Consider the following 142,059-nt stretch of genomic DNA (forward strand, 5'->3'; position numbering starts at 1 on the left):
AAGATTTCACCTTTACTTTTGCTGTTCACCATATTTGTAATCGTCTGAGACGTGGGGTTACAAGATGAAAAGCTTTATAGCTGATACAAATTTATTGCAGTAGGACAAAGTGAAAAGCGCTGATATCGCACTTTTTCCCAGAAAGGAACTTCTCGGAAAAGGAGCTAAGTTTCCTGGTGGACCCCAACTTGAACACGAAACAGCAATGTGCCTTTGCTGCAAAAGCAGCTGAGGGTATCCTGGGTGGCATTAGGCAAAGTATTGCCAGCAGGTCAAGAAAGGCGATCCTCCGCCTCTGCTCAGGAACGGTGAGGCCGCACCTGGAGTGCTGGGCCTGGGCCTCCCAGTACAGGAGGGACCTGGACACACTGCAAAGAGTCCAACGGAGGGCCACGAGGACGGTAAGGGACTGAAGCACCTTTCCTATGAGGACAGGCTGGGAGAGCTGGGACCGTTCGGCCTGGAGAAGAGGAGGCTTGGAGGGGATCTCATCGATGTCTGTAAATACACGAAGGGAGGGTGGAAGGAAGACAAAGCCAGACTTTTCTAACTGGTACCCAAGGAACAAAAAAGGAGGCAACAGACACAGGCCGAAACATAGGATGTTCCCCTCCTGTGGTTTCCTGAACATCAGTAAATACTTTTTCGCTGTGAGGGTGACTGAGCACTAGCGTAGGCTGCCCAGGGAGGTCGTGGAGTCACGGTCTTTGTGAGGTTTCAAAACCTGTCTGGACGTGGTCCTGGAAAACCAGATCTGGGTGGCTCTGCTTGAGCAGGGGTGTTGGACCGGGTGACCTCTGGAGGTCCTTCCGACCTCAACCAGCCTGTGATTCCTTTGCAGCCGCTATGCAACCAAATAGCAAGCACAATTCAAAGCAGATAAACGTGAAGAAATGCAGAGGCAAAAGGGGAAATCAGGCCTCGGTACTGCACATAATCCTATGAAAACATCACCCCAATGCTCATCAGCGTCGAAGAGCAACTTACACGTTTAAGCTTTTGGAAAAGGCCTAGGAAAGGCAACAAGAAACATCACCAGTCTGATCAAAACTCAAAGTTAGCCTTGCTATCTCATAAACTGAAGGTTCATTTGCATCTTGGATGCTACACAGAATTTTATTTTTGCCTATCTTAAAAAGGTCACAGTAGAATAAAAACAGTTTCAGCCAAGAGAAACAGGGATCGCCAAACTTTTGGAACAGTTTCTGTAGAAAAGGACTAAGAAAAAACCTTTTTCATGTGACAAAGAGACGATGAGGGAAAAGACGATGTCTCATATCATAGAAGTTGAACAGAGATCGATCACCCGTGTTCTCTTTCCATACAGAAGGCGGGGGCATCAAAAGCTAGCAGGAAGCAAACTTCAACGCTCCTCCTGCCCACAAACACACACAAAATAAAGGAAGCAGTTCTCCACATAGTGCTAGCTCCAGAGTTTACGCACAATACCTAGTTAAGGCTCGTGACTGCTGTGACCCACGGATGCTAAGTGTTTACATGGGTTCAAAGGATATGGCCGATTTTTACAAGAAACACATTAAGCGTTTTTATACTCAAAGGCATTGGCTTGTCTTAAAGTGCAAGTCACAAGTATCGCTCTATACTCGTTCCATTCTGCTAAGACCACCGATCTTTGGTCTGACTTTCTGCGGCCCTTGTTACATTGTCACAGCAACACAGAGGCAGGAAAACATTCCTGCATACGGTAACAAAAGACCGAGTCATTAAAAGAACTTACGACAAAAACCCAAACTACACACTATCTTAGTTCAGCCGTACATTCTATATGCACGCTTTCACCCTGGAATCTTCAATAATAGATGATAACCTCTAAGACTAAAAGCAATACAAATTCTACCCAGTTCTTTGAATGCAAGTCTGATGCAGCAAGTCATCAGCTGGAAGGAACCCGAGCAGAGGATTCAAGATGTTCTATTCCAACATTAAAAGTTACCTTTCAAAAGCCGTTTGTCAAGCAGAGCGTAGTTTCCCATTTGTTGAACAGGCAGGCCTAGCCAAATTTTGACCCTAAACTTCCAGGAAATCTCTACAGCTCCCAATGTACATGTTACTTCCGTACTCACCTGCAGGTTTTACCTCTGAAAAAAAAGTTCCAACTTTCTTCCCTTCCACAACACCTGTGATGACATGACCCGAGATCTTTGGGTGGGTTCCACTTGCAATCACTGCAGAGGTGCCTCCTTGGAGGGCCCACAGAGCTGCTTTCACCTGCGATGAAGGATAGAGCCAGTTCCCGAAAATGCACTTGTTATTTGAATCCCCATGCTCAACACGAATTCTTGCTCCACTTTGATCACTTATGTTTCCCACCTGGGATTTGGTTCCAAACGTCACCGATTGTTGGTCTCCTGGGTAGGATATGTCAGTGAGCTTTGCATCATCGGATCCAGGAGGGCTGTCAAAGAGTCCTGAAATGAATAATAAAAAATTGTTAATGTTACATATCTTCTGTTCCAAAGCTCACCAGGGAAAAATAACTAAAGCCTTTGAGGCTAAAAACCTGTATTCCACTCTACAGGATTCAAAACTTCCACTGAACCCTCCTTTTGTGGAACTGAAAGGATGAAACACTAACATGCAGGCTCAAGATGCGTAACTTCACCGGAATTGTAGCTAGTGTGAGGAAACAGAATATCCACATGCTGAATAGCATCACGTACGCTGGGAAGTACCCACACTTCAGTGAGGTTAGAGAGAAAACCGGAAAGAAGTTTCCAGCTTTTATACGGTTCAGAATCAGGGCTGACACACAAGAGTGCACAACTGAACAAAGGACAGTCCTCTTCACCTAAAATCTCAGATGATATTCCCGAATGCTGTGTTGTACACTGATAAACCGGGCAACTTAGAAATATGTATAAAGGCTAACTATTGAGTTCTGCAAAGAAAGGACACAAGACTATAGACACACACTTATTCATTTTAAATAAATATTGTACTTTTATTTAACTATGTTCTGAGTTGAGCGATACTTCTGTTTACCTAACATGTAAACCCTAAACTCTACCGCCAAACTTCCCAGAAGTTCTATGCGAACAAACACGTCACAGATTAAAGCGCACAAGTGAAGAGTACCTGAACTCTTCCTTTACAGCTTGGGAAGGAAAGGACACTTCTTTCCATAAAGAAGATACCACAGCAAATGAATAAGCTGTGAGGAAATGGGAGCGGTGTTTTCGTTTGTTTTTTATTTTTATTTTTTTATAAGTTGTTTGGACTACCATTTTTGTTATTTTTTTTTCCTGAGGCAGTCATTTCAACTAGAATCAACCATGAAATCCATCTGAAACAGCTGGAAGAAATTGTGGTTATGAAAAGCCAACCTCCTTCCTTCTCGGGGCCTACAATATGGACCAAAGTCCAGAAGCCACCGAAGGAAACACGTCTGGAGATGATAAAAAGAGTACGTGATTTTGTTGATGGCCTGGTGTGAAACTGTACCTACCACCTTCCTCTTTCCAGAAAAGTACCTTCAACATCAACAGGTGACAGACTTCACGGCAGCACAGCTCACAAGACTAGACCACTATCAGCCACACGTCTGGGAGACAGAAAAGCTAGCAAGCTCCAGGTATCTGGAAAGCAATATCCAGGACATGTAAAGTACCCATAAATCACTGAAAGACAGGATCCACTGCCGGAAGAAGCAAACGATTGTAGAATAGCGTTCGGCTTATATGCAGGGAAAGACTATGTATTTAGAATCAGGAGCGTTACTCATGACTATATACAATTCCGAGGAGCTAGCCGAAGTACCGTAGCGTCCACACAGGGCGTGCCTTCCAATCCTTTTACCGGCTTTGTTGCCCTCCTCTGTACGCTTTCAGGGATCTTAACGTTCTTTTTATATTGTAGAGCCCAGAATCGCACACAATATTGAAGGAGAGGCTTCGCCAACGCTAAATACAGTGGGAGAATCACCTCTTTTGACCAGCTGGCTACGCTGTGTTTAATATATCCCAAAATACTAGACGATAACCCGTGCTTCTGAATCCTCTAGCTATCTTCCCAGGGCCCTGAAATTTATTTTGATTGAACACAGACTTCTTGCTGCAAACTTGTTGGTACCCACGTGAAAGAGCAGGAGTAGGGAATAATCTGAAGTTTGAACTAAGCTCGTAAGCTCGCTAGCAATGTCCCTGATCCAAGCCCCAGGCAGGTAGAAAAGCTCTCGGTAAAGATGGTCTGATCTGCAGATGGGAGCCTCTGTTCCCTTCAGAAGGCAGTCACCTGTGACTATAACCTGGCACTATTTCTTCACAACGCTGGCCTTGATCTCTCGATCACTCTACAATTCCACGAAAGGAATTGCCTCCCAAGTCGTTCTTGACTGACCACAACTAGCGTTCCATAAAGCCCTGCAAGCACTTGTTCATTGTTTCTAGGATAATTCTTAAAGCTGAAGCGGGAGGAAAAAAAAAGAAAAAGAGGGGGGGGTGGGGAAGAAGCACAGCCATTCCTTTCTTCAGTAATGTGAGCAAAAAGCTCAGGCGCTCGGCAACAACAGAATCGTAGAATATCCTGAGTTGGAAGGGACCACCGAGGATCATCGTTAAGGACCACCGAGTCAAACAACGCGCTTTGAAAGACAAAACACAGAAGAACCTGCACGTTATTTAATCTCAGCTGTAGAGTCACGTGTATTTGTACCCGCTCATTCCTTCACCTGCCAGTTTATTGTGCTACAGACGCTACAGAACACACAAACTGCAAGGTTACTACTACCTTTTGTAACCGATGCGACCTTTGGTAGGGCTAGCCGTCTAAGAGAGCCACCAAAATCCCCTTCACGCCTGGATTTCACCCGGAGGTCGCTGCGACTTACCCGGACAGCTGGGACAGACGGGCTGCTCTTTCTCCTGGGAAACCTGCGACTGCAGCACGCCAGCTGCAGCTTTCCTCCCTTCAGCTGCCGCGCCACCTTCGCTCGGCGACAAACCCCGCGGGGGTCCCAGCGGCGGGGAGCTGCTTCTGCCCTGGTGAGCCGCAGGGAAAGGAGAGAGCCGGCCGTCAGCGCGCGGGGGGAGGAAAACCTCCGAGGCGCAGCCCGACGATCGAGCGCAGCGAGGACCCGCGCCCGGCCGCCGCAGCCCCCACCCCTCCCGGCCCGACGCTCCGGGGAAGCGCCCCCGAAGGCTCTCGCTCGCCTCACCGCCGGCAGCCGCGCTCGCAGCCAGCGGCAACCTGCGCCTCCCGGCGCGCACGGCCCGGCCCCGGCCGCGGCCCCGGCTCGGGGAAAGACCGGCCGCGCGCCACAGAACTACAGCTCCCAGCATGCCGCGGGACGGAGCAGTCCATCCGCCCCAGAGGGGAGTCGGCCAAGCGCACGCAACCGCCCCCCCCCGCGCCGCTTCGCCCCCCTCTCCCCCAGCCCTCCGAAGCCCCGCGCAGTGCGGACCCCGCCGCACGCCCGGTCCGCTCCGCTCCGCTCCGGCGCCGCCCCCGCCCCGCACAAGGGCCGTTTCCGCAGAAGCCGCCGACCGCGTGGCGCCCCAACCGCCCGCCGCCTCGCCCCCTCCCGGCCCGGCCCGGGGCGGCGCCGACCACCAACCTCGTTGCGGCACCGCGCCGCGGCGGCCCGGCCCGACAGCTTCCGCCCATAGTGCCGGCAAGCCCTGCACGGCACCTCCGCCCTGCGTTCCTCCGAGCCGATCACGGAGCGTTTCCGCCCTGAGTTAAGGCTAGCCGTGACGCCACTTCCGCCCTCACTGTCCAGCCAATCACGGCGCCGCTTCCCTGTGGGAAGGCGACCCTGAGGCTGCCCCCGTGCTGCCTTTTTATCTATTTATTTATTTATTTATTTTTAAAGAAGGCGCGGGTGTTCTTGGTCCTCTCTCGTCAAGTCTGTCTGCGAGAAACATCTCAAATAATTTTCTTGACACGCGATCTTCTGTGAGGCTATTTTATTCGCGGTTGCAGTGGCGGGCGTCCTGCCGATCAGGAGCGCATTGCAGTAAGCACAGCATCAACTTTTATTCCCTGTTCCCCGACGCCCGATCCCCTCCCCTGTATGTACCATGTATGTACAATTTTACTTCTTTTTCAACCCTTTAATTTCTCCCTTCGTATTTCCTTTTTTTTTTTTTTTTTCCCCTTTCTTATGTTTCAGGAACCTGTGATCTTTGTTTTACCGTGCCCACGCTGCTCAACCTGTTTTTCCTCAAGCTTCTGCCTTATTTCGGAACAGTGAGGCCGCCTACTGTCCGCTTACCCACGTGGCGTTTCTCCTCATTATGACTGCACAACTACCTCGGAATACAGAAAATTAGTTCTCTACTGCAAAAACACAACTTAGTTTCTCACAGCTCCCTCCTCTCCTTTCCTTACTCCTACTGTTGTTTTTGCACCTCTTCACGTACCGCGCTCTTGAGTTTCTCCAACGTTAAGGCGCAATAGTCTTCTTTGGATGTCACGGGGGATGGGAGGCGTACAACGCCATTATTTTTACAATACCAACAAATAGTTGTTTGAGCCAATTCTGTTCAGGTAACCACGAAGTTAGTTTCTCCCACATGTTTCTAAATGCCCAGGAACTGTCATCTTGAGCTACTCTATGTAGGATCTTTCCCCCCCCACGCCCCCCAGTATACCTTTTTTTCCCCCCAAATATCAGTCAAATCCGTCCCGTTTGATCTACATCTATACAGCAACTAGCATTAATTACAGTGCACGCTCCTCCTTATGAGGTTATTAATGAATCTAATACTATTCGATTCTACGGTGCTATTTTTGCAAACTTATCAAACTTATTTTCTAGTTCTTCAGTTATAGCGGAGATATTTGCAATAGCTTTTTCTAATTCACCCACCCCTCACCGAGGTAAAAACCACCTTGCAAAGCTGTGAAATACTAGAGAATTTTACTAGAGAATTGTCTGGAGTCCGCTTAATCCTGCGTGTGGTCTCAAGGGGGCTTTGGCTTTGTGGGTCTTCAATAATAGTCACGTTTGGAATTACTGCCTCCAGGGTGCAAGCTCCCTTCCATCCCAGGGGCAACACCTTCCTGGCTTTATTGCCACGTAGCCAGTACCACCTCTCGCCATTTGGGACAGGCCATCCAGGTGCAGGATTCTCACGTCGCATCTGGCACGCGCTATGTATATTAGCGCTCCTGTGGCTACCATATTTGGTGCAGCGTGGATTATTCCCTGCGTGGATAATTCCACACCCAGGGTCAGTACTATCGCCCCCTGAGTTTCTATCAATGTTGTTTAAAAGGCACCTTCGATAACACGGTATATTGTAGCCAGGATTACGCGCAGGGAGCGTGAGAAACACTCCGTAGCCAGTAGCTTAGGCTCAGGCGAGGATCTCAGTGAAGTAGTAATTTATTCGCGATCGCAATGGCACGCGTCCCACAAGCAGGAGCGCGCCTACTAGTCACACAGTACAGTTTATGTACTTTCTTTCTCGACGACCGGGACCCTCCCGTGTTTCCCCACTGACTGGGTATTCCGGGTTCACAACCTATCCGACGCTTCACAGACACTACGTGGCCTTCAGTTGCCGGCCTGTTCAATTTCAAATTTCTTTTGACTTTTTTACTGTTTGAAGCGGTAATGTTTCTTCACTGATCTGACTTGACACCGTGATTTTCACCTAGCTGCTCTGAGGAGTCCGGTTGTCTGCATTTTACAAGGTTGTCCGTTAAGCTTTCTTATCACTGCGAGCCTATCTCAACACCGCATTCCTTCCCTCTAAACAACGTAACTCTGCAAAAACAACATTTTTATTCCCACAATTCCCCCCTTTTCTTCTTTATAAATTGTTGATTTTTGCAAAACTTTTCTCTGCGGTGTAATTTGGTAGATCTCTTCCTCTTCTTCACCTTCTTTGCTTTCCATCCCCTCTAATATCATCGCCTTACGTGAGTAAGGTGGTGGCTCCACGGTCATTTGTTTCAACAGCGCAGTTTCAGTGAGCCGCTGTACCAGTCCTTTTACACAGGGGATAATGCAACAACCAAGGGCCGTCAAAACTCCTGCTACTACGATCAAGGATACAGATACGGACGCTACGGTCCCTTTCCATCTAGCCAACCGAAACTGCGAACATCCCGTGACGGAACGGCCGGTTCCTAATTACTCTGCCAATTCACTGGCAGGCGCCGGAACCCCCTTCAACGCCCCGCTTGCTGCGCCACCCTCCGCGCCACTACTGCCGGCCATTGAAGCGCAGCGGCGCTCACTCAACCTCGCACACACGCACCCCCTCCCGCGCCCACCACCCCCACCTCACGGCCGCTGCTCCACCGCCCGCCCCCGCCCTCCCGGGGCTCAACCCGCCGCTCTGGCCCACTCTCGGGCGCTCCGCTCGCAGCCGCGACCCCCGAGCGCCCCGCCGCCGCGTCGCCGGGGCCTCCCAGCGGCCCCTTCGGGCCCCCGCGCGCCCGATTCGCTCGGCCCCGCGCCGAATTTGCATGCCCCGCCCCCGGCACCGCCTCTCCCTCCCCGCGGCTCGCCGCCCGCGTGCCCCGCCCACCGAGCCCCTGCGCCCGACCTCCGCTCCGCGCTGATTGGCGCAGCTCGGCCTCCTCTGGGCGTTCGCCCCGCCCCTTCGCCCGCCCCCTCCCCTCCCCTCCGGCGTGATTTGCATGCCCCGCCCCTCTCCCCGGAGCCGCGCCGCCGCCCGCCGCCTCATTGGCCGGGGCCCCGGGCCGCCCGCCCCGGCGGCACCGAGCAGCGCCGCGGGACCTGCGCGCGGCCGGCCGGGCCGGGCCGCTCTCGTCGGCAAGGAAGGCCCGGGCGGCCGGCCGGGCGCGGCAGAAGGGGGAGCGGAGCCGCCGCACGAGGAGGGGCTGCGAGCGCTGAGCGCGCTCGGGCCGGAGGGGAGACGCTTTGTCTGCTCCGGGAGCCGGGAGGAGACGCGACCGGGACGGCGACCCGAGCTGGCCGCGAAGGGGCGTCCGGAACTGGGAAGGACGGCCGGGGGGCGGCTGCTGCTCAGGAACCGGCCGGGCAACCGGACACGCGCGCGGCGGTAGCTTTGCGTGTGCGTACACGCTGTTGTCGTTACTTTCTCTTAATTTGCTGTCCTATTAAACTGTCTTTATCTCAACGCGCACGCTTTACCCACCCCACCCCCGCTTCTCCCGCCTTTCCCGGAGCGGGGGGACTGGAGGAACGGGGCGAGGAAACGGCTGCGCGGCGCTGAGCTGAGCTGTGCGGCAGGTTGAAGCTCGGCAGCCGGAGAGGCTCCCGCTGCCCCGGCATCGCGGCCAGACCCCGTCGCCTTCCCCTCCCCCGACAGCTGAAGCTGTTCTGTGTTATGTAGCCCCGCTACATAACCTGCTCCCGTAAAGCTGGCAAGCGCCGTGTGCTCGGGGTGCGCGCTACTCCGTGCCCGGGGCGGCACCGGCACCGCGCCTCGGCGGCCCGACCCGGCCGCTGCCGCCCATAGTGCCGGCAAGCCCTGCACGGCACCTCCGCCCTGGGTTCCTCCGAGCCAATCACGGAGCGTTTCCGCCCTGAGTGAAGGCTAGCCGTGACGCCGCTTCCGCCCTGGGTTCCCAGCCAATCCCGGAATGCTCCCGCCCTCACTGACGGCTCGCTCGGACACCGCATCCGCCCTCACGGTCCAGCCAATCACGGAGCCGTTTTGGCCCTCGGTGAGGGCACGCCCTGACGTCACTTCCGCCCCCGGTTCCCTCCCACGTAACGGGTCTCAAGGCAGTTCGTTCCCTTTCAACAATAACGGAGCGCGGCTGTGCTTCAGAACGATTGCATTTCTTGAAATCTCTAGGAAGCAGTCCGTGAAATGTGATCTCGGACCCTCGCCTTTTAAGCATCAGAGGCAAACGTGCTATCTGTAGATGCTCCTTAGAAGCTAAACTGTCAGTCTGCAATTGTTTTACCTTTACTGCAACTCAGGACCGCACTCGGAGCGCTGACTCAATGCCGTGTGTGCTGTCTCCAGCTAGCTGTCAGGCACACGCTGCTCCACGGAGAAGTCAAATTTCCTCTGAAATTGCTTACCCAAACCAGTATGGGACGCAATAGGAAACCAGGGAGGAAGCAACCTCTCCTCTGCACTCAGAGTCCGTCCTGCCGTCAGCTACAGCATGGGACAGAAACCGTATTATTCAGATGCGGAGGTATCAAAGATGATCCTCTGAAGTCGCATCGGAGAACTTGAGGCTGGGGGCTGGCAGGAAGAAAAGTAACTAACAAGACAAGCCATCCTAAGTCTGTAAAAAAAAAAATAGAAAAAAGGAAAAAATAGAAATAGAAAAAAAATAGAAAAAAAAGAAAAAGGTCGGGGGGTGGGAAGCCAGTAAGAATCAGCCTGATAAAAGGTTTACAAATGAGATGAAGAAGAAGAGGAGAAGGGGAGAGATTGTCTATGCAAGGCAAGAGACCCAGGAGGCAAAGGCTGAAGTCTAGGCAGGCAGACTAGAATGTGACGAGGAAACATGCTGGCTTTCTATGAAGAACAGAGCTAGCAGCAAGGAAGTAATAATGCCAGACGAGGGAGACTAGTGCCTTTTCCTTTCACGTGAACATACTCCCTTCACTAGAGCATACTCCCCTTCAGTATGAAACGAGGACCAACGCTCACAAAATTCAGTTATAAAATAGGAAGCTGCCCTTTGGCAGTCTCTTTCTAAGTGCCCATACCCATCACTTGCTCCTCAAACACTTGCTCATATGTTAGAGAAATGCTCAATCAGTCTTGCTAAAAATACTAGCAGTGAGAGCCTAGACTCATCGCTCCACAAGCGAGTGAAAGCAATCATTCTGCCTCGGTGCAAACATGCAGTATCAGTATGGGACAGACCACTCACAGCCTAGAGCTTCTACTTTCTGTGCTAATTTTTTTTTAGCATATATTCTTAACAGTTGCGATTTGCTATTAGCAATCTATATCAAACATTTGATGTTTAATGGTAGCCTGCAACTCAGCTGCGTTCGGCATGGACAGGAAAGTGCTCATTGGTAGGAACCTCATAAATTGCAAGTTAAGCAGGGAACCTACGTTATAAGACACGTGCAGAAACCGCAGCACCTGAACGTAAGCTAACTCCTTCTCTACGCTGGGTATCAAAAACCAACCCTGAATAACTCTCGACATTGCAGAAGCAAGTCCCAAGAATGTGCCCGTAGAAAAAAAAAAATTGGGATGGCAACAGAATTCATTTCAGAAGAGTCTTTTGAGGCAAGACTTCTTGCAGCCTTCCAGTAACTCACCAACAGAAATACACTTTTGTTATCAAAGATCTCTCTGCATTACAGTTTGCGACGTGCCAGTTTCACACATTTTCTAACCCAAGACCAGCTTCTCGATGCACCCCTCGAACGCAAGAGAACGGATTTAGTCTATGCTGCCTGAACTGTACTTTCCTCAGTCAGAAGGTAATATGGTTCGTTCCGGAAAGCATCATTTTTCAGTAACAACCTTCCCCACAGGGGCCAAACATTACGTTAACCAGCCCAGGAGATACTCATGCTATTTCATACATGACGATAACAGGGCAGATACTTGCTATATTCAATTCCTAAAGCGAGCCTCCTTTGGCAAAAGAAAACGCTATTTATTTATTTATTTAGATTTTTTTTTTTTTTTAAACAATGCCGTGGGTTGCTGCTTTCAAAGGCCTCTCTGTCTTCTCTGATGAAGACATCTCTCATGTAATTATGGAAGCTGCAGCTGTTTCCACTGACAAGCTCTCAAAGTCCTGGGCTCACTAACCTGTGACAGCCGTAATATCCAATTGCAGGTGACGGAATATTCTAGTTCTGCTCATTTCCTTTGAGGCCCAGAAAAGCTCATGACAACAGGAGTACCATGAAAGGACCCATAATATTACCTTTATTTTCAGCTTCTTCTAAGTCCTTCTCGTTTGCCAAGAGAATTTCTTCTCTCTGATCAGGTAACAAGTCAGCAAGACGATAATCAATCTCCGCTCTCTGAAAGAGAAAAGTTTCTGAACTGCATCCTTATATGAAGTCCGTGGTGTTTGACATCTGGCTCACTTCAGCTCATTTCTACTGACACATCTTCTCGCCGTCTTGACTCCCTGGATGCTTGGAGCCAGCTGATTTTTTCCAGGACCCATTTGTGTTATAAACCTGTATTTTAAGGCTTGCCACGTGTTCCCAACCTTAAAGAGTGAGCACATACTGTTCTCTCACCTGCTCAGGCTGCAGAGCTGCCAGGGTCCTGCCACCAGCTCGAGCCCTTTCACCCTGCTGCTCTGCTGGAGGGCCTGCCAAAACAAACAAACAAACAAAACACAACCACAAGACACGCAGACAAAGGTTACAGCCCATGTGGGAGGAAACGAACGCTAACCTTTCATCTTCCAACTCTTTACTCAAAGCAGGAAAACAGGTACGGTCCTAATAGACATATCAAAGAAATTCACTGTATGCCAGAACAGGAAAATCTGTATCAGATACCAAAATGCTGCCACGGTCCCCGAGCACAGCCCTTTTCAAGGCATCACGGAGATTCAGCAAGATCATCCAGGTCATAGGGGACAAACAAGCTCGTATCAAAGCTGCACACAGCTTGTATCAAAGAGACTTGACAAAGAGCAAAAGAATACAAGGACGGCTAAATCTCAGGAGAGATTTAGGAGAAAACTGAAAACAGGGAGGCATCCTTTGAAAAAGTTTAATTAGACAACTAACGAAAAGAGAAAAGATTGCAAAACAACACGGGAATGTACAAACAGCGCTGGAAGCCAAAAGCGGCCTGAGTAACAGCTTGCAGAATAGCTGCTCTCTCCACGCCTCTCCCTGTGCACACTGAAGGGTTCCTACGGAAGAAAGGTTTTCTTCTTGGCGTGGATATCAAAGAACCTGTCTCAAACTGAAACGATACAGAACAAGTTTTGAAACAGAAGCAGAAGTAACAAGTCAAAAGGCTCACGCAGCATTTCACTAAGGAGTTCTCAAGTAGCTCACGGATAGGCTACGTTTTCATTTTTAACTCTCTTGAAATTGTCTGTAGGACAGATGACTTGAAATGTGACTAATAGGCCCGGACTTCTATTTCAGAAGCGTCCTACAGAAATTGCCAGAGCAGGAATTCCCACATTAAGGAAAATAACAGGAGGTAAGAAAAGAACTAGCGGACACTTGATTAAGAAGACTTAATTAAGGAGCGTTAAAACAGCTTTTTAAAGCGAGGTCATACTTTATAAAGTAGAGCGTATTTTCGTGTTCTTTGAAAAAAAGTGACACACGCGAGGAGATAAGAGTTCATTTTAAAAAGGTACCTGAGTATTTCAAGTGTGTTTTGGAAGACAGAAGACAAAAGAAAGAATGGGAGTAACCACGTTCCATGGTAGAGGAAGGGTCGCAGTAAGATTTCACCTTTACTTTTGCTGTTCACCATATTTGTAATCGTCTGAGACGTGGGGTTACAAGATGAAAAGCTTTATAGCTGATACAAATTTATTGCAGTAGGACAAAGTGAAAAGCGCTGATATCGCACTTTTTCCCAGAAAGGAACTTCTCGGAAAAGGAGCTAAGTTTCCTGGTGGACGCCAACTTGAACACGAAACAGCAATGTGCCTTTGCTGCAAAAGCAGCTGAGGGTATCCTGGGTGGCATTAGGCAAAGTATTGCCAGCAGGTCAAGAAAGGCGATCCTCCGCCTCTGCTCAGGAACGGTGAGGCCGCACCTGGAGTGCTGGGCCTGGGCCTCCCAGTACAGGAGGGACCTGGACACACTGCGAAGAGTCCAACGGAGGGCCACGAGGACGGTAAGGGACTGAAGCACCTTTCCTATGAGGACAGGCTGGGAGAGCTGGGACCGTTCGGCCTGGAGAAGAGGAGGCTTGGAGGGGATCTCATCGATGTCTGTAAATACACGAAGGGAGGGTGGAAGGAAGACAAAGCCAGACTTTTCTAACTGGTACCCAAGGAACAAAAAAGGAGGCAACAGACACAGGCCGAAACATAGGATGTTCCCCTCCTGTGGTTTCCTGAACATCAGTAAATACTTTTTCGCTGTGAGGGTGACTGAGCACTAGCGTAGGCTGCCCAGGGAGGTCGTGGAGTCACGGTCTTTGTGAGGTTTCAAAACCTGTCTGGACGTGGTCCTGGAAAACCAGATCTGGGTGGCTCTGCTTGAGCAGGGGTGTTGGACCGGGTGACCTCTGGAGGTCCTTCCGACCTCAACCAGCCTGTGATTCCTTTGCAGCCGCTATGCAACCAAATAGCAAGCACAATTCAAAGCAGATAAACGTGAAGAAATGCAGAGGCAAAAGGGGAAATCAGGCCTCGGTACTGCACATAATCCTATGAAAACATCACCCCAATGCTCATCAGCGTCGAAGAGCAACTTACACGTTTAAGCTTTTGGAAAAGGCCTAGGAAAGGCAACAAGAAACATCACCAGTCTGATCAAAACTCAAAGTTAGCCTTGCTATCTCATAAACTGAAGGTTCATTTGCATCTTGGATGCTACACAGAATTTTATTTTTGCCTATCTTAAAAAGGTCACAGTAGAATAAAAACAGTTTCAGCCAAGAGAAACAGGGATCGCCAAACTTTTGGAACAGTTTCTGTAGAAAAGGACTAAGAAAAAACCTTTTTCATGTGACAAAGAGACGATGAGGGAAAAGACGATGTCTCATATCATAGAAGTTGAACAGAGATCGATCACCCGTGTTCTCTTTCCATACAGAAGGCGGGGGCATCAAAAGCTAGCAGGAAGCAAACTTCAACGCTCCTCCTGCCCACAAACACACACAAAATAAAGGAAGCAGTTCTCCACATAGTGCTAGCTCCAGAGTTTACGCACAATACCTAGTTAAGGCTCGTGACTGCTGTGACCCACGGATGCTAAGTGTTTACATGGGTTCAAAGGATATGGCCGATTTTTACAAGAAACACATTAAGCGTTTTTATACTCAAAGGCATTGGCTTGTCTTAAAGTGCAAGTCACAAGTATCGCTCTATACTCGTTCCATTCTGCTAAGACCACCGATCTTTGGTCTGACTTTCTGCGGCCCTTGTTACATTGTCACAGCAACACAGAGGCAGGAAAACATTCCTGCATACGGTAACAAAAGACCGAGTCATTAAAAGAACTTACGACAAAAACCCAAACTACACACTATCTTAGTTCAGCCGTACATTCTATATGCACGCTTTCACCCTGGAATCTTCAATAATAGATGATAACCTCTAAGACTAAAAGCAATACAAATTCTACCCAGTTCTTTGAATGCAAGTCTGATGCAGCAAGTCATCAGCTGGAAGGAACCCGAGCAGAGGATTCAAGATGTTCTATTCCAACATTAAAAGTTACCTTTCAAAAGCCGTTTGTCAAGCAGAGCGTAGTTTCCCATTTGTTGAACAGGCAGGCCTAGCCAAATTTTGACCCTAAACTTCCAGGAAATCTCTACAGCTCCCAATGTACATGTTACTTCCGTACTCACCTGCAGGTTTTACCTCTGAAAAAAAAGTTCCAACTTTCTTCCCTTCCACAACACCTGTGATGACATGACCCGAGATCTTTGGGTGGGTTCCACTTGCAATCACTGCAGAGGTGCCTCCTTGGAGGGCCCACAGAGCTGCTTTCACCTGCGATGAAGGATAGAGCCAGTTCCCGAAAATGCACTTGTTATTTGAATCCCCATGCTCAACACGAATTCTTGCTCCACTTTGATCACTTATGTTTCCCACCTGGGATTTGGTTCCAAACGTCACCGATTGTTGGTCTCCTGGGTAGGATATGTCAGTGAGCTTTGCATCATCGGATCCAGGAGGGCTGTCAAAGAGTCCTGAAATGAATAATAAAAAATTGTTAATGTTACATATCTTCTGTTCCAAAGCTCACCAGGGAAAAATAACTAAAGCCTTTGAGGCTAAAAACCTGTATTCCACTCTACAGGATTCAAAACTTCCACTGAACCCTCCTTTTGTGGAACTGAAAGGATGAAACACTAACATGCAGGCTCAAGATGCGTAACTTCACCGGAATTGTAGCTAGTGTGAGGAAACAGAATATCCACATGCTGAATAGCATCACGTACGCTGGGAAGTACCCACACTTCAGTGAGGTTAGAGAGAAAACCGGAAAGAAGTTTCCAGCTTTTATACGGTTCAGAATCAGGGCTGACACACAAGAGTGCACAACTGAACAAAGGACAGTCCTCTTCACCTAAAATCTCAGATGATATTCCCGAATGCTGTGTTGTACACTGATAAACCGGGCAACTTAGAAATATGTATAAAGGCTAACTATTGAGTTCTGCAAAGAAAGGACACAAGACTATAGACACACACTTATTCATTTTAAATAAATATTGTACTTTTATTTAACTATGTTCTGAGTTGAGCGATACTTCTGTTTACCTAACATGTAAACCCTAAACTCTACCGCCAAACTTCCCAGAAGTTCTATGCGAACAAACACGTCACAGATTAAAGCGCACAAGTGAAGAGTACCTGAACTCTTCCTTTACAGCTTGGGAAGGAAAGGACACTTCTTTCCATAAAGAAGATACCACAGCAAATGAATAAGCTGTGAGGAAATGGGAGCGGTGTTTTCGTTTGTTTTTTATTTTTATTTTTTTATAAGTTGTTTGGACTACCATTTTTGTTATTTTTTTTTCCTGAGGCAGTCATTTCAACTAGAATCAACCATGAAATCCATCTGAAACAGCTGGAAGAAATTGTGGTTATGAAAAGCCAACCTCCTTCCTTCTCGGGGCCTACAATATGGACCAAAGTCCAGAAGCCACCGAAGGAAACACGTCTGGAGATGATAAAAAGAGTACGTGATTTTGTTGATGGCCTGGTGTGAAACTGTACCTACCACCTTCCTCTTTCCAGAAAAGTACCTTCAACATCAACAGGTGACAGACTTCACGGCAGCACAGCTCACAAGACTAGACCACTATCAGCCACACGTCTGGGAGACAGAAAAGCTAGCAAGCTCCAGGTATCTGGAAAGCAATATCCAGGACATGTAAAGTACCCATAAATCACTGAAAGACAGGATCCACTGCCGGAAGAAGCAAACGATTGTAGAATAGCGTTCGGCTTATATGCAGGGAAAGACTATGTATTTAGAATCAGGAGCGTTACTCATGACTATATACAATTCCGAGGAGCTAGCCGAAGTACCGTAGCGTCCACACAGGGCGTGCCTTCCAATCCTTTTACCGGCTTTGTTGCCCTCCTCTGTACGCTTTCAGGGATCTTAACGTTCTTTTTATATTGTAGAGCCCAGAATCGCACACAATATTGAAGGAGAGGCTTCGCCAACGCTAAATACAGTGGGAGAATCACCTCTTTTGACCAGCTGGCTACACTGTGTTTAATATATCCCAAAATACTAGACGATAACCCGTGCTTCTGAATCCTCTAGCTATCTTCCCAGGGCCCTGAAATTTATTTTGATTGAACACAGACTTCTTGCTGCAAACTTGTTGGTACCCACGTGAAAGAGCAGGAGTAGGGAATAATCTGAAGTTTGAACTAAGCTCGTAAGCTCGCTAGCAATGTCCCTGATCCAAGCCCCAGGCAGGTAGAAAAGCTCTCGGTAAAGATGGTCTGATCTGCAGATGGGAGCCTCTGTTCCCTTCAGAAGGCAGTCACCTGTGACTATAACCTGGCACTATTTCTTCACAACGCTGGCCTTGATCTCTCGATCACTCTACAATTCCACGAAAGGAATTGCCTCCCAAGTCGTTCTTGACTGACCACAACTAGCGTTCCATAAAGCCCTGCAAGCACTTGTTCATTGTTTCTAGGATAATTCTTAAAGCTGAAGCGGGAGGAAAAAAAAAGAAAAAGAGGGGGGGGTGGGGAAGAAGCACAGCCATTCCTTTCTTCAGTAATGTGAGCAAAAAGCTCAGGCGCTCGGCAACAACAGAATCGTAGAATATCCTGAGTTGGAAGGGACCACCGAGGATCATCGTTAAGGACCACCGAGTCAAACAACGCGCTTTGAAAGACAAAACGCAGAAGAACCTGCACGTTATTTAATCTCAGCTGTAGAGTCACGTGTATTTGTACCCGCTCATTCCTTCACCTGCCAGTTTATTGTGCTACAGACGCTACAGAACACACAAACTGCAAGGTTACTACTACCTTTTGTAACCGATGCGACCTTTGGTAGGGCTAGCCGTCTAAGAGAGCCACCAAAATCCCCTTCACGCCCGGATTTCACCCGGAGGTCGCTGCGACTTACCCGGACAGCTGGGACAGACGGGCTGCTCTTTCTCCTGGGAAACCTGCGACTGCAGCACGCCAGCTGCAGCTTTCCTCCCTTCAGCTGCCGCGCCACCTTCGCTCGGCGACAAACCCCGCGGGGGTCCCAGCGGCGGGGAGCTGCTTCTGCCCTGGTGAGCCGCAGGGAAAGGAGAGAGCCGGCCGTCAGCGCGCGGGGGGAGGAAAACCTCCGAGGCGCAGCCCGACGATCGAGCGCAGCGAGGACCCGCGCCCGGCCGCCGCAGCCCCCACCCCTCCCGGCCCGACGCTCCGGGGAAGCGCCCCCGAAGGCTCTCGCTCGCCTCACCGCCGGCAGCCGCGCTCGCAGCCAGCGGCAACCTGCGCCTCCCGGCGCGCACGGCCCGGCCCCGGCCGCGGCCCCGGCTCGGGGAAAGACCGGCCGCGCGCCACAGAACTACAGCTCCCAGCATGCCGCGGGACGGAGCAGTCCATCCGCCCCAGAGGGGAGTCGGCCAAGCGCACGCAACCGCCCCCCCCCGCGCCGCTTCGCCCCCCTCTCCCCCAGCCCTCCGAAGCTCCGCGCAGTGCAGACCCCGCCGCACGCCCGGTCCGCTCCGCTCCGCTCCGGCGCCGCCCCCGCCCCGCACAAGGGCCGTTTCCGCAGAAGCCGCCGACCGCGTGGCGCCCCAACCGCCCGCCGCCTCGCCGCCTCCCGGCCCGGCCCGGCCCGGCCCGGCGCCGACCACCAACCTCGTTGCGGCACCGCGCCGCGGCGGCCCGGCCCGACAGCTTCCGCCCATAGCGCCGGCAAGCCCTGCACGGCACCTCCGCCCTGCGTTCCTCCGAGCCGATCACGGAGCGTTTCCGCCCTGAGTTAAGGCTAGCCGTGACGCCACTTCCGCCCTCACTGTCCAGCCAATCACGGCGCCGCTTCCCTGTGGGAAGGCGACCCTGAGGCTGCCCCCGTGCTGCCTTTTTATCTATTTATTTATTTATTTATTTTTAAAGAAGGCGCGGGTGTTCTTGGTCCTCTCTCGTCAAGTCTGTCTGCGAGAAACATCTCAAATAATTTTCTTGACACGCGATCTTCTGTGAGGCTATTTTATTCGCGGTTGCAGTGGCGGGCGTCCTGCCGATCAGGAGCGCATTGCAGTAAGCACAGCATCAACTTTTATTCCCTGTTCCCCGACGCCTGATCCCCTCCCCTGTATGTACCATGTATGTACAATTTTACTTCTTTTTCAACCCTTTAATTTCTCCCTTCGTATTTCCTTTTTTTTTTTTTTTTCCCCTTTCTTATGTTTCAGGAACCTGTGATCTTTGTTTTACCGTGCCCACGCTGCTCAACCTGTTTTTCCTCAAGCTTCTGCCTTATTTCGGAACAGTGAGGCCGCCTACTGTCCGCTTACCCACGTGGCGTTTCTCCTCATTATGACTGCACAACTACCTCGGAATACAGAAAATTAGTTCTCTACTGCAAAAACACAACTTAGTTTCTCACAGCTCCCTCCTCTCCTTTCCTTACTCCTACTGTTGTTTTTGCACCTCTTCACGTACCGCGCTCTTGAGTTTCTCCAACGTTAAGGCGCAATAGTCTTCTTCGGATGTCACGGGGGATGGGAGGCGTACAACGCCATTATTTTTACAATACCAACAAATAGTTGTTTGAGCCAATTCTGTTCAGGTAACCACGAAGTTAGTTTCTCCCACATGTTTCTAAATGCCCAGGAACTGTCATCTTGAGCTACTCTATGTAGGATCTTTCCCCCCCCACGCCCCCCAGTATACCTTTTTTTCCCCCCAAATATCAGTCAAATCCGTCCCGTTTGATCTACATCTATACAGCAACTAGCATTAATTACAGTGCACGCTCCTCCTTATGAGGTTATTAATGAATCTAATACTATTCGATTCTACGGTGCTATTTTTGCAAACTTATCAAACTTATTTTCTAGTTCTTCAGTTATAGCGGAGATATTTGCAATAGCTTTTTCTAATTCACCCACCCCTCACCGAGGTAAAAACCACCTTGCAAAGCTGTGAAATACTAGAGAATTTTACTAGAGAATTGTCTGGAGTCCGCTTAATCCTGCGTGTGGTCTCAAGGGGGCTTTGGCTTTGTGGGTCTTCAATAATAGTCACGTTTGGAATTACTGCCTCCAGGGTGCAAGCTCCCTTCCATCCCAGGGGCAACACCTTCCTGGCTTTATTGCCACGTAGCCAGTACCACCTCTCGCCATTTGGGACAGGCCATCCAGTTGCAGGATTCTCACGTCGCATCTGGCACGCGCTATGTATATTAGCGCTCCTGTGGCTACCATATTTGGTGCAGCGTGGATTATTCCCTGCGTGGATAATTCCACACCCAGGGTCAGTACTATCGCCCCCTGAGTTTCTATCAATGTTGTTTAAAAGGCACCTTCGATAACACGGTATATTGTAGCCAGGATTACGCGCAGGGAGCGTGAGAAACACTCCGTAGCCAGTAGCTTAGGCTCAGGCGAGGATCTCAGTGAAGTAGTAATTTATTCGCGATCGCAATGGCACGCGTCCCACAAGCAGGAGCGCGCCTACTAGTCACACAGTACAGTTTATGTACTTTCTTTCTCGACGACCGGGACCCTCCCGTGTTTCCCCACTGACTGGGTATTCCGGGTTCACAACCTATCCGACGCTTCACAGACACTACGTGGCCTTCAGTTGCCGGCCTGTTCAATTTCAAATTTCTTTTGACTTTTTTACTGTTTGAAGCGGTAATGTTTCTTCACTGATCTGACTTGACACCGTGATTTTCACCTAGCTGCTCTGAGGAGTCCGGTTGTCTGCATTTTACAAGGTTGTCCGTTAAGCTTTCTTATCACTGCGAGCCTATCTCAACACCGCATTCCTTCCCTCTAAACAACGTAACTCTGCAAAAACAACATTTTTATTCCCACAATTCCCCCCTTTTCTTCTTTATAAATTGTTGATTTTTGCAAAACTTTTCTCTGCGGTGTAATTTGGTAGATCTCTTCCTCTTCTTCACCTTCTTTGCTTTCCATCCCCTCTAATATCATCGCCTTACGTGAGTAAGGTGGTGGCTCCACGGTCATTTGTTTCAACAGCGCAGTTTCAGTGAGCCGCTGTACCAGTCCTTTTACACAGGGGATAATGCAACAACCAAGGGCCGTCAAAACTCCTGCTACTACGATCAAGGATACAGATACGGACGCTACGGTCCCTTTCCATCTAGCCAACCGAAACTGCGAACATCCCGTGACGGAACGGCCGGTTCCTAATTACTCTGCCAATTCACTGGCAGGCGCCGGAACCCCCTTCAACGCCCCGCTTACTGCGCCACCCTCCGCGCCACTACTGCCGGCCATTGAAGCGCAGCGGCGCTCACTCAACCTCGCACACACGCACCCCCTCCCGCGCCCACCACCCCCACCTCACGGCCGCTGCTCCACCGCCCGCCCCCGCCCTCCCGGGGCTCAACCCGCCGCTCTGGCCCACTCTCGGGCGCTCCGCTCGCAGCCGCGACCCCCGAGCGCCCCGCCGCCGCGTCGCCGGGGCCTCCCAGCGGCCCCTTCGGGCCCCCGCGCGCCCGATTCGCTCGGCCCCGCGCCGAATTTGCATGCCCCGCCCCCGGCACCGCCTCTCCCTCCCCGCGGCTCACCGCCCGCGTGCCCCGCCCACCGAGCCCCTGCGCCCGACCTCCGCTCCGCGCTGATTGGCGCAGCTCGGCCTCCTCTGGGCGTTCGCCCCGCCCCTTCGCCCGCCCCCCTCCCCTCCCCTCCGGCGTGATTTGCATGCCCCGCCCCTCTCCCCGGAGCCGCGCCGCCGCCCGCCGCCTCATTGGCCGGGGCCCCGGGCCGCCCGCCCCGGCGGCACCGAGCAGCGCCGCGGGACCTGCGCGCGGCCGGCCGGGCCGGGCCGCTCTCGTCGGCAAGGAAGGCCCGGGCGGCCGGCCGGGCGCGGCAGAAGGGGGAGCGGAGCCGCCGCACGAGGAGGGGCTGCGAGCGCTGAGCGCGCTCGGGCCGGAGGGGAGACGCTTTGTCTGCTCCGGGAGCCGGGAGGAGACGCGACCGGGACGGCGACCCGAGCTGGCCGCGAAGGGGCGTCCGGAACTGGGAAGGACGGCCGGGGGGCGGCTGCTGCTCAGGAACCGGCCGGGCAACCGGACACGCGCGCGGCGGTAGCTTTGCGTGTGCGTACACGCTGTTGTCGTTACTTTCTCTTAATTTGCTGTCCTATTAAACTGTCTTTATCTCAACGCGCACGCTTTACCCACCCCACCCCCGCTTCTCCCGCCTTTCCCGGAGCGGGGGGACTGGAGGAACGGGGCGAGGAAACGGCTGCGCGGCGCTGAGCTGAGCTGTGCGGCAGGTTGAAGCTCGGCAGCCGGAGAGGCTCCCGCTGCCCCGGCATCGCGGCCAGACCCCGTCGCCTTCCCCTCCCCCGACAGCTGAAGCTGTTCTGTGTTATGTAGCCCCGCTACATAACCTGCTCCCGTAAAGCTGGCAAGCGCCGTGTGCTCGGGGTGCGCGCTACTCCGTGCCCGGGGCGGCACCGGCACCGCGCCTCGGCGGCCCGACCCGGCCGCTGCCGCCCATAGTGCCGGCAAGCCCTGCACGGCACCTCCGCCCTGGGTTCCTCCGAGCCAATCACGGAGCGTTTCCGCCCTGAGTGAAGGCTAGCCGTGACGCCGCTTCCGCCCTGGGTTCCCAGCCAATCCCGGAATGCTCCCGCCCTCACTGACGGCTCGCTCGGACACCGCATCCGCCCTCACGGTCCAGCCAATCACGGAGCCGTTTTGGCCCTCGGTGAGGGCACGCCCTGACGTCACTTCCGCCCCCGGTTCCCTCCCACGTAACGGGTCTCAAGGCAGTTCGTTCCCTTTCAACAATAACGGAGCGCGGCTGTGCTTCAGAACGATTGCATTTCTTGAAATCTCTAGGAAGCAGTCCGTGAAATGTGATCTCGGACCCTCGCCTTTTAAGCATCAGAGGCAAACGTGCTATCTGTAGATGCTCCTTAGAAGCTAAACTGTCAGTCTGCAATTGTTTTACCTTTACTGCAACTCAGGACCGCACTCGGAGCGCTGACTCAATGCCGTGTGTGCTGTCTCCAGCTAGCTGTCAGGCACACGCTGCTCCACGGAGAAGTCAAATTTCCTCTGAAATTGCTTACCCAAACCAGTATGGGACGCAATAGGAAACCAGGGAGGAAGCAACCTCTCCTCTGCACTCAGAGTCCGTCCTGCCGTCAGCTACAGCATGGGACAGAAACCGTATTATTCAGATGCGGAGGTATCAAAGATGATCCTCTGAAGTCGCATCGGAGAACTTGAGGCTGGGGGCTGGCAGGAAGAAAAGTAACTAACAAGACAAGCCATCCTAAGTCTGTAAAAAAAAAAAATAGAAAAAAGGAAAAAATAGAAATAGAAAAAAAATAGAAAAAAAAGAAAAAGGTCGGGGGGTGGGAAGCCAGTAAGAATCAGCCTGATAAAAGGTTTACAAATGAGATGAAGAAGAAGAGGAGAAGGGGAGAGATTGTCTATGCAAGGCAAGAGACCCAGGAGGCAAAGGCTGAAGTCTAGGCAGGCAGACTAGAATGTGACGAGGAAACATGCTGGCTTTCTATGAAGAAGAGAGCTAGCAGCAAGGAAGTAATAATGCCAGACGAGGGAGACTAGTGCCTTTTCCTTTCACGTGAACATACTCCCTTCACTAGAGCATACTCCCCTTCAGTATGAAACGAGGACCAACGCTCACAAAATTCAGTTATAAAATAGGAAGCTGCCCTTTGGCAGTCTCTTTCTAAGTGCCCATACCCATCACTTGCTCCTCAAACACTTGCTCATATGTTAGAGAAATGCTCAATCAGTCTTGCTAAAAATACTAGCAGTGAGAGCCTAGACTCATCGCTCCACAAGCGAGTGAAAGCAATCATTCTGCCTCGGTGCAAACATGCAGTATCAGTATGGGACAGACCACTCACAGCCTAGAGCTTCTACTTTCTGTGCTAATTTTTTTTTAGCATATATTCTTAACAGTTGCGATTTGCTATTAGCAATCTATATCAAACATTTGATGTTTAATGGTAGCCTGCAACTCAGCTGCGTTCGGCATGGACAGGAAAGTGCTCATTGGTAGGAACCTCATAAATTGCAAGTTAAGCAGGGAACCTACGTTATAAGACACGTGCAGAAACCGCAGCACCTGAACGTAAGCTAACTCCTTCTCTACGCTGGGTATCAAAAACCAACCCTGAATAACTCTCGACATTGCAGAAGCAAGTCCCAAGAATGTGCCCGTAGAAAAAAAAAAATTGGGATGGCAACAGAATTCATTTCAGAAGAGTCTTTTGAGGCAAGACTTCTTGCAGCCTTCCAGTAACTCACCAACAGAAATACACTTTTGTTATCAAAGATCTCTCTGCATTACAGTTTGCGACGTGCCAGTTTCACACATTTTCTAACCCAAGACCAGCTTCTCGATGCACCCCTCGAACGCAAGAGAACGGATTTAGTCTATGCTGCCTGAACTGTACTTTCCTCAGTCAGAAGGTAATATGGTTCGTTCCGGAAAGCATCATTTTTCAGTAACAACCTTCCCCACAGGGGCCAAACATTACGTTAACCAGCCCAGGAGATACTCATGCTATTTCATACATGACGATAACAGGGCAGATACTTGCTATATTCAATTCCTAAAGCGAGCCTCCTTTGGCAAAAGAAAACGCTATTTATTTATTTATTTAGATTTTTTTTTTTTTTTAAACAATGCCGTGGGTTGCTGCTTTCAAAGGCCTCTCTGTCTTCTCTGATGAAGACATCTCTCATGTAATTATGGAAGCTGCAGCTGTTTCCACTGACAAGCTCTCAAAGTCCTGGGCTCACTAACCTGTGACAGCCGTAATATCCAATTGCAGGTGACGGAATATTCTAGTTCTGCTCATTTCCTTTGAGGCCCAGAAAAGCTCATGACAACAGGAGTACCATGAAAGGACCCATAATATTACCTTTATTTTCAGCTTCTTCTAAGTCCTTCTCGTTTGCCAAGAGAATTTCTTCTCTCTGATCAGGTAACAAGTCAGCAAGACGATAATCAATCTCCGCTCTCTGAAAGAGAAAAGTTTCTGAACTGCATCCTTATATGAAGTCCGTGGTGTTTGACATCTGGCTCACTTCAGCTCATTTCTACTGACACATCTTCTCGCCGTCTTGACTCCCTGGATGCTTGGAGCCAGCTGATTTTTTCCAGGACCCATTTGTGTTATAAACCTGTATTTTAAGGCTTGCCACGTGTTCCCAACCTTAAAGAGTGAGCACATACTGTTCTCTCACCTGCTCAGGCTGCAGAGCTGCCAGGGTCCTGCCACCAGCTCGAGCCCTTTCACCCTGCTGCTCTGCTGGAGGGCCTGCCAAAACAAACAAACAAACAAAACACAACCACAAGACACGCAGACAAAGGTTACAGCCCATGTGGGAGGAAACGAACGCTAACCTTTCATCTTCCAACTCTTTACTCAAAGCAGGAAAACAGGTACGGTCCTAATAGACATATCAAAGAAATTCACTGTATGCCAGAACAGGAAAATCTGTATCAGATACCAAAATGCTGCCACGGTCCCCGAGCACAGCCCTTTTCAAGGCATCACGGAGATTCAGCAAGATCATCCAGGTCATAGGGGACAAACAAGCTCGTATCAAAGCTGCACACAGCTTGTATCAAAGAGACTTGACAAAGAGCAAAAGAATACAAGGACGGCTAAATCTCAGGAGAGATTTAGGAGAAAACTGAAAACAGGGAGGCATCCTTTGAAAAAGTTTAATTAGACAACTAACGAAAAGAGAAAAGATTGCAAAACAACACGGGAATGTACAAACAGCGCTGGAAGCCAAAAGCGGCCTGAGTAACAGCTTGCAGAATAGCTGCTCTCTCCACGCCTCTCCCTGTGCACACTGAAGGGTTCCTACGGAAGAAAGGTTTTCTTCTTGGCGTGGATATCAAAGAACCTGTCTCAAACTGAAACGATACAGAACAAGTTTTGAAACAGAAGCAGAAGTAACAAGTCAAAAGGCTCACGCAGCATTTCACTAAGGAGTTCTCAAGTAGCTCACGGATAGGCTACGTTTTCATTTTTAACTCTCTTGAAATTGTCTGTAGGACAGATGACTTGAAATGTGACTAATAGGCCCGGACTTCTATTTCAGAAGCGTCCTACAGAAATTGCCAGAGCAGGAATTCCCACATTAAGGAAAATAACAGGAGGTAAGAAAAGAACTAGCGGACACTTGATTAAGAAGACTTAATTAAGGAGCGTTAAAACAGCTTTTTAAAGCGAGGTCATACTTTATAAAGTAGAGCGTATTTTCGTGTTCTTTGAAAAAAAGTGACACACGCGAGGAGATAAGAGTTCATTTTAAAAAGGTACCTGAGTATTTCAAGTGTGTTTTGGAAGACAGAAGACAAAAGAAAGAATGGGAGTAACCACGTTCCATGGTAGAGGAAGGGTCGCAGTAAGATTTCACCTTTACTTTTGCTGTTCACCATATTTGTAATCGTCTGAGACGTGGGGTTACAAGATGAAAAGCTTTATAGCTGATACAAATTTATTGCAGTAGGACAAAGTGAAAAGCGCTGATATCGCACTTTTTCCCAGAAAGGAACTTCTCGGAAAAGGAGCTAAGTTTCCTGGTGGACGCCAACTTGAACACGAAACAGCAATGTGCCTTTGCTGCAAAAGCAGCTGAGGGTATCCTGGGTGGCATTAGGCAAAGTATTGCCAGCAGGTCAAGAAAGGCGATCCTCCGCCTCTGCTCAGGAACGGTGAGGCCGCACCTGGAGTGCTGGGCCTGGGCCTCCCAGTACAGGAGGGACCTGGACACACTGCAAAGAGTCCAACGGAGGGCCACGAGGACGGTAAGGGACTGAAGCACCTTTCCTATGAGGACAGGCTGGGAGAGCTGGGACCGTTCGGCCTGGAGAAGAGGAGGCTTGGAGGGGATCTCATCGATGTCTGTAAATACACGAAGGGAGGGTGGAAGGAAGACAAAGCCAGACTTTTCTAACTGGTACCCAAGGAACAAAAAAGGAGGCAACAGACACAGGCCGAAACATAGGATGTTCCCCTCCTGTGGTTTCCTGAACATCAGTAAATACTTTTTCGCTGTGAGGGTGACTGAGCACTAGCGTAGGCTGCCCAGGGAGGTCGTGGAGTCACGGTCTTTGTGAGGTTTCAAAACCTGTCTGGACGTGGTCCTGGAAAACCAGATCTGGGTGGCTCTGCTTGAGCAGGGGTGTTGGACCGGGTGACCTCTGGAGGTCCTTCCGACCTCAACCAGCCTGTGATTCCTTTGCAGCCGCTATGCAACCAAATAGCAAGCACAATTCAAAGCAGATAAACGTGAAGAAATGCAGAGGCAAAAGGGGAAATCAGGCCTCGGTACTGCACATAATCCTATGAAAACATCACCCCAATGCTCATCAGCGTCGAAGAGCAACTTACACGTTTAAGCTTTTGGAAAAGGCCTAGGAAAGGCAACAAGAAACATCACCAGTCTGATCAAAACTCAAAGTTAGCCTTGCTATCTCATAAACTGAAGGTTCATTTGCATCTTGGATGCTACACAGAATTTTATTTTTGCCTATCTTAAAAAGGTCACAGTAGAATAAAAACAGTTTCAGCCAAGAGAAACAGGGATCGCCAAACTTTTGGAACAGTTTCTGTAGAAAAGGACTAAGAAAAAACCTTTTTCATGTGACAAAGAGACGATGAGGGAAAAGACGATGTCTCATATCATAGAAGTTGAACAGAGATCGATCACCCGTGTTCTCTTTCCATACAGAAGGCGGGGGCATCAAAAGCTAGCAGGAAGCAAACTTCAACGCTCCTCCTGCCCACAAACACACACAAAATAAAGGAAGCAGTTCTCCACATAGTGCTAGCTCCAGAGTTTACGCACAATACCTAGTTAAGGCTCGTGACTGCTGTGACCCACGGATGCTAAGTGTTTACATGGGTTCAAAGGATATGGCCGATTTTTACAAGAAACACATTAAGCGTTTTTATACTCAAAGGCATTGGCTTGTCTTAAAGTGCAAGTCACAAGTATCGCTCTATACTCGTTCCATTCTGCTAAGACCACCGATCTTTGGTCTGACTTTCTGCGGCCCTTGTTACATTGTCACAGCAACACAGAGGCAGGAAAACATTCCTGCATACGGTAACAAAAGACCGAGTCATTAAAAGAACTTACGACAAAAACCCAAACTACACACTATCTTAGTTCAGCCGTACATTCTATATGCACGCTTTCACCCTGGAATCTTCAATAATAGATGATAACCTCTAAGACTAAAAGCAATACAAATTCTACCCAGTTCTTTGAATGCAAGTCTGATGCAGCAAGTCATCAGCTGGAAGGAACCCGAGCAGAGGATTCAAGATGTTCTATTCCAACATTAAAAGTTACCTTTCAAAAGCCGTTTGTCAAGCAGAGCGTAGTTTCCCATTTGTTGAACAGGCAGGCCTAGCCAAATTTTGACCCTAAACTTCCAGGAAATCTCTACAGCTCCCAATGTACATGTTACTTCCGTACTCACCTGCAGGTTTTACCTCTGAAAAAAAAGTTCCAACTTTCTTCCCTTCCACAACACCTGTGATGACATGACCCGAGATCTTTGGGTGGGTTCCACTTGCAATCACTGCAGAGGTGCCTCCTTGGAGGGCCCACAGAGCTGCTTTCACCTGCGATGAAGGATAGAGCCAGTTCCCGAAAATGCACTTGTTATTTGAATCCCCATGCTCAACACGAATTCTTGCTCCACTTTGATCACTTATGTTTCCCACCTGGGATTTGGTTCCAAACGTCACCGATTGTTGGTCTCCTGGGTAGGATATGTCAGTGAGCTTTGCATCATCGGATCCAGGAGGGCTGTCAAAGAGTCCTGAAATGAATAATAAAAAATTGTTAATGTTACATATCTTCTGTTCCAAAGCTCACCAGGGAAAAATAACTAAAGCCTTTGAGGCTAAAAACCTGTATTCCACTCTACAGGATTCAAAACTTCCACTGAACCCTCCTTTTGTGGAACTGAAAGGATGAAACACTAACATGCAGGCTCAAGATGCGTAACTTCACCGGAATTGTAGCTAGTGTGAGGAAACAGAATATCCACATGCTGAATAGCATCACGTACGCTGGGAAGTACCCACACTTCAGTGAGGTTAGAGAGAAAACCGGAAAGAAGTTTCCAGCTTTTATACGGTTCAGAATCAGGGCTGACACACAAGAGTGCACAACTGAACAAAGGACAGTCCTCTTCACCTAAAATCTCAGATGATATTCCCGAATGCTGTGTTGTACACTGATAAACCGGGCAACTTAGAAATATGTATAAAGGCTAACTATTGAGTTCTGCAAAGAAAGGACACAAGACTATAGACACACACTTATTCATTTTAAATAAATATTGTACTTTTATTTAACTATGTTCTGAGTTGAGCGATACTTCTGTTTACCTAACATGTAAACCCTAAACTCTACCGCCAAACTTCCCAGAAGTTCTATGCGAACAAACACGTCACAGATTAAAGCGCACAAGTGAAGAGTACCTGAACTCTTCCTTTACAGCTTGGGAAGGAAAGGACACTTCTTTCCATAAAGAAGATACCACAGCAAATGAATAAGCTGTGAGGAAATGGGAGCGGTGTTTTCGTTTGTTTTTTATTTTTATTTTTTTATAAGTTGTTTGGACTACCATTTTTGTTATTTTTTTTTCCTGAGGCAGTCATTTCAACTAGAATCAACCATGAAATCCATCTGAAACAGCTGGAAGAAATTGTGGTTATGAAAAGCCAACCTCCTTCCTTCTCGGGGCCTACAATATGGACCAAAGTCCAGAAGCCACCGAAGGAAACACGTCTGGAGATGATAAAAAGAGTACGTGATTTTGTTGATGGCCTGGTGTGAAACTGTACCTACCACCTTCCTCTTTCCAGAAAAGTACCTTCAACATCAACAGGTGACAGACTTCACGGCAGCACAGCTCACAAGACTAGACCACTATCAGCCACACGTCTGGGAGACAGAAAAGCTAGCAAGCTCCAGGTATCTGGAAAGCAATATCCAGGACATGTAAAGTACCCATAAATCACTGAAAGACAGGATCCACTGCCGGAAGAAGCAAACGATTGTAGAATAGCGTTCGGCTTATATGCAGGGAAAGACTATGTATTTAGAATCAGGAGCGTTACTCATGACTATATACAATTCCGAGGAGCTAGCCGAAGTACCGTAGCGTCCACACAGGGCGTGCCTTCCAATCCTTTTACCGGCTTTGTTGCCCTCCTCTGTACGCTTTCAGGGATCTTAACGTTCTTTTTATATTGTAGAGCCCAGAATCGCACACAATATTGAAGGAGAGGCTTCGCCAACGCTAAATACAGTGGGAGAATCACCTCTTTTGACCAGCTGGCTACGCTGTGTTTAATATATCCCAAAATACTAGACGATAACCCGTGCTTCTGAATCCTCTAGCTATCTTCCCAGGGCCCTGAAATTTATTTTGATTGAACACAGACTTCTTGCTGCAAACTTGTTGGTACCCACGTGAAAGAGCAGGAGTAGGGAATAATCTGAAGTTTGAACTAAGCTCGTAAGCTCGCTAGCAATGTCCCTGATCCAAGCCCCAGGCAGGTAGAAAAGCTCTCGGTAAAGATGGTCTGATCTGCAGATGGGAGCCTCTGTTCCCTTCAGAAGGCAGTCACCTGTGACTATAACCTGGCACTATTTCTTCACAACGCTGGCCTTGATCTCTCGATCACTCTACAATTCCACGAAAGGAATTGCCTCCCAAGTCGTTCTTGACTGACCGCAACTAGCGTTCCATAAAGCCCTGCAAGCACTTGTTCATTGTTTCTAGGATAATTCTTAAAGCTGAAGCGGGAGGAAAAAAAAAGAAAAAGAGGGGGGGGTGGGGAAGAAGCACAGCCATTCCTTTCTTCAGTAATGTGAGCAAAAAGCTCAGGCGCTCGGCAACAACAGAATCGTAGAATATCCTGAGTTGGAAGGGACCACCGAGGATCATCGTTAAGGACCACCGAGTCAAACAACGCGCTTTGAAAGACAAAACACAGAAGAACCTGCACGTTATTTAATCTCAGCTGTAGAGTCACGTGTATTTGTACCCGCTCATTCCTTCACCTGCCAGTTTATTGTGCTACAGACGCTACAGAACACACAAACTGCAAGGTTACTACTACCTTTTGTAACCGATGCGACCTTTGGTAGGGCTAGCCGTCTAAGAGAGCCACCAAAATCCCCTTCACGCCCGGATTTCACCCGGAGGTCGCTGCGACTTACCCGGACAGCTGGGACAGACGGGCTGCTCTTTCTCCTGGGAAACCTGCGACTGCAGCACGCCAGCTGCAGCTTTCCTCCCTTCAGCTGCCGCGCCACCTTCGCTCGGCGACAAACCCCGCGGGGGTCCCAGCGGCGGGGAGCTGCTTCTGCCCTGGTGAGCCGCAGGGAAAGGAGAGAGCCGGCCGTCAGCGCGCGGGGGGAGGAAAACCTCCGAGGCGCAGCCCGACGATCGAGCGCAGCGAGGACCCGCGCCCGGCCGCCGCAGCCCCCACCCCTCCCGGCCCGACGCTCCGGGGAAGCGCCCCCGAAGGCTCTCGCTCGCCTCACCGCCGGCAGCCGCGCTCGCAGCCAGCGGCAACCTGCGCCTCCCGGCGCGCACGGCCCGGCCCCGGCCGCGGCCCCGGCTCGGGGAAAGACCGGCCGCGCGCCACAGAACTACAGCTCCCAGCATGCCGCGGGACGGAGCAGTCCATCCGCCCCAGAGGGGAGTCGGCCAAGCGCACGCAACCGCCCCCCCCCGCGCCGCTTCGCCCCCCTCTCCCCCAGCCCTCCGAAGCCCCGCGCAGTGCGGACCCCGCCGCACGCCCGGTCCGCTCCGCTCCGCTCCGGCGCCGCCCCCGCCCCGCACAAGGGCCGTTTCCGCAGAAGCCGCCGACCGCGTGGCGCCCCAACCGCCCGCCGCCTCGCCCCCTCCCGGCCCGGCCCGGGGCGGCGCCGACCACCAACCTCGTTGCGGCACCGCGCCGCGGCGGCCCGGCCCGACAGCTTCCGCCCATAGTGCCGGCAAGCCCTGCACGGCACCTCCGCCCTGCGTTCCTCCGAGCCGATCACGGAGCGTTTCCGCCCTGAGTTAAGGCTAGCCGTGACGCCACTTCCGCCCTCACTGTCCAGCCAATCACGGCGCCGCTTCCCTGTGGGAAGGCGACCCTGAGGCTGCCCCCGTGCTGCCTTTTTATCTATTTATTTATTTATTTATTTTTAAAGAAGGCGCGGGTGTTCTTGGTCCTCTCTCGTCAAGTCTGTCTGCGAGAAACATCTCAAATAATTTTCTTGACACGCGATCTTCTGTGAGGCTATTTTATTCGCGGTTGCAGTGGCGGGCGTCCTGCCGATCAGGAGCGCATTGCAGTAAGCACAGCATCAACTTTTATTCCCTGTTCCCCGACGCCCGATCCCCTCCCCTGTATGTACCATGTATGTACAATTTTACTTCTTTTTCAACCCTTTAATTTCTCCCTTCGTATTTCCTTTTTTTTTTTTTTTTTCCCCTTTCTTATGTTTCAGGAACCTGTGATCTTTGTTTTACCGTGCCCACGCTGCTCAACCTGTTTTTCCTCAAGCTTCTGCCTTATTTCGGAACAGTGAGGCCGCCTACTGTCCGCTTACCCACGTGGCGTTTCTCCTCATTATGACTGCACAACTACCTCGGAATACAGAAAATTAGTTCTCTACTGCAAAAACACAACTTAGTTTCTCACAGCTCCCTCCTCTCCTTTCCTTACTCCTACTGTTGTTTTTGCACCTCTTCACGTACCGCGCTCTTGAGTTTCTCCAACGTTAAGGCGCAATAGTCTTCTTTGGATGTCACGGGGGATGGGAGGCGTACAACGCCATTATTTTTACAATACCAACAAATAGTTGTTTGAGCCAATTCTGTTCAGGTAACCACGAAGTTAGTTTCTCCCACATGTTTCTAAATGCCCAGGAACTGTCATCTTGAGCTACTCTATGTAGGATCTTTCCCCCCCCACGCCCCCCAGTATACCTTTTTTTCCCCCCAAATATCAGTCAAATCCGTCCCGTTTGATCTACATCTATACAGCAACTAGCATTAATTACAGTGCACGCTCCTCCTTATGAGGTTATTAATGAATCTAATACTATTCGATTCTACGGTGCTATTTTTGCAAACTTATCAAACTTATTTTCTAGTTCTTCAGTTATAGCGGAGATATTTGCAATAGCTTTTTCTAATTCACCCACCCCTCACCGAGGTAAAAACCACCTTGCAAAGCTGTGAAATACTAGAGAATTTTACTAGAGAATTGTCTGGAGTCCGCTTAATCCTGCGTGTGGTCTCAAGGGGGCTTTGGCTTTGTGGGTCTTCAATAATAGTCACGTTTGGAATTACTGCCTCCAGGGTGCAAGCTCCCTTCCATCCCAGGGGCAACACCTTCCTGGCTTTATTGCCACGTAGCCAGTACCACCTCTCGCCATTTGGGACAGGCCATCCAGGTGCAGGATTCTCACGTCGCATCTGGCACGCGCTATGTATATTAGCGCTCCTGTGGCTACCATATTTGGTGCAGCGTGGATTATTCCCTGCGTGGATAATTCCACACCCAGGGTCAGTACTATCGCCCCCTGAGTTTCTATCAATGTTGTTTAAAAGGCACCTTCGATAACACGGTATATTGTAGCCAGGATTACGCGCAGGGAGTGTGAGAAACACTCCGTAGCCAGTAGCTTAGGCTCAGGCGAGGATCTCAGTGAAGTAGTAATTTATTCGCGATCGCAATGGCACGCGTCCCACAAGCAGGAGCGCGCCTACTAGTCACACAGTACAGTTTATGTACTTTCTTTCTCGACGACCGGGACCCTCCCGTGTTTCCCCACTGACTGGGTATTCCGGGTTCACAACCTATCCGACGCTTCACAGACACTACGTGGCCTTCAGTTGCCGGCCTGTTCAATTTCAAATTTCTTTTGACTTTTTTACTGTTTGAAGCGGTAATGTTTCTTCACTGATCTGACTTGACACCGTGATTTTCACCTAGCTGCTCTGAGGAGTCCGGTTGTCTGCATTTTACAAGGTTGTCCGTTAAGCTTTCTTATCACTGCGAGCCTATCTCAACACCGCATTCCTTCCCTCTAAACAACGTAACTCTGCAAAAACAACATTTTTATTCCCACAATTCCCCCCTTTTCTTCTTTATAAATTGTTGATTTTTGCAAAACTTTTCTCTGCGGTGTAATTTGGTAGATCTCTTCCTCTTCTTCACCTTCTTTGCTTTCCATCCCCTCTAATATCATCGCCTTACGTGAGTAAGGTGGTGGCTCCACGGTCATTTGTTTCAACAGCGCAGTTTCAGTGAGCCGCTGTACCAGTCCTTTTACACAGGGGATAATGCAACAACCAAGGGCCGTCAAAACTCCTGCTACTACGATCAAGGATACAGATACGGACGCTACGGTCCCTTTCCATCTAGCCAACCGAAACTGCGAACATCCCGTGACGGAACGGCCGGTTCCTAATTACTCTGCCAATTCACTGGCAGGCGCCGGAACCCCCTTCAACGCCCCGCTTACTGCGCCACCCTCCGCGCCACTACTGCCGGCCATTGAAGCGCAGCGGCGCTCACTCAACCTCGCACACACGCACCCCCTCCCGCGCCCACCACCCCCACCTCACGGCCGCTGCTCCACCGCCCGCCCCCGCCCTCCCGGGGCTCAACCCGCCGCTCTGGCCCACTCTCGGGCGCTCCGCTCGCAGCCGCGACCCCCGAGCGCCCCGCCGCCGCGTCGCCGGGGCCTCCCAGCGGCCCCTTCGGGCCCCCGCGCGCCCGATTCGCTCGGCCCCGCGCCGAATTTGCATGCCCCGCCCCCGGCACCGCCTCTCCCTCCCCGCGGCTCGCCGCCCGCGTGCCCCGCCCACCGAGCCCCTGCGCCCGACCTCCGCTCCGCGCTGATTGGCGCAGCTCGGCCTCCTCTGGGCGTTCGCCCCGCCCCTTCGCCCGCCCCCCTCCCCTCCCCTCCGGCGTGATTTGCATGCCCCGCCCCTCTCCCCGGAGCCGCGCCGCCGCCCGCCGCCTCATTGGCCGGGGCCCCGGGCCGCCCGCCCCGGCGGCACCGAGCAGCGCCGCGGGACCTGCGCGCGGCCGGCCGGGCCGGGCCGCTCTCGTCGGCAAGGAAGGCCCGGGCGGCCGGCCGGGCGCGGCAGAAGGGGGAGCGGAGCCGCCGCACGAGGAGGGGCTGCGAGCGCTGAGCGCGCTCGGGCCGGAGGGGAGACGCTTTGTCTGCTCCGGGAGCCGGGAGGAGACGCGACCGGGACGGCGACCCGAGCTGGCCGCGAAGGGGCGTCCGGAACTGGGAAGGACGGCCGGGGGGCGGCTGCTGCTCAGGAACCGGCCGGGCAACCGGACACGCGCGCGGCGGTAGCTTTGCGTGTGCGTACACGCTGTTGTCGTTACTTTCTCTTAATTTGCTGTCCTATTAAACTGTCTTTATCTCAACGCGCACGCTTTACCCACCCCACCCCCGCTTCTCCCGCCTTTCCCGGAGCGGGGGGACTGGAGGAACGGGGCGAGGAAACGGCTGCGCGGCGCTGAGCTGAGCTGTGCGGCAGGTTGAAGCTCGGCAGCCGGAGAGGCTCCCGCTGCCCCGGCATCGCGGCCAGACCCCGTCGCCTTCCCCTCCCCCGACAGCTGAAGCTGTTCTGTGTTATGTAGCCCCGCTACATAACCTGCTCCCGTAAAGCTGGCAAGCGCCGTGTGCTCGGGGTGCGCGCTACTCCGTGCCCGGGGCGGCACCGGCACCGCGCCTCGGCGGCCCGACCCGGCCGCTGCCGCCCATAGTGCCGGCAAGCCCTGCACGGCACCTCCGCCCTGGGTTCCTCCGAGCCAATCACGGAGCGTTTCCGCCCTGAGTGAAGGCTAGCCGTGACGCCGCTTCCGCCCTGGGTTCCCAGCCAATCCCGGAATGCTCCCGCCCTCACTGACGGCTCGCTCGGACACCGCATCCGCCCTCACGGTCCAGCCAATCACGGAGCCGTTTTGGCCCTCGGTGAGGGCACGCCCTGACGTCACTTCCGCCCCCGGTTCCCTCCCACGTAACGGGTCTCAAGGCAGTTCGTTCCCTTTCAACAATAACGGAGCGCGGCTGTGCTTCAGAACGATTGCATTTCTTGAAATCTCTAGGAAGCAGTCCGTGAAATGTGATCTCGGACCCTCGCCTTTTAAGCATCAGAGGCAAACGTGCTATCTGTAGATGCTCCTTAGAAGCTAAACTGTCAGTCTGCAATTGTTTTACCTTTACTGCAACTCAGGACCGCACTCGGAGCGCGGACTCAATGCCGTGTGTGCTGTCTCCAGCTAGCTGTCAGGCGCACGCTGCTCCACGGAGAAGTCAAATTTCCTCTGAAATTGCTTACCCAAACCAGTATGGGACGCAATAGGAAACCAGGGAGGAAGCAACCTCTCCTCTGCACTCAGAGTCCGTCCTGCCGTCAGCTACAGCATGGGACAGAAACCGTATTATTCAGATGCGGAGGTATCAAAGATGATCCTCTGAAGTCGCATCGGAGAACTTGAGGCTGGGGGCTGGCAGGAAGAAAAGTAACTAACAAGACAAGCCATCCTAAGTCTGTAAAAAAAAAAAATAGAAAAAAGGAAAAAATAGAAATAGAAAAAAAATAGAAAAAAAAGAAAAAGGTCGGGGGGTGGGAAGCCAGTAAGAATCAGCCTGATAAAAGGTTTACAAATGAGATGAAGAAGAAGAGGAGAAGGGGAGAGATTGTCTATGCAAGGCAAGAGACCCAGGAGGCAAAGGCTGAAGTCTAGGCAGGCAGACTAGAATGTGACGAGGAAACATGCTGGCTTTCTATGAAGAAGAGAGCTAGCAGCAAGGAAGTAATAATGCCAGACGAGGGAGACTAGTGCCTTTTCCTTTCACGTGAACATACTCCCTTCACTAGAGCATACTCCCCTTCAGTATGAAACGAGGACCAACGCTCACAAAATTCAGTTATAAAATAGGAAGCTGCCCTTTGGCAGTCTCTTTCTAAGTGCCCATACCCATCACTTGCTCCTCAAACACTTGCTCATATGTTAGAGAAATGCTCAATCAGTCTTGCTAAAAATACTAGCAGTGAGAGCCTAGACTCATCGCTCCACAAGCGAGTGAAAGCAATCATTCTGCCTCGGTGCAAACATGCAGTATCAGTATGGGACAGACCACTCACAGCCTAGAGCTTCTACTTTCTGTGCTAATTTTTTTTTAGCATATATTCTTAACAGTTGCGATTTGCTATTAGCAATCTATATCAAACATTTGATGTTTAATGGTAGCCTGCAACTCAGCTGCGTTCGGCATGGACAGGAAAGTGCTCATTGGTAGGAACCTCATAAATTGCAAGTTAAGCAGGGAACCTACGTTATAAGACACGTGCAGAAACCGCAGCACCTGAACGTAAGCTAACTCCTTCTCTACGCTGGGTATCAAAAACCAACCCTGAATAACTCTCGACATTGCAGAAGCAAGTCCCAAGAATGTGCCCGTAGAAAAAAAAAAATTGGGATGGCAACAGAATTCATTTCAGAAGAGTCTTTTGAGGCAAGACTTCTTGCAGCCTTCCAGTAACTCACCAACAGAAATACACTTTTGTTATCAAAGATCTCTCTGCATTACAGTTTGCGACGTGCCAGTTTCACACATTTTCTAACCCAAGACCAGCTTCTCGATGCACCCCTCGAACGCAAGAGAACGGATTTAGTCTATGCTGCCTGAACTGTACTTTCCTCAGTCAGAAGGTAATATGGTTCGTTCCGGAAAGCATCATTTTTCAGTAACAACCTTCCCCACAGGGGCCAAACATTACGTTAACCAGCCCAGGAGATACTCATGCTATTTCATACATGACGATAACAGGGCAGATACTTGCTATATTCAATTCCTAAAGCGAGCCTCCTTTGGCAAAAGAAAACGCTATTTATTTATTTATTTAGATTTTTTTTTTTTTTTTAAACAATGCCGTGGGTTGCTGCTTTCAAAGGCCTCTCTGTCTTCTCTGATGAAGACATCTCTCATGTAATTATGGAAGCTGCAGCTGTTTCCACTGACAAGCTCTCAAAGTCCTGGGCTCACTAACCTGTGACAGCCGTAATATCCAATTGCAGGTGACGGAATATTCTAGTTCTGCTCATTTCCTTTGAGGCCCAGAAAAGCTCATGACAACAGGAGTACCATGAAAGGACCCATAATATTACCTTTATTTTCAGCTTCTTCTAAGTCCTTCTCGTTTGCCAAGAGAATTTCTTCTCTCTGATCAGGTAACAAGTCAGCAAGACGATAATCAATCTCCGCTCTCTGAAAGAGAAAAGTTTCTGAACTGCATCCTTATATGAAGTCCGTGGTGTTTGACATCTGGCTCACTTCAGCTCATTTCTACTGACACATCTTCTCGCTGTCTTGACTCCCTGGATGCTTGGAGCCAGCTGATTTTTTCCAGGACCCATTTGTGTTATAAACCTGTATTTTAAGGCTTGCCACGTGTTCCCAACCTTAAAGAGTGAGCACATACTGTTCTCTCACCTGCTCAGGCTGCAGAGCTGCCAGGGTCCTGCCACCAGCTCGAGACCTTTCACCCTGCTGCTCTGCTGGAGGGCCTGCCAAAACAAACAAACAAACAAAACACAACCACAAGACACGCAGACAAAGGTTACAGCCCATGTGGGAGGAAACGAACGCTAACCTTTCATCTTCCAACTCTTTACTCAAAGCAGGAAAACAGGTACGGTCCTAATAGACATATCAAAGAAATTCACTGTATGCCAGAACAGGAAAATCTGTATCAGATACCAAAATGCTGCCACGGTCCCCGAGCACAGCCCTTTTCAAGGCATCACGGAGATTCAGCAAGATCATCCAGGTCATAGGGGACAAACAAGCTCGTATCAAAGCTGCACACAGCTTGTATCAAAGAGACTTGACAAAGAGCAAAAGAATACAAGGACGGCTAAATCTCAGGAGAGATTTAGGAGAAAACTGAAAACAAGGAGGCATCCTCTGAAAAAGTTTAATTAGACAACTAACGAAAAGAGAAAAGATTGCAAAACAACACGGGAATGTACAAACAGCGCTGGAAGCCAAAAGCGGCCTGAGTAACAGCTTGCAGAATAGCTGCTCTCTCCACGCCTCTCCCTGTGCACACTGAAGGGTTCCTACGGAAGAAAGGTTTTCTTCTTGGCGTGGATATCAAAGAACCTGTCTCAAACTGAAACGATACAGAACAAGTTTTGAAACAGAAGCAGAAGTAACAAGTCAAAAGGCTCACGCAGCATTTCACTAAGGAGTTCTCAAGTAGCTCACGGATAAGCTACGTTTTCATTTTTAACTCTCTTGAAATTGTCTGTAGGGCAGATGACTTGAAATGTGACTAATAGGCCCGGACTTCTATTTCAGAAGCGTCCTACAGAAATTGCCAGAGCAGGAATTCCCACGTTAAGGAAAATAACAGGAGGTAAGAAAAGAACTAGCGGACACTTGATTAAGAAGACTTAATTAAGGAGCGTTAAAACAGCTTTTTAAAGCGAGGTCATACTTTATAAAGTAGAGCGTATTTTCGTGTTCTTCGAAAAAAAGTGACACACGCGAGGAGATAAGAGTTCATTTTAAAAAGGTACCTGAGTATTTCAAGCGTGTTTTGGAAGACAGAAGACAAAAGAAAGAATGGGAGTAACCACGTTCCATGGTAGAGGAAGGGTCGCAGTAAGATTTCACCTTTACTTTTGCTGTTCACCATATTTGTAATCGTCTGAGACGTGGGGTTACAAGATGAAAAGCTTTATAGCTGATACAAATTTATTGCAGTAGGACAAAGTGAAAAGCGCTGATATCGCACTTTTTCCCAGAAAGGAACTTCTCGGAAAAGGAGCTAAGTTTCCTGGTGGACGCCAACTTGAACACGAAACAGCAATGTGCCTTTGCTGCAAAAGCAGCTGAGGGTATCCTGGGTGGCATTAGGCAAAGTATTGCCAGCAGGTCAAGAAAGGCGATCCTCCGCCTCTGCTCAGGAACGGTGAGGCCGCACCTGGAGTGCTGGGCCTGGGCCTCCCAGTACAGGAGGGACCTGGACACACTGCGAAGAGTCCAACGGAGGGCCACGAGGACGGTAAGGGACTGAAGCACCTTTCCTATGAGGACAGGCTGGGAGAGCTGGGACCGTTCGGCCTGGAGAAGAGGAGGCTTGGAGGGGATCTCATCGATGTCTGTAAATACACGAAGGGAGGGTGGAAGGAAGACAAAGCCAGACTTTTCTAACTGGTACCCAAGGAACAAAAAAGGAGGCAACAGACACAGGCCGAAACATAGGATGTTCCCCTCCTGTGGTTTCCTGAACATCAGTAAATACTTTTTCGCTGTGAGGGTGACTGAGCACTAGCGTAGGCTGCCCAGGGAGGTCGTGGAGTCACGGTCTTTGTGAGGTTTCAAAACCTGTCTGGACGTGGTCCTGGAAAACCAGATCTGGGTGGCTCTGCTTGAGCAGGGGTGTTGGACCGGGTGACCTCTGGAGGTCCTTCCGACCTCAACCAGCCTGTGATTCCTTTGCAGCCGCTATGCAACCAAATAGCAAGCACAATTCAAAGCAGATAAACGTGAAGAAATGCAGAGGCAAAAGGGGAAATCAGGCCTCGGTACTGCACATAATCCTATGAAAACATCACCCCAATGCTCATCAGCGTCGAAGAGCAACTTACACGTTTAAGCTTTTGGAAAAGGCCTAGGAAAGGCAACAAGAAACATCACCAGTCTAATCAAAACTCAAAGTTAGCCTTGCTATCTCATAAACTGAAGGTTCATTTGCATCTTGGATGCTACACAGAATTTTATTTTTGCCTATCTTAAAAAGGTCACAGTAGAATAAAAACAGTTTCAGCCAAGAGAAACAGGGATCGCCAAACTTTTGGAACAGTTTCTATCATTTTTATTGTTTTTTTTCCTGAGGCAGTCATTTCAACTAGAATCAACCATGAAATCCATCTGAAACAGCTGGAAGAAACTGTGGTTATGAAAAGCCAACCTCCTCCTTCCTTCTCGGGGCCTACAATATGGACCAAAGTCCAGAAGCCACCGAAGGAAACACGTCTGGAGATGATAAAAAGAGTACGTGATTTTGTTGATGTCCTGGTGTGAAACTGTACCTACCACCTTCCTCTTTCTAGAAAAGTACCTTCAGCATCAACAGGTGACAGACTTCACGGCAGCACAGCTCACAAGACTAGACCACTATCAGCCACACGTCTGGGAGACAGAAAAGCTAGCAAGCTCCAGGTATCTGGAAAGCAATATCCAGGACATGTAAAGTACCCATAAATCACTGAAAGACAGAATCCACTGCCGGAAGAAGCAAACGATTGTAGAATAGCGTTCGGCTTATATGCAGGGAAAGACTATGTATTTAGAATCAGGAGTGTTACTCATGACTATATACAATTCCGAGGAGCTAGCAGAAGTACCGTAGCGTCCACACAGGGCGTGCCTTCCAGTCCTTTTACCGGCTTTGTTGCCCTCCTCTGTACGCTTTCAGGGATCTTAACGTTCTTTTTATATTGTAGAGCCCAGAATCGCACACAATATTGAAGGAGAGGCTTCGCCAACGCTAAATACAGTGGGAGAATCACCTCTTTTGACCAGCTGGCTACGCTGTGTTTAATATATCCCAAAATGCTAGACGATAACCCGTGCTTCTGAATCCTTTAGCTATCTTCCCAGGGCCCTGAAATTTATTTTGATTGAACGCAGACTTCTTGCTGCAACTTTGTTGGTACCCACGTGAAAGAGCAGGAGTAGGGAATAATCTGAAGTTTGAACTAAGCTCGTAAGCTCGCTAGCAACGTCCCTGATCCAAGCCCCAGGCAGGTAGAAAAGCTCTCAGTAAAGATGGTCTGGTCTGCAGATGGGAGCCTCTGTTCCCTTCAGAAGGCAGTCACCTGTGACTATAACCTGGCACTATTTCTTCACAACGCTGGCCTTGATCTCTCGATCACTCTACAATTCCACGAAAGGAATTGCCTCCCAAGTCGTTCTTGACTGACCGCAACTAGCGTTCCATAAAGCCCTGCAAGCACTTGTTCATTGTTTCTAGGATAATTCTTAAAGCTGAAGCGGGACAAAGTTTTGTCCACAAAGGCCTTCGGGGAGACTTCTGAAAGGAAAACCAGGCCAAACCAAAAAACTAGGAACAGCAAGCGGCGTGTACGTCGGTTTTGCTAACAGAGTAACACTAACGTACTAGAAATTTCCACGTTCTTTGCCCTCTACCTTGAAAGTGTCACCCAATTCTGTCAGTGTTCACCATCAGCTTCTTTTTTTTTTTTTTAAAAATTTCCACATGGACATCTGAGAAAAACATTTCGAGTCCCCGTCATCGAGGGAGGAGAGGAGAGGAAAAAAAAAGAAAAAGAGAGGGGGGTGGGGAAGAAGCACAGCCATTCCTTTCTTCAGTAATGTGAGCAAAAAGCTCAGGCGCTCGGCAACAACAGAATCATAGAATATCCTGAGTTGGAAGGGACCACCGAGGATCATCGTTAAGGACCACCGAGTCAAACAACGTGCTTTGAAAGACAAAACGCAGAAGAACCTGCACGTTATTTAATCTCAGCTGTAGAGTCACGTGTATTTGTACCCGCTCATTCCTTCACCTGCCAGTTTATTGTGCTACAGACGTTACAGAACACACAAACTGCAAGGTTACTACTACCTTTTGTAACCGATGCGACCTTTGGTAGGGCTAGCCGTCTAAGAGAGCCACCAAAATCCCCTTCACGCCTGGATTTCACCCGGAGGTCGCTGCGACTTACCCGGACAGCTGGGACAGACGGGCTGCTCTTTCTCCTGGGAAACCTGCGACTGCAGCACGCCAGCTGCAGCTTTCCTCCCTTCAGCTGCCGCGCCACCTTCGCTCGGCGACAAACCCCGCGGGGGTCCCAGCGGCGGGGAGCTGCTTCTGCCCTGGTGAGCCGCAGGGAAAGGAGAGAGCCGGCCGTCAGCGCGCGGGGGGAGGAAAACCTCCGAGGCGCAGCCCGACGATCGAGCGCAGCGAGGACCCGCGCCCGGCCGCCGCAGCCCCCACCCCTCCCGGCCCGACGCTCCGGGGAAGCGCCCCCGAAGGCTCTCGCTCGCCTCACCGCCGGCAGCCGCGCTCGCAGCCAGCGGCAACCTGCGCCTCCCGGCGCGCACGGCCCGGCCCCGGCCCCGGCTCGGGGAAAGACCGGCCGCGCGCCACAGAACTACAGCTCCCAGCATGCCGCGGGACGGAGCAGTCCATCCGCCCCAGAGGGGAGTCGGCCAAGCGCACGCAGCCGCCCCCCCCCCCCCCCCGCCGCCCTCTCTGCGCCCGCCCGCCCCCCCCCCCCGCGCCGCTTCGCCCCCCTCTCCCCCAGCCCTCCGAAGCCCCGCGCAGTGCAGACCCCGCCGCACGCCCGCTCCGCTCCGCTCCGGCGCCGCCCCCGCCCCGCACAAGGGCCGTTTCCGCAGAAGCCGCCGACCGCGTGGCGCCCCAACCGCCCGCCGCTTCGCCCCCTCCCGGCCCGGCCCGGCCCGGGGCGGCGCCGACCACCAACCTCGTTGCGGCACCGCGCCGCGGCGGCCCGGCCCGACAGCTTCCGCCCATAGTGCCGGCAAGCCCTGCACGGCACCTCCGCCCTGGGTTCCTCCGAGCCAATCACGGAGCGTTTCCGCCCTGAGTTAAGGCTAGCCGTGACGCCACATCCGCCCTCGCGGTCCAGCCAATCACGGCGCCGCTTCCCTGTGGGAAGGCGACCCTGAGGCTGCCTCTGTGCTGCCTTTTTTTTTGTTTGTTTGTTTATTTTTTTTTAAAGAAGGCGCGGGTGTTCTTGGTCCTCTCTCGTCAAGTCTGTCTGCGAGAAACATCTCAAATAATTTTCTTGACACGCGATCTTCTGTGAGGCTATTTTATTCGCGGTTGCAGTGGCGGGCGTCCTGCCGATCAGGAGCGCATTGCAGTAAGCACAGCATCAACTTTTAGTCCCTGTTCCCCGACACCTGATCCCCTCCCCTGTATGTACCATGTATGTACAATCTTACTTCTTTTTCAACCCTTTAATTTCTCCCTTCTTATTTCCTTTTTTTTTTTTTCCCTTTCTTATGTTTCAGGAACCTGTGATCTTTGTTTTACCGTGCCCACGCTGCTCAACCTGTTTTTCCTCAAGCTTCTGCCTTATTTCGGAACAGTGAGGCCGCCTACTGTCCGCTTACCCACGTGGTGTTTCTCCTCATTATGACTGCACAACTACCTCGGAATACAGAAAATTAGTTCTCTACTGCAAAAACACAACTTAGTTTCTCACAGTTCCCTCCTCTCCTTTCCTTACTCCTACTGTTGTTTTTGCACCTCTTCACGTACCGCGCTCTTGAGTTTCTCCAACGTTAAGGCGTAATAGTCTTCTTCGGATGTCACGGGGGATGGGAGGCGTACAACGCCATTATTTTTACAATACCAACAAATAGTTGTTTGAGCCAATTCTGTTCAGGTAACCACGAAGTTAGTTTCTCCCACATGTTTCTAAATGCCCAGGAACTGTCATCTTGAGCTACTCTATGTAGGATCTTTCCCCCCCCACGCCCCCCAGTATACCTTTTTTTCCCCCCAAATATCAGTCAAATTCGTCCCGTTTGATCTACATCTATACAGCAACTAGCATTAATTACAGTGCACGCTCCTCCTTATGAGGTTATTAATGAATCGAATACTATTCGATTCTACGGTACTATTTTTGCAAACTTATCAAACTTATTTTCTAGTTCTTCAGTTATAGCGGAGATATTTACAATAGCTTTTTCTAATTCACCCACCCCTCACCGAGGTAAAAACCACCTTGCAAAGCTGTGAAATACTAGAGAATTTTACTAGAGAATTGTCTGGAGTCCGCTTAATCCTGCGTGTGGTCTCAAGGGGGCTTTGGCTTTGTGGGTCTTCAATAATAGTCACGTTTGGAATTATTGCCTCCAGGGTGCAAGCTCCCTTCCATCCCAGGGGCAACACCTTCCTGGCTTTATTGCCACGTAGCCAGTACCACCTCTCGCCATTTGGGACAGGCCATCCAGGTGCAGGATTCTCACGTCGCATCTGGCACGCGCTATGTATATTAGCGTTCCTGTGGCTACCATATTTGGTGCAGCGTGGATTATTCCCTGCGTGGATAATTCCACACCCAGGGTCAGTACTATCGCCCCCTGAGTTTCTATCAATGTTGTTTAAAAGGCACCTTCGATAACACGGTATATTGTAGCCAGGATTACGCGCAGGGAGTGTGAGAAACACTCCGTAGCCAGTAGCTTAGGCTCAGGCGAGGATCTCAGTGAAGTAGTAATTTATTCGCGATCGCAATGGCACGCGTCCCACAAGCAGGAGCGCGCCTACTAGTCACACAGTACGGTTTATGTACTTTCTTTCTCGACGACCGGGACCCTCCCGTGTTTCCCCACTGACTGGGTATTCCAGGTTCACAACCTATCCGACGCTTCACAGACACTACGTGGCCTTCAGTTGCCGGCCTGTTCAATTTCAAATTTCTTTTGACTTTTTTACTGTTTGAAGCGGTAATGTTTCTTCACTTATCTGACTTGACGCCGTGATTTTCACCTAGCTGCTCTGAGGGGTCCGGTTGTCTGCATTTTACAAGGTTGTCCGTTAAGCTTTCTTATCACTGCGAGCCTATCTCAACACCGCATTCCTTCCCTCTAAACAACGTAACTCTGCAAAAACAACATTTTTATTCCCACAATTCCCCCCTTTTCTTCTTTATAAATTGTTGATTTTTGCAAAACTTTTCTCTGCGGTGTAATTTGGTAGATCTCTTCCTCTTCTTCACCTTCTTTGCTTTCCATCCCCTCTAATATCATCGCCTTACGTGAGTAAGGTGGTGGCTCCACGGTCATTTCTTTCGATAGTGCAGTTTCAGTGAGCCGCTGTACTAGTCCTTTTACACAGGGGATAATGCAACAACCAAGGGCCGTCAAAACTCCTGATACTACGATCAAGGACACAGATACAGACGCTAGGATCCCTTTCCATTTACCAAACCAAGATTCCGAACATCCCGCGAAGGAAGGGCCGGTTCCTAATTACTCTGCCAATTCACTGGCAAGGGCGGGAAGCCCTTGCAACGCTCTAGTTACTGTGCCATCTGGGGCAGTATTGTTGGGTATAAAAGTGCAACAATGGTTGCTCAGTATCACACACACACACACACACCTCCTTTCTCCGCGATCAACATATCTAATGCTATTCTGTTTTCCCAAGCCATTTTGCTGGTGGCATCTAGTTGTTCAGCGATTTCTCTTATCACATCCCTTGTATGATTTATGAATATCTGCTGACTATAATAAATACTCTTATTGATTGTTACCCACCAGAACAGCGACTCAAACCCTGCAGCAATGTGATTCCTGGCTTTCTGTTCATCGGGAACTCCTCTAGGCACCCCAACAGAATCTATGTACACTCTATCATCAAATGACATTCCTGAGCCTCTTTTACTTCTTCTGTGTATTTGTGATGTTTCTCTTTCAAATGCCAGGGTGAAGGGTATAGCTAATTGAACAAGTGCAAAAGTGCCTCCCCAATTAGATGGTAGGGTGGACCATAAGATCTTCCCTCTGCAGTACCACCACAGATCTGCCCTGGGGATCTCAAGTCTTGAGCAGTTTCCCATCAGGTCCTTGGTAGCATTCAAGGTCCTTGTGCACAAGGCAAATTCTCCCAGATGCCGGGTAGCGCTCACACCCTGCCGTGAGAGGCAAGCTGCATGGTCACCTGTAGCTGTAGAGAATGCAGGGGGAACCCTGATATTGCTATCACGCAAGGAAGGGAACAGCAAAGAGAGAGACTTACAGGCCTCATTTCCCCAGGCAGTCTTTTCTTGGTACAATGCAATCATACATCGCATCCCCTGGGAATCCCTGGTCCACCCCAATGGGAAGGGCACTATCCGGGCAATCCGTCGTCCCGAGGCACAAGCATAGCAAGTGCTACGGTTGAGACTCTGGACAGCATATTTGACCCATTCTATCCAGGCATTCACATCCCCATACCCTGTTTCAATCTCAAATGTTTGAACTGCCACATTTCAAAGAGAGCCTCCTGTTTTCTCTCCTGTTTTCTCCTTGAGTTTCTCCCTTTCTCTGATGGCAATAGAGGATCGTTTCCATACAGCTGCTCTCAATCTGGCTGTTGGGTGTCTCCCAGTTACTTGTTCTCTCTGCTCAGTTGTCATTGGGCATTTAAATCTCCACAAGCTAACACCTCACAAGCATCAAACATGACAGATTGTGGTACATAACCCTCTGTCACATTCACCCCTATTTTGACGGGGTATCCCATCTTACTATTATCTGGTCATGCCTTTTCCAAGTTGCCAATTGACCAAGGCCTTCTCTGAGGCCTACAGTCACTAGAAACAAAATTAATAGTTGATTTTTCCCGGTCATTATTTTTAACCCTTAGGTTTCCAAATAATTACCAATACAAAGAGTAAGATATATGTACCCTACTACTAGAACAAAAACCCCTTGGGAGCACTTTGATTCGCTATAGGCCAGTCCTTTCTCTCAATCACAAGTCACACTCATTAGTTACCTGTGAAAATAAAAGGTTAGTTTACAACTGTAAGCTTTTATCCTGCTCACAGTCCACTACAAGATTTTTCTCTTCGATTTCAACTTCCAACAAGTCTTCTGTAGGAACAGCTTCCCAGGTACTAGGGTCGACGGATGCCTTCACTCGAGTATAGTGAGTCCAGCCTTTTTGTGCAGTTCTTACGGCTGTTTCAGTGGTTAGTAGTACTTGGAATAGTCCTTCCCATTCAGGCTGGAGTTTTGATTCTTTCCAGGTCCGAATCAGGACCCAATTTCCTGGTTGATGGTGGAGAATGGGGAATTCCAAAGGTGGGGTTTGAGCCAACAACCCACGGGTCCTGAGAGATGACAAAGAAGAGGACAACCCCAGAATACAGTTCTTAGGAAACTTCTCTTGTTTTGAATTGTGGTATCTCATCCCTTCTGCCCAGATAGGGGAATCCGAACAGCATCTCATACGGTGAAATTCCTATATCGTTTCTTGGTGCTGTTTGAACCTGGAGGAGTGCTAAAGGTAATCATTCTACCCAAGGAAGTTGGGTTTCTAACACTAACTTAGTTAATTGCTTCTTTAATGTCTGGTTCATTCACTCTACCTTCCCAGAAGAGGAGGGGTGCCAGGGGGTGTGAAAATTCCATTGAATCTCTAAGGCCTGCATTAGCCCTTGCAGTACTCGTGAAGCGAGATGACTTCCGTGACCTGAATCAATGTTTTCAACTATCCCATATCTAGGGACTATTTGCTCCAGTGATACCTTAGCCACCGTGTTCGCAGTGGCAGATACCGAGGGGAAAGCTTACACCCATCCGGTCAACTAGGACAAACAAGTACTTTAGTCTCCCTACTTTAGGTAACTCGGTAAAGTCTACCTGTATGCTTTGGAAAGGTCAAATCCCTGGCTCCCGTCCCCCTCTAGATGGGTTACGGATGACCTTTTTATTTACCTTTTGACATACGGTACATCCTCTGCATATTTGCTTCGCTACAGTGTATACTCCTACACAGACATACTTTCTTAGCACAACATCACACATTGCTTGCACCTCCCAGTGACTCTCTTGATGTAAAACAGTTAATATTTGCCTCATTGGTGCTTTATTCAGCATTTCTCTCCCATCAGGGAGTATCCATTTTCCCTCAGACTTCGTGGTGCCTGATTCCTTAAAAAAAAAAAAAAAATCTCTCAAAACTTTTTAATTCTTTCTTAGTTTTCAACAATTCCCTGAATCCTCTCTGGATTTATTCTTTGTTTTCCCTCAGACATTAGATGCCTTAAATACCTGACTTCTCCTTCTACATATTGTAATTTCTTTTTCAATACTCCCGAGCCGAATAGCTTGTCAGTAGCTTCCTTCACAACTCTTTTCTCCTGTCCTGACAATAAATGATCATCTACATATTTGTAACAGTAATACCTCCTCGGGAGGTTGTAATTGCTCCAAAATCTGTTCTAGAACTTGCCCAAATAAATTGGTGGCCCTGTAAACCCCTGAGGTAAAACTGTCCATCTGTATTGTTGCTTCCGCCCCCATTTCAGGGTCTTTCCAGTCAGAGGTGAATAGATCTTTGCTCTCAGGGCCTGAGAGCACTCCATTAATAACACTGTTATTCCAGTCTAACAATTTGCTATTTGAATGCCCAATTTCATCATCAAATCCCTTCCCTACAAGTTAGTCCCTGCCTTTGGTACATACAGTAATTGCCCAGTAATCATTTTATCCCCTACTCTCAGCCTGGTATCCCCCAAAAGTGGGGCTGTTATCCCAGCCCCTTCTACCCCCATCACTTTTAGGGTTTCATTAGTTAATTTAATCCCTGATACTTTACAAGCCAGTAATGATCTAGCTGCCCCAGTGTATTGGGTTCACATACCAAGGTTTGGGGGGGGAGAGGGGGGGTGGAGCAGGCTGCCCCCCCCCCCCCCCCCCCCCATACTTGGGAAACTGACCAAACATCACAGCAAATATACCAAAACTTCTAGACTGTTACTTAGATAATGCCTTCATCCTCTTTCCCTGCTCATTCAACTTCAAACAGCTCTGTCAAACACTACATACCCCACCTTTAACACCTTCAATAACCCTTTTTAACACTTCTATCTTTCTCCAGCCTGTACTTTCCCATTTTCCTTCTCTCCTCCTTCTTCCACTCTGGATATTCCTATTTGAAACGGCCAGCCTGGCCACACTTCAAAGCCTGTCTTTCCTTGCCTGCTATTCCTTCATCTCTCTTCCTCTCCTTTCCATCCTGGCCCTGACTCCCCCAGATGATTTTCTTCCTCTCTCTCCAACCCTCTGCCTCACTACCTGCTACACTGTCAATACCATTAGTTTCGCTCTCTGCTTTTCCTTCTCATCTCCCCTCCCGATATACACCTCCAGGGCCTCCCGCAGGAGGGCCCCCCACAGTGACTGTTCACTACAACCCCCACCTTCTGGAGCTTTTTCTGTGTATCTTGCCAGGCTTTAATCACAAAATGAACTTTCAAGAGACCTTGGGATACCAGGTCCTTGGGATTCATCCACGAGTACTTTCCCATTCTGACCCCAAATCTCTCATATGATTTCTGTGTTGTGCATTATTATTATTCCAGCCAGGATCAGCAAGGATCCTACTAGTTGTTACCTCACAAAGAAGGACGTACCTATCTCTACTTGGAAACGCATCAGTCCGTAGACTCTGACCCACCTAAAGACCCCTGCAACTGACTGAAGCAAAAACAAAGCACTTACCCCAAACTGCAGCCCAGGCAGAATGAGCTCTCTGATGGGATGCCTGTGACTCAATTACCATTAGGCCCTGCCTGGAACCCAAAGCCAATCACCTGGGAAAGGGGAGGGGCAAAGCACAAGAAAGTAGAAAGCAGAAAGAGAGCAGGAGAAGCAGCAGCTGTTTTTCTTTTCCTTTATTTTTTTCTAGCTTATCTGAACAGCATGCAGAGTGCAGACCGGAGAACTGGCGTCTCTCTAGAAGCAACAATACCAATGCTTTTGCTTCAGCTTTGAATATTGAAATGACAATATGAGAAAGCAAGTTACTGAAGCTAACTGGAATTAGCTCAACTTTTCTTCTGCACAGGAAGAAAAATCTAGCAGCATAACAGATTACACCCCAAAACCAAAATCAATGTAGTAACATCACTCGCAGGAAAAAATGTAGTAAATGATGTAGTAACATCACTCGTGGCCCCGAGGCGCCTGCAGTACCCACTTTTCGCCACCAGGCGGCGGCAGAGGGCGCCCGGGGGCGCCACCGCGCATGCGCGGCCCCGTGGCGCCTGCAGTACCCACTTTTCGCCACCAGGCGGCGGCAGAGGGCGCCAGGGGGCGCCACCGCGCATGCGCGGCCCCGGGGCGCCTGCAGTACCCACTTTTCGCCACCAGGCGGCGGCAGAGGGCGCCAGGGGGCGCCACCGCGCATGCGCGGCCCCGGGGCGCCTGCAGTACCCACTTTTCGCCACCAGGCGGCGGCAGAGGGCGCCCGGGGGCGCCACCGCGCATGCGCGGCCCCGGGGCGCCTGCAGTACCCACTTTTCGCCACTAGAGGCGGCAGAGGGCGCCAGGGGGCGCCACCGCGCATGCGCGGCCCCGGGGCGCCTGCAGTACCCACTTTTCGCCACCAGGAGGCGGCAGAGGGCGCCCGGGGGCGCCACCGCGCATGCGCGGCCCCGGGGCGCCTGCAGTACCCACTTTTGGCCACCAGGCGGCGGCAGAGGGCGCCCGGGGACGCCACCGCGCATGCGCGGCCCCGGGGCGCCTGCAGTACCCACTTTTGGCCACCAGGCGGCGGCAGAGGGCGCCAGGGGGCGCCACCGCGCATGCGCGGCGCCGCGGCGCCTGCAGTACCCACTTTTGGCCACCAGGCGGCGGCAGAGGGCGCCAGGGGGCGCCACCGCGCATGCGCGGCCCCGGGGCGCCTGCAGTACCCACTTTTCGCCACCAGGAGGCGGCAGAGGGCGCCAGGGGGCGCCACCGCGCATGCGCGGCCCCGGGGCGCCTGCAGTACCCACTTTTGGCCACCAGGCGGCGGCAGAGGGCGCCCGGGGGCGCCACCGCGCATGCGCGGCCCCGGGGCGCCTGCAGTACCCACTTTTCGCCACCAGGCGGCGGCAGAGGGCGCCCGGGGGCGCCACCGCGCATGCGCGGCCCCGGGGCGCCTGCAGTACCCACTTTTGGCCACCAGGCGGCGGCAGAGGGCGCCAGGGGGCGCCACCGCGCATGCGCGGCCCCGGGGCGCCTGCAGTACCCACTTTTCGCCACCAGGCGGCGGCAGAGGGCGCCACAGCGTATGCGCTGCCCCGAGGCGCCTGCAGTACCCACTTTTGGCCACCAAGTGGCGCAGAGAGCGCCAGGGGGCACCACAGCGTATGCGCTGACCCAAGGCGCCTGCAGTACCGGATTTTCACCAGCAGGTGGCGGAAGGGGGCATCCAAAGGCACCACCGCGCATGCGTGGCCCCGCCGCCTGCAATACCCGCTTCTCGCCGGCAGGATGCGTCCTGAGGGCAGCAGGGACGGCTTCCCAGACCATTTTCCCAGAGAAAGCACAAACGAAAACAGCAGAAATTTGCACCCCGCGCCGCCTCAGGGAGGAAGGGTCTGCCTTGAGCAACGTGCCGCTCACGGCTGGGAAGCTGAGCGGCGGCAAGCTGTAACAGTACATTTTTTATCGGGACAAAAAAGGCAGGGAGATAATAACAACGAACCCAACGCGGGCAACGGGATGCTCTGAGCCCAACGACCACAACTCCCGGCTTGCTGGGGGAATGGTGCTCCTGGCGGCTTGACACAGCAGACACCAGGGAGCCAGCCCCAGGCTTCCCCACCGGCAGCCCAGCACCCGCAGACCTGTGCCTGCCACCCCATGCCACCCCCGCCTGGGCTTTCCTTGCCCCAGCCGGCAATCCCCCGGGACCCGGCCTCCACAACGCCATCGCCTGCCCTGGGGGTCCTGCCGGGAACCCCCAGCCCCCTCCCCACTTGCGCCTCTGCAAGCAGCCCCCACCCCACAGAGCAGTCTCCCCACCCCAGGGAGCAAAGACAGCAGCGAGCTGCCCTCCCCGTCCCACAATAGGCAGCTGCCCCCCCACCTGGCAGGGCTGGCCCCGCACTCCGGCCGACAGACACGGGGCCACCCCCCCTCCATACCCACCCCGCTACGGAACCTGCACCCACACACAGACGGCGAAAGCCACTTCCTGGGATGGCAACCACCAAAGGCGGCACGGGCCGGAAAGCAAACTTTATTAAACTGCTGTGCAGGACTCCGGGGAGGGGGGCTGCGGTGGGGCTCCCTGCCCGGTCGTTCTCCCCTTCCCCTGGCGGGCAAGGCAAAGAGCAGCGTCCGTCTGTCCGTCCCTGCGTGGGGAGCGGATGCTGGAAGCGGGCTTCTCACTGTCGCTGCTTTGGGTAGTTGCAGAGTAATTGCCTGAAGTAACTAGGCAAATTAAACTCATATTCACCTTTTAAAGAAAGCGTACAGCATCGAAGCTTTCAGGGTGGAGGGCAGCTGCGCTACCTAAGCGTTCCCTAGGCCTCCAACTTTACGTGCTATCGCACTAGGGGAACTCGGTGTGCTGACTCCAAGGAAGGGGAGGGAGCGTAAAGCGGAGTGGAAACACCACGGATAGGCTCTGCAACCAGATGGGGATCCGATGCTCTCGTGCACACTGAGACCCACTGATAAGCTGAGACACACTGATAAGCTGCACCTTTGCTACCCTGAGCCAACGACCTGTCATGTTTTTCACAAAACACTGTACTCTAGGGAACTTTTGCTCATTCTAGTATCATCATAATACCAAAACACACCTCCATCCCAAAAGGTCCGTGCCTCCAAGGGACGACCACCCCTCACTGAGGGCGTGCTATGAATTTCTCAGACCCCTTACCTTTAAACAAAAGCAAGAAAACTTTTCACCAATCATAACCAAGGTATGCCTGACGAGAGTCACTCAAGCCCCACCTAAAGGAGAGAAAATAATGTAAACTGTCTGAAGTGAAAGGGGATGTTAGGGAAGATACCATCACGAAGGATACCTTCCTGACTTCTGGGATCAGTCGACGGGCTGAGCCTCTCTTCCCCCTGCCACCCTCCGCACTGGGACTCTGTGGGGTAACATTTGAACACTGCCCTTCATTGCATTGTTCCCAGCCGTGACAGTTCTCATTAAACGTGACTAGACCAAGGGCGTGCTACATTATTTAGGTGAATCCGTGACCATGATAGGTCAGTACCCTGAATCCGACCACAACTGTAACAGTTACTCAGCTATGCCCCTTAACGTGACAGTATTTCATAGGGAAAAACATTAAGCCTAAGATTTCCCATGCCTAAGGCCCTAGGGGTCAGGCAGAGAAGGAACCCGAGACTCTTAGCTATGCAACTCCTGAGAATCGCAGCTTACAGTTAGTCACTCACTGTCTTCCGGTCTCACAGAATGAGGCAGAGGTATAATTAATTCCTTCTCCATCTCTCTGGAAAGAGCTTTTCTCCTATCTGTGACAAAGGAAAAAAAAAAAGTTGCGATCATGGGAGTCATTACACAAAGCCACAATCTGTGAATTCACTACTACAGTTAAGATCATTTTTAGTCAAAAAACACCTCGGCAGCAATGTTACCACTGCAAACAGCGCGGCAAGAAAAATTCCACTCAAGGTAAAGGAAAGGGCGAGCTAAAAGGACGAATGACGTGACCAAAGGCAACTGCAACAACCATCTGGTAGATGGTTGTCCACAGCCCTTGGATTTCATGGTTGTCTTTCCTGACAAATGAATCCTGGAAGAACAGAAAAGATACACAAGGTGTCCTTTGTGGAGCCTTTGGGGAGACTACTGAAAGGAAAACCAAACCAAAAAACCAGGGACAGCAAGCGGCGTGTACGTTGGTTCTGTTAACAGAGTGACACTAACATACTAGAAATTTCCACGTTCTTTGCCCTCTGCCTTAAAAAAGTCACCCAATTCTGTCAGTGTTCACCGTCGCCTTTTTTTTTTTTTTTTTTTAAATTTTCACGTGGACATCCGAGGAAAACATTTTGAGTCCCTGTCATCAAGGGAGAGGAGGAGAAAAAAAAAGAGAGGGATGAGGGGGGAAGAAGCACAGCCATTCCTTGCCTCGGTAACACGAGCAAAAAGCTCAGGCGCTCGGCAACAATGCGCTTTGAAAGACAAAACACAGAAGAAACAGCACGTTATTTAATCTCAGCTGTAGAGTCACGTGTATTTGTACCTGCTCATTTATTCATCTGCCAGTTTATTTTGCTACAGACGCTACAGAACGTAGAGACTGCGAGGTTACTACAACCTTTTGTAACCGATGCAATCTTTGGTAGGAATAGCTATCTAAAAGAGCCAACAAAATCCCCTTCGTCGACAGCCATCTGAACAGCCTGGTTCGATACGCTCACAGAGAGACCCATGAAAAATCCACCCTTTCTTTCAGAAAAGTAAATAAATACATACATACATACGAGACGGTAAGGAAGAAAAGCTGAACACACGGGATGCAGTCCTTTGCCAAGGGGCAGATCCAACATCAGCACAAGGAGCTTTGGGGCATGTGAGTGATCATCTACACCAGCCATCGGGACAAGCCAAACGCACGCACACGAGCCTCGATTAAAAAACAAACAAACAAACAAAAAAACCCAACACGTTAAGTTCCTTTATAGCTTATGGAAGTACCAACCTACAGCTTAGATGCAGTTGGATTGCATCAGCTTAGGGACTGCCTCCTTCAAAACGCACAGGGCGGTGGGAAAACCAGTCTCGAAAACCTGTTGCCTAACAGGAGACTGTTGCCTGCTCCTCCACAGGTTACATTCTTCCAAGCATCGTCCTGTTCCTGGATTTTACCAGCCACAACAGGATGGTCCCACTGGCATGAGTCAGGGACGCTTCGCACGGGGTTTATTTGACGCTGAAGTAAGTCTTCTGTGGGTATAAGTAACGCAGCACGAGATGGAAAGTAAGCTAAGGTACCGTCTGCGGCACAACGCTTGTGCGATATTGGACCTGAGGGGACCAGTCAAAGCCTGCAATAATCGCTGAGCGGGTGGGTAAGTAGGGAGCCCTACGGGAAACAGAGCTTGTGTTCTGCAAAGCTCTTTTCCCGTCAAGAAGAGGACCTTTTCTATTCAGCGTCTTTACCGAACTTTAGGCTACTTCCTATTCGCTTTGGCAAGTTAGCCTCCATAGAAGCCAAGAGATTTTAAACTGCCAAGCACCATTTATAGTTCCTGTCCTCCGATGACAGGGAATTTCAATCGGGGCGCTAGTTAATAGGAAAGTCTGGCTCTGTTTCACGCAAATCAAGTACCTAACCACAGACAGGAGTCTGCAGAAAGAACGCTTTAAAAGATGAATTTAAAGAGAGGGATGATACTCACTTTTCCAACATTTCTGCAATGACTGTGGCAAAAAAGGCTGAACCAGGGACGTCTCTATCATCCCCTCTAGGATTTAGCAGCTCCATACAGTTATGGGTCAAATACCACAGCTTCAACGCAAGGCAGACCTCGAAGGTCACGTTTCTGTCTGCGTACCGAGTTCTGCTGGAAAGCCCCCAGCCGCTCAATTCCCAAGCAACTTTGCCACGGCCAGCGCTTACCTGGAGTTTTGCTTTCTCTCGCTGCTCAGTACGGGCTCAAGGCCTCTTTTGTTGCACACAGTTCAAGCAAAACTCTCGGGACATAACCAACAGACAGACAGACAGGCAGAAATCACCTCTCACGTCTGTCTTGACCGACCACAACCAGCGTTCTGGAAAGCCCCGCAAGCACTAGTTTATTTCTAGGACAACTCTGAAAGCTGAGGCAGGACAAAGGTTAGCCTCTTGTACCACAGACTGAGCAACAAAGAGACACAGCTCAACAGGCCAATTCGTTCTAGGTCTAAGAAGCTACTACAGCTTGGCAGGCACTACGTGGCTTTCCTTTGCGCTTCCCACGCCGAGCAGTTCGCGCTTCTGCAAATTTGATTAAGCCTTTGAGCCTGGGCTGCAGGAAGTTTATGAGCACGCCTCGGTTTCACCCAAAGGTTGCTGCGACTTACCCGGACAGCTGGGACAGACGGGCTGCTCTTTCTCCTGGGAAACCTGCGACTGCAGCACGCCAGCTGCAGCTTTCCTCCCTTCAGCTGCCGCGCCACCTTCGCTCGGCGACAAACCCCGCGGGGGTCCCAGCGGCGGGGAGCTGCTTCTGCCCTGGTGAGCCGCAGGGAAAGGAGAGAGCCGGCCGTCAGCGCGCGGGGGGAGGAAAACCTCCGAGGCGCAGCCCGACGATCGAGCGCAGCGAGGACCCGCGCCCGGCCGCCGCAGCCCCCACCCCTCCCGGCCCGACGCTCCGGGGAAGCGCCCCCGAAGGCTCTCGCTCGCCTCACCGCCGGCAGCCGCGCTCGCAGCCAGCGGCAACCTGCGCCTCCCGGCGCGCACGGCCCGGCCCCGGCCGCGGCCCCGGCTCGGGGAAAGACCGGCCGCGCGCCACAGAACTACAGCTCCCAGCATGCCGCGGGACGGAGCAGTCCATCCGCCCCAGAGGGGAGTCGGCCAAGCGCACGCAACCGCCCCCCCCCCGCGCCGCTTCGCCCCCCTCTCCCCCAGCCCTCCGAAGCCCCGCGCAGTGCAGACCCCGCCGCACGCCCGGTCCGCTCCGCTCCGACGCCGCCCCCGCCCCGCACAAGGGCCGTTTCCGCAGAAGCCGCCGACCGCGTGGCGCCCCAACCGCCCGCCGCCTGGCCCCCTCCCGGCCCGGCCCGGCCCGGGGCGGCGCCGACCACCAACCTCGTTGCGGCACCGCGCCGCGGCGGCCCGACCCGAGCTGAGCCCGGCGCGGCCCGGCCCGACAGCTTCCGCCCATAGTGCCGGCAAGCCCTGCACGGCACCTCCGCCCTGGGTTCCTCCGAGCCAATCACGGAGCGTTTCCGCCCTGAGTTAAGGCTAGCCGTGACGCCGCTTCCGCCCTGGGTTCCCAGCCAATCATGAAGCGTATCCGCCCTCAATGACGGCTCGCCAGGACACCACATCCGCCCTCACGGTCCAGCCAATCACGGAGCCGTTTTGGCCCTCAGGGAAGGCACGCCCTGACGTCACTTCCGCCCTCGGTTCCCTCGCAGGTAACGGGTCTCAAGGCAGTTTGTTCCCTTTAAACAATAACAGAGGGCGGCTGTGCTTCAGAACGATTGCATTTCTTGAAATCTATAGGAAGCAGTCCGTGAAATACGATCTCGGAACCTCGCCTTTTAAGCATTAGAGGCAAACCTGCTATTTGTATGTGCTCCTTAGAAGCTAAACTGTCAGTCTGCAATTGTTTTACCTTTACTGCAACTCAGGACCGCACTCGGAGCGCTGACTCAATGCCGTGTGTGCTGTCTCCAGCTAGCTGTCAGGCGCACGCTGCTCCACGGAGAAGTCAAATTTCCTCTGAAATTGCTTACCCAAACCAGTATGGGACGCAATAGGAAACTAGGGAGGAAGCAACCTCTCCTCTGCACTCAGAGTCCGTCCTGCCGTCAGCTACAGCATGGGACAGAAACCGTATTATTCAGATGCGGAGGTATCAAAGATGATCCTCTGAAGTCGCATCGGAGAACTTGAGGCTGGGGGCTGGCAGGAAGAAAAGTAACTAACAAGACAAGCCATCCTAAGTCTGTAAAAAAAAAAAATAGAAAAAAGGAAAAAATAGAAATAGAAAAAAAATAGAAAAAAAAGAAAAAGGTCGGGGGGTGGGAAGCCAGTAAGAATCAGCCTGATAAAAGGTTTACAAATGAGATGAAGAAGAAGAGGAGAAGGGGAGAGATTGTCTATGCAAGGCAAGAGACCCAGGAGGCAAAGGCTGAAGTCTAGGCAGGCAGACTAGAATGTGACGAGGAAACATGCTGGCTTTCTATGAAGAACAGAGCTAGCAGCAAGGAAGTAATAATGCCAGACGAGGGAGACTAGTGCCTTTTCCTTTCACGTGAACATACTCCCTTCACTAGAGCCTACTCCCCTTCAGTATGAAACGAGGACCAACGCTCACAAAATTCAGTTATAAAATAGGAAGCTGCCCTTTGGCAGTCTCTTTCTAAGTGCCCATACCCATCACTTGCTCCTCAAACACTTGCTCATATGTTAGAGAAATGCTCAATCAGTCTTGCTAAAAATACTAGCAGTGAGAGCCTAGACTCATCGCTCCACAAGCGAGTGAAAGCAATCATTCTGCCTCGGTGCAAACATGCAGTATCAGTATGGGACAGACCACTCACAGCCTAGAGCTTCTACTTTCTGTGCTAATTTTTTTTTAGCATATATTCTTAACAGTTGCGATTTGCTATTAGCAATCTATATCAAACATTTGATGTTTAATGGTAGCCTGCAACTCAGCTGCGTTCGGCATGGACAGGAAAGTGCTCATTGGTAGGAACCTCATAAATTGCAAGTTAAGCAGGGAACCTACGTTATAAGACACGTGCAGAAACCGCAGCACCTGAATGTAAGCTAACTCCTTCTCTACGCTGGGTATCAAAAACCAACCCTGAATAACTCTCGACATTGCAGAAGCAAGTCCCAAGAATGTGCCCGTAGAGGAAAAAAAATCGGGATGGCAACAGAATTCATTTCAGAAGAGTCTTTTGAGGCAAGACTTCTTGCAGCCTTCCAGTAACTCACCAACAGAAATACGCTTTTGTTATCAAAGACCTCTCTGCATTACAGTTTGTGACGTGCCAGTTTCACACATTTTCTAACCCAAGACCAGCTTCTCGATGCACCCCTCGAACGCAAGAGAACGGATTTAGTCTATGCTGCCTGAACTGTACTTTCCTCGGTCAGAAGGTAACATGGTTCGTTCCGGAAAGCATCATTTTTCAGTAACAACCTTCCCCACAGGGGCCAAACATTACGTTAACCAGCCCAGGAGATACTCATGCTATTTCATACATGACGATAACAGGGCAGATACTTGCTATATTCAATTCCTAAAGCGAGCCTCCTTTGGCAAAAGAAAACGCTATTTATTTATTTATTTAGATTTTTAATTTTTTTTTTTAAACAATGCCGTGGGTTGCTGTTTTCAAAGGCCTCTCTGTCTTCTCTGATGAAGACATCTCTCATGTAATTATGGAAGCTGCAGCTGTTTCCACTGACAAGCTCTCAAAGTCCTGGGCTCACTAACCTGTGACAGCCGTAATATCCAATTGCAGGTGACGGAATATTCTAGTTCTGCTCATTTCCTTTGAGGCCCAGAAAAGCTCATGACAACAGGAGTACCATGAAAGGACCCATAATATTACCTTTATTTTCAGCTTCTTCTAAGTCCTTCTCGTTTGCCAAGAGAATTTCTTCTCTCTGATCAGGTAACAAGTCAGCAAGACGATAATCAATCTCCGCTCTCTGAAAGAGAAAAGTTTCTGAACTGCATCCTTATATGAAGTCCGTGGTGTTTGACATCTGGCTCACTTCAGCTCACTTCTACTGACACATCTTCTCGCCGTCTTGACTCCCTGGATGCTTGGAGCCAGCTGATTTTTTCCAGGACCCATTTGTGTTATAAACCTGTATTTTAAGGCTTGCCACGTGTTCCCAACCTTAAAGAGTGAGCACATACTGTTCTCTCACCTGCTCAGGCTGCAGAGCTGCCAGGGTCCTGCCACCAGCTCGAGCCCTTTCACCCTGCTGCTCTGCTGGAGGGCCTGCCAAAACAAACAAACAAACAAACAAAACACAACCACAAGACACGCAGACAAAGGTTACAGCCCATGTGGGAGGAAACGAACGCTAACCTTTCATCTTCCAACTCTTTACTCAAAGCAGGAAAACAGGTACGGTCCTAATAGACATATCAAAGAAATTCACTGTATGCCAGAACAGGAAAATCTGTATCAGATACCAAAATGCTGCCACGGTCCCCGAGCACAGCCCTTTTCAAGGCATCACGGAGATTCAGCAAGATCATCCAGGTCATAGGGGACAAACAAGCTCGTATCAAAGCTGCACACAGCTTGTATCAAAAAGACTTGACAAAGAGCAAAAGAATACAAGGACGGCTAAATCTCAGGGCGTAGGAGAAAACTGAAAACAGGGAGGCATCCTTTGAAAAAGTTTAATTAGACAACTAACGAAAAGAGAAAAGATTGCAAAACAACACGGGAATGTACAAACAGCGCTGGAAGCCAAAAGCGGCCTGAGTAACAGCTTGCAGAATAGCTGCTCTCTCCACGCCTCTCCCTGTGCACACTGAAGGGTTCCTACGGAAGAAAGGTTTTCTTCTTGGCGTGGATATCAAAGAACCTGTCTCAAACTGAAACGATACAGAACAAGTTTTGAAACAGAAGCAGAAGTAACAAGTCAAAAGGCTCACGCAGCATTTCACTAAGGAGTTCTCAAGTAGCTCACGGATAAGCTACGTTTTCATTTTTAACTCTCTTGAAATTGTCTGTAGGACAGATGACTTGAAATGTGACTAATAGGCCCGGACTTCTATTTCAGAAGCGTCCTACAGAAATTGCCAGAGCAGGAATTCCCACGTTAAGGAAAATAACAGGAGGTAAGAAAAGAACTAGCGGACACTTGATTAAGAAGACTTAATTAAGGAGCGTTAAAACAGCTTTTTAAAGCGAGGTCATACTTTATAAAGTAGAGCGTATTTTCGTGTTCTTCGAAAAAAAGTGACACACGCGAGGAGATAAGAGTTCATTTTAAAAAGGTACCTGAGTATTTCAAGCGTGTTTTGGAAGACAGAAGACAAAAGAAAGAATGGGAGTAACCACGTTCCATGGTAGAGGAAGGGTCGCAGTAAGATTTCACCTTTACTTTTGCTGTTCACCATATTTGTAATTGTCTGAGACGTGGGGTTACAAGATGAAAAGCTTTATAGCTGATACAAATTTATTGCAGTAGGACAAAGTGAAAAGCGCTGATATCGCACTTTTTCCCAGAAAGGAACTTCTCGGAAAAGGAGCTAAGTTTCCTGGTGGACGCCAACTTGAACACGAAACAGCAATGTGCCTTTGCTGCAAAAGCAGCTGAGGGTATCCTGGGTGGCATTAGGCAAAGTATTGCCAGCAGGTCAAGAAAGGCGATCCTCCGCCTCTGCTCAGGAACGGTGAGGCCGCACCTGGAGTGCTGGGCCTGGGCCTCCCAGTACAGGAGGGACCTGGACACACTGCAAAGAGTCCAACGGAGGGCCACGAGGACGGTAAGGGACTGAAGCACCTTTCCTATGAGGACAGGCTGGGAGAGCTGGGACCGTTCGGCCTGGAGAAGAGGAGGCTTGGAGGGGATCTCATCGATGTCTGTAAATACACGAAGGGAGGGTGGAAGGAAGACAAAGCCAGACTTTTCTAACTGGTACCCAAGGAACAAAAAAGGAGGCAACAGACACAGGCCGAAACATAGGATGTTCCCCTCCTGTGGTTTCCTGAACATCAGTAAATACTTTTTCGCTGTGAGGGTGACTGAGCACTAGCGTAGGCTGCCCAGGGAGGTCGTGGAGTCACGGTCTTTGTGAGGTTTCAAAACCTGTCTGGACGTGGTCCTGGAAAACCAGATCTGGGTGGCTCTGCTTGAGCAGGGGTGTTGGACCGGGTGACCTCTGGAGGTCCTTCCGACCTCAACCAGCCTGTGATTCCTTTGCAGCCGCTATGCAACCAAATAGCAAGCACAATTCAAAGCAGATAAACGTGAAGAAATGCAGAGGCAAAAGGGGAAATCAGGCCTCGGTACTGCACATAATCCTATGAAAACATCACCCCAATGCTCATCAGCGTCGAAGAGCAACTTACACGTTTAAGCTTTTGGAAAAGGCCTAGGAAAGGCAACAAGAAACATCACCAGTCTGATCAAAACTCAAAGTTAGCCTTGCTATCTCATAAACTGAAGGTTCATTTGCATCTTGGATGCTACACAGAATTTTATTTTTGCCTATCTTAAAAAGGTCACAGTAGAATAAAAACAGTTTCAGCCAAGAGAAACAGGGATCGCCAAACTTTTGGAACAGTTTCTATCATTTTTGTTGTTTTTTTTCCTGAGGCAGTCATTTCAACTAGAATTAACCATGAAATCCATCTGAAACAGCTGGAAGAAACTGTGGTTATGAAAAGCCAACCTCCTCCTTCCTTCTCGGGGCCTACAATATGGACCAAAGTCCAGAAGCCACCGAAGGAAACACGTCTGGAGATGATAAAAAGAGTACGTGATTTTGTTGATGGCCTGGTGTGAAACTGTACCTACCACCTTCCTCTTTCTAGAAAAGTACCTTCAGCATCAACAGGTGACAGACTTCACGGCAGCACAGCTCACAAGACTAGACCGGTATCAACCACACGTCTGGGAGACAGAAAAGCTAGCAAGCTCCAGGTATCTGGAAAGCAATATCCAGGACATGTAAAGTACCCATAAATCACTGAAAGACAGGATCCACTGCCGGAAGAAGCAAACGATTGTAGAATAGCGTTCGGCTTATATGCAGGGAAAGACTATGTATTTAGAATCAGGAGCGTTACTCATGACTATATACAATTCCGAGGAGCTAGCCGAAGTACCGTAGCGTCCACACGGAAGGGCGTGCCTTCCAGTCCTTTTACCGGCTTTGTTGCCCTCCTCTGTACGCTTTCAGGGATCTTAACGTTCTTTTTATATCGTAGAGCCCAGAATCGCACACAATATTGAAGGAGAGACTTCGCCAACGCTAAATACAGTGGGAGAATCACCTCTTTTGACCAGCTGGCTACGCTGTGTTTAATATATCCCAAAATGCTAGACGATAACCCGTGCTTCTGAATCCTTTAGCTATCTTCCCAGGGCCCTGAAATTTATTTTGATTGAACGCAGACTTCTTGCTGCAACTTTGTTGGTACCCACGTGAAAGAGCAGGAGTAGGGAATAATCTGAAGTTTGAACTAAGCTCGTAAGCTCGCTAGCAACGTCCCTGATCCAAGCCCCAGGCAGGTAGAAAAGCTCTCGGTAAAGATGGTCTGGTCTGCAGATGGGAGCCTCTGTTCCCTTCAGAAGGCAGTCACCTGTGACTATAACCTGGCACTATTTCTTCACAACGCTGGCCTTGATCTCTCGATCACTCTACAATTCCACGAAAGGAATTGCCTCCCAAGTCGTTCTTGACTGACCACAACTAGCGTTCCGGAAAGCCCTGCAAGCACTTGTTCATTACTTCTAGGATAATTCTTAAAGCTGAAGCGGGACAAAGTTTTGTCCACAAAGGCCTTCGGGGAGACTTCTGAAAGGAAAACCAGGCCAAACCAAAAAACTAGGAACAGCAAGCGGCGTGTACGTCGGTTTTGCTAACAGAGTAACACTAACGTACTAGGAATTTCCACGTTCTTTGCCCTCTACCTTGAAAGTGTCACCCAATTCTGTCAGTGTTCACCATCAGCTTCTTTTTTTTTTTTTTTTTTTAAATTTCCACATGGACATCTGAGAAAAACATTTCGAGTCCCCGTCATCGAGGGAGGAGAGGAGAGGAAAAAAAAAGAAAAAGAGAGGGGGGTGGGGAAGAAGCACAGCCATTCCTTTCTTCAGTAATGTGAGCAAAAAGCTCAGGCGCTCGGCAACAACAGAATCATAGAATATCCTGAGTTGGAAGGGACCACCGAGGATCATCGTTAAGGACCACCGAGTCAAACAACGTGCTTTGAAAGACAAAACGCAGAAGAACCTGCACGTTATTTAATCTCAGCTGTAGAGTCACGTGTATTTGTACCCGCTCATTCCTTCACCTGCCAGTTTATTGTGCTACAGACGTTACAGAACACACAAACTGCAAGGTTACTACTACCTTTTGTAACCGATGCGACCTTTGGTAGGGCTAGCCGTCTAAGAGAGCCACCAAAATCCCCTTCACGCCCGGATTTCACCCGGAGGTCGCTGCGACTTACCCGGACAGCTGGGACAGACGGGCTGCTCTTTCTCCTGGGAAACCTGCGACTGCAGCACGCCAGCTGCAGCTTTCCTCCCTTCAGCTGCCGCGCCACCTTCGCTCGGCGACAAACCCCGCGGGGGTCCCAGCGGCGGGGAGCTGCTTCTGCCCTGGTGAGCCGCAGGGAAAGGAGAGAGCCGGCCGTCAGCGCGCGGGGGGAGGAAAACCTCCGAGGCGCAGCCCGACGATCGAGCGCAGCGAGGACCCGCGCCCGGCCGCCGCAGCCCCCACCCCTCCCGGCCCGACGCTCCGGGGAAGCGCCCCCGAAGGCTCTCGCTCGCCTCACCGCCGGCAGCCGCGCTCGCAGCCAGCGGCAACCTGCGCCTCCCGGCGCGCACGGCCCGGCCCCGGCCCCGGCTCGGGGAAAGACCGGCCGCGCGCCACAGAACTACAGCTCCCAGCATGCCGCGGGACGGAGCAGTCCATCCGCCCCAGAGGGGAGTCGGCCAAGCGCACGCAGCCGCCCCCCCCCCCCCGCCGCCCTCTCTGCGCCCGCCCGCCCCCCCCCCCCGCGCCGCTTCGCCCCCCTCTCCCCCAGCCCTCCGAAGCCCCGCGCAGTGCAGACCCCGCCGCACGCCCGCTCCGCTCCGGCGCCGCCCCCGCCCCGCACAAGGGCCGTTTCCGCAGAAGCCGCCGACCGCGTGGCGCCCCAACCGCCCGCCGCTTCGCCCCCTCCCGGCCCGGCCCGGCCCGGGGCGGCGCCGACCACCAACCTCGTTGCGGCACCGCGCCGCGGCGGCCCGGCCCGGCCCGACAGCTTCCGCCCATAGTGCCGGCAAGCCCTGCACGGCACCTCCGCCCTGCGTTCCTCCGAGCCAATCACGGAGCATTTCCGCCCTGAGTTAAGGCTAGCCGTGACGCCACTTCCGCCCTCACTGTCCAGCCAATCACGGCGCCGCTTCCCTGTGGGAAGGCGACCCTGAGGCTGCCGCCGTGCTGCCTTTTTTTTTATTATTTTATTTTTTTTTTAAAGAAGGCGCGGGTGTTCTTGGTCCTCTCTCGTCAAGTCTGTCTGCGAGAAACATCTCAAATAATTTTCTTGACACGCAATCTTCTCTGAGGCTATTTTATTCGCGGTTGCAGTGGCGGGCGTCCTGCCGATCAGGAGCGCATTGCAGTAAGCACAGCATCAACTTTTATTCCCTGTTCCCCGACGCCCGATCCCCTCCCCTGTATGTACCATGTATGTACAATCTTACTTCTTTTTCAACCCTTTAATTTCTCCCTTCTTATTTCCTTTTTTTTTTTTCCCCTTTCTTATGTTTCAGGAACCTGTGATCTTTGTTTTACCGTGCCCACGCTGCTCAACCTGTTTTTCCTCAAGCTTCTGCCTTATTTCGGAACAGTGAGGCCGCCTACTGTCCGCTTACCCACGTGGCGTTTCTCCTCATTATGACTGCACAACTACCTCGGAATACAGAAAATTAGTTCTCTACTGCAAAAACACAACTTAGTTTCTCACAGTTCCCTCCTCTCCTTTCCTTACTCCTACTGTTGTTTTTGCACCTCTTCACGTACCGCGCTCTTGAGTTTCTCCAACGTTAAGGCGCAATAGTCTTCTTCGGATGTCACGGGGGATGGGAGGCGTACAACGCCATTATTTTTACAATACCAACAAATAGTTGTTTGAGCCAATTCTGTTCAGGTAACCACGAAGTTAGTTTCTCCCAAATGTTTCTAAATGCCCAGGAACTGTCACATTGAGCTACTCTATGTAGGATCTTCCCCCCCCCCCCACGCCCCCCCAGTATACCTTTTTTTCCCCCCAAATATCAGTCAAATCCGTCCCGTTTGATCTACATCTATACAGCAACTAGCATTAATTACAGTGCACGCTCCTCCTTATGAGGTTATTAATGAATCTAATACTATTCGATTCTACGGTGCTATTTTTGCAAACTTATCAAACTTATTTTCTAGTTCTTCAGTTATAGCGGAGATATTTGCAATAGCTTTTTCTAATTCACCCACCCCTCACCGAGGTAAAAACCACCTTGCAAAGCTGTGAAATACTAGAGAATTTTACTAGAGAATTGTCTGGAGTCCGCTTAATCCTGCGTGTGGTCTCAAGGGGCCTTTGGCTTTGTGGGTCTTCAATAATAGTCACGTTTGGAATTACTGCCTCCAGGGTGCAAGCTCCCTTCCATCCCAGGGGCAACACCTTCCTGGCTTTATTGCCACGTAGCCAGTACCACCTCTCGCCATTTGGGACAGGCCATCCAGGTGCAGGATTCTCACGTCGCATCTGGCACGCGCTATGTATATTAGCGCTCCTGTGGCTACCATATTTGGTGCAGCGTGGATTATTCCCTGCGTGGATAATTCCACACCCAGGGTCAGTACTATCGCCCCCTGAGTTTCTATCACTGTTGTTTAAAAGGCACCTTCGATAACGCGGTATATTGTAGCCAGGATTACGCGCAGGGAGTGTGAGAAACACTCCGTAGCCAGTAGCTTAGGCTCAGGCGAGGATCTCAGTGAAGTAGTAATTTATTCGCGATCGCAATGGCACGCGTCCCACAAGCAGGAGCGCGCCTACTAGTCACACAGTACGGTTTGTGTACTTTCTTTCTCGACGACCGGGACCCTCCCGTGTTTCCCCACTGACTGGGTATTCCGGGTTCACAACCTATCCGACGCTTCACAGACACTACGTGGCCTTCAGTTGCCGGCCTGTTCAATTTCAAATTTCTTTTGACTTTTTTACTGTTTGAAGCGGTAATGTTTCTTCACTGATCTGACTTGACGCCGTGATTTTCACCTAGCTGCTCTGAGGGGTCCGGTTGTCTGCATTTTACAAGGTTGTCCGTTAAGCTTTCTTATCACTGCGAGCCTATCTCAACACCGCATTCCTTCCCTCTAAACAACGTAACTCTGCAAAAACAACATTTTTATTCCCACAATTCCCCCCTTTTCTTCTTTATAAATTGTTGATTTTTGCAAAACTTTTCTCTGCGGTGTAATTTGGTAGATCTCTTCCTCTTCTTCACCTTCTTTGCTTTCCATCCCCTCTAATATCATCGCCTTACGTGAGTAAGGTGGTGGCTCCACGGTCATTTGTTTCAACAGCGCAGTTTCAGTGAGCCGCTGTACCAGTCCTTTTACACAACAGATAATGCAACAACCAAGGGCCGTCAAAACTCCTGCTGCTACGATCAAGGATGCAGATACGGACGCCAGGGTCCCTTTCCATGTAGCCAACCAAAACTGCGAACATCCCGTGACGGAAGGGCCCAGTCCTAATTACTCTGCCAATTCACCGGCAGGCGCCGGAAGCCCCTGCAACGCCCCGCTTGCTGCGCCACCCTCCGCGCCACTACTGCCGGCCATTGGAGCGCAGCGGCGCTCACTCACCCTCGCACACACGCACCCCCTCCCACGCCCACCACCCCGACCTCACGGCCGCTGCTCCACCGCCCGCCCCCGCCCTCCCGGGGCTCAACCCGCCGCCCTCGCCCACTCTCGGGCGCTCCGCTCGCAGCCGCGACCCCCGAACGCCCCGCCGCCGCGTCGCCGGGGCCTCCCAGCGGCCCCTTCGGGCCCCCGCGCGCCCGATTCGCTCGGCCCCGCGCGGAATTTGCATGCCCCGCCCCCGGCACCGCCTCTCCCTCCCCGCGGCTCGCCGGCCGCCTGCCCCGCCCACCGAGCCCCTGCGCCCGACCTCCGCTCCGCGCTGATTGGCGCAGCTCGGCCTCCTCTGGGCGTTCGCCCCGCCCCTTCGCCCGCCCGCCCGCCCTCCCCTCCCCTCCGGCGTGATTTGCATGCCCCGCCCCTCTCCCCGGAGCCGCGCCGCCGCCCGCCGCCTCATTGGCCGGGGCCCCGGGCCGCCCGCCCCGGCGGCACCGAGCAGCGCCGCGGGACCTGCGCGCGGCCGGCCGGGCCGGGCCGCTCTCGTCGGCAAGGAAGGCCCGGGCGGCCGGCCGGGCGCGGCAGAAGGGGGAGCGGAGCCGCCGCACGAGGAGGGGCTGCGAGCGCTGAGCGCGCTCGGGCCGGAGGGGAGACGCTTTGTCTGCTCCGGGAGCCGGGAGGAGACGCGACCGGGACGGCGACCCGAGCTGGCCGCGAAGGGGCGTCCGGAACTGGGAAGGACGGCCGGGGGGCGGCTGCTGCTCAGGAACCGGCCGGGCAACCGGACACGCGCGCGGCGGTAGCTTTGCGTGTGCGTACACGCTGTTGTCGTTACTTTCTCTTAATTTGCTGTCCTATTAAACTGTCTTTATCTCAACGCGCACGCTTTACCCACCCCACCCCCGCTTCTCCCGCCTTTCCCGGAGCGGGGGGACTGGAGGAACGGGGCGAGGAAACGGCTGCGCGGCGCTGAGCTGAGCTGTGCGGCAGGTTGAAGCTCGGCAGCCGGAGAGGCTCCCGCTGCCCCGGCATCGCGGCCAGACCCCGTCGCCTTCCCCTCCCCCGACAGCTGAAGCTGTTCTGTGTTATGTAGCCCCGCTACATAACCTGCTCCCGTAAAGCTGGCAAGCGCCGTGTGCTCGGGGTGCGCGCTACTCCGTGCCCGGGGCGGCACCGGCACCGCGCCTCGGCGGCCCGACCCGGCCGCTGCCGCCCATAGTGCCGGCAAGCCCTGCACGGCACCTCCGCCCTGGGTTCCTCCGAGCCAATCACGGAGCGTTTCCGCCCTGAGTGAAGGCTAGCCGTGACGCCGCTTCCGCCCTGGGTTCCCAGCCAATCCCGGAATGCTCCCGCCCTCACTGACGGCTCGCTCGGACACCGCATCCGCCCTCACGGTCCAGCCAATCACGGAGCCGTTTTGGCCCTCGGTGAGGGCACGCCCTGACGTCACTTCCGCCCCCGGTTCCCTCCCACGTAACGGGTCTCAAGGCAGTTCGTTCCCTTTCAACAATAACGGAGCGCGGCTGTGCTTCAGAACGATTGCATTTCTTGAAATCTCTAGGAAGCAGTCCGTGAAATGTGATCTCGGACCCTCGCCTTTTAAGCATCAGAGGCAAACGTGCTATCTGTAGATGCTCCTTAGAAGCTAAACTGTCAGTCTGCAATTGTTTTACCTTTACTGCAACTCAGGACCGCACTCGGAGCGCTGACTCAATGCCGTGTGTGCTGTCTCCAGCTAGCTGTCAGGCACACGCTGCTCCACGGAGAAGTCAAATTTCCTCTGAAATTGCTTACCCAAACCAGTATGGGACGCAATAGGAAACCAGGGAGGAAGCAACCTCTCCTCTGCACTCAGAGTCCGTCCTGCCGTCAGCTACAGCATGGGACAGAAACCGTATTATTCAGATGCGGAGGTATCAAAGATGATCCTCTGAAGTCGCATCGGAGAACTTGAGGCTGGGGGCTGGCAGGAAGAAAAGTAACTAACAAGACAAGCCATCCTAAGTCTGTAAAAAAAAAAATAGAAAAAAGGAAAAAATAGAAATAGAAAAAAAATAGAAAAAAAAGAAAAAGGTCGGGGGGTGGGAAGCCAGTAAGAATCAGCCTGATAAAAGGTTTACAAATGAGATGAAGAAGAAGAGGAGAAGGGGAGAGATTGTCTATGCAAGGCAAGAGACCCAGGAGGCAAAGGCTGAAGTCTAGGCAGGCAGACTAGAATGTGACGAGGAAACATGCTGGCTTTCTATGAAGAACAGAGCTAGCAGCAAGGAAGTAATAATGCCAGACGAGGGAGACTAGTGCCTTTTCCTTTCACGTGAACATACTCCCTTCACTAGAGCATACTCCCCTTCAGTATGAAACGAGGACCAACGCTCACAAAATTCAGTTATAAAATAGGAAGCTGCCCTTTGGCAGTCTCTTTCTAAGTGCCCATACCCATCACTTGCTCCTCAAACACTTGCTCATATGTTAGAGAAATGCTCAATCAGTCTTGCTAAAAATACTAGCAGTGAGAGCCTAGACTCATCGCTCCACAAGCGAGTGAAAGCAATCATTCTGCCTCGGTGCAAACATGCAGTATCAGTATGGGACAGACCACTCACAGCCTAGAGCTTCTACTTTCTGTGCTAATTTTTTTTTAGCATATATTCTTAACAGTTGCGATTTGCTATTAGCAATCTATATCAAACATTTGATGTTTAATGGTAGCCTGCAACTCAGCTGCGTTCGGCATGGACAGGAAAGTGCTCATTGGTAGGAACCTCATAAATTGCAAGTTAAGCAGGGAACCTACGTTATAAGACACGTGCAGAAACCGCAGCACCTGAACGTAAGCTAACTCCTTCTCTACGCTGGGTATCAAAAACCAACCGTGAATAACTCTCGACATTGCAGAAGCAAGTCCCAAGAATGTGCCCGTAGAAAAAAAAAAATTGGGATGGCAACAGAATTCATTTCAGAAGAGTCTTTTGAGGCAAGACTTCTTGCAGCCTTCCAGTAACTCACCAACAGAAATACACTTTTGTTATCAAAGATCTCTCTGCATTACAGTTTGCGACGTGCCAGTTTCACACATTTTCTAACCCAAGACCAGCTTCTCGATGCACCCCTCGAACGCAAGAGAACGGATTTAGTCTATGCTGCCTGAACTGTACTTTCCTCAGTCAGAAGGTAATATGGTTCGTTCCGGAAAGCATCATTTTTCAGTAACAACCTTCCCCACAGGGGCCAAACATTACGTTAACCAGCCCAGGAGATACTCATGCTATTTCATACATGACGATAACAGGGCAGATACTTGCTATATTCAATTCCTAAAGCGAGCCTCCTTTGGCAAAAGAAAACGCTATTTATTTATTTATTTAGATTTTTTTTTTTTTTAAACAATGCCGTGGGTTGCTGCTTTCAAAGGCCTCTCTGTCTTCTCTGATGAAGACATCTCTCATGTAATTATGGAAGCTGCAGCTGTTTCCACTGACAAGCTCTCAAAGTCCTGGGCTCACTAACCTGTGACAGCCGTAATATCCAATTGCAGGTGACGGAATATTCTAGTTCTGCTCATTTCCTTTGAGGCCCAGAAAAGCTCATGACAACAGGAGTACCATGAAAGGACCCATAATATTACCTTTATTTTCAGCTTCTTCTAAGTCCTTCTCGTTTGCCAAGAGAATTTCTTCTCTCTGATCAGGTAACAAGTCAGCAAGACGATAATCAATCTCCGCTCTCTGAAAGAGAAAAGTTTCTGAACTGCATCCTTATATGAAGTCCGTGGTGTTTGACATCTGGCTCACTTCAGCTCATTTCTACTGACACATCTTCTCGCTGTCTTGACTCCCTGGATGCTTGGAGCCAGCTGATTTTTTCCAGGACCCATTTGTGTTATAAACCTGTATTTTAAGGCTTGCCACGTGTTCCCAACCTTAAAGAGTGAGCACATACTGTTCTCTCACCTGCTCAGGCTGCAGAGCTGCCAGGGTCCTGCCACCAGCTCGAGACCTTTCACCCTGCTGCTCTGCTGGAGGGCCTGCCAAAACAAACAAACAAACAAAACACAACCACAAGACACGCAGACAAAGGTTACAGCCCATGTGGGAGGAAACGAACGCTAACCTTTCATCTTCCAACTCTTTACTCAAAGCAGGAAAACAGGTACGGTCCTAATAGACATATCAAAGAAATTCACTGTATGCCAGAACAGGAAAATCTGTATCAGATACCAAAATGCTGCCACGGTCCCCGAGCACAGCCCTTTTCAAGGCATCACGGAGATTCAGCAAGATCATCCAGGTCATAGTGGACAAACAAGCTCGTATCAAAGCTGCACACAGCTTGTATCAAAGAGACTTGACAAAGAGCAAAAGAATACAAGGACGGCTAAATCTCAGGAGAGATTTAGGAGAAAACTGAAAACAAGGAGGCATCCTCTGAAAAAGTTTAATTAGACAACTAACGAAAAGAGAAAAGATTGCAAAACAACACGGGAATGTACAAACAGCGCTGGAAGCCAAAAGCGGCCTGAGTAACAGCTTGCAGAATAGCTGCTCTCTCCACGCCTCTCCCTGTGCACACTGAAGGGTTCCTACGGAAGAAAGGTTTTCTTCTTGGCGTGGATATCAAAGAACCTGTCTCAAACTGAAACGATACAGAACAAGTTTTGAAACAGAAGCAGAAGTAACAAGTCAAAAGGCTCACGCAGCATTTCACTAAGGAGTTCTCAAGTAGCTCACGGATAAGCTACGTTTTCATTTTTAACTCTCTTGAAATTGTCTGTAGGGCAGATGACTTGAAATGTGACTAATAGGCCCGGACTTCTATTTCAGAAGCGTCCTACAGAAATTGCCAGAGCAGGAATTCCCACGTTAAGGAAAATAACAGGAGGTAAGAAAAGAACTAGCGGACACTTGATTAAGAAGACTTAATTAAGGAGCGTTAAAACAGCTTTTTAAAGCGAGGTCATACTTTATAAAGTAGAGCGTATTTTCGTGTTCTTCGAAAAAAAGTGACACACGCGAGGAGATAAGAGTTCATTTTAAAAAGGTACCTGAGTATTTCAAGCGTGTTTTGGAAGACAGAAGACAAAAGAAAGAATGGGAGTAACCACGTTCCATGGTAGAGGAAGGGTCGCAGTAAGATTTCACCTTTACTTTTGCTGTTCACCATACTTGTAATCGTCTGAGACGTGGGGTTACAAGATGAAAAGCTTTATAGCTGATACAAATTTATTGCAGTAGGACAAAGTGAAAAGCGCTGATATCGCACTTTTTCCCAGAAAGGAACTTCTCGGAAAAGGAGCTAAGTTTCCTGGTGGACGCCAACTTGAACACGAAACAGCAATGTGCCTTTGCTGCAAAAGCAGCTGAGGGTATCCTGGGTGGCATTAGGCAAAGTATTGCCAGCAGGTCAAGAAAGGCGATCCTCCGCCTCTGCTCAGGAACGGTGAGGCCGCACCTGGAGTGCTGGGCCTGGGCCTCCCAGTACAGGAGGGACCTGGACACACTGCAAAGAGTCCAACGGAGGGCCACGAGGACGGTAAGGGACTGAAGCACCTTTCCTATGAGGACAGGCTGGGAGAGCTGGGACCGTTCGGCCTGGAGAAGAGGAGGCTTGGAGGGGATCTCATCGATGTCTGTAAATACACGAAGGGAGGGTGGAAGGAAGACAAAGCCAGACTTTTCTAACTGGTACCCAAGGAACAAAAAAGGAGGCAACAGACACAGGCCGAAACATAGGATGTTCCCCTCCTGTGGTTTCCTGAACATCAGTAAATACTTTTTCGCTGTGAGGGTGACTGAGCACTAGCGTAGGCTGCCCAGGGAGGTCGTGGAGTCACGGTCTTTGTGAGGTTTCAAAACCTGTCTGGACGTGGTCCTGGAAAACCAGATCTGGGTGGCTCTGCTTGAGCAGGGGTGTTGGACCGGGTGACCTCTGGAGGTCCTTCCGACCTCAACCAGCCTGTGATTCCTTTGCAGCCGCTATGCAACCAAATAGCAAGCACAATTCAAAGCAGATAAACGTGAAGAAATGCAGAGGCAAAAGGGGAAATCAGGCCTCGGTACTGCACATAATCCTATGAAAACATCACCCCAATGCTCATCAGCGTCGAAGAGCAACTTACACGTTTAAGCTTTTGGAAAAGGCCTAGGAAAGGCAACAAGAAACATCACCAGTCTAATCAAAACTCAAAGTTAGCCTTGCTATCTCATAAACTGAAGGTTCATTTGCATCTTGGATGCTACACAGAATTTTATTTTTGCCTATCTTAAAAAGGTCACAGTAGAATAAAAACAGTTTCAGCCAAGAGAAACAGGGATCGCCAAACTTTTGGAACAGTTTCTATCATTTTTATTGTTTTTTTTCCTGAGGCAGTCATTTCAACTAGAATCAACCATGAAATCCATCTGAAACAGCTGGAAGAAACTGTGGTTATGAAAAGCCAACCTCCTCCTTCCTTCTCGGGGCCTACAATATGGACCAAAGTCCAGAAGCCACCGAAGGAAACACGTCTGGAGATGATAAAAAGAGTACGTGATTTTGTTGATGTCCTGGTGTGAAACTGTACCTACCACCTTCCTCTTTCTAGAAAAGTACCTTCAGCATCAACAGGTGACAGACTTCACGGCAGCACAGCTCACAAGACTAGACCACTATCAGCCACACGTCTGGGAGACAGAAAAGCTAGCAAGCTCCAGGTATCTGGAAAGCAATATCCAGGACATGTAAAGTACCCATAAATCACTGAAAGACAGAATCCACTGCCGGAAGAAGCAAACGATTGTAGAATAGCGTTCGGCTTATATGCAGGGAAAGACTATGTATTTAGAATCAGGAGTGTTACTCATGACTATATACAATTCCGAGGAGCTAGCCGAAGTACCGTAGCGTCCACACAGGGCGTGCCTTCCAGTCCTTTTACCGGCTTTGTTGCCCTCCTCTGTACGCTTTCAGGGATCTTAACGTTCTTTTTATATTGTAGAGCCCAGAATCGCACACAATATTGAAGGAGAGGCTTCGCCAACGCTAAATACAGTGGGAGAATCACCTCTTTTGACCAGCTGGCTACGCTGTGTTTAATATATCCCAAAATGCTAGACGATAACCCGTGCTTCTGAATCCTTTAGCTATCTTCCCAGGGCCCTGAAATTTATTTTGATTGAACGCAGACTTCTTGCTGCAACTTTGTTGGTACCCACGTGAAAGAGCAGGAGTAGGGAATAATCTGAAGTTTGAACTAAGCTCGTAAGCTCGCTAGCAACGTCCCTGATCCAAGCCCCAGGCAGGTAGAAAAGCTCTCAGTAAAGATGGTCTGGTCTGCAGATGGGAGCCTCTGTTCCCTTCAGAAGGCAGTCACCTGTGACTATAACCTGGCACTATTTCTTCACAACGCTGGCCTTGATCTCTCGATCACTCTACAATTCCACGAAAGGAATTGCCTCCCAAGTCGTTCTTGACTGACCGCAACTAGCGTTCCATAAAGCCCTGCAAGCACTTGTTCATTGTTTCTAGGATAATTCTTAAAGCTGAAGCGGGACAAAGTTTTGTCCACAAAGGCCTTCGGGGAGACTTCTGAAAGGAAAACCAGGCCAAACCAAAAAACTAGGAACAGCAAGCGGCGTGTACGTCGGTTTTGCTAACAGAGTAACACTAACGTACTAGGAATTTCCACGTTCTTTGCCCTCTACCTTGAAAGTGTCACCCAATTCTGTCAGTGTTCACCATCAGCTTCTTTTTTTTTTTTTTTAAAAATTTCCACATGGACATCTGAGAAAAACATTTCGAGTCCCCGTCATCGAGGGAGGAGAGGAGAGGAAAAAAAAAGAAAAAGAGAGGGGGGTGGGGAAGAAGCACAGCCATTCCTTTCTTCAGTAATGTGAGCAAAAAGCTCAGGCGCTCGGCAACAACAGAATCATAGAATATCCTGAGTTGGAAGGGACCACCGAGGATCATCGTTAAGGACCACCGAGTCAAACAACGCGCTTTGAAAGACAAAACGCAGAAGAACCTGCACGTTATTTAATCTCAGCTGTAGAGTCACGTGTATTTGTACCCGCTCATTCCTTCACCTGCCAGTTTATTGTGCTACAGACGTTACAGAACACACAAACTGCAAGGTTACTACTACCTTTTGTAACCGATGCGACCTTTGGTAGGGCTAGCCGTCTAAGAGAGCCACCAAAATCCCCTTCACGCCTGGATTTCACCCGGAGGTCGCTGCGACTTACCCGGACAGCTGGGACAGACGGGCTGCTCTTTCTCCTGGGAAACCTGCGACTGCAGCACGCCAGCTGCAGCTTTCCTCCCTTCAGCTGCCGCGCCACCTTCGCTCGGCGACAAACCCCGCGGGGGTCCCAGCGGCGGGGAGCTGCTTCTGCCCTGGTGAGCCGCAGGGAAAGGAGAGAGCCGGCCGTCAGCGCGCGGGGGGAGGAAAACCTCCGAGGCGCAGCCCGACGATCGAGCGCAGCGAGGACCCGCGCCCGGCCGCCGCAGCCCCCACCCCTCCCGGCCCGACGCTCCGGGGAAGCGCCCCCGAAGGCTCTCGCTCGCCTCACCGCCGGCAGCCGCGCTCGCAGCCAGCGGCAACCTGCGCCTCCCGGCGCGCACGGCCCGGCCCCGGCCGCGGCCCCGGCTCGGGGAAAGACCGGCCGCGCGCCACAGAACTACAGCTCCCAGCATGCCGCGGGACGGAGCAGTCCATCCGCCCCAGAGGGGAGTCGGCCAAGCGCACGCAGCCGCCCCCCCCCCCCGCCGCCCTCTCTGCGCCCGCCCGCCCCCCCCCCCCGCGCCGCTTCGCCCCCCTCTCCCCCAGCCCTCCGAAGCCCCGCGCAGTGCAGACCCCGCCGCACGCCCGCTCCGCTCCGGCGCCGCCCCCGCCCCGCACAAGGGCCGTTTCCGCAGAAGCCGCCGACCGCGTGGCGCCCCAACCGCCCGCCGCTTCGCCCCCTCCCGGCCCGGCCCGGCCCGGGGCGGCGCCGACCACCAACCTCGTTGCGGCACCGCGCCGCGGCGGCCCGGCCCGACAGCTTCCGCCCATAGTGCCGGCAAGCCCTGCACGGCACCTCCGCCCTGGGTTCCTCCGAGCCAATCACGGAGCGTTTCCGCCCTGAGTTAAGGCTAGCCGTGACGCCACATCCGCCCTCGCGGTCCAGCCAATCACGGCGCCGCTTCCCTGTGGGAAGGCGACCCTGAGGCTGCCCCTGTGCTGCCTTTTTTTTTGTTTGTTTGTTTATTTTTTTTTTAAAGAAGGCGCGGGTGTTCTTGGTCCTCTCTCGTCAAGTCTGTCTGCGAGAAACATCTCAAATAATTTTCTTGACACGCGATCTTCTGTGAGGCTATTTTATTCGCGGTTGCAGTGGCGGGCGTCCTGCCGATCAGGAGCGCATTGCAGTAAGCACAGCATCAACTTTTAGTCCCTGTTCCCCGACACCTGATCCCCTCCCCTGTATGTACCATGTATGTACAATCTTACTTCTTTTTCAACCCTTTAATTTCTCCCTTCTTATTTCCTTTTTTTTTTTTTCCCTTTCTTATGTTTCAGGAACCTGTGATCTTTGTTTTACCGTGCCCACGCTGCTCAACCTGTTTTTCCTCAAGCTTCTGCCTTATTTCGGAACAGTGAGGCCGCCTACTGTCCGCTTACCCACGTGGTGTTTCTCCTCATTATGACTGCACAACTACCTCGGAATACAGAAAATTAGTTCTCTACTGCAAAAACACAACTTAGTTTCTCACAGTTCCCTCCTCTCCTTTCCTTACTCCTACTGTTGTTTTTGCACCTCTTCACGTACCGCGCTCTTGAGTTTCTCCAACGTTAAGGCGTAATAGTCTTCTTCGGATGTCACGGGGGATGGGAGGCGTACAACGCCATTATTTTTACAATACCAACAAATAGTTGTTTGAGCCAATTCTGTTCAGGTAACCACGAAGTTAGTTTCTCCCACATGTTTCTAAATGCCCAGGAACTGTCATCTTGAGCTACTCTATGTAGGATCTTTCCCCCCCCACGCCCCCCAGTATACCTTTTTTTCCCCCCAAATATCAGTCAAATTCGTCCCGTTTGATCTACATCTATACAGCAACTAGCATTAATTACAGTGCACGCTCCTCCTTATGAGGTTATTAATGAATCGAATACTATTCGATTCTACGGTACTATTTTTGCAAACTTATCAAACTTATTTTCTAGTTCTTCAGTTATAGCGGAGATATTTACAATAGCTTTTTCTAATTCACCCACCCCTCACCGAGGTAAAAACCACCTTGCAAAGCTGTGAAATACTAGAGAATTTTACTAGAGAATTGTCTGGAGTCCGCTTAATCCTGCGTGTGGTCTCAAGGGGGCTTTGGCTTTGTGGGTCTTCAATAATAGTCACGTTTGGAATTATTGCCTCCAGGGTGCAAGCTCCCTTCCATCCCAGGGGCAACACCTTCCTGGCTTTATTGCCACGTAGCCAGTACCACCTCTCGCCATTTGGGACAGGCCATCCAGGTGCAGGATTCTCACGTCGCATCTGGCACGCGCTATGTATATTAGCGTTCCTGTGGCTACCATATTTGGTGCAGCGTGGATTATTCCCTGCGTGGATAATTCCACACCCAGGGTCAGTACTATCGCCCCCTGAGTTTCTATCAATGTTGTTTAAAAGGCACCTTCGATAACACGGTATATTGTAGCCAGGATTACGCGCAGGGAGTGTGAGAAACACTCCGTAGCCAGTAGCTTAGGCTCAGGCGAGGATCTCAGTGAAGTAGTAATTTATTCGCGATCGCAATGGCACGCGTCCCACAAGCAGGAGCGCGCCTACTAGTCACACAGTACGGTTTATGTACTTTCTTTCTCGACGACCGGGACCCTCCCGTGTTTCCCCACTGACTGGGTATTCCAGGTTCACAACCTATCCGACGCTTCACAGACACTACGTGGCCTTCAGTTGCCGGCCTGTTCAATTTCAAATTTCTTTTGACTTTTTTACTGTTTGAAGCGGTAATGTTTCTTCACTGATCTGACTTGACGCCGTGATTTTCACCTAGCTGCTCTGAGGGGTCCGGTTGTCTGCATTTTACAAGGTTGTCCGTTAAGCTTTCTTATCACTGCGAGCCTATCTCAACACCGCATTCCTTCCCTCTAAACAACGTAACTCTGCAAAAACAACATTTTTATTCCCACAATTCCCCCCTTTTCTTCTTTATAAATTGTTGATTTTTGCAAAACTTTTCTCTGCGGTGTAATTTGGTAGATCTCTTCCTCTTCTTCACCTTCTTTGCTTTCCATCCCCTCTAATATCATCGCCTTACGTGAGTAAGGTGGTGGCTCCACGGTCATTTCTTTCGATAGTGCAGTTTCAGTGAGCCGCTGTACTAGTCCTTTTACACAGGGGATAATGCAACAACCAAGGGCCGTCAAAACTCCTGATACTACGATCAAGGACACAGATACAGACGCTAGGATCCCTTCCCATTTACCAAACCAAGATTCCGAACATCCCGCGAAGGAAGGGCCGGTTCCTAATTACTCTGCCAATTCACTGGCAAGGGCGGGAAGCCCTTGCAACGCTCTAGTTACTGTGCCATCTGGGGCAGTATTGTTGGGTATAAAAGTGCAACAATGGTTGCTCAGTATCACACACACACACACACCTCCTTTCTCCGCGATCAACATATCTAATGCTATTCTGTTTTCCCAAGCCATTTTGCTGGTGGCATCTAGTTGTTCAGCGATTTCTCTTATCACATCCCTTGTATGATTTATGAATATCTGCTGACTATAATAAATACTCTTATTGATTGTTACCCACCAGAACAGCGACTCAAACCCTGCAGCAATGTGATTCCTGGCTTTCTGTTCATCGGGAACTCCTCTAGGCACCCCAACAGAATCTATGTACACTCTATCATCAAATGACATTCCTGAGCCTCTTTTACTTCTTCTGTGTATTTGTGATGTTTCTCTTTCAAATGCCAGGGTGAAGGGTATAGCTAATTGAACAAGTGCAAAAGTGCCTCCCCAATTAGATGGTAGGGTGGACCATAAGATCTTCCCTCTGCAGTACCACCACAGATCTGCCCTGGGGATCTCAAGTCTTGAGCAGTTTCCCATCAGGTCCTTGGTAGCATTCAAGGTCCTTGTGCACAAGGCAAATTCTCCCAGATGCCGGGTAGCGCTCACACCCTGCCGTGAGAGGCAAGCTGCATGGTCACCTGTAGCTGTAGAGAATGCAGGGGGAACCCTGATATTGCTATCACGCAAGGAAGGGAACAGCAAAGAGAGAGACTTACAGGCCTCATTTCCCCAGGCAGTCTTTTCTTGGTACAATGCAATCATACATCGCATCCCCTGGGAATCCCTGGTCCACCCCAATGGGAAGGGCACTATCCGGGCAATCCGTCGTCCCGAGGCACAAGCATAGCAAGTGCTACGGTTGAGACTCTGGACAGCATATTTGACCCATTCTATCCAGGCATTCACATCCCCATACCCTGTTTCAATCTCAAATGTTTGAACTGCCACATTTCAAAGAGAGCCTCCTGTTTTCTCTCCTGTTTTCTCCTTGAGTTTCTCCCTTTCTCTGATGGCAATAGAGGATCGTTTCCATACAGCCGCTCTCAATCTGGCTGTTGGGTGTCTCCCAGTTACTTGTTCTCTCTGCTCAGTTGTCATTGGGCATTTAAATCTCCACAAGCTAACACCTCACAAGCATCAAACATGACAGATTGTGGTACATAACCCTCTGTCACATTCACCCCTATTTTGACGGGGTATCCCATCTTACTATTATCTGGTCATGCCTTTTCCAAGTTGCCAATTGACCAAGGCCTTCTCTGAGGCCTACAGTCACTAGAAACAAAATTAATAGTTGATTTTTCCCGGTCATTATTTTTAACCCTTAGGTTTCCAAATAATTACCAATACAAAGAGTAAGATATATGTACCCTACTACTAGAACAAAAACCCCTTGGGAGCACTTTGATTCGCTATAGGCCAGTCCTTTCTCTCAATCACAAGTCACACTCATTAGTTACCTGTGAAAATAAAAGGTTAGTTTACAACTGTAAGCTTTTATCCTGCTCACAGTCCACTACAAGATTTTTCTCTTCGATTTCAACTTCCAACAAGTCTTCTGTAGGAACAGCTTCCCAGGTACTAGGGTCGACGGATGCCTTCACTCGAGTATAGTGAGTCCAGCCTTTTTGTGCAGTTCTTACGGCTGTTTCAGTGGTTAGTAGTACTTGGAATAGTCCTTCCCATTCAGGCTGGAGTTTTGATTCTTTCCAGGTCCGAATCAGGACCCAATTTCCTGGTTGATGGTGGAGAATGGGGAATTCCAAAGGTGGGGTTTGAGCCAACAACCCACGGGTCCTGAGAGATGACAAAGAAGAGGACAACCCCAGAATACAGTTCTTAGGAAACTTCTCTTGTTTTGAATTGTGGTATCTCATCCCTTCTGCCCAGATAGGGGAATCCGAACAGCATCTCATACGGTGAAATTCCTATATCGTTTCTTGGTGCTGTTTGAACCTGGAGGAGTGCTAAAGGTAATCATTCTACCCAAGGAAGTTGGGTTTCTAACACTAACTTAGTTAATTGCTTCTTTAATGTCTGGTTCATTCACTCTACCTTCCCAGAAGAGGAGGGGTGCCAGGGGGTGTGAAAATTCCATTGAATCTCTAAGGCCTGCATTAGCCCTTGCAGTACTCGTGAAGCGAGATGACTTCCGTGACCTGAATCAATGTTTTCAACTATCCCATATCTAGGGACTATTTGCTCCAGTGATACCTTAGCCACCGTGTTCGCAGTGGCAGATACCGAGGGGAAAGCTTACACCCATCCGGTCAACTAGGACAAACAAGTACTTTAGTCTCCCTACTTTAGGTAACTCGGTAAAGTCTACCTGTATGCTTTGGAAAGGTCAAATCCCTGGCTCCCGTCCCCCTCTAGATGGGTTACGGATGACCTTTTTATTTACCTTTTGACATACGGTACATCCTCTGCATATTTGCTTCGCTACAGTGTATACTCCTACACAGACATACTTTCTTAGCACAACATCACACATTGCTTGCACCTCCCAGTGACTCTCTTGATGTAAAACAGTTAATATTTGCCTCATTGGTGCTTTATTCAGCATTTCTCTCCCATCAGGGAGTATCCATTTTCCCTCAGACTTCGTGGTGCCTGATTCCTTAAAAAAAAAAAAAAAATCTCTCAAAACTTTTTAATTCTTTCTTAGTTTTCAACAATTCCCTGAATCCTCTCTGGATTTATTCTTTGTTTTCCCTCAGACATTAGATGCCTTAAATACCTGACTTCTCCTTCTACATATTGTAATTTCTTTTTCAATACTCCCGAGCCGAATAGCTTGTCAGTAGCTTCCTTCACAACTCTTTTCTCCTGTCCTGACAATAAATGATCATCTACATATTTGTAACAGTAATACCTCCTCGGGAGGTTGTAATTGCTCCAAAATCTGTTCTAGAACTTGCCCAAATAAATTGGTGGCCCTGTAAACCCCTGAGGTAAAACTGTCCATCTGTATTGTTGCTTCCGCCCCCATTTCAGGGTCTTTCCAGTCAGAGGTGAATAGATCTTTGCTCTCAGGGCCTGAGAGCACTCCATTAATAACACTGTTATTCCAGTCTAACAATTTGCTATTTGAATGCCCAATTTCATCATCAAATCCCTTCCCTACAAGTTAGTCCCTGCCTTTGGTACATACAGTAATTGCCCAGTAATCATTTTATCCCCTACTCTCAGCCTGGTATCCCCCAAAAGTGGGGCTGTTATCCCAGCCCCTTCTACCCCCATCACTTTTAGGGTTTCATTAGTTAATTTAATCCCTGATACTTTACAAGCCAGTAATGATCTAGCTGCCCCAGTGTATTGGGTTCACATACCAAGGTTTGGGGGGGGAGAGGGGGGGTGGAGCAGGCTGCCCCCCCCCCCCCCCCCCCCCATACTTGGGAAACTGACCAAACATCACAGCAAATATACCAAAACTTCTAGACTGTTACTTAGATAATGCCTTCATCCTCTTTCCCTGCTCATTCAACTTCAAACAGCTCTGTCAAACACTACATACCCCACCTTTAACACCTTCAATAACCCTTTTTAACACTTCTATCTTTCTCCAGCCTGTACTTTCCCATTTTCCTTCTCTCCTCCTTCTTCCACTCTGGATATTCCTATTTGAAACGGCCAGCCTGGCCACACTTCAAAGCCTGTCTTTCCTTGCCTGCTATTCCTTCATCTCTCTTCCTCTCCTTTCCATCCTGGCCCTGACTCCCCCAGATGATTTTCTTCCTCTCTCTCCAACCCTCTGCCTCACTACCTGCTACACTGTCAATACCATTAGTTTCGCTCTCTGCTTTTCCTTCTCATCTCCCCTCCCGATATACACCTCCAGGGCCTCCCGCAGGAGGGCCCCCCACAGTGACTGTTCACTACAACCCCCACCTTCTGGAGCTTTTTCTGTGTATCTTGCCAGGCTTTAATCACAAAATGAACTTTCAAGAGACCTTGGGATACCAGGTCCTTGGGATTCATCCACGAGTACTTTCCCATTCTGACCCCAAATCTCTCATATGATTTCTGTGTTGTGCATTATTATTATTCCAGCCAGGATCAGCAAGGATCCTACTAGTTGTTACCTCACAAAGAAGGACGTACCTATCTCTACTTGGAAACGCATCAGTCCGTAGACTCTGACCCACCTAAAGACCCCTGCAACTGACTGAAGCAAAAACAAAGCACTTACCCCAAACTGCAGCCCAGGCAGAATGAGCTCTCTGATGGGATGCCTGTGACTCAATTACCATTAGGCCCTGCCTGGAACCCAAAGCCAATCACCTGGGAAAGGGGAGGGGCAAAGCACAAGAAAGTAGAAAGCAGAAAGAGAGCAGGAGAAGCAGCAGCTGTTTTTCTTTTCCTTTATTTTTTTCTAGCTTATCTGAACAGCATGCAGAGTGCAGACCGGAGAACTGGCGTCTCTCTAGAAGCAACAATACCAATGCTTTTGCTTCAGCTTTGAATATTGAAATGACAATATGAGAAAGCAAGTTACTGAAGCTAACTGGAATTAGCTCAACTTTTCTTCTGCACAGGAAGAAAAATCTAGCAGCATAACAGATTACACCCCAAAACCAAAATCAATGTAGTAACATCACTCGCAGGAAAAAATGTAGTAAATGATGTAGTAACATCACTCGTGGCCCCGAGGCGCCTGCAGTACCCACTTTTCGCCACCAGGTGGCGAAGAGGGCGCCAGGGGGCGCCACAGGGTATGCGCTGACCGAAGGCGCCTGCAGTACCGGATTTTCACCAGCAGGTGGCGGAAGAGGGCATTGAAAGGCGGCACCGCGCATGCGCGGCGCCGGGGCGCCTGCAGTACCCACTTTTCGCCACCAGGCGGCGGCAGAGGGCGCCAGGGGGCGCCACCGCGCATGCGCGGCGCCGGGGCGCCTGCAGTACCCACTTTTCGCCACCAGGCGGCGGCAGAGGGCGCCAGGGGGCGCCACCGCGCATGCGCGGCCCCGGGGCGCCTGCAGTACCCACTTTTCGCCACCAGACGGCGGCAGAGGGCGCCAGGGGGCGCCACCGCGCATGCGCGGCCCCGGGACGCCTGCAGTACCCACTTTTCGCCACCAGGCGGCGGCAGAGGGCGCCAGGGGGCGCCACCGCGCATGCGCGGCCCCGGGGCGCCTGCAGTACCCACTTTTCGCCACCAGGCGGCGGCAGAAAGCGCCGGGGGCGCCACCGCGCATGCGCGGCCCCGGGGCGCCTGCAGTACCCACTTTTCGCCACCAGGCGGCGGCAGAAAGCGCCGGGGGCGCCACCGCGCATGCGCGGCCCCGAGGCGCCTGCAGTACCCACTTTTCGCCACCAGACGGCGGCAGAGGGCGCCAGGGGGCGCCACCGCATGCGCGGCCCCGGGACGCCTGCAGTACCCACTTTTCGCCACCAGGCGGCGGCAGAGGGCGCCAGGGGGCGCCACCGCGCATGCGCGGCCCCGGGGCGCCTGCAGTACCCACTTTTCGCCACCAGGCGGCGGCAGAGGGCGGCAGGGGGCGCCACCGCGCATGCGCGGCCCCGGGGCGCCTGCAGTACCCACTTTTCGCCACCAGGCGGCGGAAGAGGGCGCCAGGGGGCGCCACCGCGCATGCGCGGCCCCGGGGCGCCTGCAGTACCCACTTTTCGCCACCAGCCGGCGGAAGAGGGCGCCAGGGGGCGCCACCGCGCATGCGCGGCCCCGGGGCGCCTGCAGTACCCACTTTTCGTCACCAGGCGGCGGCAGAGGGCGCCAGGGGGCGCCACCGCGCATGCGCGGCCCCGGGACGCCTGCAGTACCCACTTTTGGCCACCAGGCGGCGGCAGAGGGCGCCAGGGGGCGACACCGCGCATGCGCGGCGCCTGCAGTACCCACTTTTGGCCACCAGGCGGCGGCAGAGGGCGCCAGGGGGCGCCACCGCGCATGCGCGGCCCCGGGGCGCCTGCAGTACCCACTTTTCGCCACCAGGCGGCGGCAGAGGGCGCCACAGCGTATGCGCTGCCCCGAGGCGCCTGCAGTACCCACTTTTGGCCACCAAGTGGCGCAGAGAGCGCCAGGGGGCACCACAGCGTATGCGCTGACCCAAGGCGCCTGCAGTACCGGATTTTCACCAGCAGGTGGCGGAAGGGGGCATCCAAAGGCACCACCGCGCATGCGTGGCCCCGCCGCCTGCAGTACCCGCTTCTCGCCGGCAGGATGCGTCCTGAGGGCAGCAGGGACGGCTTCCCAGACCATTTTCCCAGAGAAAGCACAAACGAAAACAGCAGAAATTTGCACCCTGCGCCGCCTCAGGGAGGAAGGGTCTGCCTTGAGCAACGTGCCGCTCACGGCTGGGAAGCTGAGCGGCGGCAAGCTGTAACAGTACATTTTTTATCGGGACAAAAAAGGCAGGGAGATAATAACAACGAACCCAACGCGGGCAACGGGATGCTCTGAGCCCAACGACCACAACTCCCGGCTTGCTGGGGGAATGGTGCTCCTGGCGGCTTGACACAGCAGACACCAGGGAGCCAGCCCCAGGCTTCCCCACCTGCAGCCCAGCACCCGCAGACCTGTGCCTGCCACCCCATGCCACCCCCGCCTGGGCTTTCCTTGCCCCAGCCGGCAATCCCCCGGGACCCGGCCTCCACAACGCCATCGCCTGCCCTGGGGGTCCTGCCGGGAACCCCCAGCCCCCTCCCCACTTGCGCCTCTGCAAGCAGCCCCCACCCCACAGAGCAGTCTCCCCACCCCAGGGAGCAAAGACAGCAGCGAGCTGCCCTCCCCGTCCCACAATAGGCAGCTGCCCCCCCACCTGGCAGGGCTGGCCCCGCACTCCGGCCGACAGACACGGGGCCACCCCCCCTCCATACCCACCCCGCTACGGAACCTGCACCCACACACAGACGGCGAAAGCCACTTCCTGGGATGGCAACCACCAAAGGCGGCACGGGCCGGAAAGCAAACTTTATTAAACTGCTGTGCAGGACTCCGGGGAGGGGGGCTGCGGTGGGGCTCCCTGCCCGGTCGTTCTCCCCTTCCCCTGGCGGGCAAGGCAAAGAGCGGCGTCCGTCTGTCCGTCCCTGCGTGGGGAGCGGATGCTGGAAGTGGGCTTCTCACTGTCGCTGCTTTGGGTAGTTGCAGAGTAATTGCCTGAAGTAACTAGGCAAATTAAACTCATATTCACCTTTTAAAGAAAGCGTACAGCATCGAAGCTTTCAGGGTGGAGGGCAGCTGCGCTACCTAAGCGTTCCCTAGGCCTCCAACTTTACGTGCTATCGCACTAGGGGAACTCAGTGTGCTGACTCCAAGGAAGGGGAGGGAGCGTAAAGCGGAGTGGAAACACCACGGATAGGCTCTGCAACCAGATGGGGATCCGATGCTCTCGTGCACACTGAGACCCACTGATAAGCTGAGACACACTGATAAGCTGCACCTTTGCTACCCTGAGCCAACGACCTGTCATGTTTTTAACAAAACACTGTACTCTAGGGAACTTTTGCTCATTCTAGTATCGTCATAATACCAAAACACACCTCCATCCCAAAAGGTCCGTGCCTCCAAGGGACGACCACCCCTCACTGAGGGCGTGCTATGAATTTCTCAGACCCCTTACCTTTAAACAAAAGCAAGAAAACTTTTCACCAATCATAACCAAGGTATGCCTGACGAGAGTCACTCAAGCCCCACCTAAAGGAGAGAAAATAATGTAAACTGTCTGAAGTGAAAGGGGATGTTAGGGAAGATACCATCACGAAGGATACCTTTCTGACTTCTGGGATCAGTCGACGGGCTGAGCCTCTCTTCCCCCTGCCACCCTCCGCACTGGGACTCTGTGGGGTAACATTTGAACACTGCCCTTCATTGCATTGTTCCCAGCCGTGACAGTTCTCATTAAACGTGACTAGACCAAGGGCGTGCTACATTATTTAGGTGAATCCGTGACCATGATAGGTCAGTACCCTGAATCCGACCACAACTGTAACAGTTACTCAGCTATGCCCCTTAACGTGACAGTATTTCATAGGGAAAAACATTAAGCCTAAGATTTCCCATGCCTAAGGCCCTAGGGGTCAGGCAGAGAAGGAACCCGAGACTCTTAGCTATGCAACTCCTGAGAATCGCAGCTTACAGTTAGTCACTCACTGTCTTCCGGTCTCACAGAATGAGGCAGAGGTATAATTAATTCCTTCTCCATCTCTCTGGAAAGAGCTTTTCTCCTATCTGTGACAAAGGAAAAAAAAAAAGTTGCGATCATGGGAGTCATTACACAAAGCCACAATCTGTGAATTCACTACTACAGTTAAGATCATTTTTAGTCAAAAAACACCTCGGCAGCAATGTTACCACTGCAAACAGCGCGGCAAGAAAAATTCCACTCAAGGTAAAGGAAAGGGCGAGCTAAAAGGACGAATGACGTGACCAAAGGCAACTGCAACAACCATCTGGTAGATGGTTGTCCACAGCCCTTGGATTTCATGGTTGTCTTTCCTGACAAATGAATCCTGGAAGAACAGAAAAGATACACAAGGTGTCCTTTGTGGAGCCTTTGGGGAGACTACTGAAAGGAAAACCAAACCAAAAAACTAGGGACAGCAAGCGGCGTGTACGTTGGTTCTGTTAACAGAGTGACACTAACATACTAGAAATTTCCACGTTCTTTGCCCTCTGCCTTAAAAAAGTCACCCAATTCTGTCAGTGTTCACCGTCGCCTTTTTTTTTTTTTTTTTAAATTTTCACGTGGACATCCGAGGAAAACATTTTGAGTCCCTGTCATCAAGGGAGAGGAGGAGAAAAAAAAAAGAGAGGGATGAGGGGGGAAGAAGCACAGCCATTCCTTGCCTCGGTAACACGAGCAAAAAGCTCAGGCGCTCGGCAACAATGCGCTTTGAAAGACAAAACACAGAAGAAACAGCACGTTATTTAATCTCAGCTGTAGAGTCACGTGTATTTGTACCTGCTCATTTATTCATCTGCCAGTTTATTTTGCTACAGACGCTACAGAACGTAGAGACTGCGAGGTTACTACAACCTTTTGTAACCGATGCAATCTTTGGTAGGAATAGCTATCTAAAAGAGCCAACAAAATCCCCTTCGTCGACAGCCATCTGAACAGCCTGGTTCGATACGCTCACAGAGAGACCCATGAAAAATCCACCCTTTCTTTCAGAAAAGTAAATAAATACATACATACATACGAGACGGTAAGGAAGAAAAGCTGAACACACGGGATGCAGTCCTTTGCCAAGGGGCAGATCCAACATCAGCACAAGGAGCTTTGGGGCATGTGAGTGATCATCTACACCAGCCATCGGGACAAGCCAAACGCACGCACACGAGCCTCGATTAAAAAACAAACAAACAAACAAAAAAACCCAACACGTTAAGTTCCTTTATAGCTTATGGAAGTACCAACCTACAGCTTAGATGCAGTTGGATTGCATCAGCTTAGGGACTGCCTCCTTCAAAACGCACAGGGCGGTGGGAAAACCAGTCTCGAAAACCTGTTGCCTAACAGGAGACTGTTGCCTGCTCCTCCACAGGTTACATTCTTCCAAGCATCGTCCTGTTCCTGGATTTTACCAGCCACAACAGGATGGTCCCACTGGCATGAGTCAGGGACGCTTCGCACGGGGTTTATTTGACGCTGAAGTAAGTCTTCTGTGGGTATAAGTAACGCAGCACGAGATGGAAAGTAAGCTAAGGTACCGTCTGCGGCACAACGCTTGTGCGATATTGGACCTGAGGGGACCAGTCAAAGCCTGCAATAATCGCTGAGCGGGTGGGTAAGTAGGGAGCCCTACGGGAAACAGAGCTTGTGTTCTGCAAAGCTCTTTTCCCGTCAAGAAGAGGACCTTTTCTATTCAGCGTCTTTACCGAACTTTAGGCTACTTCCTATTCGCTTTGGCAAGTTAGCCTCCATAGAAGCCAAGAGATTTTAAACTGCCAAGCACCATTTATAGTTCCTGTCCTCCGATGACAGGGAATTTCAATCGGGGCGCTAGTTAATAGGAAAGTCTGGCTCTGTTTCACGCAAATCAAGTACCTAACCACAGACAGGAGTCTGCAGAAAGAACGCTTTAAAAGATGAATTTAAAGAGAGGGATGATACTCACTTTTCCAACATTTCTGCAATGACTGTGGCAAAAAAGGCTGAACCAGGGACGTCTCTATCATCCCCTCTAGGATTTAGCAGCTCCATACAGTTATGGGTCAAATACCACAGCTTCAACGCAAGGCAGACCTCGAAGGTCACGTTTCTGTCTGCGTACCGAGTTCTGCTGGAAAGCCCCCAGCCGCTCAATTCCCAAGCAACTTTGCCACGGCCAGCGCTTACCTGGAGTTTTGCTTTCTCTCGCTGCTCAGTACGGGCTCAAGGCCTCTTTTGTTGCACACAGTTCAAGCAAAACTCTCGGGACATAACCAACAGACAGACAGACAGGCAGAAATCACCTCTCACGTCTGTCTTGACCGACCACAACCAGCGTTCTGGAAAGCCCCGCAAGCACTAGTTTATTTCTAGGACAACTCTGAAAGCTGAGGCAGGACAAAGGTTAGCCTCTTGTACCACAGACTGAGCAACAAAGAGACACAGCTCAACAGGCCAATTCGTTCTAGGTCTAAGAAGCTACTACAGCTTGGCAGGCACTACGTGGCTTTCCTTTGCGCTTCCCACGCCGAGCAGTTCGCGCTTCTGCAAATTTGATTAAGCCTTTGAGCCTGGGCTGCAGGAAGTTTATGAGCACGCCTCGGTTTCACCCAAAGGTTGCTGCGACTTACCCGGACAGCTGGGACAGACGGGCTGCTCTTTCTCCTGGGAAACCTGCGACTGCAGCACGCCAGCTGCAGCTTTCCTCCCTTCAGCTGCCGCGCCACCTTCGCTCGGCGACAAACCCCGCGGGGGTCCCAGCGGCGGGGAGCTGCTTCTGCCCTGGTGAGCCGCAGGGAAAGGAGAGAGCCGGCCGTCAGCGCGCGGGGGGAGGAAAACCTCCGAGGCGCAGCCCGACGATCGAGCGCAGCGAGGACCCGCGCCCGGCCGCCGCAGCCCCCACCCCTCCCGGCCCGACGCTCCGGGGAAGCGCCCCCGAAGGCTCTCGCTCGCCTCACCGCCGGCAGCCGCGCTCGCAGCCAGCGGCAACCTGCGCCTCCCGGCGCGCACGGCCCGGCCCCGGCCGCGGCCCCGGCTCGGGGAAAGACCGGCCGCGCGCCACAGAACTACAGCTCCCAGCATGCCGCGGGACGGAGCAGTCCATCCGCCCCAGAGGGGAGTCGGCCAAGCGCACGCAACCGCCCCCCCCCGCGCCGCTTCGCCCCCCTCTCCCCCAGCCCTCCGAAGCCCCGCGCAGTGCAGACCCCGCCGCACGCCCGCTCCGCTCCGCTCCGCTCCGACGCCGCCCCCGCCCCGCACAAGGGCCGTTTCCGCAGAAGCCGCCGACCGCGTGGCGCCCCAACCGCCCGCCGCCTCGCCCCCTCCCGGCCCGGCCCGGCCCGGGGCGGCGCCGACCACCAACCTCGTTGCGGCACCGCGCCGCGGCGGCCCGACCCGAGCTGAGCCCGGCGCGGCCCGGCCCGACAGCTTCCGCCCATAGTGCCGGCAAGCCCTGCACGGCACCTCCGCCCTGGGTTCCTCCGAGCCAATCACGGAGCGTTTCCGCCCTGAGTTAAGGCTAGCCGTGACGCCGCTTCCGCCCTGGGTTCCCAGCCAATCATGAAGCGTATCCGCCCTCAATGACGGCTCGCCAGGACACCACATCCGCCCTCACGGTCCAGCCAATCACGGAGCCGTTTTGGCCCTCGGTGAGGGCACGCCCTGACGTCACTTCCGCCCTCGGTTCCCTCGCAGGTAACGGGTCTCAAGGCAGTTTGTTCCCTTTAAACAATAACAGAGGGCGGCTGTGCTTCAGAACGACTGCATTTCTTGAAATCTATAGGAAGCAGTCCGTGAAATATGATCTCGGAACCTCGCCTTTTAAGCATTAGAGGCAAACCTGCTATTTGTATGTGCTCCTTAGAAGCTAAACTGTCAGTCTGCAATTGTTTTACCTTTACTGCAACTCAGGACCGCACTCGGAGCGCTGACTCAATGCCGTGTGTGCTGTCTCCAGCTAGCTGTCAGGCGCACGCTGCTCCACGGAGAAGTCAAATTTCCTCTGAAATTGCTTACCCAAACCAGTATGGGACGCAATAGGAAACTAGGGAGGAAGCAACCTCTCCTCTGCACTCAGAGTCCGTCCTGCCGTCAGCTACAGCATGGGACAGAAACCGTATTATTCAGATGCGGAGGTATCAAAGATGATCCTCTGAAGTCGCATCGGAGAACTTGAGGCTGGGGGCTGGCAGGAAAAAAAGTAACTAACAAGACAAGCCATCCTAAGTCTGTAAAAAAAAATAGAAAAAAAGGAAAAAATAGAAAAAGGTCGGAGGGTGGGGGTGGGAAGGCAGTAAGAATCAGCCTGATAAAAGGTTTACAAATGAGATGAAGAAGAAGAGGAGAAGGGGAGAGATTGTCTATGCAAGGCAAGAGACCCAGGAGGCAAAGGCTGAAGTCTAGGCAGGCAGACTAGAATGTGACGAGGAAACATGCTGGCTTTCTATGAAGAACAGAGCTAGCAGCAAGGAAGTAATAATGCCAGACGAGGGAGACTAGTGCCTTTTCCTTTCACGTGAACATACTCCCTTCACTAGAGCCTACTCCCCTTCAGTATGAAACGAGGACCAACGCTCACAAAATTCAGTTATAAAATAGGAAGCTGCCCTTTGGCAGTCTCTTTCTAAGTGCCCATACCCATCACTTGCTCCTCAAACACTTGCTCATATGTTAGAGAAATGCTCAATCAGTCTTGCTAAAAATACTAGCAGTGAGAGCCTAGACTCATCGCTCCACAAACGAGTGAAAGCAATCATTCTGCCTCGGTGCAAACATGCAGTATCAGTATGGGACAGACCACTCACAGCCTAGAGCTTCTACTTTCTGTGCTAATTTTTTTTTAGCATATATTCTTAACAGTTGCGATTTGCTATTAGCAATCTATATCAAACATTTGATGTTTAATGGTAGCCTGCAACTCAGCTGCGTTCGGCATGGACAGGAAAGTGCTCATTGGTAGGAACCTCATAAATTGCAAGTTAAGCAGGGAACCTACGTTATAAGACACGTGCAGAAACCGCAGCACCTGAACGTAAGCTAACTCCTTCTCTACGCTGGGTATCAAAAACCAACCCTGAATAACTCTCGACATTGCAGAAGCAAGTCCCAAGAATGTGCCCGTAGAGGAAAAAAACTGGGATGGCAACAGAATTCATTTCAGAAGAGTCTTTTGAGGCAAGACTTCTTGCAGCCTTCCAGTAACTCACCAACAGAAATACGCTTTTGTTATCAAAGACCTCTCTGCATTACAGTTTGTGACGTGCCAGTTTCACACATTTTCTAGCCCAAGACCAGCTTCTCGATGCACCCCTCGAACACAAGAGAACGGATTTAGTCTATGCTGCCTGAACTGTACTTTCCTCGGTCAGAAGGTAACATGGTTCGTTCCGGAAAGCATCATTTTTCAGTAACAACCTTCCCCACAGGGGCCAAACATTACGTTAACCAGCCCAGGAGATACTCATGCTATTTCATACATGACGATAACAGGGCAGATACTTGCTATATTCAATTCCTAAAGCGAGCCTCCTTTGGCAAAAGAAAACGCTATTTATTTATTTATTTAGATTTTTTTTTTTTTTAAACAATGCCGTGGGTTGCTGTTTTCAAAGGCCTCTCTGTCTTCTCTGATGAAGACATCTCTCATGTAATTATGGAAGCTGCAGCTGTTTCCACTGACAAGCTCTCAAAGTCCTGGGCTCACTAACCTGTGACAGCCGTAATATCCAATTGCAGGTGACGGAATATTCTAGTTCTGCTCATTTCCTTTGAGGCCCAGAAAAGCTCATGACAACAGGAGTACCATGAAAGGACCCATAATATTACCTTTATTTTCAGCTTCTTCTAAGTCCTTCTCGTTTGCCAAGAGAATTTCTTCTCTCTGATCACGTAACAAGTCAGCAAGACAACAATCAATCTCCGCTCTCTGAAAGAGAAAAGTTTCTGAACTGCATCCTTATATGAAGTCCGTGGTGTTTGACATCTGCCTCACTTCAGCTCATTTCTACTGACACATCTTCTCACTGTCTTGACTCCCTGGATGCTTGGAGCTAGCTGATTTTTTCCAGGACCCATTTGTGTTATAAACCTGTATTTTAAGACTTGCCACATGTTCCCAACCTTAAAGAGTGAGCACATACTGTTCTCTCACCTGCTCAGGCTGCAGAGCTGCCAGGGTCCTGCCACCAGCTCGAGACCTTTCACCCTGCTGCTCTGCTGGAGGGCCTGCCAAAACAAACAAACAAACAAACAAAACACAACCACAAGACACGCAGACAAAGGTTACAGCCCATGTGGGAGGAAACGAACGCTAACCTTTCATCTTCCAACTCTTTACTCAAAGCAGGAAAACAGGTACGGTCCTAATAGACATATCAAAGAAATTCACTGTATGCCAGAACAGGAAAATCTGTATCAGATACCAAAATGCTGCCACGGTCCCCGAGCACAGCCCTTTTCAAGGCATCACGGAGATTCAGCAAGATCATCCAGGTCATAGGGGACAAACAAGCTCGTATCAAAGCTGCACACAGCTTGTATCAAAGAGACTTGACAAAGAGCAAAAGAATAGAAGGACGGCTAAATCTCAGGGCGTAGGAGAAAACTGAAAACAGGGAGGCATCCTTTGAAAAAGTTTAATTAGACAACTAACGAAAAGAGAAAAGATTGCAAAACAACACGGGAATGTACAAACAGCGCTGGAAGCCAAAAGCGGCCTGAGTAACAGCTTGCAGAATAGCTGCTCTCTCCACGCCTCTCCCTGTGCACACTGAAGGGTTCCTACAGAAGAAAGGTTTTCTTCTTGGCGTGGATATCAAAGAACCTGTCTCAAACTGAAACGATACAGAACAAGTTTTGAAACAGAAGCAGAAGTAACAAGTCAAAAGGCTCACGCAGCATTTCACTAAGGAGTTCTCAAGTAGCTCACGGATAAGCTACGTTTTCATTTTTAACTCTCTTGAAATTGTCTGTAGGACAGATGACTTGAAATGTGACTAATAGGCCCGGACTTCTATTTCAGAAGCGTCCTACAGAAATTGCCAGAGCAGGAATTCCCACGTTAAGGAAAATAACAGGAGGTAAGAAAAGAACTAGCGGACACTTGATTAAGAAGACTTAATTAAGGAGCGTTAAAACAGCTTTTTAAAGCGAGGTCATACTTTATAAAGTAGAGCGTATTTTCGTGTTCTTTGAAAAAAAGTGACACACGCGAGGAGATAAGAGTTCATTTTAAAAAGGTACCTGAATATTTCAAGTGTGTTTTGGAAGACAGAAGACAAAAGAAAGAATGGGAGTAACCACGTTCCATGGTAGAGGAAGGGTCGCAGTAAGATTTCACCTTTACTTTTGCTGTTCACCATACTTGTAATCGTCTGAGACGTGGGGTTACAAGATGAAAAGCTTTATAGCTGATACAAATTTATTGCAGTAGGACAAAGTGAAAAGCGCTGATATCGCACTTTTTCCCAGAAAGGAACTTCTCGGAAAAGGAGCTAAGTTTCCTGGTGGACGCCAACTTGAACACGAAACAGCAATGTGCCTTTGCTGCAAAAGCAGCTGAGGGTATCCTGGGTGGCATTAGGCAAAGTATTGCCAGCAGGTCAAGAAAGGCGATCCTCCGCCTCTGCTCAGGAACGGTGAGGCCACACCTGGAGTGCTGGGCCTGGGCCTCCCAGTACAGGAGAGACCTGGACACACTGCAAAGAGTCCAACGGAGGGCCACGAGGACGGTAAGGGACTGAAGCACCTTTCCCATGAGGACAGGCTGGGAGAGCTGGGACCGTTCGGCCTGGAGAAGAGGAGGCTTGGAGGGGATCTCATCGATGTCTGTAAATACACGAAGGGAGGGTGGAAGGAAGACAAAGCCAGACTTTTCTAACTGGTACCCAAGGAACAAAAAAGGAGGCAACAGACACAGGCCGAAACATACGATGTTCCCCTCCTCCTGTGGTTTCCTGAACATCAGTAAATACTTTTTCGCTGTGAGGGTGACTGAGCACTAGCGTAGGCTGCCCAGGGAGGTCGTGGAGTCACGGTCTTTGTGAGGTTTCAAAACCTGTCTGGACATGGTCCTGGAAAACCAGATCTGGGTGGCTCTGCTTGAGCAGGGGTGTTGGACCAGGTGACCTCTGGAGGTCCTTCTGACCTCAACCAGCCTGTGATTCCTTTGCAGCCGCTATGCAACCAAATAGCAAGCACAATTCAAAGCAGATAAACGTGAAGAAATGCAGAGGCAAAAGGGGAAATCAGGCCTCGGTACTGCACATAATCCTATGAAAACATCACCCCAATGCTCATCAGCGTCGAAGAGCAACTTACACGTTTAAGCTTTTGGAAAAGGCCTAGGAAAGGCAACAAGAAACATCACCAGTCTGATCAAAACTCAAAGTTAGCCTTGCTATCTCATAAACTGAAGGTTCATTTGCATCTTGGATGCTACACAGAATTTTATTTTTGCCTATCTTAAAAAGGTCACAGTAGAATAAAAACAGTTTCAGCCAAGAGAAACAGGGATCGCCAAACTTTTGGAACAGTTTCTATCATTTTTGTTGTTTTTTTTCCTGAGGCAGTCATTTCAACTAGAATCAACCATGAAATCCATCTGAAACAGCTGGAAGAAACTGTGGTTATGAAAAGCCAACCTCCTCCTTCCTTCTCGGGGCCTACAATATGGACCAAAGTCCAGAAGCCACCGAAGGAAACACGTCTGGAGATGATAAAAAGAGTACGTGATTTTGTTGATGGCCTGGTGTGAAACTGTACCTACCACCTTCCTCTTTCCAGAAAAGTACCTTCAGCATCAACAGGTGACAGACTTCACGGCAGCACAGCTCACAAGACTAGACCGGTATCAACCACACGTCTGGGAGACAGAAAAGCTAGCAAGCTCCAGGTATCTGGAAAGCAATATCCAGGACGTGTAAAGTACCCATAAATCACTGAAAGACAGAATCCACTGCCGGAAGAAGCAAACGATTGTAGAATAGCGTTCGGCTTATATGCAGGGAAAGACTATGTATTTAGAATCAGGAGCGTTACTCATGACTATATACAATTCCGAGGAGCTAGCAGAAGTACCGTAGCGTTCACACGGAAGGGCGTGCCTTCCAGTCCTTTTACCGGCTTTGTTGCCCTCCTCTGTACGCTTTCAGGGATCTTAACGTTCTTTTTATATCGTAGAGCCCAGAATCGCACACAATATTGAAGGAGAGGCTTCGCCAACGCTAAATACAGTGGGAGAATCACCTCTTTTGACCAGCTGGCTACGCTGTGTTTAATATATCCCAAAATGCTAGACGATAACCCGTGCTTCTGAATCCTTTAGCTATCTTCCCAGGGCCCTGAAATTTATTTTGATTGAACACAGACTTCTTGCTGCAACTTTGTTGGTACCCACGTGAAAGAGCAGGAGTAGGGAATAATCTGAAGTTTGAACTAAGCTCGTAAGCTCGCTAGCAACGTCCCTGATCCAAGCCCCAGGCAGGTAGAAAAGCTCTCGGTAAAGATGGTCTGGTCTGCAGATGGGAGCCTCTGTTCCCTTCAGAAGGCAGTCACCTGTGACTATAACCTGGCACTATTTCTTCACAACGCTGGCCTTGATCTCTCGATCACTCTACAATTCCACGAAAGGAATTGCCTCCCAAGTCGTTCTTGACTGACCACAACTAGCGTTCCGGAAAGCCCTGCAAGCACTTGTTCATTACTTCTAGGATAATTCTTAAAGCTGAAGCGGGACAAAGTTTTGCCCACAAAGGCCTTCGGGGAGACTTCTGAAAGGAAAACCAGGCCAAACCAAAAAACTAGGAACAGCAAGCGGCGTGTACGTCGGTTTTGCTAACAGAGTAACACTAACGTACTAGAAATTTCCACGTTCTTTGCCCTCTACCTTGAAAGTGTCACCCAATTCTGTCAGTGTTCACCATCAGCTTCTTTTTTTTTTTTTTTTTAAATTTCCACATGGACATCTGAGAAAAACATTTCGAGTCCCCGTCATCGAGGGAGGAGAGGAGAGGAAAAAAAAAGAAAAAGAGAGGGGGGTGGGGAAGAAGCACAGCCATTCCTTTCCTCAGTAATGTGAGCAAAAAGTTCAGGCGCTCGGCAACAACAGAATCATAGAATATCCTGAGTTGGAAGGGACCACCGAGGATCATCGTTAAGGACCACCGAGTCAAACAACGCGCTTTGAAAGACAAAACGCAGAAGAACCTGCACGTTATTTAATCTCAGCTGTAGAGTCACGTGTATTTGTACCCGCTCATTCCTTCACCTGCCAGTTTATTGTGCTACAGACGTTACAGAACACACAAACTGCAAGGTTACTACTGCCTTTTGTAACCGATGCGACCTTTGGTAGGGCTAGCCGTCTAAGAGAGCCACCAAAATCCCCTTCACGCCTGGATTTCACCCGGAGGTCGCTGCGACTTACCCGGACAGCTGGGACAGACGGGCTGCTCTTTCTCCTGGGAAACCTGCGACTGCAGCACGCCAGCTGCAGCTTTCCTCCCTTCAGCTGCCGCGCCACCTTCGCTCGGCGACAAACCCCGCGGGGGTCCCAGCGGCGGGGAGCTGCTTCTGCCCTGGTGAGCCGCAGGGAAAGGAGAGAGCCGGCCGTCAGCGCGCGGGGGGAGGAAAACCTCCGAGGCGCAGCCCGACGATCGAGCGCAGCGAGGACCCGCGCCCGGCCGCCGCAGCCCCCACCCCTCCCGGCCCGACGCTCCGGGGAAGCGCCCCCGAAGGCTCTCGCTCGCCTCACCGCCGGCAGCCGCGCTCGCAGCCAGCGGCAACCTGCGCCTCCCGGCGCGCACGGCCCGGCCCCGGCCCCGGCCCCGGCTCGGGGAAAGACCGGCCGCGCGCCACAGAACTACAGCTCCCAGCATGCCGCGGGACGGAGCAGTCCATCCGCCCCAGAGGGGAGTCGGCCAAGCGCACGCAGCCGCCCCCCCCCCCGCGCCGCTTCGCCCCCCTCTCCCCCAGCCCTCCGAAGCCCCGCGCAGTGCAGACCCCGCCGCACGCCCGGTCCGCTCCGCTCCGCTCCGACGCCGCCCCCGCCCCGCACAAGGGCCGTTTCCGCAGAAGCCGCCGACCGCGTGGCGCCCCAACCGCCCGCCGCCTCGCCCCCTCCCGGCCCGGCCCGGCCCGGGGCGGCGCCGACCACCAACCTCGTTGCGGCACCGCGCCGCGGCGGCCCGACCCGAGCTGAGCCCGGCGCGGCCCGGCCCGAGCTGAGCCCGGCGCGGCCCGGCCCGACAGCTTCCGCCCATAGTGCCGGCAAGCCCTGCACGGCACCTCCGCCCTGGGTTCCTCCGAGCCAATCACGGAGCGTTTCCGCCCTGAGTTAAGGCTAGCCGTGACGCCGCTTCCGCCCTGGGTTCCCAGCCAATCATGAAGCGTATCCGCCCTCAATGACGGCTCGCCAGGACACCACATCCGCCTGAGCTGAGCTGTGCGGCAGGTTGAAGCTCGGCAGCCGGAGAGGCTCCCGCTGCCCCGGCATCGCGGCCAGACCCCGTCGCCTTCCCCTCCCCCGACAGCTGAAGCTGTTCTGTGTTATGTAGCCCCGCTACATAACCTGCTCCCGTAAAGCTGGCAAGCGCCGTGTGCTCGGGGTGCGCGCTACTCCGTGCCCGGGGCGGCACCGGCACCGCGCCTCGGCGGCCCGACCCGGCCGCTGCCGCCCATAGTGCCGGCAAGCCCTGCACGGCACCTCCGCCCTGGGTTCCTCCGAGCCAATCACGGAGCGTTTCCGCCCTGAGTGAAGGCTAGCCGTGACGCCGCTTCCGCCCTGGGTTCCCAGCCAATCCCGGAATGCTCCCGCCCTCACTGACGGCTCGCTCGGACACCGCATCCGCCCTCACGGTCCAGCCAATCACGGAGCCGTTTTGGCCCTCGGTGAGGGCACGCCCTGACGTCACTTCCGCCCCCGGTTCCCTCCCACGTAACGGGTCTCAAGGCAGTTCGTTCCCTTTCAACAATAACGGAGCGCGGCTGTGCTTCAGAACGATTGCATTTCTTGAAATCTCTAGGAAGCAGTCCGTGAAATGTGATCTCGGACCCTCGCCTTTTAAGCATCAGAGGCAAACGTGCTATCTGTAGATGCTCCTTAGAAGCTAAACTGTCAGTCTGCAATTGTTTTACCTTTACTGCAACTCAGGACCGCACTCGGAGCGCTGACTCAATGCCGTGTGTGCTGTCTCCAGCTAGCTGTCAGGCACACGCTGCTCCACGGAGAAGTCAAATTTCCTCTGAAATTGCTTACCCAAACCAGTATGGGACGCAATAGGAAACCAGGGAGGAAGCAACCTCTCCTCTGCACTCAGAGTCCGTCCTGCCGTCAGCTACAGCATGGGACAGAAACCGTATTATTCAGATGCGGAGGTATCAAAGATGATCCTCTGAAGTCGCATCGGAGAACTTGAGGCTGGGGGCTGGCAGGAAGAAAAGTAACTAACAAGACAAGCCATCCTAAGTCTGTAAAAAAAAAAATAGAAAAAAGGAAAAAATAGAAATAGAAAAAAAATAGAAAAAAAAGAAAAAGGTCGGGGGGTGGGAAGCCAGTAAGAATCAGCCTGATAAAAGGTTTACAAATGAGATGAAGAAGAAGAGGAGAAGGGGAGAGATTGTCTATGCAAGGCAAGAGACCCAGGAGGCAAAGGCTGAAGTCTAGGCAGGCAGACTAGAATGTGACGAGGAAACATGCTGGCTTTCTATGAAGAACAGAGCTAGCAGCAAGGAAGTAATAATGCCAGACGAGGGAGACTAGTGCCTTTTCCTTTCACGTGAACATACTCCCTTCACTAGAGCCTACTCCCCTTCAGTATGAAACGAGGACCAACGCTCACAAAATTCAGTTATAAAATAGGAAGCTGCCCTTTGGCAGTCTCTTTCTAAGTGCCCATACCCATCACTTGCTCCTCAAACACTTGCTCATATGTTAGAGAAATGCTCAATCAGTCTTGCTAAAAATACTAGCAGTGAGAGCCTAGACTCATCGCTCCACAAGCGAGTGAAAGCAATCATTCTGCCTCGGTGCAAACATGCAGTATCAGTATGGGACAGACCACTCACAGCCTAGAGCTTCTACTTTCTGTGCTAATTTTTTTTAGCATATATTCTTAACAGTTGCGATTTGCTATTAGCAATCTATATCAAACATTTGATGTTTAATGGTAGCCTGCAACTCAGCTGCGTTCGGCATGGACAGGAAAGTGCTCATTGGTAGGAACCTCAAATTGCAAGTTAAGCAGGGAACCTACGTTATAAGACACGTGCAGAAACCGCAGCACCTGAACGTAAGCTAACTCCTTCTCTACGCTGGGTATCAAAAACCAACCCTGAATAACTCTCGACATTGCAGAAGCAAGTCCCAAGAATGTGCCCGTAGAGGAAAAAAAATTGGGATGGCAACAGAATTCATTTCAGAAGAGTCTTTTGAGGCAAGACTTCTTGCAGCCTTCCAGTAACTCACCAACAGAAATACGCTTTTGTTATCAAAGACCTCTCTGCATTACAGTTTGTGACGTGCCAGTTTCACACATTTTCTAGCCCAAGACCAGCTTCTCGATGCACCCCTCGAACACAAGAGAACGGATTTAGTCTATGCTGCCTGAACTGTACTTTCCTCGGTCAGAAGGTAACATGGTTCGTTCCGGAAAGCATCATTTTTCAGTAACAACCTTCCCCACAGGGGCCAAACATTACGTTAACCAGCCCAGGAGATACTCATGCTATTTCATACATGACGATAACAGGGCAGATACTTGCTATATTCAATTCCTAAAGCGAGCCTCCTTTGGCAAAAGAAAACGCTATTTATTTATTTATTTAGATTTTTATTTTTTTTTTAAACAATGCCGTGGGTTGCTGTTTTCAAAGGCCTCTCTGTCTTCTCTGATGAAGACATCTCTCATGTAATTATGGAAGCTGCAGCTGTTTCCACTGACAAGCTCACAAAGTCCTGGGCTCACTAACCTGTGACAGCCGTAATATCCAATTGCAGGTGACGGAATATTCTAGTTCTGCTCATTTCCTTTGAGGCCCAGAAAAGCTCATGACAACAGGAGTACCATGAAAGGACCCATAATATTACCTTTATTTTCAGCTTCTTCTAAGTCCTTCTCGTTTGCCAAGAGAATTTCTTCTCTGTGATCACGTAACAAGTCAGCAAGACAACAATCAATCTCCGCTCTCTGAAAGAGAAAAGTTTCTCAACTGCATCCTTATATGAAGTCCGTGGTGTTTGACATCTGCCTCACTTCAGCTCACTTCTACTGACACATCTTCTCACTGTCTTGACTCCCTGGATGCTTGGAGCCAGCTGATTTTTTCCAGGACCCATTTGTGTTATAAACCTGTATTTTAAGACTTGCCACGTGTTCCCAACCTTAAAGAGTGAGCACATACTGTTCTCTCACCTGCTCAGGCTGCAGAGCTGCCAGGGTCCTGCCACCAGCTTGAGACCTTTCACCCTGCTGCTCTGCTGGAGGGCCTGCCAAAACAAACAAACAAACAAAACACAACCACAAGACACGCAGACAAAGGTTACAGCCCATGTGGGAGGAAACGAACGCTAACCTTTCATCTTCCAACTCCTTACTCAAAGCAGGAAAACAGGTACGGTCCTAATAGACATATCAAAGAAATTCACTGTATGCCAGAACAGGAAAATCTGTATCAGATACCAAAATGCTGCCACGGTCCCTGAGCACAGCCCTTTTCAAGGCATCACGGAGATTCAGCAAGATCATCCAGGTCATAGGGGACAAACAAGCTTGTATCAAAGCTGCACACAGCTTGTATCAAAGAGACTTGACAAAGAGCAAAAGAATAGAAGGACGGCTAAATCTCAGGGCGTAGGAGAAAACTGAAAACAGGGAGGCATCCTTTGAAAAAGTTTAATTAGACAACTAACGAAAAGAGAAAAGATTGCAAAACAACACGGGAATGTACAAACAGCGCTGGAAGCCAAAAGCGGCCTGAGTAACAGCTTGCAGAATAGCTGCTCTCTCCACGCCTCTCCCTGTGCACACTGAAGGGTTCCTACGGAAGAAAGGTTTTCTTCTTGGCGTGGATATCAAAGAACCTGTCTCAAACTGAAACGATACAGAACAAGTTTTGAAACAGAAGCAGAAGTAACAAGTCAAAAGGCTCACGCAGCATTTCACTAAGGAGTTCTCAAGTAGCTCACGGATAAGCTACGTTTTCATTTTTAACTCTCTTGAAATTGTCTGTAGGACAGATGACTTGAAATGTGACTAATAGGCCCGGACTTCTATTTCAGAAGCGTCCTACAGAAATTGCCAGAGCAGGAATTCCCACGTTAAGGAAAATAACAGGAGGTAAGAAAAGAACTAGCGGACACTTGATTAAGAAGACTTAATTAAGGAGCGTTAAAACAGCTTTTTAAAGCGAGGTCATACTTTATAAAGTAGAGCGTATTTTCGTGTTCTTTGAAAAAAAGTGACACACGCGAGGAGATAAGAGTTCATTTTAAAAAGGTACCTGAGTATTTCAAGCGTGTTTTGGAAGACAGAAGACAAAAGAAAGAATGGGAGTAACCACGTTCCATGGTAGAGGAAGGGTCGCAGTAAGATTTCACCTTTACTTTTGCTGTTCACCATACTTGTAATCGTCTGAGACGTGGGGTTACAAGATGAAAAGCTTTATAGCTGATACAAATTTATTGCAGTAGGACAAAGTGAAAAGCGCTGATATCGCACTTTTTCCCAGAAAGGAACTTCTCGGAAAAGGAGCTAAGTTTCCTGGTGGACGCCAACTTGAACACGAAACAGCAATGTGCCTTTGCTGCAAAAGCAGCTGAGGGTATCCTGGGTGGCATTAGGCAAAGTATTGCCAGCAGGTCAAGAAAGGCGATCCTCCCCCTCTGCTCAGGAACGGTGAGGCCGCACCTGGAGTGCTGGGCCTGGGCCTCCCAGTACAGGAGAGACCTGGACACACTGCGAAGAGTCCAACGGAGGGCCACGAGGACGGTAAGGGACTGAAGCACCTTTCCCATGAGGACAGGCTGGGAGAGCTGGGACCGTTCGGCCTGGAGAAGAGGAGGCTTGGAGGGGATCTCATCGATGTCTGTAAATACACGAAGGGAGGGTGGAAGGAAGACAAAGCCAGACTTTTCTAACTGGTACCCAAGGAACAAAAAAGGAGGCAACAGACACAGGCCGAAACATAGGATGTTCCCCTCCTGTGGTTTCCTGAACATCAGTAAATACTTTTTCGCTGTGAGGGTGACTGAGCACTAGCGTAGGCTGCCCAGGGAGGTCGTGGAGTCACAGTCTTTGTGAGGTTTCAAAACCTGTCTGGACGTGGTCCTGGAAAACCAGATCTGGGTGGCTCTGCTTGAGCAGGGGTGTTGGACCGGGTGACCTCTGGAGGTCCTTCCGACCTCAACCAGCCTGTGATTCCTTTGCAGCCGCTATGCAACCAAATAGCAAGCACAATTCAAAGCAGATAAACGTGAAGAAATGCAGAGGCAAAAGGGGAAATCAGGCCTCGGTACTGCACATAATCCTATGAAAACATCACCTCAATGCTCATCAGCGTCGAAGAGCAACTTACACGTTTAAGCTTTTGGAAAAGGCCTAGGAAAGGCAACAAGAAACATCACCAGTCTAATCAAAACTCAACGTTAGCCTTGCTATCTCATAAACTGAAGGTTCATTTGCATCTTGGATGCTACGCAGAATTTTATTTTTGCCTATCTTAAAAAGGTCACAGTAGAATAAAAACAGTTTCAGCCAAGAGAAACAGGGATCGCCAAACTTTTGGAACAGTTTCTGTAGAAAAGGACTAAGAAAAAACCTTTTTCATGTGACAAAGAGACGATGAGGGAAAAGACGATGTCTCATACCATAGAAGTTGAACAGAGATCGATCACCCGTGTTCTCTTTCCATACAGAAGGCGGGGGCATCAAAAGCTAGCAGGAAGCAAACTTCAACGCTCCTCCTGCCCACAAACACACACAAAATAAAGGAAGCAGTTCTCCACATAGTGCTAGCTCCAGAGTTTACGCACAATACCTAGTTAAGGCTCGTGACTGCTGTGACCCACGGATGCTAAGTGTTTACATGGGTTCAAAGGATATGGCCGATTTTTACAAGAAACACATTAAGCGTTTTTATACTCAAAGGCATTGGCTTGTCTTAAAGTGCAAGTCACAAGTATCGCTCTATACTCGTTCCATTCTGCTAAGACCACCGATCTTTGGTCTGACTTTCTGCGGCCCTTGTTACATTGTCACAGCAACACAGAGGCAGGAAAACATTCCTGCATACGGTAACAAAAGACCGAGTCATTAAAAGAACTTACGACAAAAACCCAAACTACACACTATCTTAGTTCAGCCGTACATTCTATATGCACGCTTTCACCCTGGAATCTTCAATAATAGATGATAACCTCTAAGACTAAAAGCAATACAAATTCTACCTAGTTCTTTGAATGCAAGTCTGATGCAGCAAGTCATCAGCTGGAAGGAACCCGAGCAGAGGATTCAAGATGTTCTATTCCAACATTAAAAGTTACCTTTCAAAAGCCGTTTGTCAAGCAGAGCGTAGTTTCCCATTTGTTGAACAGGCAGGCCTAGCCAAATTTCGACCCTAAACTTCCAGGAAATCTCTACAGCTCCCAATGTACATGTTACTTCCGTACTCACCTGCAGGTTTTACCTCTGAAAAAAAAGTTCCAACTTTCTTCCCTTCCACAACACCTGTGATGACACGACCCGAGATCTTTGGGTGGGTTCCACTTGCAATCACTGCAGAGGTGCCTCCTTGGAGGGCCCACAGAGCTGCTTTCACCTGCGATGAAGGATAGAGCCAGTTCCCGAAAATGCATTTGTTATTTGAATCCCCATGCTCAACACGAATTCTTGCTCCACTTTGATCACTTACGTTTCCCACCTGGGATTTGGTTCCAAACGTCACCGATTGTTGGTCTCCTGGGTAGGATATGTCAGTGAGCTTTGCATCATCGGATCCAGGAGGGCTGTCAAAGAGTCCTGAAATGAATAATAAAAAATTGTTAATGTTACATATCTTCTGTTCCAAAGCTCACCAGGGAAAAATAACTAAAGCCTTTGAGGCTAAAAACCTGTATTCCACTCTACAGGATTCAAAACTTCCACTGAACCCTCCTTTTGTGGAACTGAAAGGATGAAACACTAACATGCAGGCTCAAGATGCGTAACTTCACCGGAATTGTAGCTAGTGTGAGGAAACAGAATATCCACATGCTGAATAGTATCACGTACGCTGGGAAGTACCCACACTTCAGTGAGGTTAGAGAGAAAACCGGAAAGAAGTTTCCAGCTTTTATACGGTTCAGAATCAGGGCTGACACACAAGAGTGCACAACTGAACAAAGGACAGTCCTCTTCACCTAAAATCTCAGATGATATTCCCGAATGCTGTGTTGTACACTGATAAACCGGGCAACTTAGAAATATGTATAAAGGCTAACTATTGAGTTCTGCAAAGAAAGGACACAAGACTATAGACACACACTTATTCATTTTAAATAAATATTGTACTTTTATTTAACTATGTTCTGAGTTGAGCGATACTTCTGTTTACCTAACATGTAAACCCTAAACTCTACCGCCAAACTTCCCAGAAGTTCTATGCGAACAAACACGTCACAGATTAAAGCGCACAAGTGAAGAGTACCTGAACTCTTCCTTTACAGCTTGGGAAGGAAAGGACACTTCTTTCCATAAAGAAGATACCACAGCAAATGAATAAGCTGTGAGGAAATGGGAGCGGTGTTTTCGTTTGTTTTTTATTTTTATTTTTTTATAAGTTGTTTGGACTACCATTTTTGTTATTTTTTTTTTCCTGAGGCAGTCATTTCAACTAGAATCAACCATGAAATCCATCTGAAACAGCTGGAAGAAATTGTGGTTATGAAAAGCCAACCTCCTTCCTTCTCGGGGCCTACAATATGGACCAAAGTCCAGAAGCCACCGAAGGAAACACGTCTGGAGATGATAAAAAGAGTACGTGATTTTGTTGATGGCCTGGTGTGAAACTGTACCTACCACCTTCCTCTTTCCAGAAAAGTACCTTCAACATCAACAGGTGACAGACTTCACGGCAGCACAGCTCACAAGACTAGACCACTATCAGCCACACGTCTGGGAGACAGAAAAGCTAGCAAGCTCCAGGTATCTGGAAAGCAATATCCAGGACATGTAAAGTACCCATAAATCACTGAAAGACAGAATCCACTGCCGGAAGAAGCAAACGATTGTAGAATAGCGTTCGGCTTATATGCAGGGAAAGACTATGTATTTAGAATCAGGAGCGTTACTCATGACTATATACAATTCCGAGGAGCTAGCAGAAGTACCGTAGCGTCCACACAGGGCGTGCCTTCCAATCCTTTTACCGGCTTTGTTGCCCTCCTCTGTACGCTTTCAGGGATCTTTACGTTCTTTTTATATTGTAGAGCCCAGAATCACACACAATATTGAAGGAGAGGCTTCGCCAACGCTAAATACAGTGGGAGAATCACCTCTTTTGACCAGCTGGCTACACTGTGTTTAATATATCCCAAAATGCTAGACGATAACCCGTGCTTCTGAATCCTCTAGCTATCTTCCCAGGGCCCTGAAATTTATTTTGATTGAACACAGACTTCTTGCTGCAAACTTGTTGGTACCCACGTGAAAGAGCAGGAGTAGGGAATAATCTGAAGTTTGAACTAAGCTCGTAAGCTCGCTAGCAATGTCCCTGATCCAAGCCCCAGGCAGGTAGAAAAGCTCTCGGTAAAGATGGTCTGGTCTGCAGATGGGAGCCTCTGTTCCCTTCAGAAGGCAGTCACCTGTGACTATAACCTGGCACTATTTCTTCACAACGCTGGCCTTGATCTCTCGATCACTCTACAATTCCACGAAAGGAATTGCCTCCCAAGTCGTTCTTGACTGACCGCAACTAGCGTTCCATAAAGCCCTGCAAGCACTTGTTCATTACTTCTAGGATAATTCTTAAAGCTGAAGCGGGACAAAGTTTTGTCCACAAAGGCCTTCGGGGAGACTTCTGAAAGGAAAACCAGGCCAAACCAAAAAACTAGGAACAGCAAGCGGCGTGTACGTCGGTTTTGCTAACAGAGTAACACTAACGTACTAGGAATTTCCACGTTCTTTGCCCTCTACCTTGAAAGTGTCACCCAATTCTGTCAGTGTTCACCATCAGCTTCTTTTTTTTTTTTTTTTTTTAAATTTTCACATGGACATCTGAGAAAAACATTTCGAGTCCCCGTCATCGAGGGAGGAGAGGAGAGGAAAAAAAAAGAAAAAGAGAGGGGGGTGGGGAAGAAGCACAGCCATTCCTTTCTCCAGTAATGTGAGCAAAAAGCTCAGGCGCTCGGCAACAACAGAATCGTAGAATATCCTGAGTTGGAAGGGACCACCGAGGATCATCGTTAAGGACCACCGAGTCAAACAACGCGCTTTGAAAGACAAAACGCAGAAGAACCTGCACGTTATTTAATCTCAGCTGTAGAGTCACGTGTATTTGTACCCGCTCATTCCTTCACCTGCCAGTTTATTGTGCTACAGATGTTACAGAACACGCAAACTGCAAGGTTACTACTACCTTTTGTAACCGATGCGACCTTTGGTAGGGCTAGCCGTCTAAGAGAGCCACCAAAATCCCCTTCACGCCTGGATTTCACCCGGAGGTCGCTGCGACTTACCCGGACAGCTGGGACAGACGGGCTGCTCTTTCTCCTGGGAAACCTGCGACTGCAGCACGCCAGCTGCAGCTTTCCTCCCTTCAGCTGCCGCGCCACCTTCGCTCGGCGACAAACCCCGCGGGGGTCCCAGCGGCGGGGAGCTGCTTCTGCCCTGGTGAGCCGCAGGGAAAGGAGAGAGCCGGCCGTCAGCGCGCGGGGGGAGGAAAACCTCCGAGGCGCAGCCCGACGATCGAGCGCAGCGAGGACCCGCGCCCGGCCGCCGCAGCCCCCACCCCTCCCGGCCCGACGCTCCGGGGAAGCGCCCCCGAAGGCTCTCGCTCGCCTCACCGCCGGCAGCCGCGCTCGCAGCCAGCGGCAACCTGCGCCTCCCGGCGCGCACGGCCCGGCCCCGGCCCCGGCCCCGGCTCGGGGAAAGACCGGCCGCGCGCCACAGAACTACAGCTCCCAGCATGCCGCGGGACGGAGCAGTCCATCCGCCCCAGAGGGGAGTCGGCCAAGCGCACGCAACCGCCCCCCCCCGCGCCGCTTCGCCCCCCTCTCCCCCAGCCCTCCGAAGCTCCGCGCAGTGCAGACCCCGCCGCACGCCCGGTCCGCTCCGCTCCGCTCCGACGCCGCCCCCGCCCCGCACAAGGGCCGTTTCCGCAGAAGCCGCCGACCGCGTGGCGCCCCAACCGCCCGCCGCCTCGCCCCCTCCCGGCCCGGCCCGGCCCGGGGCGGCGCCGACCACCAACCTCGTTGCGGCACCGCGCCGCGGCGGCCCGGCCCGGCCCGACAGCTTCCGCCCATAGTGCCGGCAAGCCCTGCACGGCACCTCCGCCCTGCGTTCCTCCGAGCCAATCACGGAGCGTTTCCGCCCTGAGTTAAGGCTAGCCGTGACGCCACATCCGCCCTCGCGGTCCAGCCAATCACGGCGCCGCTTCCCTGTGGGAAGGCGACCCTGAGGCTGCCCCTGTGCTGCCTTTTTTTTTGTTTGTTTGTTTGTTTATTTTTTTTTTAAAGAAGGCGCGGGTGTTCTTGGTCCTCTCTCGTCAAGTCTGTCTGCGAGAAACATCTCAAATAATTTTCTTGACACGCGATCTTCTCTGAGGCTATTTTATTCGCGGTTGCAGTGGCGGGCGTCCTGCCGATCAGGAGCGCATTGCAGTAAGCACAGCATCAACTTTTAGTCCCTGTTCCCCGACACCTGATCCCCTCCCCTGTATGTACCATGTATGTACAATCTTACTTCTTTTTCAACCCTTTAATTTCTCCCTTCTTATTTCCTTTTTTTTTTTTTTTTTCCTTTCTTATGTTTCAGGAACCTGTGATCTTTGTTTTACCGTTCCCACGCTGCTCAGCCTGTTTTTCCTCAAGCTTCTGCCTTATTTCGGAACAGTGAGGCCGCCTACTGTCCGCTTACCCACGTAGCGTTTCTCCTCATTATGACTGCACAACTACCTCGGAATACAGAAAATTAGTTCTCTACTGTAAAAACACAACTTAGTTTCTCACAGTTCCCTCCTCTCCTTTCCTTACTCCTACTGTTGTTTTTGCACCTCTTCACGTACCGCGCTCTTGAGTTTCTCCAACGTTAAGGCGCAATAGTCTTTTTCGGATGTCACGGGGGATGGTAGGCGTACAATGCCATTATTTTTACAATACCAACAAATAGTTGTTTGAGCCAATTCTGTTCAGGTAACCACAAAGTTAGTTTCTCCCAAATGTTTCTAAATGCCCAGGAATCTGTCATCTTGAGCTACTCTATGTAGGATCTTTCCCCCCCACGCCCCCCCAGTATACTTTTTTTTCCCCCCAAATATCACGCTCCTCCTTATGAGGTTATTAATGAATCGAATACTATTTGATTCTACAGTCCTATTTTTGCAAACTTATCAAACTTATTTTCTAGTTCTTCAGTTGTAGCGGAGATATTTACAATCGCTTTTTCTAATTCACCCACCCCTCACCGAGGTAAAAACCACCTTGCAAAGCTGTGAAATACTAGAGAATTTTACTAGAGAATTGTCTGGAGTCCGCTTAATCCTGCGTGTGGTCTCAAGGGGCCTTTGGCTTTGTGGGTCTTCAATAATAGTCACGTTTGGAATTATTGCCTCCAGGGTGCAAGCTCCCTTCCATCCCAGGGGCAACACCTTCCTGGCTTTATTGCCACGTAGCCAGTACCACCTCTCGCCATTTGGGACAGGCCATCCAGTTGCAGGATTCTCACGTTGCATCTGGCGTGCGCTATGTATATTGGCGTTCCTGTGGCTACCATATTTGGTGCAGTGTGCATATTTGGTGCATATTTGGTGCAGTGTGGCGCAACCCCACACTCAACAGGACTCTGCGCCTTCACTCTTTCCTAACAACCCTAAACATAACCCTAACCGGAACAAGAAGCTGAACCCGAGTTAGACCCGAAAAAACACGTACGGTGCCACTTTCTGCCATCAAAAAGTGCTCTCAGCGGAAGCCTTTGGGTACACCTGAACTCCCTGGGGGAGCCTTTACGCAACCCCACACTCAACAGGACTCTGCGTCTTCACTCTTTCCTAACAACCCGAAACATAACCCTAACCGGAACAAGAAGCTGAACCCGAGTTAGACCCGAAAAAACACGTACGGTGCCACTTTCTGCCATCAAAAAGTGCTCTCAGTGGAAGCCTTTGGCTACACCTGAACTCCCTGGGGGAGCCTTTACGCAACCCCACACTCAACAGGACTCTGCGACTTCACTCTTTCCTAACAACCCGAAACATAACCCTAACCGGAACAAGAAGCTGAACCCGAGTTAGACCCGAAAAAACACGTACGGTGCCACTTTCTGCCATCAAAAAGTGCTCTCAGCAGAAGCCTTTGGGTACACCTGAACTCCCTGGGGGAGCCTTTACGCAACCCCACACTCAACAGGACTCTGTGTCTTCAGTCTTTCCTAACAACCCGAAACATAACCCTAACCGGAACAAGAAGCTGAACCCGAGTTAGACCCGACAAAACACGTACGGTGCCACTTTCTGCCATCAAAAAGTGCTCTCAGCGGAAGCCTTTGGGTACACCTGAACTCCCTGGGGGAGCCTTTACGCAACCCCACACTCAACAGGACTCTGCGTCTTCACTCTTTCCTAACAACCCGAAACATAACCCTAACCGGAACAAGAAGCTGAACCCGAGTTAGACCCGACAAAACACGTACGGTGCCACTTTCTGCCATCAAAAAGTGCTCTCAGCGGAAGCCTTTGGGTACACCTGAACTCCCTGGGGGAGCCTTTACGCAACCCCACACTCAACAGGACTCTGCGCCTTCACTCTTTCCTAACAACCCTAAACATAACCCTAACCGGAACAAGAAGCTGAACCCGAGTTAGACCCGAAAAAACACGGACGGTGCCACTTTCTGCCATCAAAAAGTGCTCTCAGCGGAAGCCTTTGGGTACACCTGAACTCCCTGGGGGAGCCTTTACGCAACCCCACACTCAACAGGACTCTGCGACTTCACTCTTTCCTAACAACCCTAAACATAACCCTTACCGGAACAAGAAGCTGAACCCGAGTTAGACCCGAAAAAACACGTACGGTGCCACTTTCTGCCATCAAAAAGTGCTCTCAGCAGAAGCCTTTGGGTACACCTGAACTCCCTGGGGGAGCCTTTACGCAACCCCACACTCAACAGGACTCTGCGTCTTCACTCTTTCCTAACAACCCTAAACATAACCCTAACCGGAAAAAGAAGCTGAACCCGAGTTAGACCCGAAAAAACACGTACGGTGCCACTTTCTGCCATCAAAAAGTGCTCTCAGCGGAAGCCTTTGGCTACACCTGAACTCCCTGGGGGAGCCTTTACGCAACCCCACACTCAACAGGACTCTGCGTCTTCACTCTTTCCTAACAACCCTAAACATAACCCTAACCGGAAAAAGAAGCTGAACCCGAGTTAGACCCGAAAAAACACGTACGGTGCCACTTTCTGCCATCAAAAAGTGCTCTCAGCGGAAGCCTTTGGGTACACCTGAACTCCCTGGGGGAGCCTTTACGCAACCCCACACTCAACAGGACTCTGCGTCTTCACTCTTTCCTAACAACCCTAAACATAACCCTAACCGGAACAAGAAGCTGAACCCGAGTTAGACCCGAAAAAACACGTACGGTGCCACTTTCTGCCATCAAAAAGTGCTCTCAGCGGAAGCCTTTGGGTACACCTGAACTCCCTGGGGGAGCCTTTACGCAACCCCACACTCAACAGGACTCTGCGCCTTCACTCTTTCCTAACAACCCTAAACATAACCCTAACCGGAACAAGAAGCTGAACCCGAGTTAGACCCAAAAAAACACGTACGGTGCCACTTTCTGCCATCAAAAAGTGCTCTCAGCGGAAGCCTTTGGCTACACCTGAACTCCCTGGGGGAGCCTTTACGCAACCCCACACTCAACAGGACTCTGCGCCTTCACTCTTTCCTAACAACCCTAAACATAACCCTAACCGGAACAAGAAGCTGAACCCGAGTTAGACCCGAAAAAACACGGACGGTGCCACTTTCTGCCATCAAAAAGTGCTCTCAGCGGAAGCCTTTGGGTACACCTTAACTCCCTGGGGGAGCCTTTACGCAACCCCACACTCAACAGGACTCTGCATCTTCACTCTTTCCTAACAACCCGAAACATAACCCTAAACGGAACAAGAAGCTGAACCCGAGTTAGACCCGAAAAAACACGTACGGTGCCACTTTCTGCCATCAAAAAGTGCTCTCAGCGGAAGCCTTTGGCTACACCTGAACTCCCTGGGGGAGCCTTTACGCAACCCCACACTCAACAGGACTCTGCGCCTTCACTCTTTCCTAACAACCCTAAACATAACCCTAACCGGAACAAGAAGCTGAACCCGACTTAGACCCGAAAAAACACGTACGGTGCCACTTTCTGCCATCAAAAAGTGCTCTCAGCGGAAGCCTTTGGCTACACCTGAACTCCCTGGGGGAGCCTTTACGCAACCCCACACTCAACAGGACTCTGCGTCTTCACTCTTTCCTAACAACCCTAAACATAACCCTAACCGGAACAAGAAGCTGAACCTGAGTTAGACCCGAAAAAACACGGACGGTGCCACTTTCTGCCATCAAAAAGTGCTCTCAGCAGAAGCCTTTGGGTACACCTGAACTCCCTGGGGGAGCCTTTACGCAACCCCACACTCAACAGGACTCTGCGCCTTCACTCTTACCTAACAACCCTAAACATAACCCTAACCGGAACAAGAAGCTGAACCCGAGTTAGACCCGAAAAAACACGTACGGTGCCACTTTCTGCCATCAAAAAGTGCTCTCAGCGGAAGCCTTTGGGTACACCTGAACTCCCTGGGGGAGCCTTTACGCAACCCCACACTCAACAGGACTCTGCGCCTTCACTCTTTCCTAACAACCCTAAACATAACCCTAACCGGAACAAGAAGCTGAACGCGAGTTAGACCCGAAAAAACACGTACGGTGCCACTTTCTGCCATCAAAAAGTGCTTTCAGCGGAAGCCTTTGGGTACACCTGAACTCCCTGGGGGAGCCTTTACGCAACCCCACACTCAACAGGACTCTGTGACTTCACTCTTTCCTAACAACCCTAAACATAACCCTAACCGGAACAAGAAGCTGAACGCGAGTTAGACCCGAAAAAACACGTACGGTGCCACTTTCTGCCATCAAAAAGTGCTCTCAGCAGAAGCCTTTGGGTACACCTGAACTCCCTGGGGGAGCCTTTACGCAACCCCACACTCAACAGGACTCTGCGCCTTCACTCTTTCCTAACAACCCTAAACATAACCCTAACCGGAACAAGAAGCTGAACCCGAGTTAGACCCGAAAAAACACGTACGGTGCCACTTTCTGCCATCAAAAAGTGCTCTCAGCGGAAGCCTTTGGGTACACCTGAACTCCCTGGGGGAGCCTTTACGCAACCCCACACTCAACAGGACTCTGCGTCTTCACTCTTTCCTAACAACCCTAAACATAACCCTAACCGGAACAAGAAGCTGAACCCGAGTTAGACCCGAAAAAACACGTACGGTGCCACTTTCTGCCATCAAAAAGTGCTCTCAGCGGAAGCCTTTGGGTACACCTGAACTCCCTGGGGGAGCCTTTACGCAACCCCACACTCAACAGGACTCTGCGTCTTCACTCTTTCCTAACAACCCTAAACATAACCCTAACCGGAACAAGAAGCTGAACCCGAGTTAGACCCGAAAAAACACGTACGGTGCCACTTTCTGCCATCAAAAAGTGCTCTCAGCAGAAGCCTTTGGGTACACCTGAACTCCCTGGGGGAGCGTTTACGCAACCCCACACTCAACAGGACTCTGCGTCTTCACTCTTTCCTAACAACCCTAAACATAACCCTAACCGGAACAAGAAGCTGAACCCGAGTTAGACCCGAAAAAACACGTACGGTGCCACTTTCTGCCATCAAAACATGCTCTCAGCGGAAGCCTTTGGGTACACCTGAACTCCCTGGGGGAGCCTTTACGCAACCCCACACTCAACAGGACTCTGCGTCTTCACTCTTTCCTAACAACCCTAAACATAACCCTAACCGGAACAAGAAGCTGAACCCGAGTTAGACCCGAAAAAACACGGACGGTGCCACTTTCTGCCATCAAAAAGTGCTCTCAGCGGAAGCCTTTGGGTACACCTGAACTCCCTGGGGGAGCCTTTACGCAACCCCACACTCAACAGGACTCTGCGCCTTCACTCTTTCCTAACAACCCTAAACATAACCCTAACCGGAACAAGAAGCTGAACCCGAGTTAGACCCGAAAAAACACGTACGGTGCCACTTTCTGCCATCAAAAAGTGCTCTCAGCGGAAGCCTTTGGGTACACCTGAACTCCCTGGGGGAGCCTTTACGCAACCCCACACTCAACAGGACTCTGCGTCTTCACTCTTTCCTAACAACCCTAAACATAACCCTAACCGGAACAAGAAGCTGAACCCGAGTTAGACCCGAAAAAACACGTACGGTGCCACTTTCTGCCATCAAAAAGTGCTCTCAGCGGAAGCCTTTGGCTACACCTGAACTCCCTGGGGGAGCCTTTACGCAACCCCACACTCAACAGGACTCTGCGTCTTCACTCTTTCCTAACAACCCTAAACATAACCCTAACCGGAACAAGAAGCTGAACCCGAGTTAGACCCGAAAAAACACGTACGGTGCCACTTTCTGCCATCAAAAAGTGCTCTCAGCGGAAGCCTTTGGCTACACCTGAACTCCCTGGGGGAGCCTTTACGCAACCCCACACTCAACAGGACTCTGCGCCTTCACTCTTTCCTAACAACCCTAAACATAACCCTAACCGGAACAAGAAGCTGAACCCGAGTTAGACCCGAAAAAACACGGACGGTGCCACTTTCTGCCATCAAAAAGTGCTCTCAGCGGAAGCCTTTGGGTACACCTGAACTCCCTGGGGGAGCCTTTACGCAACCCCACACTCAACAGGACTCTGCGTCTTCACTCTTTCCTAACAACCCTAAACATAACCCTAACCGGAACAAGAAACTGAACCCGAGTTAGACCCGAAAAAACACGTACGGCGCCACTTTCTGCCATCAAAAAGTGCTCTCAGCGGAAGCCTTTGGGTACACCTGAACTCCCTGGGGGAGCCTTTACGCAACCCCACACTCAACAGGACTCTGCGTCTTCACTCTTTCCTAACAACCCTAAACATAACCCTAACCGGAACAAGAAGCTGAACCCGAGTTAGACCCGAAAAAACACGTACGGTGCCACTTTCTGCCATCAAAAAGTGCTCTCAGCGGAAGCCTTTGGGTACACCTGAACTCCCTGGGGGAGCCTTTACGCAACCCCACACTCAACAGGACTCTGCGTCTTCACTCTTTCCTAACAACCCTAAACATAACCCTAACCGGAACAAGAAGCTGAACCCGAGTTAGACCCGAAAAAACACGGACGGTGCCACTTTCTGCCATCAAAAAGTGCTCTCAGCGGAAGCCTTTGGGTACACCTGAACTCCCTGGGGGAGCCTTTACGCAACCCCACACTCAACAGGACTCTGCGCCTTCACTCTTTCCTAACAGCCCTAAACATAACCCTAACCGGAACAAGAAGCTGAACCCGAGTTAGACCCGAAAAAACACGGACGGTGCCACTTTCTGCCATCAAAAAGTGCTCTCAGCGGAAGCCTTTGGGTACACGTGAACTCCCTGGGGGAGCCTTTACGCAACCCCACACTCAACAGGACTCTGCGTCTTCACTCTTTCCTAACAACCCTAAACATAACCCTAACCGGAACAAGAAGCTGAACCCGAGTTAGACCCGAAAAAACACGTACGGTGCCACTTTCTGCCATCAAAACATGCTCTCAGCAGAAGCCTTTGGGTACACCTGAACTCCCTGGGGGAGCCTTTACGCAACCCCACACTCAACAGGACTCTGCGCCTTCACTCTTTCCAAACAACCCTAAACATAACCCTAACCGGAACAAGAAGCTGAACCCGAGTTAGACCCGAAAAAACACGTACGGTGCCACTTTCTGCCATCAAAAAGTGCTCTCAGCAGAAGCCTTTGGGTACACCTGAACTCCCTGGGGGAGCCTTTACGCAACCCCACACTCAACAGTACTCCGCGCCTTCACTCTTTCAAACAACCCTAAACATAACCCTAACCGGAACAAGAAGCTGAACGCGAGTTAGACCCGAAAAAACACGTACGGTGCCACTTTCTGCCATCAAAAAGTGCTCTCAGCAGAAGCCTTTGGGTACACCTGAACTCCCTGGGGGAGCCTTTACGCAACCCCACACTCAACAGGACTCTGCGCCTTCACTCTTTCATAACAACCCTAAACATAACCCTAACCGGAACAAGAAGCTGAACCCGAGTTAGACCCGAAAAAACACGTACGGTGCCACTTTCTGCCATCAAAAAGTGCTCTCAGCGGAAGCCTTTGGCTACACCTGAACTCCCTGGGGGAGCCTTTACGCAACCCCACACTCAACAGGACTCTGCGTCTTCACTCTTTCCTAACAACCCTAAACATAACCCTAACCGGAACAAGAAGCTGAACCCGAGTTAGACCCGAAAAAACACGTACGGTGCCACTTTCTGCCATCAAAAAGTGCTCTCAGCGGAAGCCTTTGGCTACACCTGAACTCCCTGGGGGAGCCTTTACGCAACCCCACACTCAACAGGACTCTGCGCCTTCACTCTTTCCTAACAACCCTAAACATAACCCTAACCGGAACAAGAAGCTGAACCCGAGTTAGACCCGAAAAAACACGTACGGTGCCACTTTCTGCCATCAAAAAGTGCTCTCAGCGGAAGCCTTTGGGTACACCTGAACTCCCTGGGGGAGCCTTTACGCAACCCCACACTCAACAGGACTCTGCGTCTTCACTCTTTCCTAACAACCCTAAACATAACCCTAACCGGAACAAGAAGCTGAACCCGAGTTAGACCCGAAAAAACACGTACGGTGCCACTTTCTGCCATCAAAAAGTGCTCTCAGCGGAAGCCTTTGGCTACACCTGAACTCCCTGGGGGAGCCTTTACGCAACCCCACACTCAACAGGACTCTGCGTCTTCACTCTTTCCTAACAACCCTAAACATAACCCTAACCGGAACAAGAAGCTGAACCCGAGTTAGACCCGAAAAAACACGTACGGTGCCACTTTCTGCCATCAAAAAGTGCTCTCAGCGGAAGCCTTTGGGTACACCTGAACTCCCTGGGGGAGCCTTTACGCAACCCCACACTCAACAGGACTCTGCGTCTTCACTCTTTCCTAACAACCCTAAACATAACCCTAACCGGAACAAGAAGCTGAACCCGAGTTAGACCCGAAAAAACACGTACGGTGCCACTTTCTGCCATCAAAACATGCTCTCAGCGGAAGCCTTTGGGTACACCTGAACTCCCTGGGGGAGCCTTTACGCAACCCCACACTCAACAGGACTCTGCGTCTTCACTCTTTCCTAACAACCCTAAACATAACCCTAACCGGAACAAGAAGCTGAACCCGAGTTAGACCCGAAAAAACACGGACGGTGCCACTTTCTGCCATCAAAAAGTGCTCTCAGCGGAAGCCTTTGGGTACACCTGAACTCCCTGGGGGAGCCTTTACGCAACCCCACACTCAACAGGACTCTGCGTCTTCACTCTTTCCTAACACCCCTAAACATAACCCTAACCGGAACAAGAAGCTGAACCCGAGTTAGACCCGAAAAAACACGGACGGTGCCACTTTCTGCCATCAAAAAGTGCTCTCAGCGGAAGCCTTTGGCTACACCTGAACTCCCTGGGGGAGCCTTTACGCAACCCCACACTCAACAGGACTCTGCGTCTTCACTCTTTCCTAACAACCCTAAACATAACCCTAACCGGAACAAGAAGCTGAACCCGAGTTAGACCCGAAAAAACACGTACGGTGCCACTTTCTGCCATCAAAAAGTGCTCTCAGCGGAAGCCTTTGGCTACACCTGAACTCCCTGGGGGAGCCTTTACGCAACCCCACACTCAACAGGACTCTGCGCCTTCACTCTTTCCTAACAACCCTAAACATAACCCTAACCGGAACAAGAAACTGAACCCGAGTTAGACCCGAAAAAACACGTACGGTGCCACTTTCTGCCATCAAAAAGTGCTCTCAGCGGAAGCCTTTGGGTACACCTGAACTCCCTGGGGGAGCCTTTACGCAACCCCACACTCAACAGGACTCTGCGTCTTCACTCTTTCCTAACAACCCTAAACATAACCCTAACCGGAACAAGAAACTGAACCCGAGTTAGACCCGAAAAAACACGGACGGTGCCACTTTCTGCCATCAAAACATGCTCTCAGCGGAAGCCTTTGGGTACACCTGAACTCCCTGGGGGAGCCTTTACGCAACCCCACACTCAACAGGACTCTGCGTCTTCACTCTTTCCTAACAACCCTAAACATAACCCTAACCGGAACAAGAAGCTGAACCCGAGTTAGACCCGAAAAAACACGGACGGTGCCACTTTCTGCCATCAAAAAGTGCTCTCAGCGGAAGCCTTTGGGTACACCTGAACTCCCTGGGGGAGCCTTTACGCAACCCCACACTCAACAGGACTCTGCGCCTTCACTCTTTCCTAACAACCCTAAACATAACCCTAACCGGAACAAGAAGCTGAACCCGAGTTAGACCCGAAAAAACACGTACGGTGCCACTTTCTGCCATCAAAAAGTGCTCTCAGCGGAAGCCTTTGGGTACACCTGAACTCCCTGGGGGAGCCTTTACGCAACCCCACACTCAACAGGACTCTGCGTCTTCACTCTTTCCTAACAACCCTAAACATAACCCTAACCGGAACAAGAAGCTGAACCCGAGTTAGACCCGAAAAAACACGGACGGTGCCACTTTCTGCCATCAAAAAGTGCTCTCAGCGGAAGCCTTTGGCTACACCTGAACTCCCTGGGGGAGCCTTTACGCAACCCCACACTCAACAGGACTCTGCGTCTTCACTCTTTCCTAACAACCCTAAACATAACCCTAACCGGAACAAGAAGCTGAACCCGAGTTAGACCCGAAAAAACACGTACGGTGCCACTTTCTGCCATCAAAAAGTGCTCTCAGCGGAAGCCTTTGGGTACACCTGAACTCCCTGGGGGAGCCTTTACGCAACCCCACACTCAACAGGACTCTGCGTCTTCACTCTTTCCTAACAACCCTAAACATAACCCTAACCGGAACAAGAAGCTGAACCCGAGTTAGACCCGAAAAAACACGTACGGTGCCTCTTTCTGCCATCAAAAAGTGCTCTCAGCGGAAGCCTTTGGCTACACCTGAACTCCCTGGGGGAGCCTTTACGCAACCCCACACTCAACAGGACTCTGCGTCTTCACTCTTTCCTAACAACCCTAAACATAACCCTAACCGGAACAAGAAGCTGAACCCGAGTTAGACCCGAAAAAACACGGACGGTGCCACTTTCTGCCATCAAAAAGTGCTCTCAGCGGAAGCCTTTGGCTACACCTGAACTCCCTGGGGGAGCCTTTACGCAACCCCACACTCAACAGGACTCTGCGTCTTCACTCTTTCCTAACAACCCTAAACATAACCCTAACCGCAACAAGAAGCTGAACCCGAGTTAGACCCGAAAAAACACGTACGGTGCCACTTTCTGCCATCAAAACGTGCTCTCAGCGGAAGCCTTTGGGTACACCTGAACTCCCTGGGGGAGCCTTTATGCAACCCCACACTCAACAGGACTCTGCGCCTTCACTCTTTCCTAACAACCCTAAACATAACCCTAACCGGAACAAGAAGCTGAACCCGAGTTAGACCCGAAAAAACACGGACGGTGCCACTTTCTGCCATCAAAAAGTGCTCTCAGCGGAAGCCTTTGGCTACACCTGAACTCCCTGGGGGAGCCTTTACGCAACCCCACACTCAACAGGACTCTGCGTCTTCACTCTTTCCTAACAACCCTAAACATAACCCTAACCGGAACAAGAAGCTGAACCCGAGTTACACCCGAAAAAACACGTACGGTGCCACTTTCTGCCATCAAAAAGTGCTCTCAGCGGAAGCCTTTGGGTACACGTGAACTCCCTGGGGGAGCCTTTGCACAACCCCACACTCAACAGGACTCTGCGCCTTCACTCTTTCCTAACAACCCTAAACATAACCCTAACCGGAACAAGAAGCTGAACCCGAGTTAGACCCAAAAAAATACGTACGGTGCCACTTTCTGCCATCAAAAAGTGCTCTCAGAAGAAGCCTTTGGGTACACCTGAACTCCCTGGGGGAGCCTTTACGCAACCCCACACTCAACAGGACTCTGCGTCTTCACTCTTTCCTAACAACCCTAAACATAACCCTAACCGGAACAAGAAGCTGAACCCGAGTTAGACCCGAAAAAACACGTACGGTGCCACTTTCTGCCATCAAAAAGTGCTCTCAGCGGAAGCCTTTGGGTACACCTGAACTCCCTGGGGGAGCCTTTACGCAACCCCACACTCAACAGGACTCTGCATCTTCACTCTTTCCTAACAACCCTAAACATAACCCTAACCGGAACAAGAAGCTGAACCCGAGTTAGACCCGAAAAAACACGTACGGTGCCACTTTCTGCCATCAAAAAGTGCTCTCAGCGGAAGCCTTTGGCTACACCTGAACTCCCTGGGGGAGCCTTTACGCAACCCCACACTCAACAGGACTCTGCGTCTTCACTCTTTCCTAACAACCCGAAACATAACCCTAACCGGAACAAGAAACTGAACCCGAGTTAGACACGAAAAAACACGTACGGTGCCACTTTCTGCCATCAAAACGTGCTCTCAGCGGAAGCCTTTGGGTACACCTGAACTCCCTGGGGGAGCCTTTACGCAACCCCACACTCAACAGGACTCTGCGTCTTCACTCTTTCCTAACAACCCTAAACATAACCCTAACCGGAACAAGAAGCTGAACCCGAGTTAGACCCGAAAAAACACGTACGGTGCCACTTTCTGCCATCAAAACGTGCTCTCAGCGGAAGCCTTTGGGTACACCTGAACTCCCTGGGGGAGCCTTTACGCAACCCCACACTCAACAGGACTCTGCGTCTTCACTCTTTCCTAACAACCCTAAACATAACCCTAACCGGAACAAGAAGCTGAACCCGAGTTAGACCCGAAAAAACACGTACGGTGCCACTTTCTGCCATCAAAAAGTGCTCTCAGCGGAAGCCTTTGGGTACACCTGAACTCCCTGGGGGAGCCTTTACGCAACCCCACACTCAACAGGACTCTGCGCCTTCACTCTTTCCTAACAACCCTAAACATAACCCTAACCGGAACAAGAAGCTGAACCCGAGTTAGACCTGAAAAAACACGTACGGTGCCACTTTCTGCCATCAAAAAGTGCTCTCAGCGGAAGCCTTTGGGTACACCTGAACTCCCTGGGGGAGCCTTTACGCAACCCCACACTCAACAGGACTCTGCGTCTTCACTCTTTCCTAACAACCCTAAACATAACCCTAACCGGAACAAGAAGCTGAACCTGAGTTAGACCCGAAAAAACACGTACGGTGCCACTTTCTGCCATCAAAAAGTGCTCTCAGCGGAAGCCTTTGGGTACACCTGAACTCCCTGGGGGAGCCTTTACGCAACCCCACACTCAGCAGGACTCTGCGCCTTCACTCTTTCCTAACAACCCTAAACATAACCCTAACCGGAACAAGAAGCTGAACCCGAGTTAGACCCGAAAAAACACAGACGGTGCCACTTTCTGCCATCAAAAAGTGCTCTCAGCGGAAGCCTTTGGCTACACCTGAACTCCCTGGGGGAGCCTTTACGCAACCCCACACTCAACAGGACTCTGCGCCTTCACTCTTTCCTAACAACCCTAAACATAACCCTAACCGGAACAAGAAGGTGAACCCGAGTTAGACCCGAAAAAACACGTACGGTGCCACTTTCTGCCATCAAAAAGTGCTCTCAGCGGAAGCCTTTGGGTACACCTGAACTCCCTGGGGGAGCCTTTACGCAACCCCACACTCAACAGGACTCTGCGTCTTCACTCTTTCCTAACAACCCTAAACATAACCCTAACCGGAACAAGAAGCTGAACCCGAGTTAGACCCGAAAAAACACGGACGGTGCCACTTTCTGCCATCAAAAAGTGCTCTCAGCGGAAGCCTTTGGGTACACCTGAACTCCCTGGGGGAGCCTTTACGCAACCCCACACTCAACAGGACTCTGCGCCTTCACTCTTTCCTAACAACCCTAAACATAACCCTAACCGGAACAAGAAGCTGAACCCGAGTTAGACCCGAAAAAACACGGACGGTGCCACTTTCTGCCATCAAAAAGTGCTCTCAGCGGAAGCCTTTGGGTACACCTGAACTCCCTGGGGGAGCCTTTACGCAACCCCACACTCAACAGGACTCTGCGCCTTCACTCTTTCCTAACAACCCTAAACATAACCCTAACCGGAACAAGAAGCTGAACCCGAGTTAGACCCGAAAAAACACGGACGGTGCCACTTTCTGCCATCAAAAAGTGCTCTCAGCGGAAGCCTTTGGGTACACCTGAACTCCCTGGGGGTGCCTTTACGCAACCCCACACTCAACAGGACTCTGCGTCTTCACTCTTTCCTAACAACCCTAAACATAACCCTAACCGGAACAAGAAGCTGAACCCGAGTTAGACCTGAAAAAACACGTACGGTGCCACTTTCTGCCATCAAAAAGTGCTCTCAGCGGAAGCCTTTGGGTACACCTGAACTCCCTGGGGGAGCCTTTACGCAACCCCACACTCAACAGGACTCTGCGTCTTCACTCTTTCCTAACAACCCGAAACATAACCCTAACCGGAACAAGAAGCTGAACCCGAGTTAGACCCGAAAAAACACGTACGGTGCCACTTCCTGCCATCAAAAAGTGCTCTCAGCGGAAGCCTTTGGGTACACCTGAACTCCCTGGGGGAGCCTTTACGCAACCCCACACTAAACAGGACTCTGCGTCTTCACTCTTTCCTAACAACCCTAAACATAACCCTAACCGGAACAAGAAGCTGAACCCGAGTTAGACCCGAAAAAACACGTACGGTGCCACTTTCTGCCATCAAAAAGTGCTCTCAGCGGAAGCCTTTGGGTACACCTGAACTCCCTGGGGGAGCCTTTACGCAACCCCACACTCAACAGGACTCTGCGTCTTCACTCTTTCCTAACAACCCTAAACATAACCCTAACCGGAACAAGAAGCTGAACCCGACTTAGACCCGAAAAAACACGGACGGTGCCACTTTCTGCCATCAAAAAGTGCTCTCAGCGGAAGCCTTTGGGTACACCTGAACTCCCTGGGGGAGCCTTTACGCAACCCCACACTCAACAGGACTCTGCGCCTTCACTCTTTCCTAACAACCCTAAACATAACCCTAACCGGAACAAGAAGCTGAACCCGAGTTAGACCCGAAAAAACACGTACGGTGCCACTTTCTGCCATCAAAACGTGCTCTCAGCGGAAGCCTTTGGGTACACCTGAACTCCCTGGGGGAGCCTTTACGCAACCCCACACTCAACAGGACTCTGCGTCTTCACTCTTTCCTAACAACCCTAAACATAACCCTAACCGGAACAAGAAGCTGAACCCGAGTTAGACCCGAAAAAACACGGACGGTGCCACTTTCTGCCATCAAAACGTGCTCTCAGCGGAAGCCTTTGGGTACACCTGAACTCCCTGGGGGAGCCTTTACGCAACCCCACACTCAACAGGACTCTGCGTCTTCACTCTTTCCAAACAACCCTAAACATAACCCTAACCGGAACAAGAAGCTGAACCCGAGTTAGACCCGAAAAAACACGTACGGTGCCACTTTCTGCCATCAAAAAGTGCTCTCAGCGGAAGCCTTTGGGTACACCTGAACTCCCTGGGGGAGCCTTTACGCAACCCCACACTCAACAGGACTCTGCATACTCACTCTTTCCTAACAACCCTAAACATAACCCTAACCGGAACAAGAAGCTGAACCCGAGTTAGACCCGAAAAAACACGTACGGTGCCACTTTCTGCCATCAAAAAGTGCTCTCAGCAGAAGCCTTTGGGTACACCTGAACTCCCTGGGGAAGCCTTTACGCAACCCCACACTCAACAGGACTCTGCGTCTTCACTCTTTCCTAACAACCCGAAACATAACCCTAACCGGAACAAGAAGCTGAACCCGAGTTAGACCTGAAAAAACACGTACGGTGCCACTTCCTGCCATCAAAAAGTGCTCTCAGCGGAAACCTTTGGCTACACCTGAACTCCCTGGGGGAGCCTTTACGCAACCCCACACTCAACAGGACTCTGCGTCTTCACTCTTTCCTAAAAACCCTAAACATAACCCTAACCGGAACAAGAAGCTGAACCCGAGTTAGACCCGAAAAAACACGGACGGTGCCACTTTCTGCCATCAAAAAGTGCTCTCAGCGGAAGCCTTTGGGTACACCTGAACTCCCTGGGGGAGCCTTTACGCAACCCCACACTCAACAGGACTCTGCGTCTTCACTCTTTCCTAACAACCCTAAACATAACCCTAACCGGAACAAGAAGCTGAACCCGAGTTAGACCCGAAAAAACACGTACGGTGCCACTTTCTGCCATCAAAAAGTGCTCTCAGCGGAAGCCTTTGGGTACACCTGAACTCCCTGGGGGAGCCTTTACGCAACCCCACACTCAACAGGACTCTGCGCCTTCACTCTTTCCTAACAACCCTAAACATAACCCTAACCGGAACAAGAAGCTGAACCCGAGTTAGACCTGAAAAAACACGTACGGTGCCACTTTCTGCCATCAAAAAGTGCTCTCAGCGGAAGCCTTTGGGTACACCTGAACTCCCTGGGGGAGCCTTTACGCAACCCCACACTCAACAGGACTCTGCGTCTTCACTCTTTCCTAACAACCCTAAACATAACCCTAACCGGAACAAGAAGCTGAACCTGAGTTAGACCCGAAAAAACACGTACGGTGCCACTTTCTGCCATCAAAAAGTGCTCTCAGCGGAAGCCTTTGGGTACACCTGAACTCCCTGGGGGAGCCTTTACGCAACCCCACACTCAGCAGGACTCTGCGCCTTCACTCTTTCCTAACAACCCTAAACATAACCCTAACCGGAACAAGAAGCTGAACCCGAGTTAGACCCGAAAAAACACAGACGGTGCCACTTTCTGCCATCAAAAAGTGCTCTCAGCGGAAGCCTTTGGCTACACCTGAACTCCCTGGGGGAGCCTTTACGCAACCCCACACTCAACAGGACTCTGCGTCTTCACTCTTTCCTAACAACCCTAAACATAACCCTAACCGGAACAAGAAGGTGAACCCGAGTTAGACCCGAAAAAACACGTACGGTGCCACTTTCTGCCATCAAAAAGTGCTCTCAGCGGAAGCCTTTGGGTACACCTGAACTCCCTGGGGGAGCCTTTACGCAACCCCACACTCAACAGGACTCTGCGTCTTCACTCTTTCCTAACAACCCTAAACATAACCCTAACCGGAACAAGAAGCTGAACCCGAGTTAGACCCGAAAAAACACGGACGGTGCCACTTTCTGCCATCAAAAAGTGCTCTCAGCGGAAGCCTTTGGGTACACCTGAACTCCCTGGGGGAGCCTTTACGCAACCCCACACTCAACAGGACTCTGCGCCTTCACTCTTTCCTAACAACCCTAAACATAACCCTAACCGGAACAAGAAGCTGAACCCGAGTTAGACCCGAAAAAACACGGACGGTGCCACTTTCTGCCATCAAAAAGTGCTCTCAGCGGAAGCCTTTGGGTACACCTGAACTCCCTGGGGGAGCCTTTACGCAACCCCACACTCAACAGGACTCTGCGCCTTCACTCTTTCCTAACAACCCTAAACATAACCCTAACCGGAACAAGAAGCTGAACCCGAGTTAGACCCGAAAAAACACGTACGGTGCCACTTTCTGCCATCAAAAAGTGCTCTCAGCGGAAGCCTTTGGGTACACCTGAACTCCCTGGGGGTGCCTTTACGCAACCCCACACTCAACAGGACTCTGCGTCTTCACTCTTTCCTAACAACCCTAAACATAACCCTAACCGGAACAAGAAGCTGAACCCGAGTTAGACCCGAAAAAACACGTACGGTGCCACTTTCTGCCATCAAAAAGTGCTCTCAGCGGAAGCCTTTGGGTACACCTGAACTCCCTGGGGGAGCCTTTACGCAACCCCACACTCAACAGGACTCTGCGTCTTCACTCTTTCCTAACAACCCGAAACATAACCCTAACCGGAACAAGAAGCTGAACCCGAGTTAGACCCGAAAAAACACGTACGGTGCCACTTCCTGCCATCAAAAAGTGCTCTCAGCGGAAGCCTTTGGGTACACCTGAACTCCCTGGGGGAGCCTTTACGCAACCCCACACTAAACAGGACTCTGCGTCTTCACTCTTTCCTAACAACCCGAAACATAACCCTAACCGGAACAAGAAGCTGAACCCGAGTTAGACCCGAAAAAACACGTACGGTGCCACTTTCTGCCATCAAAAAGTGCTCTCAGCGGAAGCCTTTGGCTACACCTGAACTCCCTGGGGGAGCCTTTACGCAACCCCACACTCAACAGGACTCTGCGTCTTCACTCTTTCCTAACAACCCTAAACATAACCCTAACCGGAACAAGAAGCTGAACCCGAGTTAGACCCGAAAAAACACGTACGGTGCCACTTTCTGCCATCAAAAAGTGCTCTCAGCGGAAGCCTTTGGCTACACCTGAACTCCCTGGGGGAGCCTTTACGCAACCCCACACTCAACAGGACTCTGCGCCTTCACTCTTTCCTAACAACCCTAAACATAACCCTAACCGGAACAAGAAGCTGAACCCGAGTTAGACCCGAAAAAACACGTACGGTGCCACTTTCTGCCATCAAAAAGTGCTCTCAGCGGAAGCCTTTGGGTACACCTGAACTCCCTGGGGGAGCCTTTACGCAACCCCACACTCAACAGGACTCTGCGTCTTCACTCTTTCCTAACAACCCTAAACATAACCCTAACCGGAACAAGAAGCTGAACCTGAGTTAGACCCGAAAAAACACGGACGGTGCCACTTTCTGCCATCAAAAAGTGCTCTCAGCGGAAGCCTTTGGGTACACCTGAACTCCCTGGGGGAGCCTTTACGCAACCCCACACTCAGCAGGACTCTGCGCCTTCACTCTTTCCTAACAACCCTAAACATAACCCTAACCGGAACAAGAAGCTGAACCCGAGTTATACCCGAAAAAACACGGACGGTGCCACTTTCTGCCATCAAAAAGTGCTCTCAGCAGAAGCCTTTGGCTAAACCTGAACTCCCTGGGGGAGCCTTTACGCAACCCCACACTCAACAGGACTCTGCGCCTTCACTCTTTCCTAACAACCCGAAACATAACCCTAACCGGAACAAGAAGCTGAACCCGAGTTAGACCCGAAAAAACACGTACGGTGCCACTTCCTGCCATCAAAAAGTGCTCTCAGCGGAAGCCTTTGGGTACACCTGAACCCCCTGGGGGAGCCTTTATGCAATCTCACACTCAACAGGACTCTGCACCTTCACTCTTTCCTAACAATCGTAAACATAACCCTAACCGGAACAAGAAGCTGAACCCGAGTTAGACCCGAAAAAACACGTACGGTGCCACTTTCTGCCATCAAAAAGTGCTCTCAGCGGAAGCCTTTGGGTACACCTGAACTCCCTGGGGGAGCCTTTACGCAACCCCACACTCAACAGGACTCTGCGCCTTCACTCTTTCCTAACAACCCTAAACATAACCCTAACCGGAACAAGAAGCTGAACCCGAGTTAGACCCGAAAAAACACGGACGGTGCCACTTTCTGCCATCAAAAAGTGCTCTCAGCGGAAGCCTTGGCTACACCTGAACTCCCTGGGGGAGCCTTTACGCAACCCCACACTCAACAGGACTCTGCGCCTTCACTCTTTCCTAACAACCCTAAACATAACCCTAACCGGAACAAGAAGCTGAACCCGAGTTAGACCCGAAAAAACACGTACGGTGCCACTTTCTGCCATCAAAAAGTGCTCTCAGCGGAAGCCTTTGGGTACACGTGAACTCCCTGGGGGAGCCTTTACATAACCCCAAACTCAACAGGACTCTGCGCCTTCACTCTTTCCTAACAACCCTAAACATAACCCTAACCGGAACAAGAAGCTGAACCCGAGTTAGACCCAAAAAAACACGTACGGTGCCACTTTCTGCCATCAAAAAGTGCTCTCAGCAGAAGCCTTTGGGTACACCTGAACTCCCTGGGGGAGCCTTTACGCAACCCCACACTCAACAGGACTCTGCGTCTTCACTCTTTCCTAACAACCCTAAACATAACCCTAACCGGAACAAGAAGCTGAACCCGAGTTAGACCCGAAAAAACACGTACGGTGCCACTTTCTGCCATCAAAAAGTGCTCTCAGCGGAAGCCTTTGGGTACACCTGAACTCCCTGGGGGAGCCTTTAAGCAACCCCACACTCAACAGGACTCTGTGTCTTCACTCTTTCCTAACAACCCTAAACATAACCCTAACTGGAACAAGAAGCTGAACCCGAGTTAGACCCGAAAAAACACGTACGGTGCCACTTTCTGCCATCAAAAAGTGCTCTCAGCGGAAGCCTTTGGCTACACCTGAACTCCCTGGGGGAGCCTTTACGCAACCCCACACTCAACAGGACTCTGCGTCTTCACTCTTTCCTAACAATCCTAAACATAACCCTAACCGGAACAAGAAGCTGAACCCGAGTTAGACCCGAAAAAACACGTACGGTGCCACTTTCTGCCATCAAAAAGTGCTCTCAGCGGAAGCCTTTGGGTACACCTGAACTCCCTGGGGGAGCCTTTACGCAACCCCACACTCAACAGGACTCTGCATCTTCACTCTTTCCTAACAACCCTAAACATAACCCTAACCGGAAAAAGAAGCTGAACCCGACTTACACCTGAAAAAACAGGTACGGTGCCACTTTCTGCCATCAAAAAGTGCTCTCAGCGGAAGCCTTTGGGTACACCTGAACTCCCTGGGGGAGCCTTTACGCAACCCCACACTCAACAGGACTCTGCGTCTTCACTCTTTCCTAACAACCCTAAACATAACCCTAACCGGAACAAGAAGCTGAACCCGAGTTAGACCCGAAAAAACACGTACGGTGCCACTTTCTGCCATCAAAAAGTGCTCTCAGCAGAAGCCTTTGGGTACACCTGAACTCCCTGGGGGAGCCTTTACGCAACCCCACACTCAACAGGACTCTGCGTCTTCACTCTTTCCTAACAACCCTAAACATAACCCTAACCGGAAAAAGAAGCTGAACCCGAGTTAGACCCGAAAAAACACGTATGGTGCCACTTTCTGCCATCAAAAAGTGCTCTCAGCGGAAGCCTTTGGCTACACCTGAACTCCCTGGGGGAGCCTTTACGCAACCCCACACTCAACAGGACTCTGCGCCTTCACTCTTTCCTAACAACCCTAAACATAACCCTAACCGGAACAAGAAGCTGAACCCGAGTTAGACCCGAAAAAACACGTACGGTGCCACTTTCTGCCATCAAAAAGTGCTCTCAGCAGAAGCCTTTGGGTACACCTGAACTCCCTGGGGGAGCCTTTACGCAACCCCACACTCAACAGGACTCTGCGTCTTCACTCTTTCCTAACAACCCTAAACATAACCCTAACCGGAACAAGAAACTGAACCCGACCTGGACCCGAAAAAACACGGACGGTGCCACTTTCTGCCATCAAAACGTGCTCTCAGCGGAAACCTTTGGGTACACCTGAACTCCCTGGGGGAGCCTTTACGCAACCCCACACTCAACAGGACTCTGCGTCTTCACTCTTTCCTAACAACCCTAAACATAACCCTAACCGGAACAAGAAGCTGAACCCGAGTTAGACCCGAAAAAACACGTACGGTGCCACTTTCTGCCATCAAAAAGTGCTCTCAGCGGAAGCCTTTGGGTACACCTGAACTCCCTGGGGGAGCCTTAACGCAACCCCACACTCAACAGGACTCTGCGTCTTCACTCTTTCCTAACAACCCTAAACATAACCCTAACCGGAACAAGAAGCTGAACCCGAGTTAGACCCGAAAAAACACGTACGGTGCCACTTTCTGCCATCAAAAAGTGCTCTCAGCGGAAGCCTTTGGGTACACCTGAACTCCCTGGGGGAGCCTTTACGCAACCCCACACTCAACAGGACTCTGCGCCTTCACTCTTTGCTAACAACCCTAAACATAACCCTAACCGGAACAAGAAGCTGAACCCGAGTTAGACCTGAAAAAACACGGACGGTGCCACTTTCTGCCATCAAAAAGTGCTCTCAGCGGAAGCCTTTGGGTACACGTGAACTCCCTGGGGGAGCCTTTACACAACCCCAAACTCAACAGGACTCTGCGCCTTCACTCTTTCCTAACAACCCTAAACATAACCCTAACCGGAACAAGAAGCTGAACCCGAGTTAGACCCAAAAAAACACGTACGGTGCCACTTTCTGCCATCAAAAAGTGCTCTCAGCAGAAGCCTTTGGGTACACCTGAACTCCCTGGGGGAGCCTTTACGCAACCCCACACTCAACAGGACTCTGCGTCTTCACTCTTTCCTAACAACCCTAAACATAACCCTAACCGCAACAAGAAGCTGAACCCGAGTTAGACCCGAAAAAACACGTACGGTGCCACTTTCTGCCATCAAAAAGTGCTCTCAGCGGAAGACTATGGCTACACCTGAACTCCCTGGGGGAGCCTTTACGCAACCCCACACTCAACAGGACTCTGCGCCTTCACTCTTTCCTAACAACCCTAAACATAACCCTAACCGGAACAAGAAGCTGAACCCGAGTTAGACCCGAAAAAACACGGACGGTGCCACTTTCTGCCATCAAAAAGTGCTCTCAGCGGAAGCCTTGGCTACACCTGAACTCCCTGGGGGAGCCTTTACGCAACCCCACACTCAACAGGACTCTGCGCCTTCACTCTTTCCTAACAACCCTAAACATAACCCTAACCGGAACAAGAAGCTGAACCCGAGTTAGACCCGAAAAAACACGTACGGTGCCACTTTCTGCCATCAAAAAGTGCTCTCAGCGGAAGCCTTTGGGTACACGTGAACTCCCTGGGGGAGCCTTTACATAACCCCAAACTCAACAGGACTCTGCGCCTTCACTCTTTCCTAACAACCCTAAACATAACCCTAACCGGAACAAGAAGCTGAACCCGAGTTAGACCCAAAAAAACACGTACGGTGCCACTTTCTGCCATCAAAAAGTGCTCTCAGCAGAAGCCTTTGGGTACACCTGAACTCCCTGGGGGAGCCTTTACGCAACCCCACACTCAACAGGACTCTGCGTCTTCACTCTTTCCTAACAACCCTAAACATAACCCTAACCGGAACAAGAAGCTGAACCCGAGTTAGACCCGAAAAAACACGTACGGTGCCACTTTCTGCCATCAAAAAGTGCTCTCAGCGGAAGCCTTTGGGTACACCTGAACTCCCTGGGGGAGCCTTTAAGCAACCCCACACTCAACAGGACTCTGTGTCTTCACTCTTTCCTAACAACCCTAAACATAACCCTAACTGGAACAAGAAGCTGAACCCGAGTTAGACCCGAAAAAACACGTACGGTGCCACTTTCTGCCATCAAAAAGTGCTCTCAGCGGAAGCCTTTGGCTACACCTGAACTCCCTGGGGGAGCCTTTACGCAACCCCACACTCAACAGGACTCTGCGTCTTCACTCTTTCCTAACAATCCTCAACATAACCCTAACCGGAACAAGAAGCTGAACCCGAGTTAGACCCGAAAAAACACGTACGGTGCCACTTTCTGCCATCAAAAAGTGCTCTCAGCGGAAGCCTTTGGGTACACCTGAACTCCCTGGGGGAGCCTTTACGCAACCCCACACTCAACAGGACTCTGCATCTTCACTCTTTCCTAACAACCCTAAACATAACCCTAACCGGAAAAAGAAGCTGAACCCGACTTACACCTGAAAAAACAGGTACGGTGCCACTTTCTGCCATCAAAAAGTGCTCTCAGCGGAAGCCTTTGGGTACACCTGAACTCCCTGGGGGAGCCTTTACGCAACCCCACACTCAACAGGACTCTGCGTCTTCACTCTTTCCTAACAACCCTAAACATAACCCTAACCGGAACAAGAAGCTGAACCCGAGTTAGACCCGAAAAAACACGTACGGTGCCACTTTCTGCCATCAAAAAGTGCTCTCAGCAGAAGCCTTTGGGTACACCTGAACTCCCTGGGGGAGCCTTTACGCAACCCCACACTCAACAGGACTCTGCGTCTTCACTCTTTCCTAACAACCCTAAACATAACCCTAACCGGAAAAAGAAGCTGAACCCGAGTTAGACCCGAAAAAACACGTATGGTGCCACTTTCTGCCATCAAAAAGTGCTCTCAGCGGAAGCCTTTGGGTACACCTGAACTCCCTGGGGGAGCCTTTACGCAACCCCACACTCAACAGGACTCTGCGCCTTCACTCTTTCCTAACAACCCTAAACATAACCCTAACCGGAACAAGAAGCTGAACCCGAGTTAGACCCGAAAAAACACGTACGGTGCCACTTTCTGCCATCAAAAAGTGCTCTCAGCAGAAGCCTTTGGGTACACCTGAACTCCCTGGGGGAGCCTTTACGCAACCCCACACTCAACAGGACTCTGCGTCTTCACTCTTTCCTAACAACCCTAAACATAACCCTAACCGGAACAAGAAACTGAACCCGACCTGGACCCGAAAAAACACGGACGGTGCCACTTTCTGCCATCAAAACGTGCTCTCAGCGGAAACCTTTGGGTACACCTGAACTCCCTGGGGGAGCCTTTACGCAACCCCACACTCAACAGGACTCTGCGTCTTCACTCTTTCCTAACAACCCTAAACATAACCCTAACCGGAACAAGAAGCTGAACCCGAGTTAGACCCGAAAAAACACGTACGGTGCCACTTTCTGCCATCAAAAAGTGCTCTCAGCGGAAGCCTTTGGGTACACCTGAACTCCCTGGGGGAGCCTTAACGCAACCCCACACTCAACAGGACTCTGCGTCTTCACTCTTTCCTAACAACCCTAAACATAACCCTAACCGGAACAAGAAGCTGAACCCGAGTTAGACCCGAAAAAACACGTACGGTGCCACTTTCTGCCATCAAAAAGTGCTCTCAGCGGAAGCCTTTGGGTACACCTGAACTCCCTGGGGGAGCCTTTACGCAACCCCACACTCAACAGGACTCTGCGCCTTCACTCTTTGCTAACAACCCTAAACATAACCCTAACCGGAACAAGAAGCTGAACCCGAGTTAGACCTGAAAAAACACGGACGGTGCCACTTTCTGCCATCAAAAAGTGCTCTCAGCGGAAGCCTTTGGGTACACGTGAACTCCCTGGGGGAGCCTTTACACAACCCCAAACTCAACAGGACTCTGCGCCTTCACTCTTTCCTAACAACCCTAAACATAACCCTAACCGGAACAAGAAGCTGAACCCGAGTTAGACCCAAAAAAACACGTACGGTGCCACTTTCTGCCATCAAAAAGTGCTCTCAGCAGAAGCCTTTGGGTACACCTGAACTCCCTGGGGGAGCCTTTACGCAACCCCACACTCAACAGGACTCTGCGTCTTCACTCTTTCCTAACAACCCTAAACATAACCCTAACCGCAACAAGAAGCTGAACCCGAGTTAGACCCGAAAAAACACGTACGGTGCCACTTTCTGCCATCAAAAAGTGCTCTCAGCGGAAGACTATGGCTACACCTGAACTCCCTGGGGGAGCCTTTACGCAACCCCACACTCAACAGGACTCTGCATCTTCACTCTTTCCTAACAACCCTAAACATAACCCTAACCGGAACAAGAAGCTGAACCCGACTTAGACCCGAAAAAACACGGACGGTGCCACTTTCTGCCATCAAAAAGTGCTCTCAGCGGAAGCCTTTGGGTACACCTGAACTCCCTGGGGGAGCCTTTACGCAACCCCACACTCAACAGGACTCTGCGTCTTCACTCTTTCCTAAAAACCCGAAACATAACCCTAACCGGAACAAGAAGCTGAACCCGAGTTAGACCCGAAAAAACACGTACGGTGCCACTTTCTGCCATCAAAAAGTGCTCTCAGCGGAAGCCTTTGGGTACACCTGAACTCCCTGGGGGAGCCTTTACGCAACCCCACACTCAACAGGACTCTGCATCTTCACTCTTTCCTAACAACCCTAAACATAACCCTAACCGGAAAAAGAAGCTGAACCCGAGTTAGACCCGAAAAAACACGTACGGTGCCACTTTCTGCCATCAAAAAGTGCTCTCAGCGGAAGCCTTTGGGTACACCTGAACTCCCTGGGGGAGCCTTTACGCAACCCCACACTCAACAGGACTCTACGCCTTCACTCTTTCCTAACAACCCTAAACATAACCCTAACCGGAACAAGAAGCTGAACCCGAGTTAGACCCGAAAAAACACGTACGGTGCCACTTTCTGCCATCAAAAAGTGCTCTCAGCAGAAGCCTTCGGGTACACCTGAACTCCCTGGGGGAGCCTTTACGCAACCCCACACTCAACAGGACTCTGCGTCTTCACTCTTTCCTAACAACCCTAAACATAACCCTAACCGGAACAAGAAGCTGAACCCGAGTTAGACCTGAAAAAACACGTACGGTGCCACTTTCTGCCATCAAAAAGTGCTCTCAGCGGAAGCCTTTGGGTACACCTGAACTCCCTGGGGGAGCCTTTAAGCAACCCCACACTCAACAGGACTCTGTGTCTTCACTCTTTCCTAACAACCCTAAACATAACCCTAACTGGAACAAGAAGCTGAACCCGAGTTAGACCCGAAAAAACACGTACGGTGCCACTTTCTGCCATCAAAAAGTGCTCTCAGCGGAAGCCTTTGGCTACACCTGAACTCCCTGGGGGAGCCTTTATGCAATCCCACACTCAACAGGACTCTGCGCCTTCACTCTTTCCTAACAATCCTAAACATAACCCTAACCGGAACAAGAAGCTGAACCCGAGTTAGACCCGAAAAAACACGGACGGTGCCACTTTCTGCCATCAAAAAGTGCTCTCAGCGGAAGCCTTTGGGTACACCTGAACTCCCTGGGGGAGCCTTTACGCAACCCCACACTCAACAGGACTCTGCGTCTTCACTCTTTCCTAACAACCCTAAACATAACCCTAACCGGAACAAGAAGCTGAACCCGAGTTAGACCCGAAAAAACACGTACGGTGCCACTTTCTGCCATCAAAAAGTGCTCTCAGCGGAAGCCTTTGGGTACACCTGAACTCCCTGGGGGAGCCTTTACGCAACCCCACACTCAACAGGACTCTGCATCTTCACTCTTTCCTAAGAACCCTAAACATAACCCTAACCGGAAAAAGAAGCTGAACCCGAGTTAGACCCGAAAAAACACGTACGGTGCCACTTTCTGCCATCAAAAAGTGCTCTCAGCGGAAGCCTTTGGGTACACCTGAACTCCCTGGGGGAGCCTTTACGCAACCCCACACTCAACAGGACTCTGCGTCTTCACTCTTTCCTAACAACCCTAAACATAACCCTAACCGGAACAAGAAGCTGAACCCGAGTTAGACCCGAAAAAACACGTACGGTGCCACTTTCTGCCATCAAAAAGTGCTCTCAGCGGAAGCCTTTGGGTACACCTGAACTCCGTGGGGGAGCCTTTACGCAACCCCACACTCAACAGGACTCTGCATCTTCACTCTTTCCTAACAACCCTAAACATAACCCTAACCGGAAAAAGAAGCTGAACCCGAGTTAGACCCGAAAAAACACGGACGGTGCCACTTTCTGCCATCAAAAAGTGCTCTCAGCGGAAGCCTTTGGGTACACCTGAACTCCCTGGGGGAGCCTTTACACAACCCCACACTCAACAGGACTCTACGCCTTCACTCTTTCCTAACAACCCTAAACATAACCCTAACCGGAACAAGAAGCTGAACCCGAGTTAGACCCGAAAAAACACGTACGGTGCCACTTTCTGCCATCAAAAAGTGCTCTCAGCAGAAGCCTTTGGGTACACCTGAACTCCCTGGGGGAGCCTTTACGCAACCCCACACTCAACAGGACTCTGCGTCTTCACTCTTTCCTAAAAACCCGAAACATAACCCTAACCGGAACAAGAAGCTGAACCCGAGTTAGACCCGAAAAAACACGTACGGTGCCACTTTCTGCCATCAAAAAGTGCTCTCAGCGGAAGCCTTTGGGTACACCTGAACTCCCTGGGGGAGCCTTTAAGCAACCCCACACTCAACAGGACTCTGTGTCTTCACTCTTTCCTAACAACCCTAAACATAACCCTAACCGGAACAAGAAGCTGAACCCGAGTTAGACCCGAAAAAACACGGACGGTGCCACTTTCTGCCATCAAAAAGTGCTCTCAGCGGAAGCCTTTGGCTACACCTGAACTCCCTGGGGGAGCCTTTATGCAATCCCACACTCAACAGGACTCTGCGTCTTCACTCTTTCCTAACAACCCTAAACATAACCCTAACCGGAACAAGAAGCTGAACCCGAGTTAGACCCGAAAAAACACGGACGGTGCCACTTTCTGCCATCAAAAAGTGCTCTCAGCAGAAGCCTTTGGGTACACCTGAACTCCCTGGGGGAGCCTTTACGCAACCCCACACTCAACAGGACTCTGCATCTTCACTCTTTCCTAACAACCCTAAACATAACCCTAACCGGAACAAGAAGCTGAACCCGAGTTAGACCCAAAAAAACACGTACGGTGCCACTTTCTGCCATCAAAAAGTGCTCTCAGCGGAAGCCTTTGGGTACACCTGAACTCCCTGGGGGAGCCTTTACGCAACCCCACACTCAACAGGACTCTACGCCTTCACTCTTTCCTAACAACCCTAAACATAACCCTAACCGGAACAAGAAGCTGAACCCGAGTTAGACCCGAAAAAACACGTACGGTGCCACTTTCTGCCATCAAAAAGTGCTCTCAGCAGAAGCCTTTGGGTACACCTGAACTCCCTGGGGGAGCCTTTACGCAACCCCACACTCAACAGGACTCTGCGTCTTCACTCTTTCCTAAAAACCCGAAACATAACCCTAACCGGAACAAGAAGCTGAACCCGAGTTAGACCTGAAAAAACACGTACGGTGCCACTTTCTGCCATCAAAAAGTGCTCTCAGCGGAAGCCTTTGGGTACACCTGAACTCCCTGGGGGAGCCTTTACGCAACCCCACACTCAACAGGACTCTGCGTCTTCACTCTTTCCTAACAACCCTAAACATAACCCTAACCGGAACAAGAAGCTGAACCCGACTTAGACCCGAAAAAACACGGACGGTGCCACTTTCTGCCATCAAAAAGTGCTCTCAGCGGAAGCCTTTGGGTACACCTGAACTCCCTGGGGGAGCCTTTACGCAACCCCACACTCAACAGGACTCTGCATCTTCACTCTTTCCTAACAACCCTAAACATAACCCTAACCGGAAAAAGAAGCTGAACCCGAGTTAGACCCGAAAAAACACGGACGGTGCCACTTTCTGCCATCAAAAAGTGCTCTCAGCGGAAGCCTTTGGGTACACCTGAACTCCCTGGGGGAGCCTTTACGCAACCCCACACTCAACAGGACTCTACGCCTTCACTCTTTCCTAACAACCCTAAACATAACCCTAACCGGAACAAGAAGCTGAACCCGAGTTAGACCCGAAAAAACACGTACGGTGCCACTTTCTGCCACCAAAAAGTGCTCTCAGCGGAAGCCTTTGGGTACACCTGAACTCCCTGGGGGAGCCTTTACGCAACCCCACACTCAACAGGACTCTGCGCCTTCACTCTTTCCAAACAACCCTAAACATAACCCTAACCGAAACAAGAAGCTGAACCCGAGTTAGACCCGAAAAAACACGGACGGTGCCACTTTCTGCCATCAAAAAGTGCTCTCAGCGGAAGCCTTTGGGTACACCTGAACTCCCTGGGGGAGCCTTTTCGGAACCCCACACTCAACAGGACTCTGCGTCTTCACTCTTTCCTAACAACCCTAAACATAACCCTATCCGGAACAAGAAGCTGAACCCGAGTTAGACCCGAAAAAACACAGACGGTGCCACTTTCTGCCATCAAAAAGTGTTCTCAGCGGAAACCTTTGGGTACACCTGAACTCCCTGGGGGAGCCTTTACGCAACCCCACACTCAACAGGACTCTGCGCCTTCACTCTTTCCAAACAACCCTAAACATAACCCTAACCGGAACAAGAAGCTGAACCCGAGTTAGACCCGAAAAAACACGGACGGTGCCACTTTCTGCCACCAAAAAGTGCTCTCAGCGGAAGCCTTTGGGTACACCTGAACTCCCTGGGGGAGCCTTTACGGAACCCCACACTCAACAGGGCTCTGCGCCTTCACTCTTTCCTAACAACCCTAAACATAACCCTAACCGGAACAAGAAGCTGAAGCTGAGTTAGACCCTAAAAAACATGTACGGTGCCACTTTCTGCCATCAAAAAGTGCTCTCAGCGGAAGCCTTTGGCTACACCTGAACTCCCTGGGGGAGCCTTTACGGAACCCCACACTCAACAGGACTCTGCGCCTTCACTCTTTCCAAACAACCCTAAACATAACCCTAACTGGAACAAGAAGCTGAACCCGAGTTAGACCCGAAAAAACATGTACGGTGCCACATTCTGCCATCAAAAAGTGCTCTCAGCGGAAGCCTTTGGGTACACCTGAACTCCCTGGGGGAGCCTTTACGCAACCCCACACTCAACAGGACTCTGCATCTTCACTCTTTCCTAACAACCCTAAACATAACCCTAACCGGAAAAAGAAGCTGAACCCGAGTTAGACCCGAAAAAACACGGACGGTGCCACTTTCTGCCATCAAAAAGTGCTCTCAGCGGAAGCCTTTGGGTACACCTGAACTCCCTGGGGGAGCCTTTACGCAACCCCACACTCAACAGGACTCTACGCCTTCACTCTTTCCTAACAACCCTAAACATAACCCTAACCGGAACAAGAAGCTGAACCCGAGTTAGACCCGAAAAAACACGTACGGTGCCACTTTCTGCCACCAAAAAGTGCTCTCAGCGGAAGCCTTTGGGTACACCTGAACTCCCTGGGGGAGCCTTTACGCAACCCCACACTCAACAGGACTCTGCGCCTTCACTCTTTCCAAACAACCCTAAACATAACCCTAACCGAAACAAGAAGCTGAACCCGAGTTAGACCCGAAAAAACACGGACGGTGCCACTTTCTGCCATCAAAAAGTGCTCTCAGCGGAAGCCTTTGGGTACACCTGAACTCCCTGGGGGAGCCTTTTCGGAACCCCACACTCAACAGGACTCTGCGTCTTCACTCTTTCCTAACAACCCTAAACATAACCCTATCCGGAACAAGAAGCTGAACCCGAGTTAGACCCGAAAAAACACAGACGGTGCCACTTTCTGCCATCAAAAAGTGTTCTCAGCGGAAACCTTTGGGTACACCTGAACTCCCTGGGGGAGCCTTTACGCAACCCCACACTCAACAGGACTCTGCGCCTTCACTCTTTCCAAACAACCCTAAACATAACCCTAACCGGAACAAGAAGCTGAACCCGAGTTAGACCCGAAAAAACACGGACGGTGCCACTTTCTGCCACCAAAAAGTGCTCTCAGCGGAAGCCTTTGGGTACACCTGAACTCCCTGGGGGAGCCTTTACGGAACCCCACACTCAACAGGGCTCTGCGCCTTCACTCTTTCCTAACAACCCTAAACATAACCCTAACCGGAACAAGAAGCTGAAGCTGAGTTAGACCCTAAAAAACATGTACGGTGCCACTTTCTGCCATCAAAAAGTGCTCTCAGCGGAAGCCTTTGGCTACACCTGAACTCCCTGGGGGAGCCTTTACGGAACCCCACACTCAACAGGACTCTGCGCCTTCACTCTTTCCAAACAACCCTAAACATAACCCTAACTGGAACAAGAAGCTGAACCCGAGTTAGACCCGAAAAAACATGTACGGTGCCACATTCTGCCATCAAAAAGTGCTCTCAGCGGAAGCCTTTGGGTACACCTGAACTCCCTGGGGGAGCCTTTACGCAACCCCACACTCAACAGGACTCTGCGCCTTCACTCTTTCCTAACAACCCTAAACATAACCCTAACCGGAACAAGAAGCTGAACCCGACTTAGACCCGAAAAAACACGGACGGTGCCACTTTCTGCCATCAAAAAGTGCTCTCAGCGGAAGCCTTTGGGTACACCTGAACTCCCTGGGGGAGCCTTTACGCAACCCCACACTCAACAGGACTCTGCGCCTTCACTCTTTCCTAACAACCCTAAACATAACCCTAACCGGAACAAGAAGCTGAACCCGACTTACACCTGAAAAAACATGGACGGTGCCACTTTCTGCCATCAAAAAGTGCTCTCAGCGGAAGCCTTTGGCTACACCTGAACTCCCTGGGGGAGCCTTTACGCAACCCCACACTCAACAGGACTCTGCGCCTTCACTCTTTCCTAACAACCCTAAACATAACCCTAACCGGAACAAGAAGCTGAACCCGACTTAGACCCGAAAAAACACGGACGGTGCCACTTTCTGCCATCAAAAAGTGCTCTCAGCGGAAGCCTTTGGATACACCTGAACTCCCTGGGGGAGCCTTTACGCAACCCCACACTCAACAGGACTCTGCGCCTTCACTCTTTCCTAACAACCCTAAACATAACCCTATCCGGAACAAGAAGCTGAACCCGAGTTAGACCCGAAAAAACACGTACGGTGCCACTTTCTGCCATCAAAAAGTGCTCTCAGCGGAAGCCTTTGGCTACACCTGAACTCCCTGGGGGAGCCTTTATGCAATCCCACACTCAACAGGACTCTGCGCCTTCACTCTTTCCTAACAATCCTAAACATAACCCTAACCGGAACAAGAAGCTGAACCCGAGTTAGACCCGAAAAAACACGGACGGTGCCACTTTCTGCCATCAAAAAGTGCTCTCAGCGGAAGCCTTTGGGTACACCTGAACTCCCTGGGGGAGCCTTTACGCAACCCCACACTCAACAGGACTCTGCGTCTTCACTCTTTCCTAACAACCCTAAACATAACCCTAACCGGAACAAGAAGCTGAACCC

General features: G+C 50.8%; 5 protein-coding genes and 5 long non-coding RNA genes across 20 annotated transcripts in view; 2 read left to right on the forward strand and 8 right to left on the reverse strand.

The window, feature by feature from the left end:
* The window catches only part of LOC308192793 (uncharacterized protein), a gene marked incomplete at its 5' end in the record, with an annotated part of 9,434 nt that extends 1,519 nt beyond the window's left edge, over nt 1–7,915 (reverse strand). The window contains 4 exons of the mRNA XM_080586705.1: nt 2,098–2,429; nt 4,847–4,997; nt 5,573–5,757; nt 7,888–7,915. Of these exons, the coding sequence (XP_080442831.1) occupies nt 2,098–2,429; nt 4,847–4,997; nt 5,573–5,757; nt 7,888–7,915 (696 nt within the window). The remainder of the gene's footprint in view (nt 1–2,097; nt 2,430–4,846; nt 4,998–5,572; nt 5,758–7,887) is intronic.
* A 3,895-nt stretch (nt 7,916–11,810) lies between these two features.
* On the reverse strand, nt 11,811–21,248 carry LOC308192794 (uncharacterized protein; the record flags this gene model as incomplete). Its single annotated transcript, XM_080586706.1, has 7 exons — nt 11,811–11,926; nt 12,152–12,225; nt 15,427–15,758; nt 18,176–18,326; nt 18,503–18,610; nt 18,907–19,091; nt 21,221–21,248. The coding sequence occupies 7 exons, from the start codon at nt 21,246–21,248 to the stop codon at nt 11,845–11,847; spliced, it is 960 nt and encodes a 319-aa protein (XP_080442832.1). The 3' UTR covers nt 11,811–11,844.
* A 3,640-nt stretch (nt 21,249–24,888) lies between these two features.
* LOC308192795 (uncharacterized protein) lies at nt 24,889–34,579 on the reverse strand (the record flags this gene model as incomplete). Its single annotated transcript, XM_080586707.1, has 5 exons — nt 24,889–28,893; nt 28,996–29,093; nt 31,511–31,661; nt 32,237–32,421; nt 34,552–34,579. 5 exons carry the CDS (start codon nt 34,577–34,579, stop codon nt 28,693–28,695), a joined length of 663 nt encoding a protein of 220 aa, XP_080442833.1. The 3' UTR covers nt 24,889–28,692.
* Nucleotides 34,580–38,215: 3,636 nt separating this feature from the next.
* Nucleotides 38,216–59,381, reverse strand: LOC308192747. The gene is made up of 9 exons (XR_013949103.1): nt 57,667–59,381; nt 56,940–57,090; nt 54,291–56,696; nt 53,923–53,991; nt 53,775–53,848; nt 50,618–50,709; nt 48,830–49,045; nt 43,849–48,381; nt 38,216–43,237 (listed from the first exon to the last, which is right to left on the reverse strand). It is a non-coding gene; the product is annotated as an uncharacterized lncRNA (long non-coding RNA).
* Nucleotides 59,382–64,253: 4,872 nt separating this feature from the next.
* Nucleotides 64,254–65,287, reverse strand: LOC308192751. Its single transcript, XR_013949107.1, has 2 exons — nt 65,082–65,287; nt 64,254–64,905 (listed from the first exon to the last, which is right to left on the reverse strand). It is a non-coding gene; the product is annotated as an uncharacterized lncRNA (long non-coding RNA).
* A 4,868-nt stretch (nt 65,288–70,155) lies between these two features.
* LOC308192750 lies at nt 70,156–76,903 on the reverse strand. Its single transcript, XR_013949106.1, has 2 exons — nt 72,094–76,903; nt 70,156–71,868 (listed from the first exon to the last, which is right to left on the reverse strand). It is a non-coding gene; the product is annotated as an uncharacterized lncRNA (long non-coding RNA).
* A 407-nt stretch (nt 76,904–77,310) lies between these two features.
* Nucleotides 77,311–79,957, forward strand: LOC308192754. The gene is made up of 2 exons (XR_013949117.1): nt 77,311–77,524; nt 77,676–79,957. It is a non-coding gene; the product is annotated as an uncharacterized lncRNA (long non-coding RNA).
* A 4,281-nt stretch (nt 79,958–84,238) lies between these two features.
* LOC308192752 (uncharacterized protein) lies at nt 84,239–86,255 on the forward strand. Of its 3 annotated transcripts, none has more exons than XM_080586650.1 (2): nt 84,239–84,380; nt 84,540–86,177. In XM_080586650.1, exon 2 carries the CDS (start codon nt 84,575–84,577, stop codon nt 86,036–86,038), a length of 1,464 nt encoding a protein of 487 aa, XP_080442776.1. In that variant the 5' UTR covers nt 84,239–84,380; nt 84,540–84,574; the 3' UTR covers nt 86,039–86,177. The 3 variants fall into 3 exon arrangements, with proteins under 3 accessions (XP_080442776.1, XP_080442778.1, XP_080442777.1); XM_080586652.1 differs by having other exon boundaries at nt 84,267–84,380; nt 84,460–86,177; XM_080586651.1 differs by having other exon boundaries at nt 84,284–84,380; nt 84,620–86,255.
* Nucleotides 86,256–86,606: 351 nt separating this feature from the next.
* On the reverse strand, nt 86,607–98,678 carry LOC308192753. Of its 9 annotated transcripts, XR_013949108.1 has the most exons (11): nt 98,559–98,678; nt 98,232–98,382; nt 93,957–94,030; nt 93,632–93,731; nt 91,702–92,034; nt 90,439–90,589; nt 88,853–88,999; nt 87,791–87,882; nt 87,423–87,491; nt 87,275–87,348; nt 86,607–86,820 (listed from the first exon to the last, which is right to left on the reverse strand). It is a non-coding gene; the product is annotated as an uncharacterized lncRNA (long non-coding RNA). The 9 variants fall into 9 exon arrangements; XR_013949110.1 differs by lacking the exons at nt 93,632–93,731; nt 93,957–94,030; nt 98,232–98,382; nt 98,559–98,678 and having other exon boundaries at nt 88,857–88,999; nt 91,170–91,991; XR_013949113.1 differs by lacking the exons at nt 93,632–93,731; nt 93,957–94,030; nt 98,232–98,382; nt 98,559–98,678 and having other exon boundaries at nt 88,849–88,999; nt 91,170–91,991.
* Nucleotides 98,679–99,791: 1,113 nt separating this feature from the next.
* LOC308192796 (delta-1-pyrroline-5-carboxylate synthase-like) lies at nt 99,792–109,399 on the reverse strand (the record flags this gene model as incomplete). The annotated part of the gene is made up of 8 exons (XM_080586708.1): nt 99,792–100,273; nt 101,892–101,991; nt 102,217–102,290; nt 105,475–105,619; nt 105,713–105,819; nt 108,516–108,666; nt 109,247–109,341; nt 109,387–109,399. 8 exons carry the CDS (start codon nt 109,397–109,399, stop codon nt 100,137–100,139), a joined length of 822 nt encoding a protein of 273 aa, XP_080442834.1. The 3' UTR covers nt 99,792–100,136.
* Nucleotides 109,400–142,059: the final 32,660 nt, after the last annotated feature.

Source organism: Anser brachyrhynchus (genome assembly GCF_964034855.1).
Source record: "Anser brachyrhynchus genome assembly, chromosome: 3".
Lineage (NCBI taxonomy): Eukaryota > Metazoa > Chordata > Aves > Anseriformes > Anatidae > Anser > Anser brachyrhynchus.

What these genes read in the sequence shown, in the direction of transcription:
- LOC308192752 (XM_080586650.1), top strand. Translation starts at nt 84,575, where the DNA reads ATGCGCGGCGCCGGGGCGCCTGCAGTACCCACTTTTCGCCACCAGGCG.